General features: G+C 43.2%; 2 protein-coding genes and 1 long non-coding RNA gene across 3 annotated transcripts; 2 read left to right on the top strand and 1 right to left on the bottom strand.

Annotated features, from left to right (window-relative positions):
• Positions 1–56250: 56250 nt before the first annotated feature.
• Positions 56251–110310, bottom strand: LOC124116660 (serine-rich adhesin for platelets-like). Its single transcript, XM_046478092.2, has 17 exons — positions 110172–110310; positions 108258–108311; positions 104126–104200; positions 103099–103187; positions 100419–100510; positions 98553–98620; positions 95323–97628; positions 89459–89563; positions 86324–89118; positions 84766–84936; positions 84461–84608; positions 83867–84186; positions 76163–76250; positions 62257–62384; positions 61901–62036; positions 58259–58411; positions 56251–57306 (listed from the first exon to the last, which is right to left on the bottom strand). Exons 1-17 carry the CDS (start codon positions 110234–110236, stop codon positions 57176–57178), a joined length of 6924 nt encoding a protein of 2307 aa, XP_046334048.2. The 5' UTR covers positions 110237–110310; the 3' UTR covers positions 56251–57175.
• A 10714-nt stretch (positions 110311–121024) lies between these two features.
• LOC124116662 lies at positions 121025–124057 on the top strand. Its single transcript, XR_006858145.2, has 3 exons — positions 121025–121065; positions 123051–123078; positions 123956–124057. It is a non-coding gene; the product is annotated as an uncharacterized LOC124116662 (long non-coding RNA).
• Positions 124058–129484: 5427 nt separating this feature from the next.
• Positions 129485–141272, top strand: LOC124116670. Its single transcript, XM_048383014.1, has 7 exons — positions 129485–129517; positions 130680–130771; positions 131112–131325; positions 133320–133347; positions 134498–134698; positions 139957–140075; positions 140849–141272. The coding sequence occupies exons 3-7, from the start codon at positions 131122–131124 to the stop codon at positions 140975–140977; spliced, it is 681 nt and encodes a 226-aa protein (XP_048238971.1). The 5' UTR covers positions 129485–129517; positions 130680–130771; positions 131112–131121; the 3' UTR covers positions 140978–141272.
• The last annotated feature ends 2907 nt before the right edge of the window (positions 141273–144179 follow it).

Here is a 144179-nt window from a genome sequence, read left to right as displayed (position 1 = left end):
TATATATATACGTCATACGTGTGATGTTTCTGACGGCTTCGGGGCAGAGAAGAGTCAAAACATCGGGGAAATTTACACCAGTTCTTTACACCCACATTACTTCTAAGGAATGCCTATCAAACAATTCATTTCTGAACTCACATTACTTCTAAGTAATGCCTATCAAACAATTCATTTCTTTACTGTTTTCACGCACCACACCCCGATGTCCTTGTGATCAACCGATACCCATTGATGACTCTACCAACGCCAAAATTTATTATTCATGACCAGAAACCTTATACTAATAACATTACCAACCATGCTACTGCGCAAGATATTACCTAGACCGATTCTCGGTATGTCAATCATTGGGTTGTCTGGTCCAGAGAGCCGTCATACAACAAACAAACAGACTTAGCAAGGCAGCGTGCCCTTTGTATACAACCATCTAGATTAGTTCTTTGTAATTGAACAAACAACAGTCTGTACAAATAATTCCATGGCGACTGCCTCATCCCGGCTCACAAATCACTGTTTGGTTATTTAGTCATCAAATCATTTTCCGTATCAAAATCCCTCCAATAAAACTGTCATAAATTCAACACAACAATCCTAACCGAGAGTCTAAGCGTAAACACAACGTGAACGCAACACCTGAACAGACTTCTAAATCCTTTTCTATTTAAAACGACCGTTCTGTAAACATATAACCATTTTTATTTATGACACAAATATACCTCACATCTAATAACTAATTTCGCGCTATTATCTATCGCACTACCCCCCGTGCTCACAATCTACAATTTCGAGTCAACAAAATGGCGCCCAGCTAGGTTTCGCGTTGAATTGTCGCGTAGGCGCGATCCCACTGTGTCGGTAACGAACATTGTCTAGACGAGAACGACAACGGTGCTCATAAATACGGCTGACGACGTAAAAACAGGTCCTGCCGCAGCTCTGTCATAATGCATTATGTCAGCCGCGTTTATGAGGTTATATTTTGCTGGCAAGATTGCAGATAGCATAACGATAAATCGATATCAAGGTGATTGATTTCGTGTGATTGCGTGCGTGTACTTGTGTTTATGCCGCCTGTTGAACAGGTTTCTTCTGGAGGAACGTGTGGATTGTATGTTGTTGTGGATGATGTTGAACATGACGACTTTGCTTTGATGGTCTTTGCTAATTGGAAGCATATGGCGTATGGTTTGCCTAATTTGGAGTGAGTGAGTTGGGTTTAACTCCGCTTTGAACAGTATTCAAGTTATGAATATCACGGCGTGTCAGCTTGATGTTGGAGGAAAGCCGGAAGTGACGCAGGTCTTAGACGTTTACCATTTTGGGGAAACCCACGACCTCACCAAGAAAAATAATCGGGATGAATCAGGTTTCGAACCCATGATCGTAAGTTTCTGGCTTGCTTCTCTGCACAGCGAATTGCGGCGCCTTAGACACCCGTGCCACCCCTCCTAACGACCCTTAATGCCGAGAGCCAGACAACAAGTACAATCTTTTCACGTCTTTTGGTATGACGCGGCCGGGGATCGAGCCCCAGACCTTCCGCTCTCCGGGCGGACGCTCTACCACTAGACCACGGAGGAGGTCTAATGATTAGTGAGTGAGTTGGGTTTAACGCCGAAGTGAATAGTACCTCAGGTCTGTCATGGAGCATCTTCCCGCGGCAGAGGTGTTAACTGACTTAAACCTAAGTCCAGTCTCGGTTAACATCTTTGCCGCGGGAAGATGGAGGTGATGGAGCGCAAGCGACACGTACATGTCCCGGATGCCGAGGATGTAGTGAGTACGGTTTTACGCCGCTTTTAGCAATATTCCAGCAATATCAAAGACTTAGCAACCATAAACCTAAAATAGAGCTTGATAGACTCTCAAAACCACCTCCACCAACCCATCAAAGCTTCTGCAGATGCTCAGGTGATGAAGTGAGTGAGTGAGTGAGTGAGTGAGTTGGGGTTAACGCCGCTTTTAACAGTATTCCAGTTATATCGCGGCGTGTCAGCTTAATGTGGGAGGAAAGCCCGAAGTGATGCAGGTCTCAGACGTTTACCACTTCGGTGAATCCCACGAGCACGGGCATGGTGCTGACAAACCTAGAAACATAATCGGGGCGAACCGGGATTCGAACCCACAATCATAGGTTTCTGGCGTGCCCAAGGGACGCAGCTCTGCACAGCGAATCGCGGCGCCTTAGAAGACTGGGCCACCCATGCCCCCCGTGTCGCCTATAGGTGGCAGTAGTAGACGTAGTTGTGGTAGTCCAAGCATGCTGTAATAGTAGTTGTATCTGACGGTTTCAGATTACTTCCAATAAAAGAGTGTGTGAGTATAATGTTACGCCGTTTTAGCAATATTCCAACAATATTCCGGCGGCGACATCAGAAATGCTAAAGAATTTGTACCCATGTGAGGAATCGAACCCGGGCTTTTGGCGTGACGAGTGAATGCTTTTACCACTAGGCTACTCCGAGCCACTCTGATAGCGTCTATAGCAGGAGTGCTAGTGCTAGAGTTTGGTTTCTAAACTATGGACAACCATCATGAACCCACGTTGACCAAGGTATAACCCAAGTTCACTTTGGTTGGCAAATGTTAGCACATGTTAACTGACTGACGTCAAACTTCAGTTGACTTAAGTTATCTTATCTACTAAGCCCCCTCCAATTGACGCCATTTTAAAGCTGATTGGTTAATTTATTGATTCAATCATAAATATAAGCATTTTAATAAATATAATTAGCTAGGTATTGATCTATATTTATTTAGATGTACGTCAGGGAAATGTAACTTTCAATTGTAAATATAACTACTTTAGAATCAGTAGTGCAACTTTGATGATTTTGTTTCTGTTTGATGTTATCCGCGTTATTTCGAACTTTCTGGTTGTTTTCCATGCATTACATAGAAAGGGTACTATGACAGCTATGTCAAATACTAAAACACTTATATTATAGTTGAGTGCTGTAGCATTACACATGGCTGGAGTTTTTCTTCTCCTGGCGACCAGTTTGTATTTTTTAGGTTGAATATTATGCGTTATATATCGGATACGGCTCGATTTACGTCCCATTTATCAAAATTCCAGCAATACTATTACACACCACACCATATATGGGCGTAACTCATTGTGTACCCATGAAGGAATCGAACCCGGTGTTTCGGCGTGACGAACGCTAGAGTCACAAAGCAACCAAAGCAAGCATCCCCCTCTCCCCCTAGTGAAAACGGCCGCTGTGATATGATCCGGTCCAAAATATCCCTCAAGTGGTTTCCTGAAGCGATGCATAACCAAACACTCCATGTAATTAGCGATTCACTTTTTCACCAAGGTTTTTGTTCTCAAATATACCAGTGGCAGGAACATTTCAAATGCGTTAAACTTGATATCTCTAAAATTCAATGCTCTTTTCCTTGACGCCATGCATGAAAGCAAGGTGACGTAAATTATATTATTGAGCTCACGTGCTGTGCCTACAGTCGCAGTGTATTCAGAGTTTTCACCAGTTATTGATAGCATTGCATAAACCGTAAAAGAGCTGTTGAACAAAATTGCTTTTCACTTAAAACTCAATTTCTTCTAAAAAAACTACCTCAGTTTCAATTTACCGGTTCGCATTTGATACGCATAAGAACCGCTGCTGTAGAACCGGCCAACAACGTAGCCCCCAATTATATGCCGTCATGGTGCCGAGGACAACAATACCCGCCGATTGCATCGCTGACACCCCTCATTTAAAGGCGTATGTGCCAATCTAAGGAAGGAAAATTAAGGGTGTCACCTTTTCAAAATTATATCATTTTCTTACAAGATCAATATCGGAAAGTAACGCTGTCTGAGAGTTTAACGAGAACGTGGCACCAGCCTCAAATCTGCCGATCAGAGGTCCATAGCCATACTGCTGTTTGTGTTTCTGTGGCGAGACGGGTTTCTAAAACGTGAACCATAATTTAGAAGAAAATAAATGGATCGTGTGAATAGTTGTGTTTATTTATTAGATATTTTTGCAGGAAGAGGAAACATACTGTATATAATCATTTTGGAAAAAAATCATATTGATATTGTGTGAATATTTTGTGGATTGTATCTATGTATGATGAGTGTATAATTCCATGTGTACAGTTCATATGCACAGTTCCGTGCGTACAGTTCAGTGTGTACAGTGGGAACTCGTGGGAACTTTTTTTTGAAATAATCGGGGATTTTCCTCTTATCCTGACACAGCGAAGGGATGCAACTCTGCAAAGGGTATAACGTCCCCTGAGAACACTTTACCACCCACGCCCTTGAGAGAATCGAATTATTCCTACATCTGCGAGTATTATCCTTTATACATACACTTCTGTAGGTGAGACTCATTTCATAGTTGCAATCGCTTACAATGAAATTACACACGAGAAATCAGCGCCACCTATTTGTAACGTGTCCAGTCGACCATTCTAAAAACAGGGATGACATGTAGCTGTACAACTCAAGTATCGTCGATTCTCGTAGATTCTCGTCCGTATATTAGCATCAATCATGAAACAGAGCCAAATTGAGTTAAAGTACCGCAACTTCCGGCAAACTAAGTTAGCTGGGCGCGTGCAGAGCACGTGCATTGTAATGGCGGTTCGAGGCGCCATGAACTCTGGAAGTCATTGATCTTCGCATTACAGCAGTGATACACTGTCAAATTAGATGACGAGTAATGTGATAAATATTCAGAATGACGAATTCGTGATTTGGTACAGGAGATTCAAACCAAATTTGGGTCCTGCCACCATTTTCAGCGGTGTAATTTTCTGAACGTGAACACACGGCATTTTGCATGCACGGGACTAATGTGCATCTCATTAGGCGATATTTATTTCAATTTGTCCCTTTCAGGTCATGACCTCATCAGAAAGCCACGTGCAGCAAAAGATTTAAAATTACGTAATATCGTTTAAATGTTAAAGCACTCTTTGGACTTAAATTAACTTCAATGGCAGACGGGGTGACTTTAATGCATAGAATTGTTTAAAATTACGTCCCATTTTCAAGCTGTTTATCAATTGTAACAACGCCATTTTATCAGGAAAGTCGTGAACGGAAGAACGTCCAAAGGATGACAACATCACACAAATGATCTTGATAACTGTTGATAGGATATAGTACAAATATCACTTTATTACATTTAACCTTTCATCCCGAGGAACAACCGAATAATGTGATGTCATTGACTTAGCACCACGTGTGTGTGTTCGTGTCATGCTACAGCATACAGCACAACTTTCTTGTGTTCGTCTGTTCGTGTTACACTATACAGCACAACTTGTTTGTGTTTGTGTGTTACTGTTACAGTATACAGCACAACGTGTTTGTGTTCGTCTGTTCGTGTTACACTATACAGCACAACTTGTTTGTGTTTGTATGTTCATGTTACAGTACACGGCACCACGTGTTTGTGTTCGTCTGTTCATGTTACAGTATACAGCATCACGTGTTTGTGTTCGTCTGTTCATGTTACAGTACACGGCACCACGTGTTTGTGTTCGTCTGTTCATGTTACAGTACACGGCACCACGTGTTTGTGTTCGTCTGTTCATGTTACAGTATACAGCATCACGTGTTTGTGTTCGTCTGTTCATGTTACAGTACACGGCACCACGTGTTTGTGTTCGTCTGTTCATGTTACAGTATACAGCACCACGTGTTTGTGTTCGTCTGTTTACGTTACAATATTCAGCACCACATGTTTGTGTTCGTATGTTAATGATACAGTATACAACACAACTTCTTTGTGTTCGTCTGTTCATGTTACAATATACAGCGCAACGTGTTTGTGTTCGTCTGTTCATGTTAAAATATACAGCGCAACGTGTTGTCGTTCGTGTAATAGCACACGACACAATTTCTTTGTGTCTGATTAGAGTGGATCACATTTTGGAGGCACTTCTACCAACGAAATTCCAACGAGGAAGCGAAAAACAGATTTGTTTGAAGAACATTGAGGAAGTCGTGTTTTGATCAGTCGTATTTCAACCTGACATTAAACAGCGAACCTGTTAACAGCGCCGGATGGTCATATCTGGAAAATAAATATTTATTACAAACGACATTTGATACCTTCTCTCTTTGAAACACTAAATACACAGACGGAGACATTTGAAAAAAAATCTTTTGTTCGTATTTAGGCAGTCAATGAGGTATTTTTATAATCATTGATGCAAACAAGGCGGACCATTCTGAGTCTGACGCCAGTAATCTGAGCTCTATTCTTCAAGTTGCGCTAAATCATGTATCAGGCGACTTTTGTAATAAAGGTTTTTTTTATATTTGACGGATTCAATATGACCCTTGAAATTTTATATTTTGTGAGAATATTTTTTATAAGAGAGTATGCTGTGCGTATTTCTTCAACAATCGATAATTTCATCCTGGAAGTCCTGTAAACTGGGCCCCTGTGTCCTGGCCGGAATTACTATCACGTGACATCAAGTGACAAGCACATAATGGTTCGTCTAGTGTACCTATTACAACACTGCGAATTTGCGAACATTTCATCCTTGAAATAGTCATGAACACAACGATACAACGATCATATAAAATAACGGAAATGAAACAATTGATTTTTTTAACAAGACCTATAGAATGGGTTGACAAAGCATTGTATATTGTACGCGTGGTGTTTATTCATATGTTTCAATATTAGGGTCTTGGTGTGAAATCAATTTGTTGTTCAATGTTACATTTCTAGTGTGAAAGCTCATATTTTTCTGTGTCTCATTTTAGGCATGAAATCCCTTACTTTCAATGTTACAGTTTTGGTGGAAGATATCTTGTTTTTGAATGTTACAGTTTTGTGTGAAATCCCCTGTTTTCAATGTGTTTTGGGGTGTGAAATGCCTTGTGTCTCTACGTAACAGTTTCAGCGTGAAATGCCATGTTTCTCTACGTAACAGTTTCAGCGTGAAATGCCTTGTTTCGCTACGTAACAGTTTCAGCGTGAAATGCCTTGTTTTTCAGTGTTAAGGTATTGATGGTGGTTAAAAAATATTGCAGGTGTTGAAGTGAAATCCCTTGTTTTTCTCTCACGATTATTTCACTAATATAGCGCCGCGTGTGTATGTGTGACTTCGTCTACCAGTACTGACCTACGTCGGTTTTATAGTGTTAGACCAGTGAGATTCCTTGCCGCAGTATGCTGACTCCGAGACGACCATTCCTTGTTTTATCCTCTCAATGCCGAGAGGGGCGGTGGGGTAGCCTAGTGGTTAAAGCGTTCGCTCAACGCGCCGAAGACCCGGGTTCGATTCCCCACATGGGTACAATGTGTGAAGCCCGTTTCTGGAGTCCCCCGCCGTGATATTACTGGAATATTGCTAAAAGCGGCGTAAAACCATACTCACTCACTCACTCACTCACTCACAAGTATCATCTTTTAACTTTTTTGGAATGACTCGGCTGGGGATGGAACCCCGACCTTCCGATGTATCCAGAACACTACCACGAGGTAATTACTCTGTCTAAAACGTCCTCCACGGCAGAAATGGCGTCACCGTAATTTACGTAATGTTCACCAGACAGTCTTCTCGTCACGTGTTGGGTCAGGGGGAAATCTGACAGTGCCAAATGTGGCGCATTCGGAGGATGTTCAAAGAATTCAAATCTAGCGTCATGCATTGTAGCCATGGCGACAACAGACGTGTGCACAGGTTCAGTCTTCGTTAAGTTTTCCACGACGCCTGGCCTTGATCTTCTCACGCAGTTTTCTAAGCACATAAACATAATACTGGCCATTAATGGTCGGACCTCGGGAGGAACTCAACCAGTAGGATTCCTTTAGAATCCCAGAAAACCGACGCCATCATTTTGGCAACTGATGGAACAGATTTTGCCTTCATTGTCGGAGGAAACATTAGGTAATTCCACTGCATTGACTGTTGTTTAGTCTTTCTCTGACAGCGGTGAACCCACGATTCATCTATGGTTACAGCCCCAGTGTACTGAAACCTTTATCATTCCTCTAAATGTTCTCATCTCTCTTATAAGGGATGCTTACTGTATTGCCTGTGTCGTGTGGGACGTCGACGATCATCCATTAACATTTTCCTTCGTGATGGTCTTATTTATCGTGGATGATCTTCGAAGCTCTCTCTTCCTCGAGACCGCCTCCGTGGTCTAGTGGTAGAGCGTCTGCCCGGAGAGCGGAAGGTCCGGGGTTCGATCCCCGGCCGCGTCATACAAAAAGACGTTAAAAGATGGTACTTGTTGTTACCCTGTCTGGCGCTCGGCATTAAGGGGCTAAAACAAGGACTGGTCGGCTCGGAGTCAGTATACTGTGTCTGAGTGGGGTATTCATGTTCAACTGCGGCATGGTATCTCAGTGGGCTAGCGCTATAAATCGGCATCAGTCCGGACTAGTACAAGCAGCCACACAAACACACACACGTACATGCACGTCGCTCTATAAGTGCAATAATCTTGGACGCGACGTTAAACCCAATTTCACCTCACCTCACCCCACCTCTCTTCCTCGACCTCTGGAACTCCGCTGCTCTCCTCTTAAACGTGACACAGGAAGGGGCGTCATGCCTCAAATTTGACTGCATGGACGGCTGTTGGGTGGCCTCCGGAACTCCGCTGCTCTCCTCTAAAACGTGACACAGGAAGGAGCATTATGCCTCAAATTTGACTGCATGGACGGCTGTTGGATGGCCATGGAGGTACTTGATGACAACACTGTAACCAATATTGACAGTGAATAGCTAGTCACTTTGATGCCTTCGGTTCAAATACCGCCTGTAAGCATGGAACGTATTGCATTCACACATGGCAACTGTGAATGGTGTTCCATGCATCTTTCGAAATTATCCTTAGGCCTCTACCTCTGGTATATGTCTTCTACCTCTGGTATATGTCCTCTACCTCTGGTATATGTCTTCTACCTCTGGTATATGTCTTCTACCTCTGGTATATGTCGGCTTGTCGGAATTGTTCCGAAGTTTTATTTTGGGAAAGCCAAAAAAGGCACAGAAGACGATTATGACAGAAATGGGCTTCAACCATTGTGCCGAAGTGGGGAATACATCGAACCCGGACCTTCGGCGAAACGAGAGAACGCGCTAACCACAAGGCCATCAATCGCTCACGTTAAGCGTAAGAGGAGCTGTGATTGTTATGCTCAAAGGGTTCTGCGAAATATGGTTTTTATACATCGTTTATGGATGTGATTCAAATTCAACATCATATGATAAAAGACCCTGGGCACAGTGCGGCACCAAGAAGGCCATTACCTAGCTTTATGTGACTACGTGTTGGACCAGACGTGGGCGCACCGCCATCTTGTACTTAGTTACTTACAATAAAAGTTGCGACTATTAATCTCAGCTGGGGATGACGCCAGGGTGGTACTTAATCTTCCACACGGCCCTTGACCACGAGGGGACAGGTTTATGTTTCCTTAGGTCGTTTCAAACAATTGCTGCTCTCGTTCCTCATCTACGATGAGGCCGAAGTCGTAAAACGTGCTGAAGCAATGAGACCACTCACGCATTTCCCAGTTAAATGGCTAATGTCCGATTATGGTTGTGTTTTGCTGCCTCGCTCAAAAAGCCGGAAATATGTTTCAACGCCACGAGAAATGTCTAAGTGGAGGGACACTTTTTAAAGTGGACGCACGAACCTAAAAATGAAATATGAGCACAGTATCGCATATGTACTCCATAACAACTCCATATATCGACACATGTATTTTTGTTTAATTTAAAGGGCTTGTGTGACATTTTTCGCATTTCGCTGTACATTCAGTTGTGTTAGAACCATATACAGTAAACTACGGTTATAACGAACTAAAAGGGACCATTAATTTTAGTTCGTTATATCCGTAGTTCGTTATAGGCACATATCCATCCTATATACAGTTCGTTATATCCGTCAGTTCGGTATAAGCGTGTTAGTTATGAACGTAGTTTACTGTATGCCCATGGGTTGGAATCTGAGATTCTCCCTGACTATGATTCCTGTGTTCTACTTCCCATTCTTCACCCAACAGAGCAGTAAACCACATTGAACAGAAACGCCGTGATGTGACAGAAATCGGCGGCGTTAAGCCCAAGTGGGGGCACGGGTGGCCCAGTCGTCTAAGGCGCCGCGATTCGCTGTGCAGAGTTGCGTCCCTTGGGCAAGCCAGAAACCTATGATTGTGGGTTCGAATCCCGGTTCGCCCCGATTATGTTTCTAGGTTTGTCAGCACCATACCCGTGCTCGTGGGTTTCACCGAAGCGGTAAACGTCTGAGACCTGCATCACTTCGGGCTTTCCTCCCACATTAAGCTGACACGCCGCGATATAACTGGAATACTGTTAAAAGCGGCGTTAAACCCAACTCACTCACTCACTCACTAAGCCCAAGTCACAAAAAGTCACATGTCTTGTGAAATGTATATTACATGAACCGCCCGTGACGATCTTGGTTAGTATTGGTCCTCAGCCACCCATGCTTACCGTACAAGGCGACTATGATTGTCGTAAGAGGCGACTAACGGGTTGGCCAACTTGCAGGCTCGCTGACTTGGTTGAAGCATGTCAACGTATCCCAACTGCGTGGATCGATGCTCATGATGTCAAGCACTGGATTGTCTGGTTCAGACTCGATTTTTTACAGACCAGCGTCATATAGCTGGAATATTGCTGAATCCGTCAAGTGCTTTAGCGTCAACCCTCGCATATTTTCGTAACCTGCAAGACCATTCGTCAACACTCGCTCCTTTCCGTAAATTGTTTGTCTCGGAACGAATGTGCAGATTAGTAATAGGAAATCATATTCTGCTTCTGAGATTTGTCACGGAATTAACCGAGTGATTTCATATACACGAACGGTTTCATATAAGAAGCCTATGCGTGGTATATAAGTAGACGTTTATCCTTTGTGAATAAATTTAGAAAGGAGTCCAACTCACGTCTAGAATGATTTGGCAAGTCTAGATTGTCTCAGCTTCTGAAATTAACGATTGTTCTGGGCTCCATTTGGATTTTAATGGGTTATTTAGTATTGTAGATATATGTTTTTAAATAAGATAACTTTATTTCTAAGACTAAATGTGAGTCTAAACTAACTGAAAACATAAACCACCACAATCATGTATCAAGATAATGAAGTACAAGGGTTTCGATGTTCTTATTTATCAATACCATTGCAGTGAAGATTGAGGACCAACAGCCTGATTGCTAGAAGGAACTGACAAAAATGAATATCGATGTGAGTGACAAAAAGCGAACTAATCAGTCCACAGACCAGCAAAAGAGTTCAATCAGTTGCGACTTATGAACACCAGGTACACACTTGTTGCGAGGACATCTTTACACATGGGGATGACGTTCATGTGTGGTGTAGTGCTGACTTCACGACACGCGTTCAGAATATTTATATTTCCCGAGGTAAATTCATCAATTGTGATCATGACGACATAGTGTGCAGTGTGATCATGACGACATGGTGTGTGGTGTGATCATGACGACATGGTGCGTAGTGTGATCATGACGACATGGTGTGTGGTGTGATCATGACGACAGTGTGTGCAGTGTGATCATGACGACATGGTGTGCAGTGTGATCATGACGACAGTGTGTGTGGTGTGATCATGACGACATGGTGTGCAGTGTGATCATGACGACAAAGTGTGCAGTGTGATCATGACGACATGGTGTGCAGTGTGATCATGACGACAGTGTGTGCAGTGTGATCATGACGACATGGTGTGTGGTGTGATCATGACGACAGGGTGTGTTGTGTGATCATGACGACATGGTGTGTGGTGTGATCATGACGACAGTGTGTGCAGTGTGATCATGACGACATGGTGTGTGGTGTGATCATGACAACATGGTGCGTAGTGTGATCATGACGACATGGTGTGTGGTGTGATCATGACGACAGTGTGTGCAGTGTGATCATGACGACATGGTGTGCAGTGTGATCATGACGACATGGTGTGCAGTGTGATCATGACGACAGAGTGTGTGGTGTGATCATGACGACATGGTGTGCAGTGTGATCATGACGACAAAGTGTGCAGTGTGATCATGACGACATGGTGTGCAGTGTGATCATGACGATAGTGTGTGCAGTGTGATCATGACATGGTGTGTGGTGTGATCATGACGACACGCTGTGTTGTGTGATCATGACGACATGGTGTGTGGTGTGATCATGACGACAGTGTGTGCAGTGTGATCATGACGACATGGTGTGTGGTGTGATCATGACGACAGGGTGTGTGGTGTGATCATGACGACATAGTGTGTAGTGTGTTCATGACGACATGGTGTGTAATGTGATCATGACGACATGGTGTGTAGTGTGATCATGACGACATGGTGTGTAGTATGATCATGACGACACGGTGTGTAATGTGATCATGACGACATGGTGTGTAGTGTGATCATGACGACAGTGTGTGTGGTGTGATCATGGCGACATGGTGTGTGGTGTGGTCATGGCGACATGGTGTGTAATGTGATCATGACGACATGGTGTGTAATGTGATCATGACGACAGGGTGTGTTGTGTGATCATGACGACATGGTGTGTTGTGTGATCATGACGACAGGGTGTGTAATGTGATCATGACGACATGGTGTGTAGTGTGATCATGACGACATGGTGTGTAGTGTGATCATGACGACAGGGTGTGTTGTGTGATCATGACGACATGGTGTGTAGTGTGATCATGACGACAGTGTATGTGATGTGACCATGACTACATGGTGTGTTCTGTGATCATGACAACAATGTATGTGTTGTGATTATAACGACATTGTTAGTAGTGTGATCAAGATGACAGTGTGGGTTGTGTGATCATGACGACAGTGTGTGTTGTGTGATTATGACGACATGGTGAGATGTGTGATCATGATAACAGTGTGTGTGGTATGATTATGACGACAGGGTGAGTAGTGTGATCATGACGACAGTGTGTGTGGTGTGATTATGACGACATGGTATGTTCTGTGATCATGACCATAGTGTGTGTTGTGTGATCATTACGACAGTGTGTGTGGTGTGATTATGACGACATGGTGTGTTGTGTGGTCATGACGACATGGTATGTTCTGTGATCATGACGACAGTGTGTGTTTTGTGATCATGACGACAGTGTGTGTGGTGTGATTATGACGACACGGTATGTTGTGTGGTCATGACGACATGGTATGTTCTGTGATCATGACGACAGTGTGTGTTGTGTGATCATGACGACAGTGTGTGTTGTGTGATCATGACGACAGTGTGTGTGGTGTGATTATGACATGGTAAGTAGTGTGATCAAGACGACAGTGTGTGTGTGGTGATCATGGCGATAGTGTGTGTGGTAATCATGATGATAGCGTGTGTGATGTGATTATGACGACATGGTGGGTAGTGTGATCAAGACGACAGTGTGTGTTGTGTAATCATGACGACAGTGTGTGTGGTGTAATCATGACGACAGTGTGTGTTGTGTGATCATGACGACAGTGTGTGTGGTGTAATCATGACGACAGTGTGTGTTGTGTAATCATGACGACAGTGTGTGTGGTGTAATCATGACGACAGTGTGTGTTGTGTAATCATGACGACAGTGTGTGTGGTGTAATCATGACGACAGTGTGTGTGGTGTAATCATGACGACAGTGTGTGGTGTAATCATGACGACAGTGTGTGTGGTGATCATGGCGACAGTGTGTGTGGTGTGATTATGACGACATGGTGTGTTGTGTGGTCATGACGACATGGTATGTTCTGTGATCATGACGACAGTGTGTGTTGTGTGATCATGACGACAGTGTGTGTGGTGTGATTATGACGACATGGTGTGTTGTGTGGTCATGACGACATGGTATGTTCTGTGATCATGACGACAGTGTGTGTTGTGTGATCATGACGACAGTGTGTGTTGTGTGATCATGACGACAGTGTTTGTTGTGTGATCATGACGACAGTGTGTGTTGTGTGATCATGACGACAGTGTGTGTGGTGTGATCATGACGACATGGTGTGTAGTGTGATCATGACGACATGGTATGTTCTGTGATCATGACGACAGTGTGTGTTGTGTGATCATGACGACAGTGTGTGTGTGTGATTATGACGACATGGTGTGTTGTGTGGTCATGACGACATGGTATGTTCTGTGATCATGACGACAGTGTGTGTTGTGTGATCATGACGACAGTGTGTGTTGTGTGATCATGACGACAGTGTTTGTTGTGTGATCATGACGACAGTGTGTGTTGTGTGATCATGACGACAGTGTGTGTGGTGTGGTTATGACATGGTAAGAAGTGTGATCAAGACGACAGTGTGTGTGTGTGTGGTGATCATGAACATAGTGTGTGTGGTAATCACGACGATAGTGTGTGTGGTGATCATGACGATAGTGTGTGTGGTGTGATTATGACGACATGGTGGGTAGTGTGATCAAGACGACAGTGTGTGTGGTGTAATCATAACGACAGTGTGTGTGGTGTAATCATGACGACAGTGTGTGTGGTGATCATGACGACAGTGTGTGTTGTGTGATCATGACGACAGTGTGTGTGTTGTGATCATGACGACAGTGTGTGTGGTGTAATCATGACGACAGTGTGTGTGGTGTGATCATGACGACAGTGTGTGTTGTGTGATCATGACGACAGTGTGTGTGTTGTGATCATGACGACAGTGTGTGTGGTGTGATCATGACGACAGTGTGTGTGGTGTGATCATGACGACAGTGTGTGTGTGGTGATCAAGACGACAGTGTGTGTTGTGTGATCATGACGACATGGTGGGTAGTGTGAACCTTTCACAGTCGGATTAAACATTATGAATCAGGCGCAGAGGTTACAGCTCAACTTCAAGCCATTATCAACCGTGATATTATTATACGAGAAGCAAGTTATTTTCGATTAACTACTTTTTCAAACGAAATGCCGATACTGCAAAAACCAAAGTGGCGTCTCTGAGGAGAACATCACGAGACTTCGAGCAAGGGAAATAACTCAGTAAGAGCAGACATCGTCAACTTGGCTACCCACGAGCTAATTGAAGCGTATGTTTCTTTTAACGAAATGGCCGATGGTTCAAAAACACGTCTTTGATACGCAGTGTCTTTATGGCGTGTGCCATAGCTTCCACGCACTAACAACGCACAGAAGAGTTTCAGCCACCAATTAGGATCAGCATGATTGTTTTTTGTGCTGCGGCTGTCAGTGCGGAGGACCAAGCTGATTAATTCTGTCTGTTCATCGCTCTTTTTCTGAACGTCTTCGGACGGGAAGTAGCTCATTTTGCACCGAGAAACAAAATTGGTCGCAACTTTTGACTCAGACAATTTTGCGGGCCACGACGGTTTGGAGCCAGCGAGCACGAAGGCCGCAGCTAAAAAAGTTTAGTGACAATCCAAATGAAAATCTTGTCATTGGAGGGTATGATGGAGTCACGAACACTTGGACTGTCTTGAACTGCAGTGTGTGTGTGTGTGTGGGGGGGGGGGGGGGGGGGGGGGGGGATATGAATTTGTTATAAGGAATATAAGTACCCCGTGGTGGCAGGGGGTGGGGTGTTAGGTGCGACAGTGGTGGTGACTGAGGGTAGTGCGGAATATTCATGATCTTCATAAAGAATCAGGTCTGTGAAAGGCATTTAGAAGTGATACAAATAAGGAGTATATGCTTACTCCTTCATCAGGTGAATGAATGCCATGAGGCAGAGAGCATATATATGTACATGTAAGGACAACAAAATTAATAAGACAAAAAGGTGGAAAATAACAAAGAGTAGAAACTACCAAGGGAAGCCAACAGATGATTGGCGCTGATATTTGATTAGCAATAGACAATGGAAGCCAACACATACTTAACAGTGAAGTTAACAAGCATATAAGTTGGTAGGTGCTTCTTCTAACCCGGAAGCTCAATAGGGTTGCTTCTCGTCGGGATTCCGCCAGCAGAGTTCATGATCAAGCATAAATAGACAGGCTGAGTATCCGCAGTGGAATAACGATATTGGTTGTAGAATCAACGCAGATTAAGCGGCCGTTAACAAACAACAACATCAACCACACAACACCACTCTAAGGTTTCCGAAAGCACCATACGAGAACGGTAGAACGGTAGAGTGAGTGAATGCTGTTTTACGCCACACTCAGCAATATTCCAGCTACAACACGGTGTTGGTTGGTTGGTTGGTTGTTTAACGCCACAATCGGCACTATTCCAGCTATAACACGGTGTTGGTTGGTTGGTCTGTTGTTTAACGCCACACTCAGCAATGTTCCAGCTATAACACGGCGGTCTGTAAATAATAGAGTCTGGGTCAGACAATCCAGTGATTGATATCATGAGCATCGATCCGGGCAATTGAGATCGATGACATGCATCAACCAAGTCCTGTAGACAACCGAGTCCTGAATAAAAAATGCAACAAAGAGGGCTTGGGTGATCCTGGCTATTATTATTATTATTATTATTATTATTATTATAATTATTAATCATTAGTATTATTGTTGTTGTGATTTTTGTTGTTGCTGTTGCTGCTGTTCTATCATGAGGTACTGTTGACCTGTTTAGTCCCGGTCTCACGCACATAAGGTAGAGCGCAACTTCCGCTAGAGCAAATAGATGAATTGAACAATACACTAAACGTATCGCGTTAGTCAATCGGTTCGGGTTCACAATACAATAGTGCTGTATCATAGATATGAAACTTGGTAGCAGTATCGTGTGAATATATTTGTTATGGAAATCACCGCATTGTCACGCAGACAGAGCCTTCCTTCCTCGGAGACGGTTGTATCTGTGTTAAGTAGAAAAACGACGAACGTGGATATCCTTCACGTCTATAAATCAGTAATGACAAAAGCGTGTGGTGACAATGTGAGAGGTATGACATCACTCGGCGCACGCGGAAACTGATACCCTTGAAGGCAGAAGGTCACACTGCCCTTAACCAAAATAAACTGTTTCAAATTACCTCTTTGATCTTTATTGACAAAGATTTGTCCCATTTCATCAATTCCGGAAAATATTGCCTTTCTAATTGCCACTTTTACTTCGCTACAAGTGAGGTGTTACGTCACGACGAATGTAATATAACACGCGCTACGTCACAGCACGTGAATTAGGATTCAGCGAGCAGACGACACTTCGATCAAGTCCACTGAAGCAAGCGACAATGCCGTACGCCGGTATGAAAAATGCCGCAAATCGGTCGTAAATGTCGTAAGGGGTATCAGATTGCCGTATCCGCTGGACTTGATTAAAAACACTGGGCAAACAGTACTGGGAGAGGCTGGCTGTTATTCACGCCACGTTACCCGTTCATATCTTCAGGGCATTGGTCAGTGACACAATAAATGAATCATTATGAGACCCATCTCTGCTTGACTAGATCTGTCCGATCGTGATTTATCACTGTCTATTAGTCCTCACTGTAACAGAAGAGGAGGTAACGCTGGTCAATGTGTGATCTGTTGATTAACTTTGTAGCTGATTTGGAAAGTTGGCGAGTGCGGCGTTAAACAACAAACAAATGTATATGATGCATTTCGAATGATTGTAGAGAAAAACTTTCGAATTATTTATAGCTTTTAACAATGTTACTTTAAAACTGCTGTTAATACCAATACTAACTACATGTAATTGTTGAGTGTTGAGTTTACATTAACATTTGGAGTGTGGGTTTGGTTTCCGCTTCTAGCAATATTCAATCTATATCACGGCGGGGGACACAGAAATTTACACATAGTACGCACGTGGGGAATCGAGCCCGGTCTTCGGTGTGACGAGCAATTACTTTAACCACTAGGCTACCCACAGACAGTTACAATTAAATGTTAAGCTTATACACAGTGTTAGGAAGACTTGCCCTTTCAGAATCTTCTGATTCTCCACGAAGTAGAGTCACTTTAAACCGCCGGCGTTATGTTTATACCGTCGCACCAACGTTTCAGTGAAGTATTTTGATGCATAGTTCTGAGTAATTTACAAGGGGGCTATTTCCAAACATGGTTTTGCAGTCTGTCAGCTATTTCACGGGTCTACTCTCTCAAACATTGAGTGTTGAGGAAACTATTAGTGTTATATTTCATTGTTCATAGGCATAATTGCAGCATCAAAATATGTTCTTTTTTTATATTGTTTACACACTCTCTATGGTGACTAATGGCGCTCCATGATTTATATACTAAAATACTTCAGGAATTATTTCCCGATCAACAAAACCGACATTTCCATGGCGCCTTCCCCTATTTCACTTTCCGCCTAGCGGAAGATACCAGAACTAGGCGGCGCCACAGTCACGTCTCTTATCTCCCTTGGTGTGTCTGTCACCAGCTAACGCCCGCGGTTTTTATCACAAACAATTGGTTTTAAAGTCAATCAATATTTATCCAAATCAGAAAGTGACGTTTGTTGGTTACTACAGAACATACTCGAGTGATCAAAGCCTGAATTACGAGACGAGTCACAGTCCACACAACTGGCGCCACCACTGCCTCGAGCTAATATCTCATCAAAACGAGGTAGTGACGTCATCTCATTAATCGTCTGCTTGGTTCGGCATGTCGCCATCTTGTTTTAGATGACTGATATGACTATGGCACGACTTATAAAGATTAGTTTAAAGATCACTGAACGAGTTAGGCTCTGAAAAGTGAAAGCCTGGTAATCTAGTGAATATTTACACATAATTCGGTCGACAATTGCCCTTGGGGTATGTGTGTCTCTGATATTAATACAAGACTGATGACAACTACATACAAACAGGACTGGACTGATACCAATAAAAGCTGTGACTCTGATTTAGCTTTTCCTTTTACCATGAACATATAGTATATATCACCCAAATAAATGTCCAAAATAGGGAGAGAAATAAGCGGTGTTTTCCAACTAAATCCAGATTCTTAACTTAGGCCGTATCTTCTACAAGTCTGTTTCCATGGGTTATGGTGCATGCCCCTATCTGCAACTACTTCGAAAAAAACCATTATGTCAATCCAGTGTTTATCTGAATTGGTGAACGATTGAGTAAAAGTGATATTTTACTCTCAAAACAAGAGGGTTGCTTGTTGACCGTTAATTTTCAGCTAAACGTTTACAGTTTATTGAAACCAAGAATTTACCACTTAATGTTCCGACGACGTTTGTTCGTTTGTATTTTGTTAGCTTGTTTTGCACGTTTGTATGTTTGTTTGTTTGGTTGGTTGTTTGTTAAACGCCGCAGCTGTACAGCGCTACAAATAATCGAGTCTGGACCAACCCAACCAGTGATTGATATCATCACAATCAACAAGTCACCTGACCATCCGATCCACCGAGTCACCCTGTACTAACAGCATGGGTTCCCTTCTACCCTGACTCCCCAATGTAGGATCATCCAGAATAAAGATTGGTCTACTCTCGAATGTCAGGACATGATAAAAGTCTGCTCAAGCCACAATTGCAGATAGGTAATCTTTCTACCTACTCCGTTGAGACCACATGGACAAATTAACCACTCCGTTGAGACCACATGGACAAATTAACCACTCCGTTGAGACCACATGGACAAATTAACCACTCCGTTGAGACCACATGGACAAATTAACCACTCCGTTGATACCACATGGACAAATTAACCACTCCGTTGAGACCACATGGACAAATTAACCACTCCGTTGAGACCACATGGACAAATTAACCACTTCGTTGAGACCACATGGACAAATTAACCACTCCGTTGAGACCACATGGACAAATTAACCATTTCGTTGAGACCACATGGACAAATTAACCACTTCGTTGATACCACATGGACAAATTAACCACTCCGTTGAGACCACATGGACAAATTAACCATTTCGTTGAGACCACATGGACAAATTAACCATTTCGTTGAGACCACATGGACAAATTAACCACTTCGTTGATACCACATGGACAAATTAACCACTCCGTTGAGACCACATGGACAAATTAACCACTCCGTTGAGACCACATGGACAAATTAACCATTTCGTTGAGACCACATGGACAAATTAACCACTTCGTTGAGACCACATGGACAAATTAACCACTCCGTTGAGACCACATGGACAAATTAACCACTTCGTTGAGACCACATGGACAAATTAACCATTTCGTTGAGACCACATGGACAAATTAACCATTTCGTTGAGACCACATGGACAAATTAACCACTCCGTTGAGACCACATGGACAAATTAACCATTTCGTTGAGACCACATGGACAAATTAACCATTTCGTTGAGACCACATGGACAAATTAACCACTTCGTTGATACCACATGGACAAATTAACCACTCCGTAGAGACCACATGGACAAATTAACCACTTCGTTGATACCACATGGACAAATTAACCACTCCGTTGATACCACATGGACAAATTAACCACTCCGTAGAGACCACATGGACAAATTAACCATTTCGTTGAGACCACATGGACAAATTAACCACTCCGTTGATACCACATGGACAAATTAACCACTCCGTAGAGACCACATGGACAAATTAACCACTCCGTTGAGACCACATGGACAAATTAACCACTCCGTAGAGTGCACATGGGCATTCTACCCACTCCGAAGATTTTATTTGTTTGTTTGTTGTTTAAAGTCGCACTTGGCAATACTTCTGCTGTATGACGTCGGTCTGTAAATAATCGAGTCTGGACCAGACAATCTAGTGATTGATATTATGATCATTGATCTACGCAATTGGGATACGATGACATGCATCAACCAGGTCAGCGAACCTGACCACGCGATCCCGTTAGCAGCCTGTTACAACAAGCATAGTCACCCACTCCGAAGTGACCACGCGGACATTCTACGCACTCAAAAAAAAAACCCTCTCTCAATATTGGATTTTCGAGTGAGACGTCGGACGAGACTAGTCATATATGTCAGCCACGCTTCATCTACCACGTGATGTACATGAAGCATTTATCAAGACACCATTTCCTTGTCGGATATGAACGCACATTGATTGATGCTTTATGAGTCGGAGGATCAGCTTGTGAGACAAGTAACGCCTCTGCTCACATAACACGGCGACACATTCGTAAACACACTCAGACCGAACTCATTTAGGGAAATAATCAAAACTGCCCTTGAACCGTTTCAACCCATGAACTGAACATGGCACAGATGGGCAGGCGACAAAGGTTCGACCCCTCGCCTCTGATCTTTAATTGAAGGGAGCATCGCCTCCTTCCTGCCTCTCTGTCTCCAGCAAGTGTTAAGTATCTAACGCGCCGATAGCATCGCTTGTCGTGAAGCAGGGTGGTGGGAATAGCCCTTGTCTGGACCTTCTTTAGTATTTGCCATCAGTACTGATACCAACTCCACGATACTTATCACGCGATCCTCGTGAGGCACGGCACATCACTGACTTCTCCTCCCTTATCAAGCTAGCGGATCTGACCAAAATGTTTAATGGCTACCGCGATTATCCCTCTGTCGCCAAGGTGTGCGATTCTCCCTCGTCACGTTGATGTGAAATGGAAGGGTATACGGGTGGTTCACACCCGGGATTTGCTCTATCGCCACTTCATCACCTCCCTACCGCAGTACAAAGTCATAAACTCACTGTCCTCCCCAAACTGGTCGCGGTCCCACAACCCGAGCAGACAACTAATTAGCAGGACTGGTTGTAACTGTCCGTGGCGGTGTTTTACTTAGCGCAAGGAGTCGGGTGACTGTCGGGACCTCGTCTGTCTCCCTGACACCCGCGAATAAATCAAAAAATGAATCCAGCTCAAGTCTAGAATGATTTGGTAAATTTCGATTGCCTCAACTCTATGAATTAAGCATTGTTCTCGACTTAAAATATTTTGTTTATATTTAGTAACTATAATTCTGGAGCCGTATATACTCTAATAAGATTATGATAGAATTGCTGGGGTATAGTACGAAATTAATATCTAGTGTTGATTAAAGGTGGAATGGCATTATGCCAATACGATGGAATTGTCCAAACACTATGATAGCTTTCTAGCTACGTGTTTCTCCCTCGTCATTTACGAAATAAACTGCAGGGCAAAAGAAAGTATACGCTAATAATTAATTGCCCCAAAACTTAAAAAACGTTATCAAAATATTACTAGGCTGAAAAAAGTCGCCGAAAAACTGCAAAGTTAAAGCCCCAAACAATGCGAGATCGCGAGATCGCGAGATTTTGGCCAAATCTCGCGTTCTCGCGAGATGGCATTCTCGTGTTTTTGGCATATTTAGCTCGTTTCCAAATGTCGAAATCGCGAGATGTCGAGATCACGAGAATGTGAGATCGCGAGAATGTCCCTTACAGTATTCCATACAAAACACAACAATGAAACCCGTATCAAATACATCACCATCGAATAACCATTTCTTGTTTGTTTCATTATTAGCAATCATATCACAAACACGGGTGTATAATTCTTTTGCTCGGCAGTTTATTACCAAACCTTCATCCTAACCCTACGAGTACCTCTCTCATCATTCACGAAACAACGTCCTACCCTAATCCTACCCTAATCCTAATCCTTTGGGTATTTTTGTGACACATGGTTCCTCTGAAAAATGACACTTCTTACGACTATAGGTACCTTTAACGGAAAGTGTTTTTCAAAACATTAACGTGTTGGGTGTGCACTCGGTTCTATGCTAGGTTCGTATCCCAATTAGTTCGATTATGATCCTTGGTTCATTTGCACCATACCCCTTTTCCCTCGCGGGGAAACAAATTGCGTCACATCAGGCTTTACTTCTTCAAACTGTTAAAAGATACCAAAGGCTAAACCTGAAGACCTCAGTACGTCACAGTGGTATTCCATTTCTGCACAAGTCAACAGTGAGTGAGTGAGTCAGTCAGTGAACATATATATTTATGTCACATCGACAGTATTTCAGCTATATCGTAACATCAGTGTTATGCTTTGTTTGTTTGTTCATTGTTTAAGGCGGTATTCCGTTTACAGTGGACACTTTTAAGCCGACCCATCTAGACATTTTACAAAATTCTTGCTCAACCATCTTTGAACATACTAATTCATTAATTTTCACGGCTATATGTATTAAATTAAATTAATTTAAATGTTTCCTTTAAATACTTCAGATTAATCGTCTCGTCGTTGAACGATTTAAACACGTCAGGACGATCAACACCATAGCTTGGACTTATAGCATAAATTTATATTTAAGACCTCGTTTTAAAAATTCGCTTAAATGCACAGACAATATTCCTACACCCTGCATTAAAACTGAAGACGACTGTTAAACCGTGTATTCACAGACTCATTCTTCCGCCCAAACCCGACAACCAAAAGTTGTTTATCATTCCAACACTTATATATATATATATCTACGGAACTATTCCCACGACGGTGTTGCACGGTGTGTGATAGAGCTCCCTTGACGTCGCTGTAGGATCTCCTCGATAGACGAAGCCCCAGGGTCGTGAACCACATCGCGGTATGATCCCCCTCATTTGACGGAGCCCCAGGGTCGGAGACACATCGTGGGGCCAGGTAGACTACTGTTCGTCAGCTTAGACTCAAGTTTGGCCCGAGGGGTAGCGGGTCGCTCCGACAGACGCCGTAGCAAACAGGTACAATAACTCAACTCCTGCCCCGGGCAAAAATGGTATCCTATGAACGGGACATGGCAAGATTTGAGCATTCACCTGCGAGGCTTCAACAGGGCGTTTCAATTAGAGTGGCTTGGGATGGACTGGGAGGAAGGGTTAAAGGGACTCGGGCCGAAATACTGCATGTCCATTAGATTCCTGGGTTCGGAGTTTCAGTATTCAAGTGCCCCCTCAAGTTGGGACCCTGAGTTAGAATCGGCCCCCAGAAGCCTATGCTTGCAATTGTCGTTCGAGGCGACCAAATGGATCGGGTGGTCTTTGAGTGGGTGGTCATGATCGATGACTTGGTTGACTGTTTCATCATGCCCCGATGGCGTGGGACGTTGCTCATAAAATCAATCACTGGATTGTCTGGCCCAGACTTGATTATTTACAGACCGCCGTCAAATTTGTAAAACAAACAAAACAACAAACAAAAGCAGCAAAAGTATTAAAATATCCATTAGGGGCCTTAATGACCTTTCCGCGTCGTCGTATATGATTTATGTCGAAAACATCTATTCGTCGAAGTTATGACCTTCTGACCTGTTTCGTTCATTCCGATGGTGCTGGCGTGAACTGTCGAACTGTTCTGGCGTGAACTGTCGAACTCTGCAAGCGTGAACTGTTCTGGCGTGAACTGTCGAACTGTGCTGGCGTGAACTGTCGAACTGTTCTGGCGTGAACTGTTGACCTCTGCTAGCGTGAACTGTCGAACTGTGCTGGCGTGGACTGTCGAACTGTTCTGGCGTGAACTGTCGAACTGTGCTAGCATGAACTGTCGAATTGTGCTGGCGTGAACTTAAAAACGGTGCTTGTGTGAAAATTAAAACTGTATTTGCGTTAACTGTCGAACTGTGCTGGCCTTAACTGTCGAACTTTGTGGCGTGAAAAGTCGAACTGTCTTGGCGTGAACTGGACGCAGTCACTGGCATTTTTTTTTATTGATAGATATAGGATCTGACCAGTGATTCATAGATGTATGAAATGATTGATGTCATTTGACAGTGGACAGATTGCAAAATTTAGTTGTTCGCCAAATCTGAATCAGCCAGCTACATGTTACATGTTCCACTATCCGTTTGAAAATGTTCTGGCGCCAGAAGCGCTGGATAGTTCCAGTTCAACATGCAATCGAGAACGGTATAGACTAGGATATAATTATAAAGTTATTTTCAATTCGATAGAATGTAATATCTGCTCCATCGTATTAATTCAGTTATATTCAAACACAATTTCCCAACGATTCTATTTTCGTGTTTTTTGTTTTGTTTTGTTTTTGTTTTTTTGTTTGTTGTTTGTTGTTTCGGTTTTTTGTTAAATGAAAAGGAAACATGTTGTTTGAAATACACCAATTCATGAGCAAATACTATCAAATAGATGTTAATGGTGCTTCTAGTCGGTTCATATCTAACCCTGTTATCAGCGACGCTGTGCCTTGTCACCACCGTACATCTTCTCACAGTTATATTTTTTTATCACGATTATGTAAAGACATGCAATTTAACTGACTTTCCCCCATAAACTATCCCCTTGATTGAGACTTATAGAGTCTTTGTGCGGCTTCCTTTGATCCTAGACTTTCAAAATCTACAAACTTCAGATAAAGCATTTTGCTGCCTATGATATTCTTATTCTTAACAATTAGGAACACTATATATGACATTGGGCTTTCAGATCCCATTTATGTAAGACAGTTTTCTTAATAGCTAAAAATCAAGCTCAATTTTGATTTTTAAATCCGTCAATCCCGCGGACGAGAGTAGCATACCTCTCAAGCAATGCGCTTGATGTATGACGATTGTAAACAAACTTGACCACCCTCACTATACTCGAGTCGGCTTTGCCTAATGGCTTCTTAATGCCGAGTACCAATTCAGCTGAGTCGATGTGTTCAACTTTCAGAGTTAATGTAGGGAGCTTGGGGATTTTGTAATCGTCCCTGGCATCTTAGAAAGCAGTATCTCTCGAAATAATACAGCAAGCCTCTTAAAAGTTTGAGTCAACAGAGAAGTGCAAGCGAGATACGTTTCGATTTCGTCTCCCTTTAACATTTGAATAACACTGTGATTTTTATCTGGGGATTGTCAACAGAACTAATTGCTGTTAAGAATTCAGCGTAAATGCACACTCGCAATAAAACATGATTTCCAAATCGATATGTACAAGGCGACTTTTTAAGGATACGCTAACCGGAAGGTCTCGTGTCGCCATGTTTGTTTTTCTCCACTTGTTCAGTAAGTGTCATGTTTCTGTCATGCCAGGACACGTGTAGTACCCTACTGGTTCCGTAACGCAGTCCAATTTCCCTCATGTCTTACTCAGATATATTATCTCGGAAGGGTAGTGGCCACTTTCGGTAGACAGGTGCGCGTCTTTATAACGTCCGCAGTGGATATGGCCAAACCTGACCAGGTGCATCCTGGGAGCTGAAAAACAGGCTAAGAAAGTCCCTTACGATACGGAATGATCAATATACCTTTTTGCTAACGATACGTAACTCACTATATTGTTGATAAATCACTGAAACTTGCACACTTTATATTATACAACTAGTAAAAAGCGACTATGCTTGTCGTAAGAGGCGACTAACGGGATCGGGGGGTCAAGCTCGCTGACTAGGTTGATGCATGTCATCCTATCCCAACTGCGTAGATCGATGCTCGTGATGTCAATCACTGGATGGTCTGGTCCAGACTCGATTATTTACAGACCGCCGTCATATAGCTGGAATATTGCTGAGTGTGGCGTTAAACAACAAACAAACAAACAACAAAAAGTAATTGTAAAACGAATTTCCAGACTTCATCATAGAGACGTTGAAGCATTATTCAATGGACTGGTTTTATTGTTAAACCGCGCGGACGTTCTGCAACCAACATTTATCTCTATATCAACGTATGCACTGTGTGAACTTTTTGCTGTGTATCTGAAGCAAGATGATGAACAACCTGGAACGGGCTACAAACACAGTTAAAGAGATTAAATACAACATTGTTACCTGGATCATGTATCATTAAAATTATAGTGATCAATGTTTTTTAGTTGCGGTTAAAAGAAGTATACAGCCTGACTTTGAAGGTTCAAAGATCAAACGCCAGGAAATCCCGCTTGTAAAAAGGTTTCAAACGAAGAGTCCGGGTTCGGTAATGGAGAGGTCGACTAGTAAATCGACTCGTTCATTTGAAAAGACAGTATTTTAAAGTACTCCTTTTACGTTAATCGTCACGACAAGGTTTTCTCTTACGGTCCATGCTGAGAAAAAATCTCCACCCTTTCATTTAGGAGAGTGCGTATGTTTTGTGTAATGAAACGTGTTTATTTTAAGCTGGTGAAAACATTTCGGATATTTGTTTCTCCCCAAAAAGAGATGGAAAAAATGCTACAAGATCTTTTCTGTAAAAGATTTTATTTGCTAAATAACGTTTGATATAGCGAGAACTAAGTTGCACACGACTGAAGCCATTGAGCCGTAAAAACAAGTGACATTTGAACCCTATAGCCGAGATGGCGGCGTTTCGCAAAAGAGTTTTAACCGAGTGTCAAATTTTATGCGCTTTTATAAATTAAGGTGTTTAATACTAATATAAAAACAGGACTGGCGTCTTGCTAGGTCTTATAATGAAGAATGGTAGTTTTGGACAGGTTAAACGTGCCACTATTAACAGGCAGCTGTTCGTTTAATCAAAATAATAGCCCACGACTTCGGGCGCTCAGCGCAGGACGACTTCGTTGATAAATGGCCCCGGGGATAAGATATCGCTTTGGCGCCAAGAGCATAACCATTTTTGCAAATAGCTGTCATATATGAATTATAGCAACACAGAAAAACTGATTTGATTCGGAATATTAATAGTTGCATTTTAATCTCTTAACTGGCAGTGTTTTGTAAAGGGAGACCATTGGAATTGTTTGGAGCGTTTCTGTGGCTTAATTATACTCGTTAGCAGGGTGTTATGGAAAATGATATTGCGTGATTAATGTTGCCAGCACTTAAAGCGAACACTATCAGTTAATTGTACAGTGCGAGGATGTAAACAGAACCGATGACAACGTGGCAGTGACAACTCGGCAGTGGCAGCATTTACGTGAACAACGCCCATGACAGTCGATGTTATCATTAAAAACGTCGCCGTCTTCATCTTCTCCAACATCATCTATACGATCGCCTAGCATGTTTTCATCATTGACGGCACTACCATCAACATATTCCACTAATGTACGTGGGGCGGTCGGATGGCCTAGTGGGTAAAGCGTTCGCTCGTCATGCCGAAGACCCGGGTTCCATCCCCGACGTGGGTAGAATGTGTGAAGCCCATTTCTGGTGTCCCCCGCCGTGATATTGCTAAAAGCGGCGTTAAACCATACTCACTCACTAATGTACGTTCGTCGTCGTCATCATCATCATCATCATCATCATCATCACCTCCAGCGCAGCATCAGCAGCAAGCAAATCAGTGAGTGGGCAACGTCTCACAGTGTTTGTTTGATTGTTAGTTGTTCACACAAATTCTGTAATTGTCATTTTTATATTAAAACAGAGGCATGTCCGAAAACATGATGAGCAGACCACGGAGTGTGAGTGAGTGAGTGAGTGAGTGAGTGAGTGGGTGGGTGGGTGGGTGGGTGGGTAAGTGAGTGAGTGAGTGAGTGAGTGAGTGAGTGAGTGAGTGAGTGAGTGTGTGTGTGAGTGAGTGAGTGATACTGCGAAAGTGAGATACTCAGTGCGAATGTGATTTTGAACCCATGGTCATCGGATCCCGACACAACTCATATTCGTTTAAGACCTGCATCACCTCGATATTTACCTCCAACGTGACGCCGGCACACCGTAAAACAACCGAAAGCGACGTTAAACTCGCTTAAGTCTAAAACAACAGAGCATAGCCACCTCCACATTCATTTAAACTACCCTGTCGGACAAAAGAAAGTATACACTTGAATATCGTATTTGCCCAAACACTGCAAACGTAAGGCCCAAAACACAGCTACGAAACCCGTATCAAATACATCGTCATCGAAACACCATTTCGTGTTTGCTATATTTAGCCACCATCAAACATGGGTGTATACTTTCTCTTGCCCAGCAGCTAAGATGCTGTACACTTTTCTCAGATTACCATGGTTTATGGTAATCCACAGACATATTTGAATACACAATGCCATTTAGAAAGTGAGAATCGGTACTTTACTAAGAAAGTGTTATCCCAAATATAACATTTGTTACATTTGACCACTCTCTAAATGGCATTGTGTATTCATAGCTTTTATGGGAGCTGTGCCAATTTACACTTGTCAGAGGGGTACTCAAGGTACGTGATCTAGACTACCAGTTGTCGGACTTTCATTTTGTGGAAGCCTCGGTGGCTGAGTGGGTTAGATCGCTGACTTTGTGTGCTGGCGATTAGGTGCCTCACTCTGGCAAGTGTGGGTTCGAATCCCGGACGCGCTCAACCCCCCCTAAAAGTACGAGAATTTGTACTTTACTAAGAAAGTGTTATCCCAAATATAACATTTGTTACACAGTCATATTGTCTGTCAGTTATGGTAGAATGGATATTTGTTTACGCATTTACGACGTTCAGTTCAGTTCACTTTTAACAACAAATCTATATTTGATAATAAAAATCGAAATGGGTGATTTTAAGGGGCAACATTTTTCCACATGACAATCAGGTCAGTGTGGAATATTCTCTACCGAGCAATGACATTTCTGAAATTGACGAGCTCACAGCAAATAAATATTTCCGCGTGTGTTTGATTTTAACGGTAGAACTATGCAGACAACGAGAAGATATGAGTTAAGTATTTGCCAGTGAATAGAGGACTTCATTACGATGTCAGAAATCATGTTAACAAACATTTCACCATTGAGTATGAATGTCGTGGCTTTTATTCCCTCAAAGCGCACTTGAGACTCACAATGGCCCTGTCCATTTCACTTATGAAACACGACCCAAGTAATACAGATATATCCAAATACATGCGACATAACTGTCATATCATCTTCATGAAAAACAAACAACATCCACCTTGTGCCGGAATATCAGCTAGTTTGCAGTGGCCTACAAACACAAACCCACTTTCCCGGATTCAAACTCAGTAGGCTGCTATTAGTTAAGTATGAAATCGACGCCAAGCGACAGTGAATCATGTAAATTTCACTCTTGAGATCGGAGTCGTCTGACATGACGCTCGGCGCTGATGCGCTGGACAAACATTAATTGCGGGGATCCATTTCTTCTGTCACCCAAACCCAACAAACTTACTAAGCGAGCGTTTCTAACTCGGAGACCCAGTACACTAGTATGTTTGTTTTCGCCGACACGACAATCCCAACAGGGCTAGCGTATGAAAGATTTTGTAAACAATATGTTTGTTTAGTTAGAATACGACGAAATGCTCCAGCCAAACGCGGGCACATTCTTTCAACGAAGTGGTTGCACTTTTTTAACCTGAGTAGATACAGAGGTTGCGATCAGCAGCAATGTTTAATGTTCGTGTTGAATGCGTACTACATGGAGTCCAGGCAGGTTTAACAATATAAGGGAAGTAACTCTTGTGTTGCCAAACAGCTCGTGTTGACAGGCGGATACAATTCCACTTCCGCTAAAGAAGGGGGCGGAGTTGAGAAACGTCAATCACGATTGATTGACAGCTGCTAGGATGAAACTGATAGCCCGGCGAGGCAGTCCACAAGTAGTTTTTCCCGTATGTCAGCGACTCGACCGTAATTATTTATATAAGTCGGGATAGAGCTCGACAGCTCCGCGAAGTTCATCAAAAACACAGGGTAAACTCAGGCCACTGTGCCAAAACAGTATCCTTAAGTCAAAATAAAATCCGGAATGTGAGATGAGTGATGAGGGGGATGTAGACATCGGCTACCATTGTCAAGACATAATCTGCAACACGTTCAAGATGAAGGGGGGCCGTGGTTAGACAGATCCATCGCAATACACGGATGTGATGCGCTGTTAGGGAATAAAAAGTGTTGTGTGTTAAAAAAAACAAATAACCGTCGTTTGGCTGACATCACCATCCTTATCTTGAATTATGTGAATATACGTGTTCGTGATTAAAAGAGCACTGCTTAAGAAACAAAATATCGTCATCTTGGCTGATATTATCAGCAGCAGCAGAAACATCTCGTATCGATTTATAGGAATATAAATTAATGTGTTGTGCAATACAAATAGAAGTGTTGACAAAGTATATTCGCCGCCGTCATCATCACCATCATCACCATCATCATCATCATCATCATCATCATCATCATCATCATCATCATCATCATCAACAACAACAACAACGTCGTCGTCGTTATCATCATCATCATCAATGCCGTCGTCATCATGTAGATTCGGTACAATTTTCCATTCCAACATTATCAGCCGTTTCTGAAGCTATATCCGGGCAATGCTTCATTAACATGAGGAGAGGGAAACATGTTTTACCTGCTTCCTTGGTATGAGTCTCTTAGATCTTTGACCACATTAGCCGTGATGTAAATATAATTCCTAAATACATAACTGCGAAGTATTTGTAAAACGTTTTCTTTATAAAACCATTTACTTATTTAAGTACCGCTATTTCGGAAAACAGCGATATTTGATCATATTGACTTTAGAATCCCATGTGTCATAAAATGATCTCAGCACATCCAGTTTTCTTTGTAAATCAAGCAGAGCGGGGGCGGGGCCACCCACAAAATCACAAACACGTATGTAAACCAAATGAACATGATATCATGGTGGGGATTTAGTTTTAAAAAAGAGGGTGACCATCCCCACATTACCTCCCCACCTACCACCCCTGAAAACGTTCCAGTGTTAAGATATTATTCTATGATATCATGTTTAGACAGGGAATAAAATCTACCGAAAGCTTATAAATCTCAGGGGGCATCTCGGATGATGTACGACATTTAAGATTTGAGAGAGTTTTTTGCTAGTTTCGTTTTCCATTATCTCTACTAATAGCATATACGTATGCTATTACATTGATTACATGATTACTGACTAAATTATAGATTTTAATATCAGCTGCATTACTTTGTCCAGTTTCAGGATTTAACAGGTCTTCATGTTGCCCATAATTGATGTGAAATACCCATTTCACTATTCCTACTCTGCAGTAACGACTTGGTGCATTTTCAAAAAAGTTCCGAGTAAAAGCCGAGTGGATGTTCTTAATAGCATTTTTGTTGGATATTTATTTGCTTTCCCTACACTTCCTGTTCACATTTGGTTTGGATTCCAGGTAAAGATTAAGATTTGTGTCATTCCTTGATTTATTGATCTTTTTTAAGTCTCTGTATTCGTTGTCAAACCATATAGGATGTTTATTATGAATTGCATTATTATTTCTTGTTTCTTTCAAAATGAGATCCAGCAAAATGGAACAGCGTTAATTTCCCCACAACCGCATTTACATATTCATTGACCAGTCCAAGCATGACAAGAGTTTGACATCATATTTGTTTCCCGGCATCATTCCATGTGTATCGCGTCATACTTACACTGTTTCCATGTTCTGTCTTTGAATTACACAATAGAGCACAATCCCTAAACTGATATCTTGCAGCGTTTTGGCGACTGTTTTGAGTCTAGAAACATTTTGTTTGATAGTCATTTCCCAGAAGTTGACAGATGACAAAGTGGATACAATTTATGGATAGCAACTTCTTTGTTTTACTGTAAAGGCGACGTTTCGGTATAATAGATCCTTATATCGTTGTCAAGCAAGGTTGAATAATGAACATTGTATAGAATATATATGGTAGGTGGGGGATTAACAGTAACAACAATTGCATACATGAGAGAGATTAACATGAGTAGGTTGAATAATAACAGAAGGATAAAACTGTAACAACATGATGGACAGAGAACGCATGATGAGGAATCCAACCCTTGTGAAACGTCGCCATTACAGTCATATACAGAAGTAGTTGTCCATAAATCGTGTCTACTTTGTCATCCGTCAACTTCTGAGAAATGCCTATGAAAGTAAACGTTTCTAGACTCAAAACAGTCCCAATCCAATTTTCATTTGCCCGGCACTCTTTGTGTAAACTCCATAGCTTGCAGACATTTAAGAATTCTGATCCAAATTTGTTACATTTCTCACCCTGTAATGACCTTTGCACGCGAAAGGAATCCACAGAATATAATTCTCCCAAGTTTAAGATTTCAATATCATCTTCTTCGTCACAGATATAAAAAATGAACAGATCTACTCTCGAAATGAAATCACAAAACATGTACGTCTGTGTATCGCCTCATTTCCTGTGTTGATTGTTGCAACTTTACACTCTATATCTCATCCCATTATCAAGACTTTACCTTCCTGGGGGAGTATAAACTCCACTAATCCATGACATTAGAATTCATATAGAGCTGTCTATACTAGATACATGTATATTTGTTTTATTAAAATACTAGGCAAGAATAGAACCAAACTAAACCAAGTCTAGTTTCCTTGATTCCACATGAAAACAACTGAGGAGGATTTTTTTTTGGAAGAAACAATAAATACAACTATTTTAAAGAAATGTTTTCAAAGACTAAGTGTTAGTCTAAAACTCCACCTAATACTAGACCGCCTCCGTGGTCTAGTGGTAGAGCGTGCGTCCGGAGAGCGGAAGGTCCGGGGTTCGATCTCCGGCCGCGTCATACCAAAAGACGTTAAAATATGGTACTTGTTGTTACCATGTCTGGCGCTCGGCATAAAGGGGATAAAACAAGGACTGGTCTCCTCGGAGTTGGATTTCACCTCACCTCACCACCTTATACTACAGGAGCAGTTGCGCCAATCAAAGCAGTATTGTAAACAACAGTGAAGCAAGACTGGGTTCAGTCTATTTGAAAATATTCATTTCCAGGGATAATAAATGCGCCACCCACGATACTCCCCATACCACTTTACCTTTGATATAATACCCGGGAAGATCCGGGCTAGAATTGGTCTTCAGCAACCCAAGCTTGTCGTAAGATGCGACAAAGGGGTTTGGGTGGTTCGTTGATGCTTGTCAATTCATAGATCGATGCTCATGCTGTCAATCACGAGATTGTCTACTCCAGACTCGAATACTTACAGACCGCCGTCATACAAATTTGGCTGGAATATTGCTGAGTGCGGCGTTAAGCTACAAATAAACAAACTTTGTACTCGAGAACCGTAGATTCGACCCTACAAACTACGCCCCGTCTTCATCCCAAAGCTGCCATGCCGTCGTATAGTAACTGATGCATAGATCTCCATCACTCACAGGTTTACGTGCTGGACGGGTACAGAAAGATCTGATCCATCTTTAACACAGACTGAACAATGATCCACCATCACGGTTTCAATAGAACACGGGTATGCGAAATAGTGACGAGAACACTGGGCCCTGTTCCACAAAGCGATCGTAGCGCTAAGATGACCGTAACTCACATACTTAACATAGACTTACGACAGTCGTAGCGCTAAGATGGTCGTAACTCCTATACTTAACATAGACTTACGACAGTCGTAGCGCTAAGATGATCGTAAATCCAATACTTAACATAGACTTGCGACAGTCGTAGCGCTAAGATGGTCGTAACTCCCATACTTAACATAGACCTACGACAGTCGTAGCGCTACGATCGCTTTGTTGACCAGGGCTCGGGTCTCTTACATGACCAGCATTATCTTGGGCAGCCGCCATGTTTGACAACAGTTGGAGATCATCGATACCACCGGAAATAACATGTCTCATGTGTCATAATCCGCCGATGCTTTTTTAATCTTTTCAAACGGGACCCTCCACGTGTATCATGTACTTACTGAGTGAGGGAGGGAGGGAGGGAATAGGGTTTAACGCCGCTTTTACCAATATTCCCGCAACATCAGGGCGGGGACACCAGAAATGGGCTTCACACATTGTGTAAATGTGGGGAATTAAACCTCGGGTGTCAGAGGGGAGGGAGGGAGGGGGGGGGGGGGGGGGGGGGGGGGGGGGGGGTGTCAGTGGGGGGTAAGGGAATGGGTGTACCTACAACCCATGTTTGCCGTAAGAAGCGACTAACGGGATCAGGTGGTCAGGCTCGCTGACTTGGTTGATGCATGTTAATTTATCCCAATTGCTTGGATCGATGCTCATGATGTCAATCACTGGATTGTCTGGTCCAGACTCGATTATTTACAGACCGCCTTCTGAAGCTGTAATATTGCTGAGTGCGGCGTTAAGCAACAAATAAATAAACATGCATACAAACAAACAAACCATGTTTGTACCTGCACTGTCAGATGAAAAAGTACTGTTCTCATAACGGTCTTGCTTCTATCTCCATGGTTACAGTTTAATGTTTATACAGACGCCAGAATACGTACACCAAATAACGAAACTGGAACCGTTTAAGTGCGAACGAATCAAGTATTTGGACAACATTAATCCCGATATGTTCAACCAAGGAATTCTTAAGTTGCAGTCAAGAGAGTTTAAACAAACTCGTTTAATATCCTTGATAAATTAATACACATGTTCCTGTGTGTTGAGAAATGTATTTCTTTCTGCGCAGAACTCAGTCAAGAATCAAACTTTTCATAACACAGCAACTATCACAAATCACCATCAGTAAACGTTTTGAAACTGGGAGATAAGGCATGCCGTTGGCTCGTACGAGTGACGAGATGTTTACGGAAGGCCCGAACCGCAAATTACATGCTATTTGCGTAAAGTCCTTGAGAACAATACGATTTAGAACGTTTATCGGCAGAATAAATTGCCCAGTTTCTGACTGTACTCAATTGAAGCTATCACACACATAGCCATCAGATCGCATTCAAGATGGCCGCTGATAAGACGAAGTGTCGTCTGCCTCCACACAATGTGGCTCTGTTTCCCGCGTCATAGAGTCTATGGGTGTGGAGTAGACGGCTGATTTCTAACGCCAGATAATGCTATCTGTAGGCAACATAATGGCGGTCTCTACTCGTCAAAACTCAAGAGAGAGACATTTATGCCAGGGAAATTCGTGGATGATGAATGTTGCCGGAGTGTCGTGACGTGTTCGTTTCACAGGTTTGAAAACTCAACACTGAGAGCTGTGCTTTGTTTCAAACCCGTCGCCAGGTCGTAAATCGTCTGTTATTGTTATAGCCCGCGGCGCACGGCCCTTCCGAAACCGTACACCCCTTCATTAGGATCATATCCAGGCATATGATATACGTTGGGTACATGCGAGGAGGTAAACATCATGATTAAAACGGGAGACATTTTTATGCTGCAAACATACTCCGCGGACGCGAGATGATCTGCATTTTAACGCCATGACATTAACGGAAACGTTATTCCGAAGCCTTTAGTTTGAGTCGCCATTTGTGCTGTTGAGGCGACGATAATGTGTCTATGTTTAGATGAGATAAATGTCGGTATAACACGTAGAAGATATAAACATGCCACGGCTTGCCGTAAATATAGGTGTGTGGGGACGTCCAGGGTCAGCTTGAGCATCTTACTCTATACGAACACCAAGCAATAGAACGACCTTGCAGTGATGATGATATGTACATATGAAGGCGGAACAGCGATGATCTTGTTTACACATGAATAGGGCAGTGATGATCTTGTTTATATATGAATAAGGCAGTGATGATCTTGTTTACATATGAATAGGGCAGTGATGATCTTTTTTTACATATGAAGACACTGCAGTGATGATTTTGTTTACATATGAATAGGGCAGTGATGATCTTTTTTTACATATGAAGACACTGCAGTGATGATTTTGTTTACATATGAATAGGGCAGTGATGATTTTGTTTACACATGAATAGGGCAGTGATGATCTTGTTTACATATGAATAGGGCAGTGATGATCTTTTTTTACATATGAAGACACTGCAGTGATGATTTTGTTTACATATGAATAGGGCAGTGATGACTTTGTTTACGTATGAATAGGGCAGTGATGATCTTTTTTACATATGAAGACACTGCAGTGATGATTTTGTTTACATATGAATAGGGCAGTGATGATTTTGTTTACATATGAACAGGGCAGTGATGATCTTTTTTACATATGAAGACACTGCAGTGATGATTTTTTTACATATGAATAGGGCAGTGATCTTGTTTACATATGAATACGGCAGTGATCTTGTTTACATATGAATAGGGCAGTGATGATCTTGTTTACATATGAATAGGGCAGTGATGATCTTTTTTTACATATGAAGACACTGCAGTGATGATTTTGTTTACATATGAATAGGGCAGTGATGATCTTGTTTACATATGAATAGGGCAGTGATGATCTTTTTTACATATGAAGACACTGCAGTGATGATTTTGTTTACATATGAACAGGGCAGTGATCTTGTTTACATATGAATAGGGCAGTGATCCTTTTTACATATGAATAGGGCAGTGATGATCTTGTGTAAACATGAAGATGGGGTAGTGATGGTCATGTGTACATGTGAATAAGGCAGTGATGATCATGTGCACATGTGAATAGGGCAGTGATGATCATGTGCACATGTAAAGATGGGGCAGTGGTGATCATGTATAGATGTGAATGGGGAGTGATAATCATGTATAGATGTGAATAGGGCAGTGATGATCATGTGTACATGTGAACATAGGGCAGTGATGATCTTGTTTACATGTGAAGATGGGGAGTGATAATCATGTAAAGATGTGAATAGGGCAGGGATGATCATGTGTACATATGAATAGGGCAGTGATGATCATGTATACATATGAATAGGGCATTAATGACCATGTATAGATATGAATAGGGCAGTGATGATCATGTATACATATGAATAGGGCAGTAATGACCATGTATAGATATGAATAGGGCAGTGATGATCATGTATACATATGAATAGGGCAGTAATGACCATGTATAGATATGAATAGGGCAGTGATGATCATGTATACATATGAGTCGGGCAGGGATGATCATGTATAGATATGAATAGGGCAGGCATGATCATGTGTACATATGAATAGGGCAGGGATGATCATGTAAACATATGAATAGGGCAGTGATGATCATGTATACATATGAATAGGGCAGTGATGATCATGTATACATATGAATAGGGCAGTGATGACCATGTGTACATATGGATAGGGCAGTGATGACCATGTGTACATATGGATAGGGCAGTGATGATCATGTATACATATGAATAGGGCAGTGATGATCATGTGTACATATGGATAGGGCAGGGATGATCATGTATACATATGAATAGGGCAGTGATGATCATGTATACATGTGAATAGGGCAGTGATGATCATGTATACATGTGAATAGGGCAGGGATGACCATGTGTACATGTGAATAGGGCAGTGATGATCATGTATAGATATGAATAGGGCAGGGATGATCATGTATACATATGGCTAGGGCAGGGATGATCATGTATACATATGAATAGGGCAGTGATGATCATGTATAGATATGAATAGGACAGTGATGACCATGTGTACATATGGATAGGGCAGGGATGATCATGTGTACATATGAATAGGGCAGTGATGATCATGTATACATATGAATAGGACAGGGATGATCATGTATACATGTGAATAGGGCAGTGATGACCATGTGTACATATGAATAGGGCAGTGATGACCATGTGTACATGTGAATAGGGCAGTGATGATCATGTATAGATGTGAATAGGGCAGTGATGATCATGTGTACATGTGAATAGGGCAGTGATGATCATGTATAGATGTGAATAGGGCATGGATGATCATCTATAGATATGAATAGGGCAGGGATGATCATGTATAGATATGAATAGGGCAGTGATGATCATGTATACATGTGAATAGGGCAGTGATGATCATGTATAGATGTGAATAGGGCATGGATGACCATGTGTACATGTGAATAGGGCAGTGATGATCATGTATAGATGTGAATAGGGCATGGATGATCATCTATAGATATGAATAGGGCAGGGATGATCATGTATAGATATGAATAGGGCAGTGATGATCATGTATAGATATGAATAGGGCAGTGATGATCATGTATACATGTGAATAGGGCAGTGATGATCATGTATACATGTGAATAGGGCAGTGATGATCATGTATAGATGTGAATAGGGCATGGATGACCATGTGTACATGTGAATAGGGCAGGGATGATCATGTATAGATATGAATAGGGCAGTGATGATCATGTATACATGTGAATAGGGCAGTGATGATCATGTATAGATGTGAATAGGGCATGGATGACCATGTGTACATGTGAATAGGGCAGTGATGATCATGTATAGATGTGAATAGGGCATGGATGATCATCTATAGATATGAATAGGGCAGGGATGATCATGTATAGATATGAATAGGGCAGTGATGATCATGTATAGATATGAATAGGGCAGTGATGATCATGTATACATGTGAATAGGGCAGTGATGATCATGTATACATGTGAATAGGGCATGGATGACCATGTGTACATGTGAATAGGGCAGGGATGATCATGTATAGATATGAATAGGGCAGTGATGATCATGTATACATGTGAATAGGGCAGTGATGATCATGTATAGATGTGAATAGGGCAGGGATGACCATGTGTACATGTGAATAGGGCAGTGATGATCATGTATACATGTGAATAGGGCAGTGATGATCATGTATAGATATGAATAGGGCAGTGATGATCATGTATACATGTGAATAGGGCAGTGATGATCATGTATAGATGTGAATAGGGCATGGATGATCATCTATAGATGTGAATAGGGCAGGGATGATCATGTATACATATGAATAGGGCAGTAATGACCATGTATACATGTGAATAGGGCATGGATGATCATGTGTACATATGAATAGGGCATTAATGATCATGTATAGATATGAATAGGGCAGGGATGATCATGTATACATGTGAATAGGGCATGGATGATCATGTGTACATATGAATAGGGCATTAATGATCATGTATAGATATGAATAGGGCAGGGATGATCATGTATACATATGAATAGGGCAGTAATGACCATGTATACATATGAATAGGGCATGGATGATCATGTGTACATATGAATAGGGCATTAATGATCATGTGTACATATGGATAGGGCAGGGATGATCATGTGTACATATGAATAGGGCAGGGATGATCATGTATACATATGAATAGGGCAGTGATGACCATGTATAGATATGAATAGGGCAGTGATGACCATGTGTACATGTGAATGGGGCAGTGATGACCATGTGTACATGTGAATAGGGCAGTGATGACCATGTGTACATGTGAATAGGGCAGTGATGACCATGTGTACATATGAATAGGACAGGGATGATCATGTGTACATATGAATAGGGCAGGGATGATCATGTGTACATATGAATAGGGCAGTGATGACCATGTGTACATATGAATAGGACAGGGATGATCATGTGTACATATGAATAGGGCAGTGATGACCATGTGTACATATGAATAGGACAGGGATGATCATGTGTACATATGGATAGGGCAGGGATGATCATGTGTACATATGAATAGGGCAGGGATGATCATGTATACATATGAATAGGACAGTGATGACCATGTATAGATATGAATAGGGCATGGATGACCATGTGTACATGTGAATAGGGCAGTGATGACCATGTGTACATGTGAATAGGGCAGTGATGACCATGTGTACATGTGAATAGGGCAGGGATGATCATGTGTACATATGAATAGGGCAGTGATGACCATGTGTACATATGAATAGGACAGGGATGATCATGTGTACATATGAATAGGGCATGGATGACCATGTGTACATATGAATAGGGCATGGATGACCATGTGTACATATGAATAGGACAGGGATGATCATGTGTACATATGAATAGGGCAGTGATGACCATGTGTACATATGAATAGGGCAGTGATGACCATGTGTACATATGAATAGGGCAGTGATGACCATGTGTACATATGAATAGGGCAGGGATGATCATGTGTACAGGTGAATACGGGGCAACTACGTAAATAGTAATTACAAGGTGTATAGTTACAGTAACGTCGTCCTGCACACCCTGGGAAACATCTACGGAATTATGCGGTGTTCCAAACTATACCAAAGACAAACGACACTGTTACCAATCTGTTTATCTTATTTTGATTTTTCAACTCTCCCCACAACTTCAAGTCGTGACGTCATTCCCACTGTGTCAGGTCGCCAGGACTTACACCTCATATGTGAAGTGTTATAAGGAGGAAAAGATGAAATTAGATTGACAGCACATTTCAACTCGTCGTTTCCTTTTTGCTGTACTTCTTTCTCAAACACATGAAAATAATTATTATCTCAAATACATTATAAAACACCAAGGTCAGAGAAAAAAACAGATTATCCGCCTAAACAGATTCCATTGTGCATAAAAGGCAAAATCGCGGTACAAATGATGGATCACTGAAAATCAGTGATGACACCAGCTGTTCGCGAAACAAAATTATTGTAATTATTGTTTTATGTAGTCCACAGACATTTCAGTTTGGGTAAGGCACACGCCTAGCGTGTGTGCACACAACCGGTGCAGCACAGCACCCACCAACAAACTCAAGATTTAGGGGACGATTTGGTAGCCTAGTGGATAGCGCGTTGGCTCGACACGGGTTCGATCCCCAACATGAAAATAAGGTGTGGTACCTGGTGTCCCTCGTCACGATATTGCTGGAACCATGCTGAATTTTGTGCTACCAAACTCACTCACTCGCTCGCTCGCTGTAAGAATAAAATATTCTTAATTAACACCCAACTGTACACTTGTTCCAATGCATGTGTATTGATCAGGCGCAATTGTTTCAACTACGGTTATAACGAACTCAAAGGGACCACCAATTATAATTCGTTATAACCGTAGTTCGTTATAAGTATATGTACAACATATATACACAAAATGGACGAGACCAAGAAACAGTTCGTTATATCCGGAAGTTCGTTATAAGCGTGTTCGTTATAAACGTAGTTTACTGTAAACTTCTTAAATAAAGTTTCCACACATTCAAAAGTTCGATTGAATTGTCCTTCAAATGATTCAGTGTCATCAAATTCAAATTTCTGAGAAAAAATCAGCAAACCATATTTAAGCGAATGGCGACACACAGTTATTTCAGCTGTCCCAACCTCTACAGACCCGGTCGAGAAGACACACACTTCCCTCTCGCTGATTGCATTCAATGTATCGTGACGCAGCCTTTGTAGGCCGGTGATCAAAACGATATGACCACGTTGATAATTATGTAAAAGGTTTTACTTCAATTATTAAACTTATCGCCGTATTTCAGAAAAGCGACCTTGGTTTTTCGCACGAAACACAATTAAATGATAAGGCTTAATGCACAACAAGTGTGATCAATGCCGAACCATGCATGAAACCAACGTGTTGTTCTGCGGAGTCGAGTGACATCCCGTCAGTCGATACGGCTTTACGGGGTATGATATTATCTACGGTGGCGCTGCCATAATTGATTTGAAATTAACGTGGTCTGCTCCGGCAAAGATATCAATGATCAAAGACTTCCGATCGTTTATTGATTGTACTAAATAATTACCCCGATATGGAAATTCATAGCTATTATCATGTTTAAACTGTGTTGGATATTTGAGCCTGTAATGTAATTTTATCAAACTTTAAATGTTAATTACATTGGTGGCGCTTAAAAACCCAGACAAGGGTGATTACATTTGTGTTTGACTACTGAAGGGCATTTAAATTGTTGAGAGAGAGAGAGAGAAAGAGAGAGAGAGTGATAGGGAGAGAGAGAGAGAGTGATAGGGAGAGAGAGAGAGTGATAGGGAGAGAGAGAGAGAGAGAGAGAGAGAGAGAGAGACAGAGGGTGAAAGGAAGAGAGAGAGGGTGAGAAAAGGTAAAAGGAGGAGACAGTGAGAGAGGGTGAACGGAAGAGAGAGAGAGAGTGAGAGAGGGTGAAAGGAAGAGAGAGAGAGTGAGAGAGGGTGAAAGGAAGAGAGAGGAGAGAGGGTGAAAGGAAGAGAGAGAGGGTGAAAGGAAGAGAGAGAGTGAGAGAGGGTGAACGGAAGAGAGAGTGAGAGAGGGTGAAAGGAAGAGAGAGAGAGAGAGGGTGAATGGAAGAGAGAGAGAGGGTGAAATAAAGAGAGAGAGGGAGAGAGGGTGAAAGGAAGAGAGAGAGAGTGAGAGGGGGTGAAAGGAAGAGAGAGGGTGAAAGGAAGAGATAGAGAGGGTGAAAGGAAGAGAGAGAGAGAGAGTGAGAGAGGGTGAAAGGAAGAGTCCACCATTTCTCCACCACCGGAGAATGCATATATGGTTGATATCTATCGCTTAGTCTCAAAGAAGAAGTCGTGTAAAGCAATAACTGCTAGCTACCCTTATTTTGCCCCGCCCCTCAGCCCGACCATTTGTACAGTTTTGCATCCTCGCCACCGGGGAATGCTTCCAACCAAATATGGTTGATATCTATCTCTTAGTTCCAGAGACGAAGTCGTTTAAAACAATAACGCCAAATAACCTTTATTTGGCCCTGCCCCTCAGTACCCTGGGGGGTCAGCGCTCCCATTTGTACAATTTTTAATCACCACCACCTAGGGATGCTTCCAGTCAAATTTCCTTAATTTCCAATTAGTGGTTCAGAAGAAGACGTCGTTTGAACAAATTGTTGACGTACGGACGGACGACCGACGACGGACGACGGACGCCACGACATGAACTCACCTTGGTCCTGAGGACCCGGTCAGCTAATAAAAACTAGTGCATGTGTTCGTTTGACAGGATCATTAACTAGAGTGAGTGAGTTGGGTTTAACGCCGCTTTTAACAGTATTCCAGTCATTTCACGGCGTGTCAGCTTAATGTGGGGGGAAAGCCCGAAGTGATGCAGGTCTCAGACGTTTACCACTTCGGTAAAACCCACGAGCACGGGTATGGTGCTGACAAACCTAGAAACATAATCGGGGCGAATCGGGATTCGAACCCACAATTATAGGTTTCTGGCGTGTCCAAGGGACGCAACTCTGCACCGGGAATTTTGGCGCCTTAGACTAGGCCACCCGTTGGTGCAAGTACACCTTGGTTCACAAAATTCTGGAGTATTACTCCAAACGTCTAATATCTGGCAATTTTGATGTAAGAAAAACTTTGCTTGTTTGTTGTTTAATGCTGCACTCAGCAATATTCAAGCTATATGGCGGCGGTCTGTAAATAATCGAGTCTGGACCAGACAATCCAGTGAATGACATCATGAGCGTCGATCTACGCATCAACCAAGTCAGCGAGTGAGAGCTTGACCAGCCGATCTCGTTAGTCGCCTCTCACCACAAGCATAGTCGCCTTTTACGCCAAGCATGGGTTGCTGAAGACCTATACCACCCGGGTCTATCTTCACGGTCTGATGTACGTCATACCTAACCAAAACAGACATGCACTGTTGGCATTGGTACTTCCTACACATGTATGTGCTATAGAATTTATTAGCTAATTCTTTCTTCAAGGTGCCATTTTCAAAGCTGGACTGGGGTTAAGATGCAAAATATTTTTTGATTATTATTTCAAAAATACGGTGCCACTAAGTCATAATATTAGCAAACTGTTGTTTCAAAAAAGAAGATTAATTCCCGGTTAACTATGTTGTTAAGTTCCTAGGAGCTGAGTGACTCCCAGTCCGGCCTCGGGGGTGATGAAGAGGAGGCTAAGGACCACGTTGGCCACCATCCTCTGCATCATATAAGAATGAGCAAACCGTTCAGCAGTCATTAAGAGTGAGTGAGTGAGTGAATTGGGTTTAACGCCGCGTTAAACGGGATTCCAGTTATATCACGGCGTGTCAGCTTAATGTTTGGGAAAACGTAAGTGATGCAGGTCTCAGACGTTTACTACTTTGGTGCAGACCATGAGCACGGGCATAGTGCTGACAAACCTAGAAATATAATCGGGGCGGACTGGGATTCGAAACCACACTCATAGGTTTCTGGCTTTCCCAAGAAACGCAACCATATCGAAGAATCACGGACATTATCAGCGAATTGTGGCGCCTTAGACTGTGCCACCTGTTATTAAGAAAGTTAGCATGTGTGTTCATCGACGACTTTCATACAGTTTGGTCCTCACTCGGTGAAGCTATCGACGACGTTCATACAGTTTGGCCCTCACTCTGTGAAGCTATCGAGGACGTTCATACAGTTTGGTCTTCACTCTGTGAAGCTATCGACGGCGTTCATACAGTTTGGCCCTCACCCTGTGAAGCTATCGACGACGTTCATACAGTTTGGTCTTCACTCTGTGAAGCTATCGACGGCGTTCATACAGTTTGGCCTTCACTCTGTGAAGCTATCGACGACGTTCATACAGTTTGGCGCTCACTTGGTGAAGCTATCAACGACGTTCATACAGTTTGGCCTTCACTCTGTGAAGCTATCGACGACGTTCATACAGTTTGGCCTTCACTCTGTGAAGCTATCGACGACGTTCATACAGTTTGGCGCTCACTCTTTGAAGCTATCGACGACGTTCATACAGTTTGGCGCTCACTCTGTGAAGCTATCGACGACGTTCATACAGTTTGGCCTTCACTCTGTGAAGCTATCGACGACGTTCATACAGTTTGGCGCTCACTCTGTGAAGCTATCGACGACGTTCATACAGTTTGGCGCTCACTCTTTGAAGCAATCGACGACGTTCATACAGTTTGGCGCTCACTCTGTGAAGCTATCGACGACGTTCATACAGTTTGGCCTTCACTCTGTGAAGCTATCGACGACGTTCATACAGTTTGGCCCTCACTCTGTGAAGCTATCGACGACGTTCATACAGTTTGGCCTTCACTCTGTGAAGCAATCGACGGCGTTCATACAGTTTGGCGCTCACTCTTTGAAGCAATCGACGACGTTCATACAGTTTGGCCCTCACTCTGTGAAGCTATCGACGACGTTCATACAGTTTGGCGCTCACTCTGTGAAGCTATCGACGACGTTCATACAGTTTGGCGCTCACTCTGTGAAGCTATCGACGACGTTCATACAGTTTGGCGCTCACTCTTTGAAGGTTTATACTCCAATGAGCTCACACAAAGTGAGGGTCAATTCTTAAGAGCCTCCACTTGAAATTCAAGACTTTTGGTTTGGGCTGATTATTAGGCTAAGGTCGAGAAGTTTATTATAATTGTCATAGCCAGGGTATGTGTGTGTACATGATTAAAACCTTTCAGAAACATCGCATATGTGTTTAAGTGAGACAGTGGGTGAGTATGGTTTTACGCTGCTTTAAGCAATATTCCAGCAATATCACGGCGGGGGACACCTGAAATGGGCTTCACACAGTGTACCCATGTCGATCTTTGTAGAAGCACGATGTCGGTAATCCGTGTATACAGATACAGTAGATACTAGAACCAACACGAATCGCTCAAACACATTATTTTGACATGCATAATTAAAGACGGCAGGTAGATAGATTCACAACACTTTAATATTTAACACAATCTCGGGACGCAGCGTGACACTCAAAATACAACTTATAAAAAATGAATGGCATTTGTGTTATTACGGCTGTTATGTGACAATTACTCGTTTTAAATAGAAAACTTCCAAGATTAGCTTTTAATAAAGTGATTCAAGAGAAACCAGTGCTGGAAAACGATACCACATGTATTGCTGGTTATTTAAAGGCGGCAGGAGACGACCGGGTGTAGGCTGCGGGCAAGTACTATCCCTGTCCTCCGTAAATACACGGATACTATTGCAGGAGCAGGTCGTGTTCAGTTTCACAACTTCGAAGTTAAATGTTGACACTGGCTGAACTAGTGGACTCTGGTGGATTTATTTTAGTGTGCACGTGAATCATTAACAGGCCATTTGAGGCTATACATAGAATCTGTTTTACATAAATCTGTCAGGCATATAATCTGTTGTAGAGAGAATATGTTATACATAGAATCTGTGAAACACAAATCTGTTATACATAGAATCTGTTTTACATAAATCTGTCAGGCATACAATCTGTTGTAGAGAGAATCTGTTATACAAAGAATCTGTGAAACACAAATCTGTTATACATAGAATCTGTTCTGTATTAAATCTGTTATACGTAAAAATCAGATATTGATAGAATCTGTTATGCATAGAATCTTTTATACATAAATCAGTTATACATAAAATATGTCATAAATAAATCTGTTATACATAGAATCTGTTATACATAAATCTGTTATTGACAGAATATGTTATTGATAGAATCTTATACATATCTGTTATACATTGTGTCTTTTATACATAAAATCTGTTATAGATGGAACCTATTATTCATAGAATATGTTGTCCATAGAATATGTCATAAATAGAATCTGTTATACATAAGTGTGTTATAAATAGGATGTTATACTTAGTTATCTTATGTAATTGGCTACATCAGTAGCCTGGGGCAGGCCAAGGGTAAATTCCATTCCTCGTTTTCACATCACGTGTCGCGTTGACTTCTATTGCTGAAAGAACGGTCACTTCATGGAATGGACAACAGCATATTATCAGTGAGTTAAAATTTAACGTCGCATCAGCATTATTTCAGCCTTATAGCGAAGTAACTTAATTTAAGTTAATCATCAACTAAGCATGGAGCCATCGGCACAAAGAGAGAAGAGCTAGCTGCACGAACCATCGTAATCTCCACGCTTTACCATAAACTAACTATCGATGAAGTATTGCGACAGCTTTTGTGTGCGTGGACCATGAGCGAAATGACGAATAGAACCCACAATCAGCAGGGGGCACGGGGGGCCCAGTCGTCTAAGGCGCCGCCATTCGCTGTGCAGAGTTGCGTCCCTTGGGCACGCAAGAAACCTATGATTGTGGGTTCGAATCCCGGTTCGCCCCGATTATGTTTCTAGGTTTGTCAGCACCATACCCATGCTCGTGGGTTTCACCGAAGTGGTAAACGTCTGAGACCTGCATCACTTCGGGCTTTCCTCTCACATTAAGCTGACACGCAGCGATATAACTGGAATAGTGTTAAAAGCGGCGTTAACCCCAACTCACTCACACAAAATCAGCAGCTCCTGACAATGAAAAGGGAGGCGACTCTGCATAGCAATTTGTGTCGACTTCAGCCGGACACCGCTCTTACAAAATAATGTTAAAACAATGATACAGCAAAGTGGGATCAGCTTCGTTTTCATTTATCATATTGTTTGTATGTGCACTCAATAAGGATCTAACCATTACATGTAGAGATAGACATGTCCGGCCTAAGTCATCATATCTGGCGTGGAGCGGCAAAGTTGTACAGAAATACAACAGCCCCGAAATGTCTTTGACCTGTGCCTTGTTCTTTAAATGTCAGATGCGTACAAGCAGTGTTTGACTGTAGCGGTAATAATGGACAACATTTACCAAGTTTGGGTGCTGAAGGAAGTTTTTTTGTAGAATTCCGATAATTGGAAATGAATTCTGTTGACATAACACACAAAAAACATGTCTTTAATGAATAAATACTCTATCTTTCTTATCTCCGAGGTCGGAGAGCCACGTCAATAACTCAACGCACCACGTGGATGCACGCGACCGGAAGTGTAACCAGAGGTTGGCGTGATGCTCCAATATAATTAATCTTCAGTGTTGGTGTTACTTGATGACCTAACGCAAAAATATAGCGTGACATTTAGCCTCGATGTCGACAGGCTAACCAGACGGTGGATGAAACGAACACGAGCCATCAAGGGAGATAACCTCAAACTCTGGCGTTTCTCAAGCAGTCATATTCAAACGTATTCGAAAATAAAAAGAAAGACATCATAGACATTTCTGTGCGTTTATGGAAACTAATTTATCATGTAATGTTCAACAAAGCGACGGGTGGTGTGGCGTGATGCTGCACTTAACGACCCCATATATAACAGCAGTGTCTCATCTATGACGGTTTATATCAGACCCGTCATGCTGTTTTAAATCAAGAAACTGACAGCACTATAGTATGTTTTCTATTAAATGAATGAAATGAAATGTCTACCACAGAAAACACGCGTCATGTCAACATTTTAGCAATCCAATCGATCATGAAGAGTGACTTTGGTTTAACATCAATTTTAACTAATCTTATAATGTTTGTTTGTTGTTTAACGCTGCACTCAGCAATATTCCAGCTATATGACGGCTGTCTGTAAATAATCGAGTCTGAGCCAGACAATCCAGTGATTGAAGTCCAGACTGACCAGGCGTCCATTAAGTCGCCTCTTATGACCAGCGTAGGGTGCTCTCAGTTGTTGGCAGGGCTGAGACGAGTCCAAATGTATGACCCGTGTGCCCCACCCCTATTACCCGTGTGCCCCACCCCTATTACCCGTGTGCCCCACCCCTATTACCCGAGTTGTGTACATATATCCGATTGGGAATTGTTTCACCGCAGCCCTTACACACATTATTCAGAAACACGAATAAAACGATGTCACGCATGCAAGTTGACTGACGCTTTACCTTTATTCAAACATATAAATGTCACAAGCAATGCGTGCAGAGTCAGGAAGACTTTTCGGTGACTTGTTGGTTACCATGGAGTTACAGCAGTGATTTTTTGTCATTAAACAATATGTCACGTGACTAATCACGGGCCCGGGTAGCCCTCGGGGTACCTGGGTCCTACTCAGGTCCCACCCGACTCGAGTCCGCGACTTACCCGTCGCAGCCCTAGATGCTGGGACCTATTCTAACCAGGAATCTCCACGGGAGTGTCACCAGTGATGGAGGAGTTGATTCCTGGAGTTGGACTCTGCCGGGTGCAGCCGGAATACTTCTACAAGCTGCGTAATCTCACGAAATAGTGAAATATGTTGAAACCGGTAAACGTAGAAAAACATCGCCCACCAGACAGGTATCTAAACATAGAGTGTCACACACAGCGATCACACGACCTAGATTATTTAGTGTGGTATTGGACGTTTCAGATAGAAAGCGACATTATACACTGGATATTCGAGGCTGACTCCTGGCAGTTATGATTTGATCTTTTGAAATATAGAAATATTATACAATTCCACAAATCTCCAAAACCATTAAATTACCAGGCACACTCGCTTTAACGCGGAAACCTGGCCGTTTTATCGATGCAATTGCACGACAGATTTCACATTGGAAGTCTGGCTTGGTGCACAAGCAAGCCCAGCATATAAGAGAAATGTGTTGATTTTGTGAAGATTTATAGGACGCTTCATCCAATATCAATTTCCGATTCTTTCCAACCCTCATTCCCGAAGTCTTCACCCTGGCTCATTAAACGGACTATTTGAATGAAAACCACAGCGACGATAGAAAATGTTATTCTTTCTTCATCTACCAGTCGCAGGTCTGACAGTGATTAGTGGGCCCTGGCTCATTGACAGTGATTACTCGGCCATAGTTCAATTTGAAAGTGAATATTCGGCGCTGGTTACTTTCTGACAGTGATTACTGTGCTCTGGTTGAATGTTGACGTGATTACTGTGCTCTGGTTGAATGTTGATGTCATTACTGTGGCCTGGTTGAATGTTGATGTGATTACTGTGTCATGGTTGAATGTTGATGTGATTAATGTCCCCTGGTTGAATGTTGATGTGAATACTGTGCCCTGGTTGAATGTTGATGGGATTACTGTGCCCTAGTTGAATGTTCATGATTACTGTACCCTGGTTGAATGTTGATGTCATTACTGTGCCCTGGTTGAATGTTGTGATTACTGTGCCCTGGTTGAATGTTGATGTGATTACTGTGGCCTGGTTGAATGTTGATGTGATTACTGTGCCCTGGTTGAATGTTGATGGGATTACTGTCCCCTGGTTGAATGTTGACGTGATTACTGTGTCCTGGTTGAATGTTGATGTGAGTACTGTGTCCTGGTTGAATGTTGATGTGCTTACTGTGGCCTGGTGAATGTTGACGTGATTACTGTGCCCATGTTGAATGTTGATGTGATTACTGTGTTATGGTTGAATGTTGATGTGATTACTGTCCCCTGGTTGAATGTTGACGTGAATACTGTGCCCTGGTTGAATGTTGATGGGATTACTGTGCCCTGGTTGAATGGCTATGATTACTGTCCCCTGGTTGAATGCTGATGTGATTACTGTCCCCTGGTTGAATGTTGACGTGAATACTGTGCCCTGGTTGAATGTTGATGTGATTACTGTGCCCTGGTTGAATGTTCATGATTACTGTCCCCTGGTTGAATGTTGATGTCATTACTGTGCCCTGGTTGAATGTTGATGTGATTACTGTGCCCTGGTTGAATGTTGATGTGATTACTGTGGCCTGGTTGAATGTTGATGTGATTACTGTGCCCTGGTTGAATGTTGATGGGATTACTGTGCCCTGGTTGAATGTTGATGTGGTTACTGTGCCCTGGTTGAATGTTGATGTGATTACTGTGCCCTGGTTGAATGTTGACGTGAATACGGTGCCCTGGTTGAATGTTGATGGGATTACTGTGCCCTGGTTGAATGTTAATGATTACTGTACCCTGGTTGAATGCTGATGTGATTACTCCCCCCTGGTTGAATTTTGACGTGAATACTGTGCCCTGGTTGAATGTTGATGGGATTACTGTGCCCTGGTAGAATGTTCATGATTACTGTACCCTGGTTGAATGTTAATGTGATTACTGTCCCCTGGTTGAATGTTGATGGGATTACTGTGCCCTGGTTGAATGTTGATGATTACTGTACCCTGGTTGAACGTTGATGTGATTACTGTGCCCTGGTTGAATGTTGTGATTACTTTGGCCTGGTTGAATGTTGATGTGATTACTGTGGCCTGGTTGAATGTTGATGTGATTACTGTGCCCTGGTTGAATGTTGATGTGATTACTGTGGCCTGGTTGAATGTTGATGTGATTACTGTGCCCTGGTTGAATGTTGATGGGATTACTGTACCCTGGTAGAATGTTGATGATTACTGTACCCTGGTTGAATGTTGATGTGATTACTGTGGCCTGGTTGAATGTTGATGTGATTACTGTGCCCTGGTTGAATGTTGAAGTGATTACTGTCCCCTGGTTGAATGTTGATGGGATTACTGTGCCCTGGTTGAATGTTGATGTGGTTACTGTGCCCTGGTTGAATGTTGATGTGATTACTGTGCCCTGGTTGAATGTTGACGTGAATACTGTGCCCTGGTTGAATGTTGATGGGATTACTGTGCCCTGGTTGAATGTTGACGTGATTACTGTACCCTGGTTGAATGCTGATGTGATTACTGTCCCCTGGTTGAATGTTGACGTGAATACTGTGCCCTGGTTGAATGTTGATGTGATTACTGTGCCCTGGTTGAATGTTCATGATTACTGTACCCTGGTTGAATGTTAATGTGGTTACTGTGCCCTGGTTGAATGTTGATGGGATTACTGTGCCCTGGTTGAATGTTGATGATTACTGTACCCTGGTTGAATGTTGATGTGATTACTGTGCCCTGGTTGAATGTTGTGATTACTTTGGCCTGGTTGAATGTTGATGTAATTACTGTGCCCTGGTTGAATGTTGATGTGATTACTGTGGCCTGGTTGAATGTTGATGTGATTACTGTGCCCTGGTTGAATGTTGATGGGATTACTGTGCCCTGGTAGAATGTTCATGATTACTGTACCCTGGTTGAATGTTGATGTGATTACTGTGGCCTGGTTGAATGTTGATGTGATTACTGTGGCCTGGTTGAATGTTGATGTGATTACTGTGCCCTGGTTGAATGTTGAAGTGATTACTGTCCCCTGGTTGAAAGTTGATGGGATTACTGTGCCCTGGTTGAATGTTGATGTGGTTACTGTGCCCTGGTTGAATGTTGATGTGATTACTGTGCCCTGGTTGAATGTTGATGTGAATACTGTGCCCTGGTTGAATGTTGATGGGATTACTGTGCCCTGTTTGAATGTTAATGATTACTGTACCCTGGTTGAATGTTAATGATTACTGTACCCTGGTTGAATGCTGATGTGATTACTGTCCCCTGGTTGAATGTTGACGTGAATACTGTGCCCTGGTTGAATGTTGATGGGATTACTGTGCCCTGGTTGAATGTTCATGATTACTGTACCCTGGTTGAATGTTGATGGGATTACTGTGCCCTGGTTGAATGTTGATGGGATTACTGTGCCCTGGTTGAATGTTGATGGGATTACTGTGCCCTGGTTGAATGTTGATGGGATTACTGTCCCCTGGTTGAATGTTGTGATTACTGTGCCCTGGTAGAATGTTGATGTGATTACTGTCCCCTGGTTGAATGTTGACGGGATTACTGTGTCATGGTTGATTCTGAGTTGGAAAACATTCTGCGGTTGTAGACAATGAAGTCTGTACCAGTAATGTTTGTTTGTTTATTGTTTTGCACTGCACTCCGCAATATTTCTGCTATACCCCATGGCCTGTAAATAATCAAATCTTGGAAGACAAACCAGTGGTTGATATTATGAGCACCGTTCCCATGCTGAGGGGCACAATAACACATCATCAATCAAGTCACTGAGCCTAATCACCACACCCAATTTATTTGCTGTGCGTGACATATTTCCTTTCAGTCACTGCTTCAAAAGAAGACATAGTCAACAATTACGTTTTGTGCGAAAACCTGCCGCAGTTGTCTCTGGGCATAGGCTACCGTGGCCCTTGTCATGGCTTGAACCTGCATGGGATTTGGCAACTTCCTATGTGATAACTGACATCCAAGATGGGATTTACCCGAGTTTGTACCCAGTGGACTCTTAGTAATGTGAACATCGGGGTCCCAGTCTGGCCACATGAAGCATGCTTGATTTCCATGAATAGTACAGTTGTCATCTCATTGCGCCTGCTCCGAAGCCTAAAGCCTATTAAAGTCTGTAAATAATCGGGTCTGGGCCAGACAATTTTGTAGTTTGATTGATTGTTGGCCAGGATCTTGATGTTAATCACTGGATGTTGTGGTTGGGGTGGGTTTTGGTGTGGACAGGAAATGGCTGATTTTGAATCATTTTTTTGTACTGAGGTCTTGTGTTCTTTTATTCTAATGGGTAGGGGCCTGGATGTTTCTCCTACATAGGAGTCGCCACAGTCACATTGTATGTGATATACGGCACCAGCCGGGTCTTGTTTCTTTGATGTAGGGGGCCTGCCATTGGCACTGCAAGATCCTGGCCAACAATCAATCAGACTACAAAATTAGGAAACTCCTAGAAGCCATCTACATCAAAAGGATCCAGCCAGCAATGAACAGAGATCAAGGCTATTACATCCCGCCTGCTTACCATCACCTAATTGATAAATCCCTATGTCCATCCAATTAATCCACTGGCTTCCATCATCTCTATCAGTCTGCTTGTTGACTCTGTGTTCATTAGTCATCCACTGGCTTCCAGTTATCTTAATCAGCTCTCTGTGTTCATCAATCAATTTACTGTATAAACATTGATGTTAATAAGTATATATACCTATGTTGTTTAGCACTATCCATCACTTGCTTGATAAAGGTGTTAGGATCTACACCGAAACGTCGCACTAATTGTAATAAAGAAGTTGTTCATCCATAGAACTCGTCTTACTTAATCCAGTGATTGATATGAGCATCGATCCACGCAATTGAGATACGATGACATGCATCAACCATGTCAGCAAGCCTGACCACCTGATCCTATTAGTCGCCTCTTATGACAAGCATAGTCACCTTTTACGGCAAGCATGGTTTGCTGAAGACCTATTCTACCCCGGACCTTCACGGGGCTCATCCATCAGGAATCCATGTGTGTGCCTCTTGGACACATGTTGCATCAAGCCCTGTCAGTGTACATATCAGACTTTGGATCAGACACCAGCAATCCTCAGATGGACAAAGAAACAAAATCGCAAAGTTCAAGCAATCAAATGTATTTCACTTTTTTGTAATATTCAGTATGATTATACATGAGCATGTACATTTGAACTGATTCATTTTCAGTCAGTTATTTGCACATTAGAATTAGAATTCATCAATGAAGTACAACATGGTACAATTAAATACCAGTGGAATCATTGTCTCATATATATACCGCAGTCAGAATCGTACAATCCACTCTGCTCTTGGCATAGACTTCTTATGAATATGGAAAGGGTTTTGTCACTTATATTTATAACGGAAAAATATTTGGATTTTGTAGCTCACTTGATATTCAGAGTTGTAGCACAATCACCTGAACTTGACCTCTTTGGTAATATTAATCAATATTTGTCACACAATCATACTTGATCAGCATTTACATATAAAAGTGTATTATTTCATGTTGATATTTGTCAAACGTTATCAGGAAACAAGTCCCCAGGTTTTTATGATCAATCTTTTCTGTTCAGGAAATTGAGCTGTAAATCACAATCAGAAACAAAATAGAAATTGTTTAAATTTGTTTCTCTTTTCATGACTGCTCTATCCATGATGGTTCCAAAAAATATAAAGACAAAATCTAATAACGCTTAATTGTTAATTTTCAGGTGATAACTGATAAACTGCATTACATATATTGTCTTGAGACACTGCAAACCTCAGTATGTACATATAACACTAGAATTAATATACATCCTTCACTTTAAACAGAAATAGCATTTAATTAAATAAACTAAACTGACTCTAAAAACTATGTTAACAAACTTATAAAACATATTTAGCAATTATTTTAATGTAAATATAAAACAACAACAGCAAAGGACAATTACTACATGCCCCAACAGATTTCATTGGGCGTAAAAGGCAAAATAGCGTTGAAAATTATATGAATGGATCAATGAAAATAAGTAGTGACACACGGTGTTCGCAAAGAGGCACATGTAAGCACATCCTGCCCTAGTTGCACAAGTTGCACAAAAGTTGCACAAGAGTAGGTGTTTGTCGGCTGACGATGTTGTTTTAATTTAGTTTGGCCTATAAATATTGATAAAAAATATTTTGTAAACCCAAGCGAGAAAAGTTGTAGTCTTAAGTGTTTTCATGTGAGCATCTATTTCTCCGTGCTGATTATGACGCTGTGCATTTGAACCACCAGTGTGGCCTTGCCAGAACTGTTCTGTCACACAGGAGCAATAAGAATTATTCAGCAGTACCAACTTATATTAATTTGAAGTAAATAGTTCTATGAATTTGGCTAAAGAAAAAATAAGTAAAACTCAACATACGAAGCATAAAACATGGCACAAGATGAACTGAAAACAATCTACACTCGGTCACTGCATCATGCATTGGACACACAGACTCACAGATACCTCACACAGACTCACATACCTCACACACACACAGACAGATACCTCACACACAGACTAACAGATACGTCACACACAGACTAACAGATACCTCACACACACAGGCAGATACCCCACACACAGACAGACACCTCACACACACAGACAGATACCTCACACAGACTCACAGATACCTCACACACAGACAGATACCTCACACACACAGACAGATACCCCACACACACAGACAGACACCTCACACACACAGACAGATACCTCACACAGACTCACAGATACCTCACACACAGACTAACAGATACGTCACACACAGACTAACAGATACCTCACACACACAGGCAGATACCCCACACACAGACAGACACCTCACACACACAGACAGATACCTCACACAGACTTACAGATACCTCACACACAGACAGATACCTCACACACACAGACAGATACCCCACACACACAGACAGACACCTCACACACACAGACAGATACCTCACACAGACTCACAGATACCTCACACAGACAGATATCTCACACACACAAGTAAAAAAAAAAAGGCTTTGCCTTTGAATCATTGATTCCTGATTATTGTATTTAACTGTTCACAGCTCTGAAGGTGATGTGGCTGTCACACAAGTTACTTCCCTTTACCAGTGAGTTATGAGGTGGCATTCACACACACACACACACACACACACACACACACACACACACACACTGAACGAAAATCGAAAACTAAAAGATACAATTCACAGAATCGTAAACATTTCATTGAACTGAACGTTTTGTTCCCAAAGCTCTGAAATGTGGTAAAGCCTATGAAATGGCTATTGGAATATGTTTCATATCAGTTGGTCTTCCTGGATAGTTTACCAAGTGAGGAGTATAATCAAACATATCTGAGTATAGCAAAGCACATATCCTAGAATAGCGAAGCATATATCCAAGTATAGCCAAACATATATCAACTTATAGTGAGTAAGTAAGGTTTTACGCCGCTTTTAACCATATTCCAGCGATATCATGGCGGGGGACACTAGAAAAGGGCTTCATTGTACCCATGTCGGGAATCGAACCTGGGTTTTCAGTGTGACGAGTGAATGCTTTAACCACTAGGCTACCCTACCACCTTATCCACGAATAGCCAAACATATATCCAAGTATAGCCAAACATATATCCCCGTACATCAGTATCACATGAGAGTAGATAATTCAAAGTTGGGCAAGTGTTATTGCCAACCAATTCCCACATCATATCAACATATCTGACTAATGACAAGATTGTTGAGGATTGACAATGTAGTTGATGTTGCTGATGTTGTTGAGGATTGACGATGCTGTCTTGGATACAGTTAGCTATCAGAAAGAAGATTTATGTGGATGTTGTCTCGGAGACAGCTATCAGAAAGGAAGGACGATGTTTTTGATGTTGTTGAGGACGTAGTCGTCCAGGGGCTGGAGCCGCCAGGTGCTGATGCTGTCGAGGACCCACTCCCTGGACACGGTGATGAGGCGGTTGTGTTTGTAGAAGCCTGCAACACAGAAAACCAGCAATAGTCCACATGTGACAGTGACCTGGAATAACAGACACTGTACCAATCAACCAGTGATGGATAACATGAGCTCGGTTCCACGCCGTGGGGGTATGATGACACACTGTCTGACCACATGTGACAGTGACCTGGAATAACTGACACTGTACCAGACAACCAGTGATTGATAACATGAGCTCGGTTCCACGCCGTGGGGGTATGATGACACACTGTCCACCCTATTCATATACTAGCCTCATACATGTTTTTCTTGGTATCTATTTTAATCAGGAATCTTATGGCGGCAGAAGATGTTAACTCTTGGGGACTGAAACATTGGAGTGCAATAGAAAAATTGTTACTCCGGAGTTGAATGTAGAGTCACCAGCCATTTTGTAGTCCACAAATACACAGTCTACCATCCGGGTTTGAATTGGTCTTCAACAACCCATGCTTGTCGTAAGAGGCGACTAATGGGATGGGGTAGTCAGACTGACTTGGTTGATGCATGTCATCGTATCCCAATGTAGTATATCGATACTCATTACTTTAATCACTGGATAATCAGACCCTGACTCACTTTTTTACAGACTGCTGTCATCTAGCTGAAATATTGCTAAGTGTGGCATTAAACAAGAAACAAAGAAAGCATATTCTTAACCAATTTACATTGTGTATAAAGTTGCTAAACGTGATTAAATGGAAACGTGAAGAGTGAGTCAGTGAGTATGGTTTTACACACTTTTTTACAATATTCCAGCAATATCAGGGCGGGGGACACCAGAAATGGGTTTCACACATTGTACCCATGTCGGGAATCGAACCTGGGTCTTCGGCGTGACGAGCGAACGCTTTAAGCACTAGGCTACCCGACCACCCCAGAAACGTGAAGAATGAGTGAGTGAGTATGGTTTTACACCCTTGTAAAATTCCTGAGTTAACACAGACTTACAGTTGAAATGCTCCACCTCCGACTTGGTGGGTGCCTCGTCCTCGGTGTCCAGACAACGGATGATCAGCGGAATGGCGGCAGCCATCTTGCCCAGTTCCCAGGGGTCGTCAGCCAGTGTGGCCCCGCCCTGCTGCAGTAGCAGGCTCATGTCATCTGAAGCAGGGAACACGCGTTGGAAGACCAGTGTCACAAACACTGCGATATTACAGCCATATCATGGCAAACAGAAGCAATGGGTCAGTTAGCTCTGTAACCTATAATCAGCAATATCACATGAATAATGGCGATGCATAGATAGTATGATCAATCATCACACCCTAACCATATAAATCCCATCTTTGTCAAGCATGGGCTTCAGTGTAGTGCTGGGAATTGGGCTTCAGTGTAGTGCTGGGAATTGGGCTTCAGTGTAGTGCTGGGAATTGGACTTCAGTGTAGTGCTGGGAATTGGGCTTCAGTGTTGTGCTGGGAATTGGACTTCAGTGTAGTGCTGGGAATTGGGCTTCAGTGTAGTGCTGGGAATTGGGCTTCAGTGTAGTGCTGGGAATTGGGCTTCAGTGTTGTGCTGGGAATTGGGCTTCAGTGTAGTGCTGGGAATTGGGCTTCAGTGTAGTGCTGGGAATTGGGCTTCAGTGTTGTGCTGGGAATTGGGCTTCAGTGTTGTGCTGGGAATTGGGCTTCAGTGTAGTGCTGGGAATTGGGCTTCAGTGTTTTGCTGGGAATTGGGCTTCAGTGTAGTGCTGGGAATTGGGCTTCAGTGTTGTGCTGGGAATTGGACTTCAGTGTAGTGCTGGGAATTGGGCTTCAGTGTAGTGCTGGGAATTGGGCTTCAGTGTTGTGCTGGGAATTGGGCTTCAGTGTAGTGCTGGGAATTGGGCTTCAGTGTTGTGCTGGGAATTGGGCTTCAGTGTAGTGCTGGGAATTGGGCTTCAGTGTAGTGCTGGGAATTGGGCTTCAGTGTAGTGCTGGGAATTGGGCTTCAGTGTTGTGCTGGGAATTGGGCTTCAGTGTAGTGCTGGGAATTGGGCTTCAGTGTAGTGCTGGGAATTGGGCTTCAGTGTTGTGCTGGGAATTGGGCTTCAGTGTTGTGCTGGGAATTGGGCTTCAGTGTAGTGCTGGGAATTGGGCTTCAGTGTTTTGCTGGGAATTGGGCTTCAGTGTAGTGCTGGGAATTGGGCTTCAGTGTTGTGCTGGGAATTGGGCTTCAGTGTTGTGCTGGGAATTGGGCTTCAGTGTAGTGCTGGGAATTGGGCTTCAGTGTAGTGCTGGGAATTGGGCTTCAGTGTAGTGCTGGGAATTGGGCTTCAGTGTTGTCCTGGGAATTGGGCTTCAGTGTTGTGCTGGGAATTGGGCTTCAGTGTAGTGCTGGGAATTGGGCTTCAGTGTTGTGCTTGGAATTGGGCTTCAGTGTAGTGCTGGGAATTGGGCTTCAGTGTTGTGCTGGGAATTGGGCTTCAGTGTAGTGCTGGGAATTGGGCTTCAGTGTAGTGCTGGGAATTGGGCTTCAGTGTAGTGCTGGGAATTGGGCTTCAGTGTTGTCCTGGGAATTGGGCTTCAGTGTTGTGCTGGGAATTGGGCTTCAGTGTAGTGCTGGGAATTGGGCTTCAGTGTTGTGCTGGGAATTGGGCTTCAGTGTAGTGCTGGGAATTGGGCTTCAGTGTTGTGCTGGGAATTGGGCTTCAGTGTAGTGCTGGGAATTGGGCTTCAGTGTTGTGCTGGGAATTGGGCTTCAGTGTAGTGCTGGGAATTGGGCTTCAGTGTTGTGCTGGGAATTGGACTTCAGTGTAGTGCTGGGAATTGGGCTTCAGTGTAGTGCTGGGAATTGGGCTTCAGTGTAGTGCTGGGAATTGGGCTTCAGTGTAGTGCTGGGAATTGGGCTTCAGTGTAGTGCTGGGAATTGGTAGCAAGATCATGAGTGAGTGAGTGAGTTAGGTTTAACGCCGCATGCAGTGATGCAAGTGATGCAGGCCTCAGACGTTAACCACTTCTGTGAAACCAACGAGCACGGGTATGGTGCTGACAAACCTAGAAACATAATCGGGGCGAACCGGGATTCGAAACCACAATCATAGGTTTCTGGCGTGCCCAAAGGAACGCAACTCTGCACAGTGAATGGCGGCGCCTTAGACGACTGGGCCACCGGTGCCCTCTGCAAGATCATGATGAAATGATACATCCGTGAACCTGTGCATCGTAAGTTTTCATGCAATGATACAATACACGATATGTTTTCTTCTCATGATACCAGACAATACACTTGCTAAAAAATATTACTTACTACTCGTTTAATGACCCCCAGCAATATTGTCAGTCAAATATTACAAAATGTGTTGTAATTAGCATTCCAAGTTCACTACTAAAAGCAGCTATGAACATGTGTCTACAGCTAGCTTTTCCTTTAGAACATGTTCTGAAATAGTTATAGTCAAGAAGTTTCCATGCAATTTGACGTTAATATGTGTATCGGGATATGTATTGTATCATTACCTATGTATCGAGATACGTATCGTATCATGACCTTGCTACATGTATCATTTCACCACTACTGATGCCTGGATCATCCAAACTGAAATTAATTACTGTATTCGATGTAATCAGCGCCCCACTCTAATAAGCGTGTACGGCGATATTGGCTAATGTATTGGTTAGTGAACAATCCCAATTAGAACCCCTTCCGATTGATCAATGTACACAAGACTTATTTATTCGTGTATAATACGCACTCGTGTGTTATATTAAATTTAAATTTAATTCTGGAAAAATATATCTGTTGTGTATAATACGCACAAACTTTTCTTTTGTATCATATCAGGCTGTCAGCATAAACCACAAAATTTACGATCTTTCAACTCAATAAGAGCCCCCTATTTCTAATTTTGAGGGCGCCCTCGGTGCTTATTACGTCGAATACGGTAGTTACTTTTTAGTATCATTTTGCTGTTTTTCAATGTTAAGTTCAATAAAAATAGATTTACAAAAACATACACAAATAATTACATATTTCACTCTCCTCACTGTTTGAGGAAACAAGTAATAAGTTATATAAGTAAATAAATCTTTTCAGGAAACAAAAATGTCTCGGGGTCTTGTTCATCTATTTTTTAAAAGATGAGGATAGTTGAAAATTTGAGAAAGGGCAAAATTGATTGTGTTCAGTTATGGAAATCTGAGTTCTCTTGTTTGATCCTTTGGGCCTGCTAAACATCTTCGAATATTTTAAATAATTGGAACATCACTACTTCTGGGGATCTAGTTAACATGACATCACCTACATTGAGCATGTGGCTCTTGGGCCTGTACTGTCTGCTATCTCCAAAGGGGTACGCTACATCCAACAATTTGCAGAGTTTTTTGGAGACCTGTCTGATACCTGGTTTCTGGAGACCTGTCTGGTACCTTTCGTCATTTCATCACTGACTCCGATACACGTGAGTGTAAACCCAGAAAACAGCTTCTTGTACACAATGTTGAAACGTACCTTTCGTCATTTCATCGCTGACTCCGATACATGTGAGTGTAAACCCAGAAAACAGCTTCTTGTACACAATGTTGAAACGTACCTTTCGTCATTTCATCGCTGACTCCGATACATGTGAGTGTAAACCCAGAAAACAGCTTCTTGTACACAATGTTGAAACGTACCTTTCGTCATTTCATCGCTGACTCCGATACATGTGAGTGTAAACCCAGAAAACAGCTTCTTGTCCGACGTCCGTGACCTCCGTGGGCCATGGTGGTCCTCCACTATCACTGTGTCTCCAACAATCTCGTATTTGTCCTTCAACCAAGCAGACTTGTGTTAGCGTCATTAAAATGGAACTTTTTTCATCAGTTGAAGACTCAACTTAAAACATAAACAAGGATTTTAACACAGCAGGGTATGGTGCTGAGAAACCAAGAATCCTATTCAGGGCAAATCTGTGATTCAAACCCACAGCCATATTTGGCATACCTCAGGGACACAGGTCTGGGCCCCCTCTATCTACTTTGCGCCGTACCTCTGGAAGTGGCTTGTTGGCGAGGAGTGAGTCTCGCACCCAGTCGAAGGACACCACCCAGCACTTGCCCACAATCCCTTGGAAGTATTTGAGAGTCCGGTCACAGACAGGGTGACTCTCACCTGCAGCTGCAACAAGTAGTGATCAGTGTGAGGAAGGAGGAGGTCTACATGTTCCACACATCAGACACCGTTACCACCTGTACCCCGAGTCAGTCCTCCCCTGTTACAGCCTCCAGTCACACTTCCCAAGTCATGACACAATCAGTCCTCCCAAGTCATGACACAATCAGTCCTCCCAAGTCATGACACAATCAGTCCTCCCAAGTCATGACACAATCAGTCCTCCCAAGTCATGACACAATCAGTCCTCCCAAGTCATGACACAACCAGTCCTCCCAAGTCATGACACAATCAGTCCTCCCAGGTCATAACACCATCAGTCCTCCTAAGTAATGACACAATCAGTCCTCCCAAGTCATGACAGTCTGTCTTCTCAAGTCATGACAGTCTGTCCTCCCACATCATGACAGTCTGTCCTCCCAAGTCATGACAGTCTGTCCTCCCACGTCATGACAGTCTGTCCTTCCAAGTCATGACAGTCTGTCCTCCCAAGTCATGACAGTCTGTCCTCCCAAGTCATGACAGTCTGTCCTCCCACGTCATGACAGTCTGTCCTTCCAAGTCATGACAGTCTGTCCTCCCAAGTCATGACAGTCTGTCCTCCCAAGTCATGACACAATCTGTCCTCCCAGGTCATAACACCATCAGTCCTCCTAAGTAATGACACAATCAGTCCTCCCAAGTCATGACAGTCTGTCTTCTCAAGTCATGACAGTCTGTCCTCCCACGTCATGACAGTCTGTCCTCCCACGTCATGACAGTCTGTCCTCCCACGTCATGACAGTCTGTCCTTCCAAGTCATGACAGTCTGTCCTCCCAAGTCATGACAGTCTGTCCTCCCAAGTCATGACAGTCTGTCCTTCAATGTCATGACAGTCTGTCCTTCCAAGTCATGACAGTCTGTCCTCCCAAGTCATGACAGTCTGTCCTCCCAAGTCATGACAGTCTGTCCTCCCAAGTCATGACAGTCTGTCCTTCAACGTCATGACAGTCTGTCCTCCCAGGTCATAACACAATCTGTCCTCCCAAGTCATGACAGTCTGTCCTTCCAAGTCATGACAGTCTGTCCTTCCAAGTCATGACAGTCTGTCCTCCCACATCATGACAGTCTGTCCTCCCAAGTCATGACAGTCTGTCCTCCCAGGTCATAACACAATCTGTCCTCCCAAGTCATGACAGTCTGTCCTCCCAAGTCATGACAGTCTGTCCTTCCAAGTCATGACAGTCTGTCCTCCCAAGTCATGACAGTCTGTTCTCCCAAGTCATGACAGTCTGTCCTCCCAAGTCATGACAGTCTGTCCTCCCAGGTCATGACAGTCTGTCCTCTCAAGTCATGACAGTCTGTCCTCCCAAGTCATGACAGTCTGTCCTCCCAAGTCATAACACAATCTGTCCTCCCAAGTCATGACAGTCTGTCCTCTCAAGTCATGACAGTCTGTCCTCCCAAGTCATGACAGTCTGTCCTCCCAAGTCATGACACAATCTGTCCTCCCAGGTCATAACACCATCAGTCCTCCTAAGTAATGACACAATCAGTCCTCCCAAGTCATGACAGTCTGTCTTCTCAAGTCATGACAGTCTGTCCTCCCACGTCATGACAGTCTGTCCTCCCACGTCATGACAGTCTGTCCTCCCACGTCATGACAGTCTGTCCTTCCAAGTCATGACAGTCTGTCCTCCCAAGTCATGACAGTCTGTCCTCCCAAGTCATGACAGTCTGTCCTTCAATGTCATGACAGTCTGTCCTTCCAAGTCATGACAGTCTGTCCTCCCAAGTCATGACAGTCTGTCCTCCCAAGTCATGACAGTCTGTCCTCCCAAGTCATGACAGTCTGTCCTTCAACGTCATGACAGTCTGTCCTCCCAGGTCATAACACAATCTGTCCTCCCAAGTCATGACAGTCTGTCCTTCCAAGTCATGACAGTCTGTCCTTCCAAGTCATGACAGTCTGTCCTCCCACATCATGACAGTCTGTCCTCCCAAGTCATGACAGTCTGTCCTCCCAGGTCATAACACAATCTGTCCTCCCAAGTCATGACAGTCTGTCCTCCCAAGTCATGACAGTCTGTCCTTCCAAGTCATGACAGTCTGTCCTCCCAAGTCATGACAGTCTGTTCTCCCAAGTCATGACAGTCTGTCCTCCCAAGTCATGACAGTCTGTCCTCCCAGGTCATGACAGTCTGTCCTCTCAAGTCATGACAGTCTGTCCTCCCAAGTCATGACAGTCTGTCCTCCCAAGTCATAACACAATCTGTCCTCCCAAGTCATGACAGTCTGTCCTCTCAAGTCATGACAGTCTGTCCTCCCAAGTCATGACAGTCTGTCCTCCCAAGTCATGACAGTCTGTCCTCCCAAGTCATGACAGTCTGTCCTTCCAGGTCATGACAGTCTGTCCTCCCAAGTCATGACAGTCTGTCCTCCTAAGTCATGACAGTCTGTCCTCCCAAGTCATGACAGTCTGTTCTCCCAAGTCATGACAGTCTGTCCTCTCAAGTCATGACAGTCTGTCCTCCCAAGTCATGACAGTCTGTCCTCCCAAGTCATGACAGTCTGTCCTCCCAAGTCATGACAGTCTGTCCTTCCAAGTCATGACAGTCTGTCCTCCCACGTCATGACAGTCTGTCCTCCCAAGTCATGACAGTCTGTCCTCCTAAGTCATGACAGTCTGTCCTCCCACGTCATGACAGTCTGTCCTCCCAGGTCATAACACAATCTGTCCTCCCAAGTCATGACAGTCTGTCCTCCCAAGTCATGACAGTCTGTCCTTCCAAGTCATGACAGTCTGTCCTCCCACGTCATGACAGTCTGTTCTCCCAAGTCATGACAGTCTGTCCTCCCAAGTCATGACAGTCTGTCCTCCCAAGTCATGACAGTCTGTCCTTCCAAGTCATGACAGTCTGTCCTCCCACGTCATGACAGTCTGTCCTCCCAAGTCATGACAGTCTGTCCTCCCAAGTCATGACAGTCTGTCCTTCCAAGTCATGACAGTCTGTCCTCCCAAGTCATGACAGTCTGTCCTCCCAAGTCATGACAGTCTGTCCTCCCAAGTCATAACACAATCTGTCCTCCCAGGTCATGACAGTCTGTCCTCCCAAGTCATGACAGTCTGTCCTCCCAAGTCATGACAGTCTGTCCTCCCATGTCATGACAGTCTGTCCTCCCAAGTCATGACAGTCTGTCCTCCTAAGTCATGACAGTCTGTCCTCCCACGTCATGACAGTCTGTCCTCCCAGGTCATAACACAATCTGTCCTCCCAAGTCATGACAGTCTGTCCTCCCAAGTCATGACAGTCTGTCCTCCCAAGTCATGACAGTCTGTCCTCCCAAGTCATGACAGTCTGTCCTCCCAAGTCATGACAGTCTGTCCTCCCAGGTCATAACACAATCTGTCCTCCCACATCATGACAGTCTGTCCTCCCTAGTCATGACAGTCTGTCCTCCCAAGTCATGACAGTCTGTCCTTCCACGTCATGACAGTCTGTCCTCCCAAGTCATGACAATCTGTCCTCCCAAGTCATGACAGTCTGTCCTCCCAAGTCATGACAGTCTGTCCTTCCAAGTCATGACAGTCTGTCCTCCCACGTCATGACAGTCTGTCCTCCCATGTCATGACAGTCTGTCCTCCCAGGTCATGACAGTCTGTCCTCCCACATCATGACAGTCTGTCCTCCCAAGTCATGACAGTCTGTCCTCCCAAGTCATAACACAATCTGTCCTCCCAAGTCATGACAGTCTGTCCTCTCAAGTCATGACAGTCTGTCCTCCCAAGTCATGACAGTCTGTCCTCCCAAGTCATGACAGTCTGTCCTCCCAAGTCATGACAGTCTGTCCTCCCAAGTCATGACAGTCTGTCCTCCCAAGTCATGACAGTCTGTCCTCCCAAGTCATGACAGTCTGTCCTCCCAAGTCATGACAGTCTGTCCTCCTACGTCATGACAGTCTGTCCTCCCACGTCATGACAGTCTGTCCTCCCAGGTCATAACACAATCTGTCCTCCCAAGTCATGACAGTCTGTCCTCCCAGGTCATAACACAATCTGTCCTCCCACATCATGACAGTCTGTTCTCCCAAGTCATGACAGTCTGTCCTCCCAAGTCATGACAGTCTGTCCTCCCAAGTCATGACAGTCTGTCCTTCCACGTCATGACAGTCTGTTCTCCCAAGTCATGACAGTCTGTCCTCCCATGTCATGACAGTCTGTCCTCCCAAGTCATGACAGTCTGTCCTTCCACATCATGACAGTCTGTCCTCCCAAGTCATGACAATCTGTCCTCCCAAGTCATGACAGTCTGTCCTCCCAAGTCATGACAGTCTGTCCTTCCAAGTCATGACAGTCTGTCCTCCCACGTCATGACAGTCTGTCCTCCCATTTCATGACAGTCTGTCCTCCCAGGTCATGACAGTCTGTCCTCCCACATCATGACAGTCTGTCCTCCCAAGTCATGACAGTCTGTCCTCCCAAGTCATAACACAATCTGTCCTCCCAAGTCATGACAGTCTGTCCTCTCAAGTCATGACAGTCTGTCCTCCCAAGTCATGACAGTCTGTCCTCCCAAGTCATGACAGTCTGTCCTCCCACGTCATGACAGTCTGTCCTTCCAAGTCATGACAGTCTGTCCTCCCAAGTCATGACAGTCTGTCCTCCCAAGTCATGACACAATCTGTCCTCCCAGGTCATAACACCATCAGTCCTCCTAAGTAATGACACAATCAGTCCTCCCAAGTCATGACAGTCTGTCTTCTCAAGTCATGACAGTCTGTCCTCCCACGTCATGACAGTCTGTCCTCCCACGTCATGACAGTCTGTCCTCCCAAGTCATGACAGTCTGTCCTCCCACGTCATGACAGTCTGTCCTTCCAAGTCATGACAGTCTGTCCTCCCAAGTCATGACAGTCTGTCCTCCCAAGTCATGACAGTCTGTCCTTCCAAGTCATGACAGTCTGTCCTCCCAAGTCATGACAGTCTGTCCTCCCAAGTCATGACAGTCTGTCCTCCCAAGTCATGACAGTCTGTCCTTCAACGTCATGACAGTCTGTCCTCCCAGGTCATAACACAATCTGTCCTCCCAAGTCATGACAGTCTGTCCTTCCAAGTCATGACAGTCTGTCCTTCCAAGTCATGACAGTCTGTCCTCCCACATCATGACAGTCTGTCCTCCCAAGTCATGACAGTCTGTCCTCCCAGGTCATAACACAATCTGTCCTCCCAAGTCATGACAGTCTGTCCTCCCAAGTCATGACAGTCTGTCCTTCCAAGTCATGACAGTCTGTCCTCCCAAGTCATGACAGTCTGTTCTCCCAAGTCATGACAGTCTGTCCTCCCAAGTCATGACAGTCTGTCCTCCCAGGTCATGACAGTCTGTCCTCTCAAGTCATGACAGTCTGTCCTCCCAAGTCATAACACAATCTGTCCTCCCAAGTCATGACAGTCTGTCCTCTCAAGTCATGACAGTCTGTCCTCCCAAGTCATGACAGTCTGTCCTCCCAAGTCATGACAGTCTGTCCTCCCAAGTCATGACAGTCTGTCCTCCCACGTCATGACAGTCTGTCCTCCCAGGTCATAACACAATCTGTCCTCCCAAGTCATGACAGTCTGTCCTCCCAAGTCATGACAGTCTGTCCTCCCAAGTCATGACAGTCTGTCCTCCCAAGTCATGACAGTCTGTCCTCCCAAGTCATGACAGTCTGTCCTCCCAGGTCATAACACAATCTGTCCTCCCACATCATGACAGTCTGTCCTCCCTAGTCATGACAGTCTGTCCTCCCAAGTCATGACAGTCTGTCCTTCCACGTCATGACAGTCTGTCCTCCCAAGTCATGACAATCTGTCCTCCCAAGTCATGACAGTCTGTCCTCCCAAGTCATGACAGTCTGTCCTTCCAAGTCATGACAGTCTGTCCTCCCACGTCATGACAGTCTGTCCTTCCATGTCATGACAGTCTGTCCTCCCAGGTCATGACAGTCTGTCCTCCCACATCATGACAGTCTGTCCTCCCAAGTCATGACAGTCTGTCCTTCCAAGTCATGACAGTCTGTCCTCCCACGTCATGACAGTCTGTCCTCCCAGGTCATGACAGTCTGTCCTCTCAAGTCATGACAGTCTGTCCTCCCAAGTCATGACAGTCTGTCCTCCCAAGTCATAACACAATCTGTCCTCCCAAGTCATGACAGTCTGTCCTCTCAAGTCATGACAGTCTGTCCTCCAAAGTCATGACAGTCTGTCCTCCCAAGTCATGACAGTCTGTCCTCCCAAGTCATGACAGTCTGTCCTCCCACGTCATGACAGTCTGTCCTCCCAGGTCATAACACAATCTGTCCTCCCAAGTCATGACAGTCTGTCCTCCCAAGTCATGACAGTCTGTCCTCCCAAGTCATGACAGTCTGTCCTCCCAAGTCATGACAGTCTGTCCTCCCAAGTCATGACAGTCTGTCCTCCCAGGTCATAACACAATCTGTCCTCCCACATCATGACAGTCTGTCCTCCCTAGTCATGACAGTCTGTCCTCCCAAGTCATGACAGTCTGTCCTTCCACGTCATGACAGTCTGTCCTCCCAAGTCATGACAATCTGTCCTCCCAAGTCATGACAGTCTGTCCTCCCAAGTCATGACAGTCTGTCCTTCCAAGTCATGACAGTCTGTCCTCCCACGTCATGACAGTCTGTCCTCCCATGTCATGACAGTCTGTCCTCCCAGGTCATGACAGTCTGTCCTCCCACATCATGACAGTCTGTCCTCCCAAGTCATGACAGTCTGTCCTCCCAAGTCATAACACAATCTGTCCTCCCAAGTCATGACAGTCTGTCCTCTCAAGTCATGACAGTCTGTCCTCCCAAGTCATGACAGTCTGTCCTCCCAAGTCATGACAGTCTGTCCTCCCAAGTCATGACAGTCTGTCCTCCCAAGTCATGACAGTCTGTCCTCCCAAGTCATGACAGTCTGTCCTCCCAAGTCATGACAGTCTGTCCTCCTACGTCATGACAGTCTGTCCTCCCACGTCATGACAGTCTGTCCTCCCAGGTCATAACACAATCTGTCCTCCCAAGTCATGACAGTCTGTCCTCCCAGGTCATAACACAATCTGTCCTCCCACATCATGACAGTCTGTTCTCCCAAGTCATGACAGTCTGTCCTCCCAAGTCATGACAGTCTGTCCTCCCAAGTCATGACAGTCTGTCCTTCCACGTCATGACAGTCTGTTCTCCCAAGTCATGACAGTCTGTCCTCCCATGTCATGACAGTCTGTCCTCCCAAGTCATGACAGTCTGTCCTTCCACATCATGACAGTCTGTCCTCCCAAGTCATGACAATCTGTCCTCCCAAGTCATGACAGTCTGTCCTCCCAAGTCATGACAGTCTGTCCTTCCAAGTCATGACAGTCTGTCCTCCCACGTCATGACAGTCTGTCCTCCCATTTCATGACAGTCTGTCCTCCCAGGTCATGACAGTCTGTCCTCCCACATCATGACAGTCTGTCCTCCCAAGTCATGACAGTCTGTCCTCCCAAGTCATAACACAATCTGTCCTCCCAAGTCATGACAGTCTGTCCTCTCAAGTCATGACAGTCTGTCCTCCCAAGTCATGACAGTCTGTCCTCCCAAGTCATGACAGTCTGTCCTCCCACGTCATGACAGTCTGTCCTTCCAAGTCATGACAGTCTGTCCTCCCAAGTCATGACAGTCTGTCCTCCCAAGTCATGACACAATCTGTCCTCCCAGGTCATAACACCATCAGTCCTCCTAAGTAATGACACAATCAGTCCTCCCAAGTCATGACAGTCTGTCTTCTCAAGTCATGACAGTCTGTCCTCCCACGTCATGACAGTCTGTCCTCCCACGTCATGACAGTCTGTCCTCCCAAGTCATGACAGTCTGTCCTCCCAAGTCATGACAGTCTGTCCTTCCAAGTCATGACAGTCTGTCCTCCCAAGTCATGACAGTCTGTCCTCCCAAGTCATGACAGTCTGTCCTTCCAAGTCATGACAGTCTGTCCTCCCAAGTCATGACAGTCTGTCCTCCCAAGTCATGACAGTCTGTCCTCCCAAGTCATGACAGTCTGTCCTTCAACGTCATGACAGTCTGTCCTCCCAGGTCATAACACAATCTGTCCTCCCAAGTCATGACAGTCTGTCCTTCCAAGTCATGACAGTCTGTCCTTCCAAGTCATGACAGTCTGTCCTCCCACATCATGACAGTCTGTCCTCCCAAGTCATGACAGTCTGTCCTCCCAGGTCATAACACAATCTGTCCTCCCAAGTCATGACAGTCTGTCCTCCCAAGTCATGACAGTCTGTCCTTCCAAGTCATGACAGTCTGTCCTCCCAAGTCATGACAGTCTGTTCTCCCAAGTCATGACAGTCTGTCCTCCCAAGTCATGACAGTCTGTCCTCCCAGGTCATGACAGTCTGTCCTCTCAAGTCATGACAGTCTGTCCTCCCATGTCATGACAGTCTGTCCTCCCAAGTCATAACACAATCTGTCCTCCCAAGTCATGACAGTCTGTCCTCTCAAGTCATGACAGTCTGTCCTCCCAAGTCATGACAGTCTGTCCTCCCAAGTCATGACAGTCTGTCCTCCCAAGTCATGACAGTCTGTCCTTCCAGGTCATGACAGTCTGTCCTCCCAAGTCATGACAGTCTGTCCTCCTAAGTCATGACAGTCTGTCCTCCCAAGTCATGACAGTCTGTTCTCCCAAGTCATGACAGTCTGTCCTCTCAAGTCATGACAGTCTGTCCTCCCAAGTCATGACAGTCTGTCCTCCCAAGTCATGACAGTCTGTCCTCCCAAGTCATGACAGTCTGTCCTTCCAAGTCATGACAGTCTGTCCTCCCACGTCATGACAGTCTGTCCTCCCAAGTCATGACAGTCTGTCCTCCTAAGTCATGACAGTCTGTCCTCCCACGTCATGACAGTCTGTCCTCCCAGGTCATAACACAATCTGTCCTCCCAAGTCATGACAGTCTGTCCTCCCAAGTCATGACAGTCTGTCCTTCCAAGTCATGACAGTCTGTCCTCCCACGTCATGACAGTCTGTTCTCCCAAGTCATGACAGTCTGTCCTCCCAAGTCATGACAGTCTGTCCTCCCAAGTCATGACAGTCTGTCCTTCCAAGTCATGACAGTCTGTCCTCCCACGTCATGACAGTCTGTCCTCCCAAGTCATGACAGTCTGTCCTCCCAAGTCATGACAGTCTGTCCTTCCAAGTCATGACAGTCTGTCCTCCCACGTCATGACAGTCTGTCCTCCCAAGTCATGACAGTCTGTCCTCCCAAGTCATAACACAATCTGTCCTCCCAGGTCATGACAGTCTGTCCTCCCAAGTCATGACAGTCTGTCCTCCCAAGTCATGACAGTCTGTCCTCCCATGTCATGACAGTCTGTCCTCCCAAGTCATGACAGTCTGTCCTCCTAAGTCATGACAGTCTGTCCTCCCACGTCATGACAGTCTGTCCTCCCAGGTCATAACACAATCTGTCCTCCCAAGTCATGACAGTCTGTCCTCCCAAGTCATGACAGTCTGTCCTCCCAAGTCATGACAGTCTGTCCTCCCAAGTCATGACAGTCTGTCCTCCCAAGTCATGACAGTCTGTCCTCCCAGGTCATAACACAATCTGTCCTCCCACATCATGACAGTCTGTCCTCCCTAGTCATGACAGTCTGTCCTCCCAAGTCATGACAGTCTGTCCTTCCACGTCATGACAGTCTGTCCTTCCACGTCATGACAGTCTGTCCTCCCAAGTCATGACAATCTGTCCTCCCAAGTCATGACAGTCTGTCCTCCCAAGTCATGACAGTCTGTCCTTCCAAGTCATGACAGTCTGTCCTCCCACGTCATGACAGTCTGTCCTCCCATGTCATGACAGTCTGTCCTCCCAGGTCATGACAGTCTGTCCTCCCACATCATGACAGTCTGTCCTCCCAAGTCATGACAGTCTGTCCTCCCAAGTCATAACACAATCTGTCCTCCCAAGTCATGACAGTCTGTCCTCTCAAGTCATGACAGTCTGTCCTCCCAAGTCATGACAGTCTGTCCTCCCAAGTCATGACAGTCTGTCCTCCCAAGTCATGACAGTCTGTCCTCCCAAGACATGACAGTCTGTCCTCCCAAGTCATGACAGTCTGTCCTCCCAAGTCATGACAGTCTGTCCTCCCAAGTCATGACAGTCTGTCCTCCCAAGTCATGACAGTCTGTCCTCCCAAGTCATGACAGTCTGTCCTCCTACGTCATGACAGTCTGTCCTCCCACGTCATGACAGTCTGTCCTCCCAAGTCATGACAGTCTGTCCTCCCAAGTCATGACAGTCTGTCCTTCCACGTCATGACAGTCTGTCCTCCCAAGTCATGACAGTCTGTCCTCCCATGTCATGACAGTCTGTCCTCCCAAGTCATGACAGTCTGTCCTTCCACATCATGACAGTCTGTCCTCCCAAGTCATGACAATCTGTCCTCCCAAGTCATGACAGTCTGTCCTCCCAAGTCATGACAGTCTGTCCTTCCAAGTCATGACAGTCTGTCCTCCCACGTCATGACAGTCTGTCCTCCCATTTCATGACAGTCTGTCCTCCCAGGTCATGACAGTCTGTCCTCCCACATCATGACAGTCTGTCCTCCCAAGTCATGACAGTCTGTCCTCCCAAGTCATAACACAATCTGTCCTCCCAAGTCATGACAGTCTGTCCTCTCAAGTCATGACAGTCTGTCCTCCCAAGTCATGACAGTCTGTCCTCCCAAGTCATGACAGTCTGTCCTCTCAAGTCATGACAGTCTGTCCTCCCAAGTCATGACAGTCTGTCCTCCCAAGTCATGACAGTCTGTCCTCCCAAGTCATGACAGTCTGTCCTTCCAGGTCATGACAGTCTGTCCTCCCAAGTCATGACAGTCTGTCCTCCCAAGTCATAACACAATCTGTCCTCCCAAGTCATGACAGTCTGTCCTCTCAAGTCATGACAGTCTGTCCTCCCAAGTCATGACAGTCTGTCCTCCCAAGTCATGACAGTCTGTCCTCCCAAGTCATGACAGTCTGTCCTTCCAGGTCATGACAGTCTGTCCTCCCAAGTCATGACAGTCTGTCCTCCTAAGTCATGACAGTCTGTCCTCCCAAGTCATGACAGTCTGTTCTCCCAAGTCATGACAGTCTGTCCTCCCAAGTCATGACAGTCTGTCCTCCCAAGTCATGACAGTCTGTCCTCCCAAGTCATGACAGTCTGTCCTCCCAAGTCATGACAGTCTGTCCTTCCAAGTCATGACAGTCTGTCCTCCCACGTCATGACAGTCTGTCCTCCCAAGTCATGACAGTCTGTCCTCCTAAGTCATGACAGTCTGTCCTCCCACGTCATGACAGTCTGTCCTCCCAGGTCATAACACAATCTGTCCTCCCAAGTCATGACAGTCTGTCCTCCCAAGTCATGACAGTCTGTCCTTCCAAGTCATGACAGTCTGTCCTCCCACGTCATGACAGTCTGTTCTCCCAAGTCATGACAGTCTGTCCTCCCAAGTCATGACAGTCTGTCCTCCCAAGTCATGACAGTCTGTCCTTCCAAGTCATGACAGTCTGTCCTCCCACGTCATGACAGTCTGTCCTCCCAAGTCATGACAGTCTGTCCTCCCAAGTCATGACAGTCTGTCCTTCCAAGTCATGACAGTCTGTCCTCCCACGTCATGACAGTCTGTCCTCCCAAGTCATGACAGTCTGTCCTCCCAAGTCATAACACAATCTGTCCTCCCAGGTCATGACAGTCTGTCCTTCCACGTCATGACAGTTTGTCCTCCCAAGTCATGACAGTCTGTCCTCCCATGTCATGACAGTCTGTCCTCCCAAGTCATGACAGTCTGTCCTCCTAAGTCATGACAGTCTGTCCTCCCACGTCATGACAGTCTGTCCTCCCAGGTCATAACACAATCTGTCCTCCCAAGTCATGACAGTCTGTCCTCCCAAGTCATGACAGTCTGTCCTCCCAAGTCATGACAGTCTGTCCTCCCAAGTCATGACAGTCTGTCCTCCCAAGTCATGACAGTCTGTCCTCCCAGGTCATAACACAATCTGTCCTCCCACATCATGACAGTCTGTCCTCCCTAGTCATGACAGTCTGTCCTCCCAAGTCATGACAGTCTGTCCTTCCACGTCATGACAGTCTGTCCTTCCACGTCATGACAGTCTGTCCTCCCAAGTCATGACAATCTGTCCTCCCAAGTCATGACAGTCTGTCCTCCCAAGTCATGACAGTCTGTCCTTCCAAGTCATGACAGTCTGTCCTCCCACGTCATGACAGTCTGTCCTCCCATGTCATGACAGTCTGTCCTCCCAGGTCATGACAGTCTGTCCTCCCACATCATGACAGTCTGTCCTCCCAAGTCATGACAGTCTGTCCTCCCAAGTCATAACACAATCTGTCCTCCCAAGTCATGACAGTCTGTCCTCTCAAGTCATGACAGTCTGTCCTCCCAAGTCATGACAGTCTGTCCTCCCAAGTCATGACAGTCTGTCCTCCCAAGTCATGACAGTCTGTCCTCCCAAGACATGACAGTCTGTCCTCCCAAGTCATGACAGTCTGTCCTCCCAAGTCATGACAGTCTGTCCTCCCAAGTCATGACAGTCTGTCCTCCCAAGTCATGACAGTCTGTCCTCCCAAGTCATGACAGTCTGTCCTCCTACGTCATGACAGTCTGTCCTCCCACGTCATGACAGTCTGTCCTCCCAAGTCATGACAGTCTGTCCTCCCAAGTCATGACAGTCTGTCCTTCCACGTCATGACAGTCTGTCCTCCCAAGTCATGACAGTCTGTCCTCCCATGTCATGACAGTCTGTCCTCCCAAGTCATGACAGTCTGTCCTTCCACATCATGACAGTCTGTCCTCCCAAGTCATGACAATCTGTCCTCCCAAGTCATGACAGTCTGTCCTCCCAAGTCATGACAGTCTGTCCTTCCAAGTCATGACAGTCTGTCCTCCCACGTCATGACAGTCTGTCCTCCCATTTCATGACAGTCTGTCCTCCCAGGTCATGACAGTCTGTCCTCCCACATCATGACAGTCTGTCCTCCCAAGTCATGACAGTCTGTCCTCCCAAGTCATAACACAATCTGTCCTCCCAAGTCATGACAGTCTGTCCTCTCAAGTCATGACAGTCTGTCCTCCCAAGTCATGACAGTCTGTCCTCCCAAGTCATGACAGTCTGTCCTCTCAAGTCATGACAGTCTGTCCTCCCAAGTCATGACAGTCTGTCCTCCCAAGTCATGACAGTCTGTCCTCCCAAGTCATGACAGTCTGTCCTTCCAGGTCATGACAGTCTGTCCTCCCACGTCATGACAGTCTGTCCTCCCAAGTCATGACAGTCTGTCCTCTCAAGTCATGACAGTCTGTCCTCCCACGTCATGACAGTCTGTCCTCCCACGTCATGACAGTGTGTCCTCCCACGTCATGACAGTCTGTCCTCTCAAGTCATGACAGTCTGTCCTCCCACGTCATGACAGTCTGTCCTCCCACGTCATGACAGTCTGTCCTCCCACGTCATGACAGTCTGTCCTCTCAAGTCATGACAGTCTGTCCTCCCACGTCATGACAGTCTGTCCTCCCACCATTACTGGGATCATACACAAACTGTCCACAAATAAAAAAACAAACTTCAAACATGTTATTCACCATCCTTGCACATTAAATTTGCAAGTTTCTGAAACATCCGTGGTAGGATGCTCCAAGTAAAGATACAGCTTTTTAGCTGACAAAGCTACAGAGAGCCCAAAATATGCATGAACCACAAAAGAGTGTGGCGTAAGTCTCCATGACAAACCTTTCTTGACAACAAGGTGGGTGACGGTCTTGTTGAACTTGGGGAAGAAGACACTGCCGGTGACCTTACTGAACTCCTGGACAGACGTCTGAAAACATCAGTCACAGCTCATCAGTTCACCAGTCATAGCTCATCAGTTCACCAGTCACAGCTCATCAGTTCACCAGTCACAGCTCATCAGTTCACCAGTCACAGCTCATCAGTTCACCAGTCACAACTCATCAGTTCACCAGTCACAGCTCATCAGTTCACCAGTCACAGCTCATCAGTTCACCAGTCACAGCTCATCAGTTCACCAGTCACAACTCATCAGTTCACCAGTCACAGCTCATCAGTTCACCAGTCACAACTCTCTGACCACAATGCAGTGTTCAGTTACTTTCTTCACATCACTAAATTCTTGCAGATCATTTAACCAGCGTTAGAAATTGGCACTAGTCCTGTAGTCCTTGCCAAACTGCCCAATAGTTAAGGGATATCCAGGATATCCATTCATACATTCATTATATCAAACAGGCCCCCAGTATGATATCCAGGATATCCATGCATACATTCATCATATCAAACAGGCCGCCAGTATGATATCCAGGATATCCATGCATACATTCAATATATCAAACAGGCTGCCAGTATGATATCCAGGATATCCATGCATACATTCATCATATCAAACAGGCCGCCAGTATGATATCCAGGATATCCATGCATACATTCAATATATCAAACAGGCCGCCAGTATGATATCCAGGATATCCATGCATACATTCATTATATCAAACAGGCCGCCAGTATGATATCCAGGATATCCATGCATACATTCATTATATCAAACAGGCCGCCAGTATTATATCCAAGATATCCATGCATACATTCATTATATCAAACAGGCCGCCAGTATTATATCCAAGATATCCATGCATACATTCATTATATCAAACAGGCCGCCAGTATGATATCCAGGATATCCAGGATATCCATGCATACATTCAATATATCAAACAGGCCGCCAGTATGATATCCAGGATATTCATGCATACATTCATTATATCAAACAGGCCGCCAGTATTATATCCAGGATATCCAGGATATCCAGGATATCCATGCATACATTCAATATTTCAAACAGGCCGCCAGTATTATATCCAGGATATCCATTCATACATTCAATATTTCAAACAGGCCGCCAGTATTATATCCAGGATATCCAGGATATCCATTCATACATTCAATATATCAAACAGGCTGCCAGTATGATATCCAGGATATACCCATGCATACATTCATTATATCAAACAGACCGCCAGTATGATATCCAGGATATCCATGCATACATTCATTATATCAAACAGACCGCCAGTATGATATCCAGGATATCCATTCATACATTCATTATATCAAACAGGCTGCCAGTATGATATCCAGGATATCCATGCATACATTCATTATATCAAACAGGCCGCCAGTATGATATCCAGGATATCCACATAGAAACAAGGAACTGTTGGCTTCTCACAGATTTCCTCTTTCAGAATGCTTTGCTTTGTCACTGTAATGTTAGAATAATCTGCAGAAACAGATTCCACTTGGAGTAAAAGGAAAATCCTATAAATGGATCATTAAAAATCAGTGATGACACCAGGTGTCCATGGAAAGGGTAAGCATGTCCTCACAGATAGAGCCTGCCACCTACACAGTTGTTTTATCAATTTATGTCTTCATGTGTCACAAGTCATGGTTTTGTGGGAACTGAAATATTGCTTAATATATTTGTGAATTCTAAGGAAGGAATTTATTTGAAATAGGTACAAAAACTAGACAGAGCTCGCTCAAGAACAGGTAGTTTTCTAATAGTAATACAAACGGTACAAAAACCCAAAACACATTTTAAATGAATTTGGATGTCAAGGCATCTACTCCTGTGTACCATCAGGTCTGTTTACCCCTAATTTGCCATACAAGTCAACCCTTGAAGATCCAGGTCAGAAGAAGTCTTCAGCAACCCATGCCTGTCATAAGAGGTGACTGACAGATAGGGTGGTCAGACTAGCTGACTTGGTTGATGCATGTCATCGTATCCCAATTGCATGGTATGATGCTCATGATATTAATCACTGGATTGTCTGGACCAGACTCGATTATTTACAGACCGCCGTCATATAGGTGGAATAATGCTGCCTGCGGTGTTAAGCAACAAACAACCAAACAAACAGACCATAGGACTCATTCACTAACAATCTGTCCATAGTCTCAGCTATTTATCACTATTTATTTTTCCCAGAATGCAAGCAGGTGAGGTCGAGTGAGTGAGTGAGTATGGTTTTTCGCATTTGTATACTTATCCTGCATTACTCCTTAATGCATTCACTGCTCACCTTGCAACAAAGAAAACAGGACAGCGTACCGCCGATGGTCCTGGGTGAAGAAATAAACTGTTCATAAGTACCACTTTTCGTACCCCATCGTCACTGTCCTGTGACCTCTCCTGACCATAGGTCACCTCTTCACATCACTGCCTGTCACCCAAGCTTAAGAAAAACATACTTTTGACTTTTGAGGTTTCTGAAACCCTCAGAATACAGAAACCTCAATAATTCACACCCTGAAGGTACAACACCAGTTGGTCAATAAACCGTGAAGCGAAAAAGTTGAGAAAATCGCGATTACGGTCAGGTTATTTCAATTTGAAAAACAATTGAACATAGGAATTAAAGAGTAGCTCCCTATACATCTTTAGTAATAAAGACAAATAGCTCATTAGCCAAATCTTTACTTTCTACAATATAGAGCCTTGTGGACAATTGATTGTCTAATATTCTTCCACTGGCGAAATCTGATCGACTGCACAGGAAATGGATTGGCTCTGTAGAGGGCGAATTCATTATTTGCGTCCGGGGCTGGTAACCTGCTGGGCTACAACCAACGGCCCAAAACTCTGTACACCTTCGACGTCCTGGACAGTCACATTGCGAAGATAATGACTGGCGAAAACTGTGTCTGACCTCCAAAAACATCCTTCCATGATTGTTTTAATAGCACAATTGCTGTGTAACGCCATGGTAGAGGCTAGTGCCTTGATCTCATGAGGATTATTCGCTCTCGGCGGATCCAAATTGGGGATCGAATAAGCCTGAAGGATGCGGTGGCTAAAATAGAGAAATGCTGTTTTCGTGGTGAGGTCATAAAATGACGATGCATAGAGGGGTTCACCTCTATTAGAAGGACAATGAGCTAACGTTGTAGCTTTTGCTGCCCGTGCCAAATAGCCCTTTGCACTTAACGCCTTTTTAAGATGAACCAACTGTGCAGACGGAATCTGTCTGGTGTTGGATGAGGCAATTTGCTGTGAGGGTGGATTAGTAGGTTGGACCACTGTGGGAGGGGTAGTGGATCATCTTCTGCTAGATTTCTGAGCTCGACGAAACACCCTCTCGCCGGCCACCAGGGCGTGACCAAAGTCTTGATCTTTTTACTACCCTGGGAAGTAATACTGGTGGCGGAAAAGCATACTCTTTTAGCCCTTCCCAAGGAATGCTGAATGCTTCCACCGCCCAAGCCTGCGGATCTGGTAACGGGGAGACATACGTCATGAGTAGGTAATTTTGGCAAGAAGCAAACAGGTCAATGTTTGGTTGCCCGTACTTCTGAAGCAGTAACTCGAACGCTTATGTGATAAGTGTCCACTCGGTACGTGCTACCCTGTCTGGACGCGATAAAGCATCGGCCAGAATGTTTCTACATCCGGGGATGTGCTGAACTATGAACTGTAGTTGGAAACGATCCACTAGATGGTAAAATCTATATGTCTGTTGAAGTAGCGAGCGGGAGTGCGTTGTTCCCTGATTGCACAGACACGACACCAAAGTGCTGTTGTCTGTGGATATTGCGAGTTGGGCTGACTGTAGTTGATTCTGCCATGAGATATGGCCAGAATTACGGCTTCCAACTCCAAATTGTTTCTGTGCCACTTTCGATGAGTGCCTGACCATAGCCCTGAGGCCTTCTGGTCTCGCAGGTGAGCACCCCCCCCCTGAAGGGAGGCATCTACGAATGGGTGTTGATTCGGGGATAACCAAGACTAAGAGTCTCCTCCTAAGACATTCGACTCTACCGTCCACCAAATGAGGTAAGGCCTTAGATGAGCTTGTAGCATGATGGCCTTGAGTGGATCCTGACTCCTGATGTAAGGGTTCAGGAATTATTGTATTGGGCGTAATTGTGATCGGCCTCTGTTGGTTAGATCCTGGGCTGAGGTGATTAACCCTAATAACACTTGCCATTGATGAAGTGTGCATGGTTGATAAAGAGCAGGTGACAGGAGGCGTAAAATTTTGTGCCATCTGTCCCTCGGGACCGATAGGAGGTCCTGGTCTGTTTGGAACAGGCCTTCTATGAACTGGAGTCGAAATGATGAAGCAGACTCGAACTTCGCCTCGTTGATTATCTATACCAAGTGATATATTAGCTCTCTGGAGAAATCCCAGTGGCATACTAATGTCTGCGTGTGTTGATGACACAGGGGACAGTTGTCTATGTACGACTTGAACCGAGTGTTCCTCAGGTGTAGAAACGCAGTTATAGGCTTCATTACTCGTGTAAATAGCCACGGGGCCACTGAAATGCCAAATGGGAGTACTGCCCACTGGCAGTGAACCCCACTGAACTAGAACCTGAGGAACCTGCAGTCGTTGGGATGGATCTGTATGTGCAGATATGCATCCTGCAGATCGAGACTGATCAAAGAATCGAACGCTTTTATGCTTGTTCTGAGTAGCCTCAACGTGGTGAGGCAGAAATAGGGTGGACGCTTCAGGTAACGTTCGTTGAAAACAGAGAGAATGTGTATCATACTCATCTTGTCTGAGCCCTTCTTGGGTACCAGGAAGATGTGAGAATAAAACACTGTTTTTAACGCTAGAGTGTGAATAATCTTTTCTCCAACAGAATGTCTATGTTGGCCTTTAATAGCAGATGTTGCTTTCTTGGATAATTCTTTGTCTAGTTGGTAACCGTGACGTAGAACGTTGAGAACGTAATCGTCCTTGAGGATGCTCCAGTTCTTCCAAAATCGATTCAGTCTCCCGCCTACAGGGGTATCGGCAATTTGGACGACTGGGGGCGGGAGATCAACATTTCAGTGTTTGCCCCTCCTATCCCCTCACTTACTGTGGTATTTACACGCCAGGATTGATAAGAACCTTGAGGTTTCCCACTGCCACTGCCCTGCGCCTGTCCTTCCTTGAGAGACTCGTGTCTAGGCCTGTATTTGCCTGATCGCTGGGATAAGCTCTGAGAAACATGCTCCAAAGCCTTGACAGCCTTCTCATCCCTAGCATAACTGGAAACTTTGGCAAGCGTGTCTGTAATCTGTTCATTGAACAGAGACAGGGAAGACTAAGGTTGACGTAACAACCTGCGCTTAAACTCCGAGTCCCAAGTAGATAGGGCTAAATAACCAAGTCTCCGTGTGACAGTTATTTCTGCCAACGTGGCTTTAAGGTGATTTCTCATATGGTCAATCTGACGCTGTTGAAACTCAACTTTAGTTTGGAGGTGATCTAGTTGGTATCCTGAACCTTAAGAGTAGTAGGCCTTGACGAGCCTGTCATTCTCTGTATATCCTCGTCTAAAATATGTGCCTGGTTTGCTGCCTCAAAGCCATGAATAGGAAATTCATCCTTCCTAAACCTGGGAGGCTTGAAAGCCTAGAAAAGTCCTCATCCAAAGATCTAATCATATCTGACATTATAGGGTCGACCGGAATCGACATGGGAGGTCCAAATAGTATCTTTTTTATCCACCTCGTTACCCGGGGAGGGTACTGAAATGAGGCGGTCAGCTACCCAATCAGGTACTTGTGCCAGGCCAAGGTAAGTATTCCATTCTGTCGAGGAATCTCCCTCTTCACCATTAGAATAGTCCGACGAAACCAGAACGATGTTGACGTGTGCGTCTAGATGGTGAACGACTTCTACTCCGATGTGTAGTGCTACCTCTGACCGAGGGCTTAGATGAACTGCCTGGTGAATAGAAGTCATGTGTTGATGTCCAAGTACGCGCAGGTGAACAGGTACTACTCAACGTTGAATGCGCTGTATTATGACGCACAATGGGAGTATTATATACGTTAGGCGCTGGAGTAGGTGGTAAGATCTGTGCTGTAGATGTAACTGACGCAGGTGTCTGATACATATGCGTAGGCCAGGGGTAGAAACTAACAGTTTCCGTCCACTGGTCCTTATAATGATAACATATAGCAAAACCCCTAAAAATGGCAAATTTCACCTAGTCCTTATGATACCTTTACTACTGGGCAGTTTGGCAAGGACTACAGGACAAGTGCCAATTTCTAACGCTGGCGTAGGCGTGGGAGCAGAATACAATTGTCCCATGGACTGCTGCCACATGGATTGCAAAAGATTTTTGCATCCAATTAGTGTTCTGTAATGGTATTGACACCTAAGCTTGCATCTGCTGCACTGGATAAGTTGGTACAGCGCTAAGCTGATCATGCGCTGCCTGTGTAGTATTGTACGCTGATAGCCCTGGGGCTGGCGTCATTGTAGGCAGTGGCTGCGCTCGGTGCAGGCATATGAGACGCGATGCTCAATGGTGTAGGCTTGTACACGGCTTGGGTTTGCGCTACCCCCGTCAAGGCATCTTGAGAAGCTGGCGCAATCTTCACAGATCTAGCAGATGTAGATTTCTCAGCCGACAGAAGATTAGGGTCAATTATAATACTCACAGGATCCTCTGGATTTGAGGTTTTCGGTGGTGCCTGCACTTCAGCAGTAACAGTAACGGTCAACGTATTACCCGTCAAAGATAATGGTTGCGTCGTAATGACCGAACCATGTCCCTCGCTAATCAGCGATTGTGACATCTTCCTAGTCTAATGACAGGATTGCTGCAAAATACGTTTGTGAGTGACCTGCCTATACCTCGTAAAGCTCGTTGAGGAGAGATTAACACCAAAAACACATTTAGAATTTGGCGCACAAATTTTGTGTGCACGTTAAACAACGTGGATGAAGGTCTTTAGCAGTTGGTAACAAATTTGGTAACAAGTTGAAAGTGTATTTAATGATTTGTATATACGCAACTCGATGAAACGCCAAAGCTAGTAGTATTTAAAAACACATAAATATGTTATACATACATAGCTGAGAATTGTAAACAAATCTACTACCCTGGCAGGCAAACAATTGTAACACAATTCAAAATAGACAGAGTTGTTATACGCCTAAATAAATCATATGCAACTTCACATGTTGAGAGTAATATGAAAAGAATACATCACCCGTCACAGATGAATTTTAGAATTGTAGACGAAAACTGAAGGTCTAAATAAATCCAAAACAAGAGCTCCACTGGTACACATTTGTGCTGTAGCACGACAGGCAGTGATGTGAAGAGGTGACCTAAGGTCACGAGAGGTCACATGACAGCGACGGCGGGGTACGAAAAGTGGGACTCATGAACAGTTTATTTCGTTACCCAGGACCATCGCCGGTACGCTGTCCCGTTTGCTTTGTCGCAAGGTAAGCAGTGAATGCATTAAGGAGTAATGCAGGATAAGTAAAAAATATATTATATTCTTAAAATACGTAATTTATTCATTTGGATTCATAGAATGTGTTTCTTATTCAAAATCTGTTGGAAACAGGTCCTCAGATCAAAATCTGATGATGAAGATAAATATCTCACCGCCTGTTCTCGGTTCAGTCCGCTTGTGATGAGGACAATCTTCTCCGATCTGGGCTTTCCCAGGTTGCCGGTCTGAAGTGGACTGAGAACTGTCCGACTTCTGGAAGACTTGGAACGGTCTGGAGATTTAAACTTCTCAATTATCTCAAAGGCTTTGATGATTTCAGCTGACTTCCGTGGCTTGGGGAGTCTGTCGAAGTCAGGCGGGGGAGAAGGCGACCTCGGACTGAGGAACAGGTCGTCATCACTGGATGAGTCGTCGCCATCTTTTGTCTTGTTGGATGCAGGGATCACATCAGGCGTCGACACCTTGCAGTAATCTGAAGTGAGATTTACAGTATAGATTTAAAGAGAAGGTTTGTTGAATAAAATGCTTGTTTGTTAGCTTGTTGGTTTAATGCCATCAGCAATATTCCAGCTACATGACAGCAGTCTGTACATAGGCAAGTCTGGACCAGACAATCCAGTGATTGACATATCCGAATTGTCGGGGTGAAATGACATGCAATCGAACAAGTCACAGACCAACCAATCCACTTAGATGCCTCACAGAGGATAGCGTGTTGGGGACCAATTCTAACCCGGAATCCTCACCCTCCACAATGTCTGCCTCTGCTACATCTTCCGCCACCTCCACCATGGTCCCATCTACATCCTCTCCAGCACCATCATCTTTCATAGCTTCGAGACGCCTGATTTCCTCTCTCATTTTCTCCAAGTCTTTTTCCAGTTTTCCTTGTTGCTGCAAGCACGTCACGACAAAAGATTTTATATGGTTTAAGATTGATTGATTGATGAATTGCCTGCCTGTGTTGATTGATTGATTGAAGAAGTGCCTACCTGTGTTGATTTGATTGATTGATTGATTGATTGATTGATTGATTGATTGATGCGCCTACCTGTGTCGTGAGGACATCACTCTGACTAGAGAAAGCACTGGACGATATAAAGTTCATCTGTTGGTCGCCATCATCATTCTCATCATCATCATCGTCATTGTCATCATTGTCACTGTCTGTGATGATGGCGTGTCGAGATGTCTTCCTCACGCCAACAGGAGCTTCATCACTCTGATACACCCAAATGATGGAGATGCAAACAGCACAGAAGTAGTTGGAGATAACAAAGACATCAGTCGTGATAATCTATCAGCCCTCTAAGTAGCGACCATTTTGGTGGCCAAATGTGACTTTAATCTACGACTGGAGACCTAAATTTATCTACTGCTTGCCACTTGGCTACCTTAAAGTAAACATTACTGGCAACAATATCTGTTTAAGATATAAACAGAGAGTAATTGCAAATCTTGTTTACCAAGTCGTGATTGTATGGCCAATGTCAAATACATAATTAATAGAAAAAATGTTGATGTATATATATTAAAAGTTAATAGAATTACAGGGGTTTCATTAATAGCTTGGGAATTTTTTAACCTGTTGCATTTACATGAACACGAGGGTAACATGGGGTTTTCATGCATCCGGTGTTAGGCTTTATCAAGTTTATATGAGCCGGAGACGGTTGGCATAAAACCCCACATTCCCGAGTGATACTGCTACAACAAATTTATCTCACCGACATGTTTTAATCTGCTGTTGTGAAAGAAATAAAGCAAATTATTAATTGATAGAAAACAGCTGTTCGATTGAGCCAAGGTTAACTTTGATTGACTCGGAAATAGTATGCAGCTTTTTGCTTCAAAGGGGGGTATAATGGATTTATTCTCCCACTGAGAAATCACTGTGCAGCCTGTTTTGTTCATGGTTTCCACCCTTGCCGAACTACGCTGGAATTCCTGAGCTCGATCGTAGCGCCACCAGTGGCTATTACGAGTTATGTCCCTTCTCTGCCTCTCCTATGGGCCATTAAGATTCTACCCCTCGTATCACTTGCATTTGCTTTAAACAAAATGGTGGCGCCCAGTGAAGACAATCTGATCGATCATCAAGATCTTTATTGTGGTAAAACGGATCTTACATCACGAATGCATCAAATCATTTGAGCACCTTGATCAAAAACATGAAAAGATTTGGTAAATATCTGTTGACACCGAGTTGGCAGAGCAAATGCTTTGCAAATCCTGTAATCGACCAAAATCTGCATGTCAGTTTACGAACCGGATTTCGATTTCATTGCGAGATTTGGATTGGACTATGCATGGACTCGTTAGTCCAGCTAAACTCTAACTCCATAATACCAGCCAAGTTCGGCAAGGGTGGAAACTGGACTTTTATAGTCAGTTAACACTCTTGCATCGGGAAGATGGTATTGATAATGATATGATTCAGTATCGATACAACTGTGATTCAGTATCGATACAGCAGTTATTTAGTATCGATACAGCAGTGATTCAGCAATGGCACAGCAAGATCACTACAGTAAGATAACAGCACACAGCCATCTCAATCAGATGTATTTATCAATCAATGAAGCAACAGATCACAGAACATCACTCACCTCATCCTCAGGGTCTGGCACAGGGCTACTGGCATGGACAGGGGAGCTTGTCTGTGGCAGGTCTGCAAACATTGCGTCACCTTCCGGCATGTCTGCTTTCCTTATCACTTCATCGTCATCCCGGAGCACAAACTCTTCATCAGAGCTGGAACACTCTGTCCTGGCCGCAGGCTCCTCAAAGTCATCCAACACCACAATGTCGTCATCAGCCTTATCCTCAATGGAGGACTGAACTGTTGGGAGATTTATTTCACAGTTAACTCTGTATCTTCGTTTATGTCCAGATGGTTCACTCTTAGATCTTCCCGAGAGTTCACACCCTGAAGACTCAACTGCTGCAACTTCATCATCATCATCACTTGACAACACATGTTTCGTCCTTCTTTTGGATTTAGCCTTATACTTAGTGGATGGATGAATCAGAGGCAGACTAACCCGTGAAGCACGTTCACCTTTGTGTCTTTGTTTCAGTCCATTCCCTTCTCCCTTTGATCTTCCCGACAGTTCACACCCTGATACCAAATCTTCATTGTCACTTGCCAACACATTCTTCTTCCTTCTCATGGAATCAGCTCCTTTCATCTTCCGAGATCTGCTCCCAGAACCAGGTCCAGCATGAGTTACATCACTCGGAGTTGGACCGACACATTCAGAATCTGTCAAGGACAACTGCTGCTTTGCAGGTGGACATCTCTCCTGTGATGAGGTCGACTGAGACTGAACTCTAATGTCTTGATTCACAGAATCTGGCATTCTCCCTGATGAAGACTTTGACGAGGAAATTACAATTGGACTGCTGGCACTTTCTTCCCTCGGCTGTTTCTTCTTCAGTGAAGCCAATCCTCTTGCAGCTTTAACACCCTTCTTAACCGATCTTGGTGTCTGGGGACTGTCAGAATCACTTGAATCTGCATCCAAGAACTGTGACTTCCTCTCCTTCACAGTGGCTTGTTCGGGGGAACATGTGGGACTGTCAACATCATCATCGTTGCAGGTTGGCACCAGTGTGTTCTGTGATGCATCGTCTGCTCCAGCAACGACTATGTTCCATGACTGCTCTGTATTTCGGTTAAAAATGTCCTCCATGGATTCCTGGACCTGACTGCTGTCTGAGATAGTATTCACAAGCTGTGGAGTATCATCAACACACTGTTGTTTGTGATGCACTGATACAATGTCAAACTCTGATTTTTTATCATGGCCAGAATTTTTATCCAAACTATGTCCTTTGCAGTTGCTGCTTTCAACAGTCCCACGCACGTCAGTGTCCATTGGTTCGTGATCTACGTTTACACATGTTCCTTCAACCTCCAGAGACTTCTTAGCGGATGGTTTTGCCCTCCTGCTTAATTTTTTCCTGGATTCTTTGGATCGAGCTCGCAGAGGACTTCCATCAAGAGAGAAACATTTCCTCTTCGGCCTATGAATGACAAGAGGCTCATCATCTGAATCATCAAGTGTAATTGTAACAGGGGCACTGCTGACTTCAGGAATACTTGGAGCTTCAGCTGAGTCCTGGAGTTGATGCAGGGCTGAAGTGTCCTCATCACCGTCACCTGCTTCAAGGCGCTTTCTCTTCTGAGGCTTGCTTCTTCTGTCAAAAGCTTGTGTATTCTGACGTATTTCTTTTCCAGTTGAATCCTTCTGTTGATTATTCTTATTCCTTGTCCTAGATGTTTTGAAATCAATGTCAGAATTCTTAAGAATGGAGACACTTTCAAGAGTGGAGGCTTCTCCCGACCTTCCAGGTGTCACATCCTGTTCATCTGGCTGCTCGAGTAGACTCAAGGATTCAGTCACAGTTTCAGGAACATCTACAGATGCTTCTGCAGCTCCACCATCAACTTCCACAACATCAGCAGCCTCTTGGTCATCACCGACACACACGTCTGGGGGCAAGGTCAGCTCATCACATCCCACAGGCAGGGATGTGGGGAGAGTTGACACCTGGCTGTCCACGTGACAGATTCCCGGTACTGGATCCTTTAACTTCTGTTTCTCCTGCCTAGAGTCTGTTACATTACAAATAGCTACAGCCTCCTCCGTATCTGAACACGCTATTTCAATAACAGGGTCCTTATTTCTGTTTGAACTCCTTCGAGAAACTCTAGATTTACATGTGGTCGCACTGCCGGCTGCCTCGTGTCTGCCTGCTCGAGTTCTCAACGACCTCGTAGATCTGCCTCTGTTGGTCTCAGCAGTATCTTCTATCAAGTTCACTGACTCTTCTTCTATACTTTCAGGAGTAGCATCTTCACTCTGACTTTTACCATCCGGAACCCCGAGCTTCTCAATACCAACAGCCATACCACTATCCTCACAACTGTCTTCATCTTGTTTTGCTATCACAGACCCTGAGTTTGCAGCGCCCATATTCTCTGCAGTAGTCACAGAGTGTGAGTTGTGTGAGTTGTGTGGAACATTACACATGGTGGTAGCAGTGTCTGCAGCAATAGTCTCCACCTCATCCTCTGAACACTGGTCAGCTAGAGCGCATCCTGGATTGTCACTTACAATACATTGTCGTTCCTGTGCTTTGTGATGTATTCTACCAGCAGAGGACAGTCCACATTGTGAAGGTGCTTGATTGAGGCTTACTACAGATTGTCTTTCCTCAGTATTCCTCTGCTTGCTAGTAGATGAGGATGGTCTACCTTGGCTGGGGGTCTTGTCACCATCAGCATCTTTTACAGTGCTTCCATCTCGATGACGTCCAGGGCATCCTTCAGCCTTGGACAACTGACTGTCTTCTGACATCTGAGACAGATGCTTCTTGATTTCATCAGGCTGGATGTCTGAAACAGACACAAAATAGAGTTAGTCAACAGTAAAACAAGCACCTGTAGAGTTGCAAGTTGATCTGATCGTTTGTTCGTTGCTTAACACTCTATTCAGCAATATTACAGCAATATGATGGTGGCCTGGAAACAAACAAGTCTGGACCAGACAATCCAGAGATTGATTTTATGAGCAACACAGCTGTGGTATGATGACAACAAAGTCCCCAAACCTGACCACCCAATCCATTTGGTCGGACTAGCAAAGGATGCTGGGAACACGGAGCCTCGTGCAGAGCTTCAAGTTAAAGTGAAAGTTCACAGATCAAATGGAGAAAGTTGACTTTATCAGGCATACCTAGATTAGCTTCTTCAAACTGTGTGTTTTCCAGAGAAATGTTGAGGTCTTCTGTGGATGAGCTGTTTCCTGAAGACGGCAGGTCGTCCTGAGTGACGTCATTGTCTACAGAAGGCAAATATGATTCATTTCAATTACAGCTGTTGATCTTGTACACTGAAGCAAGTGAACTGAGAAAGCAAGCACCTGCTCGTTTATGTAGGATGAGACAGCAAGCACATGTTAGTTTATGTAGGATGAGACAGCAAGCACATGTTAATTTATGTAGGATGAAACAGCAAACACATGTTAATTTATGTAGGATGAGGCAGCAAGCATATGTTAGTTTATGTAGTATGAGACAGCAAGCACATGTTTATTTATGTAGGATGAGACAGCAAGCACATGTTAGTTTATGTAGGATGAGACAGCAAGCACATGTTTATTTATGTAGGATGAGACGGCAAGCACATGTTAGTTTATGTAGGATGAGACAGCAAGCACATGTTAGTTTATGTAGGATGAGACAGCAAGCACATGTTAGTTTATGTAAGGTTAGATAGCAAGCACATGTTAGTTTATGTAGGATGAAACAGCAAGCACATGTTAGTTTATGTAGGATGAGACAGCAAGCACATGTTAGTTTATGTAAGGTGAGACAGCAAGCACATGTTAGTTTATGTAGGATGAGACAGCAAGCACATGTTAGTTTATGAAGGTTGAGACAGCAAGCACATGTTAGTTTATGTAGGTTGAGACAGCAAGCACATGTTAGTTCATGTAGGATGAGACAGCAAGCACATGTTAGTTTGTGTAGGATGAGACAGCAAGCACATGTTAGTTTATGTAGGTTGAGACAGCAAGCACATGTTTGTTTATTTACATTTGGAAAGTGTTATTTGACTTAACAAAGTAATAACCAATAAAACACAAGTATAAGTAAAGACCAAATTCTTTTATAATTTGTCATAAGTTTATTAAATTGCCGCTTTGTTGTCATCTGTACCTTTGATCATGTTGATAAGTTCAAAAATACTTTGGTTTCAATTTATTTGCTGCCATTTCTTCAGGAACTAATCACAGCAACTAAACTGAAACATGCGACCATAGTTAATAGTTAACAAGTGCTTTGGAGCTAACATTAAAAGTTATTTAAACGATTTGCAAACATAAACAACATTTCTTTGCTAGATTGGCAGGATTGAACACATGCTGTTATGGCTGAATTATACATGCAAAACAATTCTTGCTCAGACAATTGCTTTTAAACTTTAATAATGGCAGGTATGTGTGCTTGGCTAGCCAATGGTATTATTGTCTGAAGCACTCATAAAATGCTGCTGTTGTCAAGAGTGTGGGAAATAACTTGTAGAATTTTCCTATTCGGAATATTCTATAAGTAATACGTTACCACTGTTGTACCGAGGCTGTTGTCTCCCACAACTGCTGCTATAGCGAAATCTACCACAGAGATCTCAATTACCTCATGCTGCACGTGCGTAGCCACCTAGCTGCCATGTGACATCCTTCACTCTTGTCTCTTGCGAGAGCAAGTGCTCGGGGGACGGACGGGCGGGCAGCAGCCCAGTGGTAACGTATTACTGATAGAATATTCCGAATAGGAAAATTCTACAAATTACATTAAGTAATACGTTACCACTGTTATACCGAGGCTGACTACCACAGTAGGCGGTGGGGAGCACCTACAACCCGAATCCTGACTGCTAGCGTTCCTTCCGACCAGCGGAAGTAAACACCAAGGCGGAAGCACTCGATGCGCATGCACCTAGCTAGGCGTTACCCTATAGGAATACCAAAGCACTGTCAAGCACATACCGTAAGGCTCAATCGTCTTTGCTAAATGATTGGTGACTCCAAACGGCCCCACTGGATAGGTATTTCATCGCCGCAGCGGATGAGAACACTGTATCTGTGTGAGCTAAATCTTAGATCAGGTTAAACAGTCGATAAGAGGGAAATTAATTTCATTCGGACAATATATCCTAGAGCAAGCCTACTTCAAGTATGCATTAGGCGCGTGACCTAATTCCAGTATTTTTAAGCATGCATCACAAGGTTGGGATACACGACAGACAATTAAATACATAATTGTCAAAATACAAATAAGGACAAAGCACACAAAATCCGCCCTCACCTGTGGTGTGAGTGCGCTGGTTTGCGGGACCCCAACTCCTGTACCCACGGCGGTGGGAACATTGGAGTCGACCCAGATTGACCACCGTGCAAGGTCTGACGCCTGAGGAGTTCGGAATTGCGCTGGGCACACCCCTTAGGTGACCACTTGCGCCGCGATCAGCGGCCCAAGACGGTGTACACTCTCCACGTCGTTATCAGCTACCTGTTTGAGGTAATGATTGGAAAAAACCAAGTCAGAACACCAGTAACAACCTCGTAATATTCTGCGAACAGAGATATTCGAGTGTAGGGCAAATGTTGCCGCTAGCGCCCTGATCTCGTGCGGTTTGACCCCGCTACCGGTAACCCCCGAGACCGGTACGCCAGATTGACGACAGAACGAAGCCATAACGCAATCGAGTTGCGAGTTATGTCAACCGTGCGATTAGGGTTACACGATATGAACAGACGGTCACGCCCTTGTCTGCATTCATTCAAAGCCTTAAGATAATACTTAAGGGACCTAACCGATCACAGCGATCTGTCCTCAGGATCAGCTTGATGTAAGATTTCCTTGAGTGATCTTACAGTGAATTCTCTCTCCGTTTGGCCCATGTCAAAGGAGAGGAGAAATGCTGTTTACCAAGTCACATGCTGGAACGAAGCACTACTCAAGGGTTCATACGGAGCTTCCGTAAGTGATTTCAACACTAAGGAAAGATCCCAGGCCGGTGCCCGAAGGCGGCTGTTCTGAAGATCTTGCTGTTTGAAACCCTTGATAATACCCCGAATCACCGGCTCTTATGAGAGACTGGTTCCCATAGCAACATCCCCTACCGTAGCAACGGAAGAGACATAGTTGGCAATGGAGAGTTTCCGGGTCTCTCGTAAGTGAGACATGAAACGAGCAATATCCTGCACAGATACCTTATCTGGCGAATGAAAGTGATGTTTACAACACCACTTCGTGAAAATAACCCAACGTGCATTTTACACCTTCTGGGTAGAATCACGATGCATACTAACGTATGCCCGAGACGCCCGACAAGAAACACCTTTACTCCTCAGACGCTCGGTGACAACATCCACGCGTGCAGATTGAACTGCCCTGTGGGGCTCGGATCTCGGATCCCGAGGCTTCGATAGAGCGTCGGCCAGTACGTTCCGCACACCTGGGATGTGACGGGCGCGTACCTTGCACGGGACACTGTCCACCAGAGCGTAAAACTCGAATGTGAGATCGAGTAGCGAGTGACTGTGGGTTCCCCCCAGTTTGTTCACATGGGACACTAACGTCGTGTTGTCGGTCGCCAGCATGAGCCGGGCGTCGATGAGACGATGCTTCCAGTGATTGACTGCGTTTATCACTGCCTTGAACTCGGGACAATTGATGTGAAGACCTAGTTCGTCTACGCACCACAGCCCTGAGCTCACCTCCCCCTCTAGATGGGCGCCCCAGCCCACTAGAGAGGCGTCTGTATACAGGTTCAACGTGGCCCGGTAGGGCCGCATAGAGACTCCTGATAAGACATTGTAGGGACCGTCCACCACTCCAGATGCGGGCGGAGCCGATCTACGAAGCCGATCACTGTTCTCCTCCTTGGCTAACAACTGGATTGGAAACCGTTGCAGCGGGCGGAGTTGGAGACGACCCCGATCGGTGCAGTCCAGGGCGGACACAAGTAGCCCTTACAGCTGTTCCCAAAAGTGAACAGTCTGTGGCACCGCTAAGACTTTGGCAATCATCGACTGAATCTTGTGCCACCGGTCTGGGGGGACAAAGAGGCGATGGGTCACCGTGTCGAACCGACCTCTAAAGAACTTCAAGTTCTGTGAGGGGGTTAACTCGCTCTTGGGGAGATTGACAATCCACCCCAATTGCTCCAAGAGCCAAAGTGCAAAATCGAGCTGATGAGACAGCACGTCCGTCATTCAATTTGCAACTAGCGAGTCGTCCAGGTACGCGAAGTACCTGACACCCCTCCTGTGGAGGAACCCCACTATGGGGGTGGCGAACCGGGTGAACAGCCAGGGAGCGGACGTGTCAATCATTCTGAGTTCGGCACTGTCCTACTTGGGAACGGGAAATATCCTGGAGTAAAACCCCGGTGTTATTTCTGGTAGAGCTAACTCCCGTACTGCCCCTTCTCCACCAACCTGCCGATGGCATCGGCGAGGATGGGAAGATCGGTTTCCGAATCGAAACCTGCCAACGGGGCAACGGTGAGCGGCGGATTCGCTTTGAGATCTAGCCGATAGCCGTACCGAATCGTGTTGACCACCCACGGGTCATCGAACACTTGTTCCCAATTCTCCCAGTAAGTCTGGAGTCTGGCTCCCACTGGGGAAGGAGAGGCCCTGACAGGCTGCGGCAGGCGCAACCGTCCCGGGCCAAGTGACTCGGGTTCGCCTAAGGGCCAACCGAAGTTGGCGCCGTCGGCATACGAACCCCTCCAATCAGAGTCACCTGGAGGGGCCCTTGCGACGACTTGGGCTTCCCTCAGTTCCCCGTCTTCCCGCGAAAGGGCAGCTGATTGCCCATACCGGAGCCCTCAGGGCGGGGCTTCTTCCCAGAGGAAGAAGAACCCGACCCCTAAGACCTACGGCCGCAGCAGCCTGGAGCGGCACCCAGGCGCCTATGCAGGGACCCAACAAGAGCAAGTGTGTGCCGAGAGTCCTCAGCAACGTACTCCAGGGAAGCATTTAAACTGAGCAGGCAGTTGTAAATGCCCTGGTCACGGTCCGTGGGAGAACCTTCGACCAGACTGGCCGCTGCAGCCAAGTAAGTGTCTCCGTGAGACATGACAAGCATGGAGTGCCGAGCGAGGGCGTCCAGCTGGTGCAAGGTAGCTTGCGTTATCGTAGCAGCCAGTGGGGCACAGACACCCTACCGCTCAACATGGGCCTCCGCGGTAGGACCAGCCTCGGGAAAGGCAAGGTCATGTACCGGGAATAAACCCTTTCTCCACGACGTCGGAGGCAATGGGAGACCCCGACCGGAGGCTGCCGCGAAGGCGTTCTCCACGGAAGGCTTGATACCGCGCAGCAAGGTTGATGCGGGGAAAGCCGTGTCGGAAGACTCATCGTATACCTCGGAGGAACCCACAGAGCCGTGGATTCCCCGCGGTACCGGCCGGGGCCGTGGCATGTCCTGAAAGAGGTCATAAACCATGGCCACGCGGTCCTTAACCGATAGCGGGAGCAACGGTTCGGGGGAAGGACCGGTGACCACGGGAGCCGCCGCCGTACCGGTGGACCCAGCGGCCACCGAAGTGGCCGGGGACGGAACAGCCAGTCACGCCGAAGACCCGGGTTCGATTCCCGACATGGGTACAATGTGTGAAGCCCATTTCTGGTGTCCCCCACTGTGATATTGCTGGAATATTGCTAAAAGCGCCGTAAAAACATACTCGCCAGTTGGATCATTTTGTTAACTGATATTGGTTTTCAACCCATTACACATGTGAATGTGAAAGGGATATAAAATATATTAATTCAAATAATGGATACTTTTGATAAAGTTATTTCGCTGGGATAACAGTGCATTCTGAGCGGTTTCGTGAGTTTTGTTAACAATGGTAAGCAGTTATGAACACAGCATGTGTCATGTATTTGACAACATGCATATCAATTTCAGCTAGTTCCACCCTTTTTCTGGCTCTGAATGATTAGAAATTGGTAGATCATGCAAACCTGCCATCAAAAATCAGAGAAAGGCAGGTAACGTTGATGATATCAAGATATCTTACCTTGCCTGGCAGTATTCACATCCTGTTGGTGGACAAGCTCCACACTGGGCGTGAGTGAAATGTGAGTCTGTCCGGAGCTCTCTGCCAATGATGCCACATCCCCTACATCCAGTTTCTCGGCATCTGTCTTTGTTTCTCTACCAGCAGATTTTGATTTCTTGCGAGGGATGGGAAGAGGCATTTGGCTACATGAATCTGAATCTGTCAGATGCACCTCATCATTTCTGGGGTCAGTGGTCACCTTGCTGACCTGTCCACGATGTTTGGCCATATGTGATGGCGGAATGCTCCTAACTGGTTGACCTGTAGCAGCTGACAACATCGGTGTTGGTGGTATTATTGACATAGTCTGAGACTTCTCCGTGTCATTTGAGTTGGAGGAACTAGAGTTGGTGGTCTGTGACTTGAGATTATCTGTTGGACCGTTCCCAAAGCTGCCCTTGACTGTGTCATCGCAATCAATCATCTCAATGTCTTCATGCATCACGTCACCAAACCCTTCAACCAGTTGAGCACCATCTCCTCCCTGCTCAGCCATATTGGACACAGCATCCTGGGTACAAAATGCAAAATCATGATCCTCAGCGTCTCCGATCTTCTCAATGAGGCTGCTCAGTTCCTGATCAGGACTTTTCAAAGCGAAATGGACATGTTTTGTAGCTTTGCTTTTGTCTTTCTTCGTAGTCATATCAGACTCTACACCTCCTCCCACTTCAGACGAACTGGCCTCCTTGGTCTGGAGATCAGCCATCTTCAAACTGAATTTGTTCCCCTTCTTTTTCCCAGGCTTTCTTCCTCTCTGTTTCTGAATCTTCTGCTTTGGTTTCACTGTCTGACTACTCTTGAACTCGTACGGGTCTGACGATGGCAGCTCCAACTCTGTAGTTTTCTTCCCTGTTGAAACAACCTCCGTCTCCTTTGTCCCTCTTGTCTTAAACATCCTCCTCCTGTTGGCCGGAGGTGCTTGTGTCTTTTGCCTTGATTCTTGAATTCCCTCAACCGAATTAGCAACATTTGGTCTTGATCCCCCAGCTGCATCGCTCTCAGAAATGCTGAATCCAAAGTTTTCAACTTCACTGTCTACATTAATCGCAATCGGTTCACAGTTCTCTGTATTCCTTGACACCATGTTGCAATGGTTACTAGCCAGAGAATCATTCTGAGAGAAGTTTCCTTTGTCTGTGGCATGCTGTGCTTCCTCTATCCACTGTGCCACCATGCTTGACTTTTGATGCTTCCTCACTTGAGCCTTGCTGTACGTCTTCACTGGACCAACACTGTGAAAGTCCTTAGTCAAGTTGGGAGCATCCATGCTGCTGAGAGGACTTCCTTCATGAAAGTCTGTCTCATATTGAGACTTCTGTGTTGCTTCGATCTTGTTCTTCCCTCCTGGGGTTCCCCTTGCTGCCCGTCCGGTATAGATGCTGAGTTTAGATTTTATTGGTTTTTCCTTTTTCTTGACTTCCTGAGACTGAAATAACAGACCCCCATCGCCGCTAACATCCGACCCACACCTTTCCCCCTCATATTCAGTTTCTGGGGTCAGTTGTAAAATCTGTTCAATCCGGGAAACATGTTTCTCTGATGTTCGGGTCAGACGGCCATCCTTCTCTTCCACACCAACACAAACAGGACTGAAACCCTTACTTCCAACTGTGCTACTATTTCCTACAGATATTGTTTCAGTTTTGAAACATTCGTTCATATCAATGTCCATTGTTTCGATACAAGAGTTATCTCCCTTTCTTTCTACAATTTCCTTATTTCCGAGTGTTTTAGCTTCTACTGACTTTGTTTCATTATTTAAACATTCATCCACATCAATGACCACTGCCCCGTCACAAGACTTATCATTTCCTTCACCGTCCCTCGCTTCCCTTTGACCTGTCGACCTCTCATCCGAAGCATCTCCTGTTCCACCTACGCCAGACAAAACCTTGATGGACGAATCCTCGTCTGTACCAACACTGTAACCACCGACAGTCATACCCTTGTTGACTCCGCATGACCCTTCTACAAGGTACTTCAACAACGCTGCCTCTTGCTCTAAATCTGACATATGTCTCTCGTCTGACTCAAGTTTCTCTCCCTCTTGCTCTAAAGCCGACATTCGTCTCTCATCTGACTCCCGTCTGTCTCCGTCTCCCACTCGCTCCTCTCCTCCATGCGATGGCACGTGGTCTTGTCGACTGCGTCGCGTCTTCCTGATGTTGCGTGTTCCAGTGCTGCCAGTGTTTCTCAAGTGAAGAGCTGGCGGATGTAGACGAGTCTCAAGTTTTTCTGTAGTTTCTTCATGTTGGGCATGACTGGAATGTCAAAGAACAAAACAGGAAATTTTAGTATAACTTCTATATTTATAGACTTATTCTACCTCACACTATGCATATCTTCTATCTTCTTCTATCCTAGTGGAAACGTTCTTGAATCATATTTCCAGCTTCTAAAACAAAAACATGAACCCAAACACACCCCAGCATCTCTATGGTTACGACCAACAGCTGGGTCAATAACATGCTCTCGTGCCAGCAACCTTCCACGCTTTGACACCTGCATCTCTCTGCCAACTCATTCTTCTTTCTAATCGCCATCGTGTGCGAAGTGTTTCTTGGACCAAGAAATTATATGCATTATTTTTTTTAGACTAATGACAACCATCTCCAAGTAGAGTGCAGGATCATACGATGGAAAGCGTGTGCATGGGTTCTGGTTATGTTCCACTAATGTTATATCATTCTGATTCATAAAAATACTTTCATACAAAAAAAAAACACATTAATATATTGTGTATCTATCAAATATACCCCCACCCCACCTGCAAGTCAGAGTTAGGACAGATCCTCCAGTTATATAAGCGGTACAACATAATGCCAACAAGAATAGTATTTTGTTTGTTCATACAGCCCTGATGGCAAGTTCTCTGTGACATTATCTGGCCAATTTTCCTTCTTCCATAAATGTAGACATTAGTGAATGAGTGAGTTAAAGTTTAACGTCATATCGGCAATATTTCAGCCATATCGTGACGAAGTAGACAGTAGTGAGTGAGTGAGTATGGTTTTACGCCGCTTTTACCAATATTCCAGCAATATCACAGCGGGGGACACCAGAAATGGGCTTCACACATTGTGCCCATGTCGGGAATCGAACCCGGGTCTTCGGCGTGACGAGCTAACGCTTAAACCACTAGGCTACCCGACCGCCCCTGTAGACAGTATGTGTCCTGGTCTCACCTCCCTGCAGGTACTGCGTCTCCTGGGCTGTCAACACGTCCTGTGGCCTGCTTCCCACCTCTCCGGGCCTGACAACACATGCAGCAGCTGACATGAGTGACTGTTTCAACACCCAGGGTACCAACAACTGGTACTTCTCTGTACGTATTGCATGATAATACAGACATCACTAGCCGAGTGTGATCGTGCATGTTACAGTTAAATTTGTTTGTTTGCTTGTTGTTTACGCTGCACTCAGCAATATTCCAGCTATATGACGGCGGTCTGTAAATAATCGTGCCTGGACCAGACAATCCAGTGATTGACATCATGAGCATCAATCCACGCAATTGGGATACCGTGACATGCATCAACCAAGTCAGCGAGCCTGACCACCCGATCCTGTTAGTTGCCTTTTACATACCAAAATTGACGAGTGTTGTAACTAACTAAGAAATACCAAAAAGGATGAGAAAACGTCGGGATACCTTATAGTGAGACCATGAGAAGTGAAGTCATGACATGTAGGATTGAACACCCTTTCATCACCTGCCCCAGTGCCTCATGGGACAACAGTGGGTTACAGAATGTAAAATGAGGTTGCAGGTTCAATTCTCATCAGGAAATTTTCATGTGAAAAGAATCATGACTTCTAATCAGTCAAAAATCAATATTAGATGCACTTAAGAGGCTGTTTATACAATTCAACGGTAAAACCTCCAAGGTCTTACAATTCAAAAGTAAAACCTCCAAGTAGGTCTTACAATTCAACAGTAAAACCTCAAAGGTCTTACAATTCAAAAGTAAAACCTCCAAGAAGGTCTCACAATTCAACAGTAAAACCTCCAAGGTCTTACAATTCAAATGTGAAACCTCCAAGAACGTCTTACAATTCAACAGTAAAACCTCCAAGAAGGTCTTACATTTCAACAGTAAAACCTCCAAGAAGGTCTAACAATTCAAACGTAAAACCACTCGGCAGATCTCACTTGAAGGTAGAACCTCTCACAATGTTACAATGAGGTTGCAGGACACCTTCAATAAGGCAATAATGGCAATAGGCTTATAAGTATACATATGTATTAAATGCAATAATGAACTAAGCATTAACATGATTAAAGCCTTGGGGACAAATATCTGCCTCCTATATCAATTTCCTGCCGGCTTTTGAAACTGCCAGTCCCAGAGGATTGGCAACTATAAAAATTACCAATCCTACCTAATTTTTGTCAGTCCCAACATGGAACAAATAAAAAACGTATAAAAATTACCTGGTTTAAATTCTTTCAACATCAATTTCAATGCAGAGTACTTTCATGGCTGACAAATTCAGTGATGTCATTTCTGAAGTAACTTATTTAGATTTACACATATTCACACTAAGTTCAATCACAATTTACTCTTTATTTCTGAATATTTTACTTTCACTTGAGACTAGGTCACTACAAATAGATATTTATTTAATCTCAAAGCAAAGCAAAATATTATTTCCTTGAATTCAAAATAGAAAATATTATTTCCTTGCACGCAAAATAGACAATATCATTTCCTTGAACTCAAAATAGACAATATTATTTCCTTGCACTCAAAATAGACAATGGGAAACCTTGATGATAACAGACGAGCTAACTTCATTCGAAAAGTATACTTTTTTTGACTATCGATGATGTTTTGTTCAACAACAAAGATTTACAAGGTACTTTATTTGCCGGTCCACAGGGACTGGCAGTCACAACAATTACCGGTTCAAGCCTCATTTTACTGGTAACAAAACGGGTAATTACCGGAAAACAGGAACACTGCTTGATGCAGATCTACACAAATCTCTGAGACTGTTGTCATTGCTGACCAAACAGACACTTGGTACAACATCAGGTTATTACCAACCTGTCTCTTGCTGGAAGTTGTCTCCCTTGGGAAGATGGGCTCGGGGGTGCAGGGGAAGAAGTCTGTTCCCAGGTGACCTCGAGATGGGCTGACTGGAGGGGGAAAACACAACATGACACAAGTGACCTCGAGATGGGCTGACTGCAGGGGAAAAACATGACAAGTGACCTCGAGATGGGCTGACTGGAGGGGGAAAACACAGCATGACACTATTGACCTCGAGATGGGCTGACTTGAGGGGCAAAATACAGCAGGACACAAGTGACCTCGAGATGGGCTGACTGGAGGGGCAAAACACAACATGACACAAGTGACCTCGAGATGGGCTGACTGGAGGGGCAAAAGACAGCAGGACACAAGCGACCTCGAGATGGGCTGACTGGAGGGAGCAAAACACAAGAGGTCACAAGTGACCTCGAGATGGGCTGACTGGAGGGAGCAAAAGACAGCAGGACACAAGTGACCTCGAGATGGGCTGACTGGAGGGGCAAAAGACAGCAGGACACAAGCGACCTCGAGATGGGCTGACTGGAGGGAGCAAAACACAAGAGGTCACAAGCGACCTCGAGATGGGTTGACTGGAGGGGGCAAAACACAACATGACACAAGTGACCTCGAGATGGGCTGACTGGAGGGGCAAAAGACAGCAGGACACAAGCGACCTCGAGATGGGCTGACTGGAGGGAGCAAAACACAAGAGGTCACAAGTGACCTCGAGATGGGCTGAATGGAGGGGGAAAACACAACATATCACAAGTGACCTCGAGATGGGCTGACTGGAGGGGCAAAAGACAGCAGGACACAAGCGACCTCGAGATGGGCTGACTGGAGGGAGCAAAACACAAGAGGTCACAAGTGACCTCGAGATGGGCTGACTGGAGGGGGCAAAACACAGCAGGACACAAGTGACCTCGAGATGGGCTGAATGGAGGGGGAAAACACAACATGACACAAGTGACCTCGAGATAGGCTGACTGGAGGGGCAAAAGACAGCAGGACACAAGCGACCTCGAAGATGGGCTGACTGGAGGGAGCAAAACACAAGAGGTCACAAGTGACCTCGAGATGGGCTGACTGGAGGGAGCAAAACACAAGAGGTCACAAGTGACCTCGAGATGGGCTGACTGGAGGGGGAAAACACAACATGACACAAGTGACCTCGAGATAGGCTGACTGGAGGGGGCAAAACACAGCAGGACACAAGTGACCTCGAGATGGGCTGACTGGAGGGGGCAAAACACAGCAGGACACAAGTGACCTCGAGATGGGCTGACTGGAGGGAGCAAAACACAAGAGGTCACAAGTGACCTCGAGATGGGCTGACTGGAGGGAGCAAAACACAAGAGGTCACAAGTGACCTCGAGATGGGCTGAATGGAGGGGGCAAAACACTACATGACACAAGTGACCTCGAAATGGGCTGAATGGAGGGGCAAAACACAAGAGGTCACAAGTGACCTCGAGATGGGCTGAATGGAGGGGGCAAAACACTACATGACACAAGTGACCTCGAAATGGGCTGAATGGAGGGGCAAAACACAGCAGGACACAAGTGACCTCGAAATGGGCTGAATGGAGGGGACAAAACACAAGAGGACACAAGTGACCTCAAAATTGGCTGACTGGAGGGAGCAAAACACAACATGACACAAGTGACCTCGAGATGGGCTGACTGGAGGGAGCAAAACACAAGAGGTCACAAGTGACCTCGAGATGGGCTGACTGGAGGGAGCAAACCACAACATGACACAAGTGACCTCGAGATGGGCTGACTGGAGGGAGCAAAACACAAGAGGTCACAAGTGACCTCGAGATGGGCTGACTGGAGGGGGCAAAACACATGAGGTCACAAGTGACCTCGAGATGGGCTGACTGGAGGGGGCAAAACACAAGAGGTCACAAGTGACCTCGAGATGGGCTGACTGGAGGGAGCAAAACACAACAGGACACAAGTGACCACGACATGGGCTGACTGGAGGGGGCAAAACACAAGAGGTCACAAGTGACCTCGAGATGGGCTGACTGGAGGGAGCAAAACACAACAGGACACAAGTGACCTCGAGATGGGCTGACTGGAGGGGGCAAAACACATGAGGTCACAAGTGACCTCGAGATGGGCTGACTGGAGGGGGCAAAACACAAGAGGTCACAAGTGACCTCGAGATGGGCTGACTGGAGGGAGCAAAACACAGCAGGACACAAGTGACCTCGACATGGCCTGAATGGAGGGAGCAAAACACTACATGACACAAGTGACCTCGAGATGGGCTGACTGGAGGGAGCAAAACACTACATGACACAAGTGACCACGACATGGGCTGACTGGAGGGGAAAATACAACATGAGAAGAGTAGAGAAGAAAAAGACAACATGACACAGGTGACCTCATCACTCACATACACGCCTGGATGTTTGCTCTGGGAGATGAGGTTTGTTAGAAAAATCGAAAGCAGTGTATTTCACAGTTTTCTGTGTTAGAATTAATTAATATTTTCACCAGTTTAGCAAGTGGGCAGCCGTTATCACTTATGGGTCTGATGTCACCATCAGCAGGGCTGAATAGTCAACACAACAACATCCTTCATTGTTGTCCCTTAACTAGCATGCGGTGTCAGAGGATTTTTTTTACTTCAATTTTCCCCAATGAGTTCCCTCATAGAAACAGAAGCAGGTCTACTCACAAAACTCCCCTGTGTCTTCTTGGTAGGCTGTGATCAGACCTCGGACGTGCTCCACAATGTCCGACAGTCTGTCTTGATCCTGCAGACTCCTGGAAAGCAAGCAAGTGAATGTTGTTTTATGCCACAGTCAGCAATACTGCTGGACCAGATAAACCAGTGACTGAACGCATGAACAACTATCAACATCATTCAGAGATTCTCACACAAGGAACGAAGTCCCAGAACCAATCCTGGTTAGCCATCGAGATTTTGTTATCAGCTTCAATTTTACTTCGAACAGATACAGGTTACTCATCTAACCACAAACAAGTGAGGAAACTTTTGTTTGCATCACGGCAGCACTGTAAGTATATTGACAAACCAGTGTTTGGCCCCGCATTACACCCAACACCATCGGGGTATGATGACACTATCAACCTTGTCACGCAGCCTGACAGCCTGATCCACTTAGTCACAACGACAGGCATAGGTTGCTGGGGTTGGTTCGTTGGTTGGTTTGTTGTTTAACGCAGCACTCAGCAATATTCCAGCTATATGACGGCGGTCTGTAAATAATCGAGTCTGGACCAGACAATCCAGTGATTAATACCATGAGCATCGATCCACGCAATTGGGATCAATGACATGTATCAACCAAGTTAGCGAGCCTGACCTCCCAATCCCGTTAGTCGCCTTTTACAACAAGCATAGTCGCCTTTTACGGCAAGTATGGGTTGCTGAAGACCTATTCTACCCCGGGTCCCAAATCCTTTGGCAAGACAGGCATAGGTTGCTGGAGTCCTATGCTAACCCAGAATCCATGTGGGGAGATAAGCACAGGCGCACGTATTCTAACCCGAATCCCCTGGTGAGACAAACATAGGTTATTGGGACCTATTCTAATCCAGAATCCCCTAGAGAGACAAGCATAGGTTATTGGGACCTATTCTAACCCAGAATCCCTGTGTACAGAGTGAATACTTCCATATGGTTAGGCTTAGAGACAGGGTTCAAGTTAGAGTTAGGTATGGCCACTGCTATTTCTCACCTTCTCGTTACTGGCTCCTTGCACAGCGGACATGGCACATGTGTCTTGGTCTTCAGAAACTCTGTGATGCAGAATCTAGAAGCAGAAAGCACTCACTGTCACACCTAGACAGACTCGTGGAGAACTACATGAATGCCATTGAGTCTATCATGTCTATGTCATCTTCCTGGGGTAAAGGTGTTAACTGCCTAAAAATGTCCAGTTTCCACTTGCCGAACAAGGCTGGAATTTCCAGGTTCGATCGTAGAGCCACCATCATTTTCCCGAGGCAAGAGAGTTAACTGACGATAAAAGTCCAGTTTCTATCCTTGCCTAAATAGGCTGGTATTATGGAGTTACATTTTGGCTGGACTAACGTGTCTATGCATAGTTCAATCAAAATCGAAATCTGGTTTGTTAACTGTCGTGCAGATTTCGGTTAATTGCAGGATTTGCAAGCATGTGCACCGCCAACTCGTTGTCAGCAGATATTTTCCAAATATTTTCATGTTTTTAATCAAGGTGCTCATGTGATTTGATGCATTTCGCGATGTAAGGCCCGTTTTATCACAATATAGATCTTGATCATTGATCAGATTGTCCTGACTGGGCACCACCATTTTGTGTGAAGCAAACACAAGTGATACGAGAGGTGGAATCTGATTGGTCCATAGGAGAGGCTTAGAAGGGACATAACTGGTAATAGCCACTGGTGGCGCTACGATCGAGCCCAGTAATTCCAGCCTAGTTCGGCAAGGGTGGAAACTGGACTTTTAAATCAGTTAACCCTCTTGCCTCGGAAAGATGCGCCACCAGTGTCTACGTCCCTTCTACAGAGCTCCAGATAAGCTTTTGGTGTTGTGGGTATTTTACCCATGCATTTAAAAATCATTGGGTATCAGTAATTCTATCTGGGTATTTAAATTTCTGTTACCCACTAGTTTTTACACATGTGGGTATTTAAGTTAAATATTTAAAAACACTATTCATCTAGGCCCTGCAAACTGGTTTCGTGTGGGTTCGAGAGCTTTATAGGACTCAAAAATACCACGATACTTCAACAAGAAAGTGTGATGGCAAATGATCATGATGTAACTGTCATCGTGGAGTTTGGCAAGGTTGACGGAATGCCCGTTTATAATTTCAAAATAAGTTGCCGATTTGCTAATCGAATACGCAGGGTTACTTCACAATATTTTGATGATACGCACAAGTTTTATTTTTGTAGCATATCTGTAATGTTCGTTGCGTATTTGATACGCTTGGATTTTATTTTACTGCGTATTTCTGCATTCCTTATGTGTATTTTACACAGATACGCAGCTTATCTGGAGCTCTGCTTCTACGTTCCTCATATTGGCTAATTAGATTTAAGCTCTCATATATTGCTTGCATTTGCTTCAAACAAAATGGTGGCGCCCAGTTAAGACGATCTGATCGATAATCAAAATCTCTATTGTAATAAAACGGGTCTTACCACGCGAAGTGCATCAAATCACTTGAGCACCTTGATTAAAAACATGAAAAGATTTGCAAAATTTCTGTCGACTCCCAGTTGACGAAATCTGCACGTTGAAATCCATGTTGTTTATGAACCGGATGTCTAGTTCATTACACGATTTTGATTAGACTATGCATAGACTAGCTAGTCCAGCCAAAATGTAACTCTGTAATTCCGGCTTAGTTCGGCAGGGAAGGAAACTGGCCTTTTAAAGTCAGTTTACAACTTTGCCCCGGGAAGATGTGTCTGTGAATGTTGGGGTAGTGGAAATATACAGATTGCATATCCTCAATTCCACGCCTTATCATGCTTATAGAGAATCCCCAAATGCAATGTATTATCATTAGGGACTAGTCATTTTATATTCTTGGGAGGGGGAATGGAGAAGGATGTGGGATTTTAAAACAAATAAACAGAAAGAAATAGTTTGTTCCAAAGTATGCCGGACAAAAACATTTTGCCTCAAGATTTTACCAAAAAAATTGTAATTTTTCCCTGAATGTCCTCTCCACACCAACCAAAATGTCAGGAAAATAATTGTTTTCTTCCTTCTTCTTTCAGAGTTCTAAACATACATAAGAAGTTGTATATTTTGAAACTAACTGAAAAAACATTATGACTTTAAAAACGTCCCCAGCTAAAACTTCTGCTGGGACATTTTACATTCTCTTACCCAGAGTTCTTTGCAGCCAACCTAGTACCTTTGTCACAGGCCGGCGAGATGTGACAACTACATGCAACAATTTACCTTTGCTACTCATTCATTCTTTGTTTGTTGTTTAATGCCGCACTCAGCAATATTCCAGCTATATGAAGGCAGTCTGTAAATAATCGAGTCTGGACCAGACAATCGAGTGATTGACAACATGAGCATCAACCAAGTCAGCGAGCCTGACCCCTCGATCCCGTTAGTTGCCGCTTACGACAAGCATAGTCACCTTTTTCGGCAAGCATGGGTTGCTGAAGACCTATTCTACCCCAGATCTTCATGGTCTACTCATTCATTACACAGCATATTGCATGTACTGATGATCTACTAAAACATTCACAGGTAGCACCACAAATGCCAAACTCATTCATTTTAAAAAGACCACATGTTCCTAAACATTGTAGACAACTGAAGAGTAGGCGATTTAATGTAAATGTAATGCTTGTTGTTGTGATCAATATTCCACAACAACGTCATCGTGACAATCATAGAACGGTCACACACAGGCAAGTCTATAAACCTGTGCTCACCCAATCCCAATTTTGATGTTAGACAGCTCCTATACCTAAAGACTAGTATAGGTTGCTGGGGACTGGTTCTGACCCGCTAACGCCAAGGCAATGCAATAACTTAATTTCCAACGCTATGGACGGGTCTCAAGATGACATTTTGTTCGAGGAGTTCGTGTCCCCCGCCCTGGTTTCCACGGATGTGGAAGATGTAATGTCATGTGATGACCTCGATGACTACTATGACGATACGACAGGTGTAGATGCGTGGGCAATTCTGGCCGGTGAGGACAGCGACACCGAATTTGATGGTTTTACAAGGGATGATGTAATGTAAATAATAATGTTTATTAGTTCTTATTTGTTACAAGGGATGATGTGAAGTAAATGATAATGTATATATGTTTTTATTTAGTTATTTGAACACAAAACAAATAACAAAAATACACTGATTTGAAACTAAATATTCGACTTGTGTTTTTCATTTGTTGGTATATTTTCTCACGGGTTCATAATTCTATAAACACCGTTTCACAAAATGGCGCTTCGTTGTTGATGCCAACAAAAAACGATCATAATGAGATTAAAAAAAGACAAGAGAAACAGCGTCCCACATTTTGAAAGTGGATGACTGGTTTGTTAAATCTTTATTAGAAATAATAATGACTTTCCAATATAATTACAACGTTTTTCATCTTATATTATTGAATCTCTGAGATTACCGCCACATGTCTTCGACATCGGCGCAGACCGACCTCGCAGTGTTTTTTGCCTTGCACTTCCTGGTTCGGCTTATCTGCGGGTTATATCATTTTCTTTCGTATTTCAATGGTCAAGTTAACACCTCGGCTTATCTGCGGGGTCGGCTTATCCGCGGTCATATACGGTACCATATTTTCTTGAGTATAGTGTGCACCCGCTCTAAATCTTTTCAGCAGAAAACACAAGAACTCCCGTATGCGTGAAGAGGGTGAAACAATACATCAGTGCACCGTGAGTTTTCATGCAATGATACGATACATGATGGTTTTTTCTGTATCGATACAAGACAATACACTTGCTAAAAAAAATTACTTACTACTCGTTTAATGACTTCAGCATTTTTGTCTGTCAAATATCACAAAATGTGATGTAATTAGCATTTCAAGTTCACTACCACAAACATGTGTCTACAGCTAGCTTTTCCTTTTGAACCTGCTCTGAAATATTAGTAAGAAATGTCCACACGATTTGACGTAAAGATGGTTATCACGATACGTATCATATTGTTGCCTATGTATCTTGATACGTATCGTATCATAACCTTGCTGTATCGTTTCACCCCTAATGCTATATTAGGTGCAACCCTCACAGTATGGCTTCATTTTGGGAAAAGAGCAAAAAGTGTGCATTATATGAAAGGAAATATGGGACACATATACGATTATTGCTTACCTGCAGAAATGGTGATGGCATCTTGTTGCAATAGGGTTCTTCAGCAGATCAAGGCTGAAATACAACCCTTATCATGAAGACAATAAGATTCCAGCCTCAAAGTTCATAATACAATCAAGTCCATGGTTACTAATCTGCAGTAAAATAATCAACAAAAGCAGTAAACTATTTTAGAACATGGCTCAGTTGTTCATATGAAAACTTTCGCCCTGATTATGTATCTAGGGTTGTCAGCACCATACCCATGCTCGTGGGTTTCACCAAAGTGGTAAGCGTCTGAGACCTGCCTCACTTCGGGCTTTCCTCCCACATTAAGCTGACACGCCACGATACAACTGGAATACTGTTAAAAGCGGCATAAAACCCAACTCACTCACTCATATGAAAACTAGTGAGGACACTCGAAATGTCTTCTATTCTTATTCCTAGTGGTAGAGCAATTGCCCGGACAGCGATGGTCGGAGGCATACCCAAAGATGTTACATGTTGTCACCCTCTCTAGCGCTCGGCATTAAGGGGATAAAACAAGGACTGGTCAGCTTGGTGTCAGTATACTGTGTCTGAGTGGGGTATTCATGTTAAACTGCGGCATGGTATCTCAGTGAGCCAGCACTATAAAATCGGCATTAGTGCACTCACCCACCCACACCCACACATTTGGACGCGACATTAAATCCTCACCTCACCACCTTCTATTCTCATTCATGATCAATCGAAAATCAATTTCCTTTTCAAACAAAAATCAGTCTTGACATTTTTAACCGATTCACAAGACTGCCTTGTAACTAAGGGTGTGAGGTATTACTGGTATATCGGCAAAATGAGGTTCATTCTTTCCACTATATGTATCACAATATAATGTTTTCATGCTCTATAAATCGGGTGATGTCAAATGGCGATTTTTTAATCATGTTTTTCTTGCAAAATGCCTTCACGGCCCCGGAGCATGCATACAGGGCCTGCAAGATGGCTGCATATTTATTGACTGAGTAAACACTATGTTGTACCACCATCTTGTTTTGTTCCATTTATGAACTTCCATTCATACCTTAATGTATCAGATTGCTTCTGAATTCAAAATTTATAATTAAATACAATATATTGTGATACGTATCACAATGAGGTCTTGTGCATCGCAAGATATTTTGATACACTTTAAACCTCGAATACCCATCCCTACTAGTCACTAACCATCTGTAGTATGGCTGGGACAGGTAACTCGGGTCGGTACTAAGTAGGACTCAGGTACCCACAGGACTACCCGGACCTGTGGTTAGTCATGTGATATATTGTTAATGATTAAAATTAAAAATATATAGAACTCTATGGTTACAGTACAAGTCACTAATGTTCGCATTTCTTTCTTTTGCTTCTGACCTTTATAGGTTTGAATAAAAATAACACTTCAGTCAACTTCAGTGTATGCATGACCAGAACTTTTTATACATATATTTAAATACATTTTACCAGGGCTACGCTCAAATTATTTTCAATTGGACATTTTGTACCAAACTCTGAGACATGTAGCGGGTACCCGGGTAGGGTCGGATAATAGCGGGATGGGTACACGGGTAGTAAATTTTGATTCCTCCCAGGCCTAGTCTGTAGTGCTGTCATCTAGCCTACGTGACATCTCACCCTCCAGACTACACTGGCTCTAGACAGCTAGAAACTTGCCGTTCTTCCACTGCTGGTTGTGCACTCGTCGGCTAACTTGCATCAGTTTTACCTCTCGATTAATAAGTATACCCAATACTGTTTGGTAATGAATCAAAATGTCAACTTGACATGTTGATTGTCACAATTCCATCATGAACATTAACCGTATATATTTTTATCATTTACGTAATCGACTGACACACTCAAGCCACAGTGAAATTGTCAACGGGTCGATTGTTTACGTTCATATCTCACCATATTGCACATTCCAATAACTTTGATATTGACCCCAACACCTTTTGTACTTGATTGCTTGTCATTGTGTCTTCTTATTTATCTTTTGTTCGCCATGACATTCTAACAGTAACTTCCCTCCTTCTTCGGTCAATAAACTGTATCTCCCGCCGACATCGCACTGTGGTGCAGTGCATGTGCGCTCTTTATCACTAATTTCCACCATGGAGCGACCCCTAGTAACGCTGTACGGATAATACGAGGCGGAAATAACTTTCTTCGTAGAAGAGCTAGAAGCTTTCTTTTCATGTTTTCAAAGATAAAGGCAAAGTTATGAGTTCGATCCCTTCTATGGGTCAAACTATTTTAAACAATAGTTTGTTCAACACTTATAGAAATTGAAGGATGTGGCTTCACAGAGGTGACCATTCATTCTTTATTCTACAGGGTGTTAGTTTTAATCCTTTCGCCACATATATCGAAGAAAGTCTCTATGCTCCTTGTTCACCTTGAATTGGTGGAACATTTGCTCAGTGTCACAAATGAAAGTGATGGGTTGCTTACGGAATCTGCACAGTACTCTGGGTAGGGTGTTCGTGAGATCTGGGCCTTGTAGCAGAATGTCCTTTAAAGATTGGTCTTTGAATCAGGCACAACAGTGGAACACAAGTGTAATCTTTTGAGGGTTGTTCTAAGGGTGATAGTGAGTGAGCTGGGTGTAACGCCGAGATTTGAGTTTTTAACGCCGCTTTTAACAGTATTCCAGTTACATTGCGGCGTTTCAACTTAATGTGGGAGGAAAACCCGAAGTAATGCAGGTCTCAGACGTTTACCACTTCGGTGAAACCCACGAGCACGGGTATGGTGCTGACAAACCTAGAAACATAATTGGGGCGAGCTGGGATTCGAACCCACAATCATAGGTTTCTGGCGTGCCCAAGGGACGCAACTCTGCACAGTGAATCGCGGCGCCTTAGACGACTGGGTCACCCGTGCCCCCGTTTTAAGGGTGATCTACCTCATGATGTGGGATCTACCAAATGCTGTCACACTTAGTGTCTTCTCCTGGTACTCTCTCAGTATACCCTTGCTTGATTGTATAGTCCATAAAGGTTCTTGCATTTGACTTGATGCGCTTCCTCAGTTGCTCTAAACGACCCACAACCTAAAATCTCCTTTGGAAGCTAGTGGCATTTCATAATGACCATCACCTGTCGTGTGAATTCCATTCTAGATCCTTGTGATGAAGTTGGCGAGAGTCCTTGTCACGTTCGCTGAAATCCATACTTGAAGTGAAACATATACTTCGTTAGGAACGGTTACTCGTTCATGGCAACTAGGGACGCCTAAAGCCATAATTCTGTAACTGTCACCAATGGCATCATAATCCGACTCTTCATTAGTTCCACGATGAATGGCGTTAATCATCCCAACAATTCCCCATCCGAGATTGGTCTATTGGCTGTATTTTTCCCAACCAGATGAAGCAATAACATCCCTTGGTGCAAGGATGTGTGGACAATTATAGCCAATGAGCGAGCCCATTTCAATGTTGTCATTTACCAACATCAAATCATTAATTTTCTATTCCTTACCAGATGAGGTCACTGACCTGCAACATCTGGCCATGGTGTAGGGATATGGTGACGACTCGCTGGTTAAATCTCTCTTGTGTAAGCATCTGGTCGAAATACCTTCAATGAGCAGTTGAAAGCTCTTACTTTAATATGGTTAATCTTCTTGCTGTTCACTATGGCATTCCTAGAAGTCATGGTTGACAGTGTCAGTTTAATGTTGGGGTGAGGTGAGGTGAAAGTGGATTGAACGTCGCGTTCACGACTATTGCACTTTTATAGCGACGTGCATGCACGCGCGCGTGTGTGTGTGTGGCTGAATGTCCTAGTCCGGGCTGATGCCGATTTGTACTAGCTCAGTGAGATACCTTGCCCCAGTTTAACATGACTACTCCACTCAGACACAGTATCACAGTATACTGACCTCGAGCCGACTAGTCCTTGTTTTAGCCCCTTAATGTCGGGTTGGTCTATCAACATTAAGGGCTGCAGAAGTACTGTATGTAAAAAATAAAGTATCAGATGTGTTTCAAGACAAGCATCTCAGAGTTAGGGTTAGCACGATGATACACATAGACTGGTATTATCATGGAGCACTTGATCGATGCCATCGACCCATGGAGATGACTGAATACCTACAAATGTGCGTGGAGATTGAATGACTTCGTACAATTCATACATGTTCCTTGGTTTTTGTAATTTACTGCCGCATGTCCTTGTTCCATACATCCAAGGCAGAGATCTCCTTTCATCACAATATCCTTCATTTCACACGCATCCCTGCCACGAACAGATGACAGCTATTTAGATTGTGATACTTATGGCATACCTTTAGAGAGTCAGCCATCTTGTCCCTGGTGACATTCTTTCAAAATATCGGCGTATGATTCTCCCTATGGGGATTAACCTTTACGACTGTGTAAATGATGCCAGATTGCGTCTGACGGGACTTCCCTATTGCAGGGAATGTTTGTCTTCAACGCCTCAACAGGGTGTGCACTGAATTCAAAGGATCACATGCAATAGTTGCTTTAATGGAGTATGATCATGTTCATGCCTTCCAGTCAGATCCAATTCATCCTTGATATGAACCATTGAGGAGGTTTAGTGAGTAGTTTGTAATGTTCCCTATCGTTATACAACGCGGACAGACATACCATAGTATGGTATGTATAGCATTTAAATACTGCCTAAAAAAGTCAGTTACTTGATGCAAACCCACTGAGATCCTATTGGCAACATTAGGTCAAGAATCAAAATTGCTCCGAAATGCATTAGCAACTGGGTCGTTTTGCATCACAGAATGCATTGTCATTAGCAAAGAAGAAATAGCCTTGGACAGCTTCTTTTGGTGCTCCAACTAGATGCTTCTTCTAGCAGCGCAATCTCTCCGAGAAATTCATTCTTCTGTGCTCTATAAGCGCCTCAAATGCAGTTTTTTATCCAGATTATGCCAATGGCTCGCCCGTGAATACACCTTGCTCTGGTGGAAGTAAATGGCCAAGGTGGACTCATTATTAGGGAAAGTATCTGCTCATATCAATTACCCTTGGGTTCTATTCCTACAAATGGGTTCTGGATGCCTGTAGAACGTGTGGCGTTGTCAGGTGGTACGAAGTCCTTTGCAGAAGCATTAAACATAGAGGCCTTTGCGACGGCGGGAATTATGGGTAAGACAGGAGTCGTCTTGTTTTGGCCGGACAGTGCCACAGTCGGTATGTCTTGTGTCATATTTATTTGTGCCATCTTCCTGTACAGTTAATTGCTCCAAGTCTTCTTCATATCGCTCCCTCTTTACGTTAGGTAGAACATCTTCCTGTACAGTTAATTGCTCCAAGTCTTCTTCATATCGCTCCCTCTTTACGTTAGGTAGAACATCTTCCTGTACAGTTACTTGCTCCAAGTCTTCTTCATATCGCTCCCTCTTTACGTTAGGTAGAAAAATAAGATCAGGTTTAAGGTTCACTATATTTTCCTACCTTTTTATCTTGATAATATATTCCATTTTAGCATCTGCAATTGGAATGTCTCTCATGACTTTAAATCTCTCCAATTCTGACCGTTTCCGCTCAATTTCCAACGACTTTGGTGCTTCAAAGTCCATAAAGGAGAGGTTTGCTTTCAACTCAGCTACTTCGGAGGCAATACCAGATCTTAACGATGCCATGGAGATTTTAGATGAATGGCTCCCTAGATCCCTTTGAGGAACAAGACTCATTGCTTCCTGACTGCCTTGACGAAACAGAATGTTTGTCTTTGAAAATGTCTCGAATTTAATTACTTATTCCAAATGCTATCTATAACTTTGCAACGGAAATGTTTTCATATTCTTAATTTTCTTTTTCTCACGTAAGTGTCACTTCCAAAGGCCTGTTGTACATCAATGATAAGTTACTCATCGCGACATCCAAGCGATCATGTTCTTTACGAAGTATGACAAGTCTTGGCTATCTGAGATTTTGAAACTGTAGCATGTTTTCGCCAGATATTCATCAAACATTGAAAATATTTTCCGGTTGATGTAACTGCCATGCTGTATATTTAATAGTGTTTTTTACGACCACGTCAGTCTTCAATCACAAGTGTCCTTGATTTCACTGTTAGAATCCTTGTGTTAACTTTCAGTGTCATTATTGTCAACGTTAGCATTCACATTCACCTTTAGTGACCATATTGTCAACATTATTGATTTCATTTTGACCATAACCGTTTTTCTAAGCCATATTCCGTAGGAGGAAGATATTCTTTACTCGCCATATTTAATCAGGACAAGTGTTCATATATTGAAGGAAATGTCAAACTTACCGAGATTGCCTTGGTTATAATACTGTAAATCGTGAAATTAATGCGTCTCCAAAAGAATGTGACCGCTGGTCCCTAACCAAAAATGCGACTCAATATGAATGCGAATCCTCTCAAGCATCAGTGTATTTCTATGTAAAGAAAATGTCCTCTGTCAGGTTTACAGGAGAATCATCACCTTAATCCAACCTAACAATAATCCAATCACACACTAAATAGCAGCACTTATTAGCGTTGAGTAGTGTAGACATAAGCGAGTAGAACTCCCCAGCAGTGACAATTCACAGAATGTTTATGTTTGAATGACATTGTTCATGTACTTGTTACATATGCTGCTCAATAAAAAGTGATGTGGAATACGTAGTTGTTTGTTTTCAGCGTATGTCTAAGTTGGTATTTCTGCTATCCAAAATGGCTTATTGTTGATATAAATGCGATGTTTGATAATGCGAGCAAAGACCACTTGCATTTGTCGCATTTAATTCACGCTCGCGTTAATTTCAAGATTTACAGTATCTGTTTTGTCCGTTGTTATCAGAGACACACCAGTCGCAAGTCAATCGGGACTAAATTCGTGAAAGATAAACAATTCCGTAAGTTCGTTTACCACACATGTTTGTTTCCTTTGCGATAATGTCTTCATCAATCATATATACCACGGTGTTTTACTGTAAATGTAGTTTGATGCGATTAAGTCCTTTGAATTTACATTTAGCCCTAGTGCTGTACATTGGGTAAAACACCTTGGGCATACTCTGTATACACTGTACATCCGTTATGTCACAATCCTTACTTCAATATCATGATCACGTAGAATAAATAAAAACATGGTTTCCCGCGCACATGTTTCGATATGACAGAAAAACTAGCTTCCTTCCACTCAGCATTCCCAGAAACCTATGATTGTGGGTTCGAATCCCGGTCACCCCGATTATGTTTCTAGGTTTGTCAGCACATACCCGTGCTCGTGGGTTTCACCGAAGCGGTAAACGTCTCAGACCTGTATCACTTCGGGCTTTGCTCCCACATGTCGTGATGTAACTGGAATACTGTTAAAAGTGGCGTAAAACCAAACTCACTCACTCCACTCAGCATTCTATGGGAGATAACTCTGATTTCTTATGCTAAGTGGTTACCTCTAAACAAATAATGCGTAATGATGCAACTACCATTTACACAATATATATTGAGCTTCTGAGCTTTCACACTTTCATAAAATCATATAGAAGCAAGAAATGATGAATATGTTTCGAGGTTTCTATTTTTCACAAATGAAGTATGATTTATCTGCATAAATCGAGAAATTGGACAAAAAGTGAGTAAATAATATTTACGCGGGATCAACAATGACCATCGACAGATAGCATGCCATTGTTGGATGATAACACGCGGTTGTTGGATGATAGCACGCTGTTGTTGTATGATAGCACACTATTGTTGCATAACGGCATGTCGTTGTTGGATGATAGCACACTATTGTTGCATGATAGCATGCCGTTGTTGGATGATAGCATGCCGTTGTTGGATGATAGCATGCCATTGTTGGATGATTGCATGCCATTGTTGGATGATAGCATGCCCTTGTGGGATGATAGCATGCCGTTGTTGGATGATAGCATGCCGTTGTTGGATGATAGCATGCCCTTGTGGGATGATAGCATGCCGTTGTTGGATGATAGCATGCCCTTATGGGATGATAGCATGCCGTTGTGGGATGATAGCATGCCGTTGTTGGATGATAGCATGCCATTGTTGGATGAGAGCATGCCGTTGTTGGATGATAGCACACTATTGTTGGATGATTGCATGCCGTTGTTGCATGATAGCATGCTATTTTTGCATGATAGCATGCCGTTGTGGGATGATAGCATGCCATTGTTGGATGATAGCATGCCGTTGTTGGATGATAGCATGCCGTTGTTGGATGACAGCATGCCGTTGTTGGATGATAGCATGCCCTTGTTGGATGATAGCATGCCGTTGTTGGATGATTGCATGCCATTGTTGGATGATAGCATGTCCTTGTGGGATGATAGCATGCCCTTGTTGGATGATAGCATGCCCTTGCGGGATGATAGCATGCCGTTGCTGGATAATTGCATGCCGTTGTTGGATGATAGCATGCCGTTGTTGGATGAGATCACACTATTGTTGCATGATAGCATGCCGTTGTTGGATGATAGCATGCTATTGTTGGATGATAGCATGCCGTTGTTGGATGATAGCATGCCGTTGTTGGATGATAGCATGCCCTTCTTGGATGATAGCACACTATTGTTGGATGATAGCGTGCCGTTGTTGGATGATAGCATGCCGTTGTTGGATGATAGCACACTGTTGTTGGATGATTGCATGCCGTTGTTGGATGATAGCATGCCGTTGTTGGATGATAGCATGCCCTTGTTGGATGATAGCATGCCGTTGCTGGATAATTGCATGCCGTTGTTGGATGATAGCATGCCGTTGTTGGATGAGATCACACTATTGTTGCATGATAGCATGCCGTTGTTGGATGATAGCATGCTATTGTTGGATGATAGCATGCCGTTGTTGGATGATAGCATGCCGTTGTTGGATGATAGCATGCCCTTCTTGGATGATAGCACACTATTGTTGGATGATAGCATGCCGTTGTTGCATGATAGCATGCCGTTGTTGGATGATAGCATGCTATTGTTGGATGATAGCATGCCGTTGTTCGATGATAGCATGCCTTTGTTGGATGATAGCACACTATTGTTGGATGATAGCATGCTATTGTTGGATGATAGCATGCCGTTCCTGGATGATAGCACACTATTGTTGGATGATAGCATGCTATTGTTGGATGATAGCATGCCGTTGTTGGATGATAGCACACTGTTGTTGGATGATAGCACACTATTGTTGGATGATAGCATGCCGTTGTTGGATGAAAGCATGCCGGTGTTGGATGATAGCACACTATTGTTGGATGATAGCATGCTATTGTTGGATGATAGCATGCCGTTGTTGGATGATTGCATGCCGTTGTTGGATGATAGCATGCCGTTGTTGGATGATAGCATGCCGTTGTTGGATGAAAGCATGCCGTTGTTGGATGATAGCATGCCGTTGTGGGATGATAGCATGCCGTTGTTGGATGATAGCATGCCCTTGTGGGATGATAGCATGCCCTTGTTGGATGATAGCATGCCGTTGTTGGATGATAGCATGCCGTTGTTGGATGATAGCACACTATTGTTGCATGATAGCATGCTCTTGTTGCATGATAGCATGCCGTTGTTGGATGATAGCATGCCGTTGTTGGATGATAGCATGCCGTTGTTGGATGATAGCATGCCGTTGTTGGATGATAGCATGCCGTTGTTGGATGATAGCACACTATTGTTGCATGATAGCATGCCGTTGTTGGATGATAGCATGCCGTTGTTGGATGATAGCATGCCCTTGTTGGATGATAGCATGCCGTAGTTGGATGATAGCATGCTCGTGTTGCATGATAGCATGCCGTTGTTGGATGGTAGCATGCCGTTGTGGGATGATAGCATGCTATTGTTGGATGACAGCATGCCGTTGCTGGATGATAGCATGCCGTTGTTGGATGATAGCATGCCGTTGTTGGATGATAACATGCCGTTGTTGGATGATAGCACACTATTGTAGCATGATAGCATGCCGTTGTTGGATGATTGCATGCCGTTGTTGGATGATAGCATGCCATTGTTGGATGATAGTATGCCGTTGTTGGATGATAGCACACTATTGTTGGATGATAGCACACTTTTGTTGGATGATTGCATGCTATTGTTGGATGAAAGCATGCCGTTGCTGGATGATTGCATGCCGTTGTTGGATGATAGCACACTATTGTTGGATGATAGCATGCTATTGTTGGATGATAGCATGCCGTTGTTGGATGATTGCATGACGTTGTTGGATGATAGCATGCCGTTGTTGGATGATAGCATGCCGTTGTTTGATGATAGCATGCCGTTGTTGGATGATTGCATGCCGTTGTTGGATGATAGCACACTATTGTTGGATGATAGCATGCCGGTGTTGGATGATAGCATGCTATTGTTGGGTGATAGCATGCTATTGTTGGATGATAGCATGCCGTTGTGGGATGATAGCATGCCGTTGCTGGATGATAGCATGCCGTTGTTGGATGATAGCATGCTATTATTGGATGATAGCACACTATTGTTGGATGATAGCATGCCGTTGTTGGATGATAGCATGCCGTTGTTGGATGATAGCATGCCGGTGTTGGATGATAGCACACTATTGTTGGATGATAGCATGCTATTGTTGGATGATAGCATGCCGTTGCTGGATGATAGCATGCCGTTGTTGGATGATAGCACACTGTTTTTGGATGATAGCATGCTATTGTTGGATGATAGCACACTATTGTTGGATGATAGCATGCCGTTGTTGGATGATTGCATGCCGTTGTTGGATGATAGCATGCTATTGTTGGATGATAGCATGCCATTGTTGGATGATAGCATGCCGGTGTTACCTATCTGTTATTTTCAACTTCTGTCTTTATATATCTGCAACAGACATCATTCGACACGGCCACCAGGGATGAGGTAAGTTGCATTATTGTTTATCATATTTCTCTTCTTATACCCAATGTTAATCTATTAACCCTTCAATGTTCTCAGACATGTTTTCGATTTCGTTTGATTATATTGTATATGACATTTCTTATTTAAAGTATTGTAAATGTGACTTTAAGGCCACGTCGTCGAGGTTTCCGCCAAATCTGGGCTTAGAGAGTACTTTATCTGCCCTATTTGAGTTTGATTTTTGCACACATTCATCTCGACCATAGGATTGGTGATTGACAACAATTAATATTCATTCGCGGTAACGTTGTAAACATAGAGACGTGTTATTATTTGATAGGAAGGTATTGTTCATATGACACAGTTATAGTTGATGTTTGACAAGAATTGAAAATAATAGAATAAGGAAAAAAAACAATTGTCGTTGCGTTTGAACCAATTTTAGCAACACGTATATATAATGTAGTACTCATTATCGGACATTGGTAGCTTGTTCCAATCCTATGCAAGATGTAATGCTTTTCTAGGAATCACACAAATAGGATACTGCAGCGACGGCGTCAAAGGTAGTAAATTAGGATGTGTAAATGTAAATGGCTTCTTCCGATAAAAGGGGCCATACCATGTTGCAAGTACCGCTAACGAAGCATGGATGTATTGGGAGTGTGTGTGTTTTCTGTTTATCAACAATGTTGGGATTTCTGTGACAGAATGTGTCCCGCAAAACCCATCATCGATAAGTATCCATGGGGCATTTGTCATCAAACGTGATGACCATAGATACAACTCTGTCTTCAAAGGTTCATGGCAGTTTGTCAAAAATGTTTACTGAGAAAACAATATGTGCATGGACTTCTTCCTAGCTAACATCTACGTGAAACTTTGGGTCGGACAATCATCACGAAGTAGGCATCCCCTTGCTAATCTGATTATTTATGCATATGTTTGTTTATTTATCAAAACACGCGAATGTAGCCACGTAGATGAACTTAAGCTTCAGTTATATCGATGGCCTAATGGCGTTCAATTATATTCAAATAGTCAAGTCCTTATCACTGATTTACCCATCAGAACTAGAAACATACTTCGATCTGCGCATAAAGATTTAGAGTGACAACAAACAAGCCACAAGACAGGAGCTACGACTTTAACTTTCCAGCAGTAAACGTCCCATGTATGTGAGCAATATTCCTCATGCAACTCCCTGTTTTACTAGTTCCCTTGCTGTTTTCAGCTGACAAATAGACTTGCATTTGCATGTGTTTGTGACGATGGGCAGGATACCCTCGCCTTTTCACGAACAACTGCTGTCATCACTATTTGTGAGTGAGTTGTAGGTGCATGATCATGTTACAGTCAGAATCGTACATTGGACTGCTTTTAACAGAGATTTCATAAGATAACCGAAAGGCGTTTTTGTTATTATTCAATTTCAGCTGAAAAAAGTTAACTTACATTGATAAGTTTATATTCAATATCAGTTATGTGGTCTTTATTCTTTTCATAACACATAGCAAGAAACCCATTTCCCATACGGTTTGAAACTTTTCTGTCCACGACTCACAGTTCCACGACAGATCAACATAGTCCAGAGATAGGTCCTTGGTTCTCGTTAGAGCAAAAGAATTCTCTAACCAGACTCTAACCATTTCAACGTTTATACACCAGATCCTCGTGCTCTAACCTATTCATAAATCATCTTGTTATGACCAGAGCTTGCCTGCTTACCTCAATTATTCCAATTTTATTCTATTCTTGTGATTAAAGACTCACAACAATGCTGCTGTTGGTTGCTGGTCTGATCACCTTCTCGTGTCTCAGCCTGTCTGTCCTCGGTGCGGATGATGACAGAGACGCACTTTTCTACAAAGTGGACATATTCTTGTCCCCAAAGGAGGGAGGGATGAGAAGGCGGACATACGCAAGATTCAGGAGACTGTGAATAGTATAACGGACATCGGGGTTCTTTTTGCATTTAAGGTTTGAGCAATTGTAGAAACAAATTAGTGGAAAATGAAAAGCATATCATCAATAACGTAGTGCACTATAAATATATTTCAGTTATTTTGCGATTCATACCTAAGGCCAATTCGCTGCCATATTCGTTTTGATTGTGGCATTACCATTTACACTCTTCAAAGAAAGGACCCCCCAGGACGATTTTTAGTAAATTTATTGTACTTAAAAAAGTCGATATATTTAATTTAATATCATGGATACAAATATGAAATTTTGGAGCTCGTTAGTCAAATATTGTCGTTCTACAAAGGCATTGAAAACTGTTCATTGTCATGTCACATAAGGCCACAAGGTTGCGCTGAACTCAGTATCTCGTGTGACCGCCCAAGGCAGCAATCATGGCTCTGCATCTTCTCGACACTGACTGGATAAGTGTACAAATTCTGTCCTGCGGAATTCTGCACCATTCTGCTTGTAACGCGTTGGCCAGTTGTGGGAGTGTCTGTGGCGTGTACTGACGTTGACGTACACGTCGATCGAGTTCATCCCAGAGTTTGAGATCTGGAGATCTCTACGGCCAGGGCAAATCGTTGGTGTTGGCATTATGAAGGTAGTCTACCGTGTCACGGGCTGTGTGCGATAGAGCGTTGTCATGTTGAAACAGCGCCCTCTGGTGGTCAATGATTGGAAGAAGGTGAGGTTGAAGAATTCATTTAGTGATTTGTTGTCAACAACCAAGTCATATCTCGTGGTGTAGGATATGGCCTCCGACACCATCACACTACCGCCACCAAATTTGTCAAATTTACGTACACAATGTGGATTCAAACGCTCATTTCGACGACGATAAATACGTTTTCTTCCGGTGAAGAAGAAATCGTGATTCATCACTAAACCACACTCGTCTCCAGTTTCTCAAATTCCAAGGCTGTAAGGTATGGAACCAACGCAAGCGTTGCTGTCGATGGATCTGTTGCACAACAGGGACGATAGCTGGTCTTCTGGGTTGGATTCCAGGCTCGCGAAGATGGTTCCTGACAGTCTGGTCCAATATCCTCCTCAAACCAGGGATGCGTCCTGCAGTCTCCGTAGCTGTGGCATTGCGATGACGTAGGTGGAACAGTCGAATGTAGCGATCCTGTGCAGGGGTGGTAACAATTGGTTGGCCAGTTCTCGAACGGTCTGCAGTGGAATTGAACTGTGTGTATCGGTCACAAAGGTGGCACATGGTGCTGAGGTGGATGTTGAAGTGGCATGCAACAGAAGTCTGTGATTCCCCTCTTTGGATACGCCCTTTGGCGAAGTTCCGACTGGCAGCGCTGAGTCTCGGCATTTTCGAAAATGTTGACAATTGATTGACGATTATTGGCTTATGCTTGCTTTTTTATAGCCACTACCACGAGTAGTGAATGCCATACGTTGCACGTGCATTTTGCTTTACTGTTTTCCTCCATGACATTTTTGAACAAGTGTGAAAAGACATAGCAAATCGACAATGGCTGCATTTTGACGCACCGTTTGTCGAATATCAGGCCACCAACATTTTCCAATTATATAAATCCAATTTATATTCCAGAATTTTGTGTGGTCAGGTTCAATTAAATACATACCACCTGTGCGTTTCCTTTTTTGAAGAGTGTATATTGCTCTAATGAGGAATCTTCCACAGAATAAGGCTCACAAATGAGTGCATTCTGCTTGGATGACTATTCATATCAGGGCGTCTATTGAATTTGACTCGACACGAAACCTTACAGGAGTTAATAAGGGCATTTATAATGGCAGTACAAACATTCTATAGGAAAAATGCATAACAATTACTACATACGTATTGCATATGTTTACGGATGAAGGAATGACTAGGTAACTGTTGTGGGGGTTTTGAGAAAAAAATACATCTTTGAAACTGGATAATGAAATGGTTCTTCGCAAATGCATATCATTAAGCAATGTAAGTGTTAGTTCTTCAAAAACGTTTCTCAATTGATTGTTTTTGGTTTGAACAGGAGCTCGGGAATCCTAGGATTATTCTTGGTAAGTCTACTGCATCCTGATTTGTCTTTTCATATATTATACCATACAGGTCCATTATTCATCCTGCATGCAGGTGTTTGAAGTGAATGCGAATTTCTGTTTCTGTAAACAAAGGAAGCAAAGGACGTCTATTTCTAAACTTTACACATTTGGTAATAAGTTACTTCCGAACGAAAATATCTCATTTCAAAACATTGGAAAGATATGCCCCTGGACAGAAATATTAAATACAATTTTGGAAATGTCTGAAGTGTTGTTGAACATTTTGAAGAGTATTTCTTGTAAATATAGCATAAATAATTTTGCAGCCCATTACTTTCCTGTCGTCCATTCAAATATTTTGATTTTCCTTTTATGCCTTTCTCTTGCATTGACGTTTTATGTTAAGTGTTAGAAAATTTGGAAATATAGATAGTCTCAAGCTATGGGCCTCCCGGACGTCATAAGGCACACTCTGTTACGTACTTCATCACTCGATATCCTTTTTTAAATAGCGTTGTGACATCATTATTGATTGTTACGTCCTAGCCAATGTCCATTGTGACGTTATGGCAACTTCTGTTGCTATACAAACAGTTCTTCACATCCTGGGGCAAGGGAAGCGCTATATCTATTTGAATATCCCTTTGGGAATGAACACAAAAGACGATTGAGGAATTAAAGAAAGATCGATCGTTCCACTCATGTAAATTTTGAAAAGGTCAGTCGCACAATTGCAAGCTTTTTCTTCCATTGGCATTGTTGGACAAGCTTCGTATGTTACATCATCATGTCCCAGCGAGTAAGTCCTAGAAACCCTTTCTAGACCAATTATGTTGTTCACATATATTAAGCAGGACAAGTACTTAAAGATGTTTGTTTCTTGCACATGTGTCAGTTCTTGACGTCGAGAAAACATACAGTTGGCACCAGTTGACGGGCTTTCTATCACGCAAGGGATATGAATTCAGCGTCACAGCTGCGAAGGCTTCGCCAAGGAACACGGAGTCAAATTGACGAGGGATATGATGGCGACATCTTTCGGGGACGATGATCTAATCATTGACAGGAAGATATTTCCTGAGAAAGGTAAACACTGTGTAAACACATCGGTATTTGTTTTTCAAACTCCATAAACAATCAATAAACAGGCAATCTCGTCAACAGAATCGCTATAACTTGATTCTCTGGTCTAGACTGGATTATATACAGGCCACCGTCGTATGATGCTAGTATTGCTGGGTCGGCGAAAGGCAACACAATACACTTACTATGCAAATTGCCTGAGGGGCGGGTGTACAGGTCGAGCAGGTCATGCTTACTCTGTTAAACGCACGCTAAGAGAAACTTATAGAGTAAAGTTCAACCGTATCTGAGGTAATTCCCGTGCTCTTCATAGTAATGTTGGTAGTCTTTGACTTTGGAGGTAACATTACAAATCACATACTCGGAAATTGAATATTTAAAAGATCATTCATATAATTTTTGGGGAGTGACGATGTTACAAATTCGTTATTTACCCATTAGGCCTTGTTACATTGTGTTATTGACTTTAAATGAACCTAAAGCTCTGGAGAAAATATTAGTGTATACTAAAGGACTACTAAGAGAACACATTTGTACTGATCAAGAAAGTGATTTTTTATTCCAATTAAGCTAAAGAATCATTCATAATTTAGTCCTAATTTTGTGATTGCGAATTTTCAACTCCGTGAAATATCTGAGAAAATAGCTTGGATACATGATTATGTATTTATTTGTTTATGAAAATGTAATGATTATCTAATGTATGTATTCATGATCTTTTGATCTTATTTTCAAATATAAGGAATTACATTATATTCTCTTGTTGATTTAAAAGAACCCAATTTCATCACCATTGTCAATATGTAATATATGTTTATCATATTTAGGAGTATTCGTCTGCAATACTAAAAAAGTAAACACCACTAGAGGGCACTGGTCAAAAAAATATTTATTGCGCTTTCAAATTTCCCCAACACTGATGATTAATTCTCTGAAATACAAGTGACAAAACACTTTCCATATTCATAAGAAATATCTTTCCTAAGCAGAGTCGAACTTTAAAAATGGAGATTAGTGAAAATGGTGAAATAAGGGTAAGGTAAGGGCGGCAGGTTACTTTGGCCGAGTGGCTAGTGCCCTGAAGCAACAACGAAACTAGGTATAATTACCTATCATAAAGCACCAATCAAGCAGATTATACCATCCATACATGCAACTGTTATTGACCAAAACAACTGTAACAACACAACAATGTATTTACTTACATCATGTACATAGCAAACATGATACCTGAAAATATTGAAAAAGACTATAACTGATGAATATTATTTCAGTTATTATGCTAACCATCAGAAAGTAAAACAAAAACAACAGTTTGGTGGAAATAAGTGGGCGCAGTTTATTTCAAATTGGACAGCCTAGAGACACAAAACCTTTAATGGGTGCCTACCCGAAGGTACCTTGGCAACCCAAGCAAAGCAAAGGAAACACACACCTACGAGGATATCAAAATCCACATCGGTAGACCCTCCTTAACCACAGCAGCAACAACCTAGTACACAAACAGTGTACGCACATACAAATCAAAGTATTACCAGTAGGAGTGTCACACTGACTGGCGATACTGAGAGAAGTTAACAGATAGGGTATCACATAGCCTGCTATTACTCTAGCTAAGCATACTCAATGCAATAACAACCAGCAAAAAGCATTTGGACCCCAGACTCCCTGCCAATATATAAACTAATGTCCAAAAGAAACGATACCACACATTTTTCTAAATATTTTGATTATGAAGAGTTAATTTTCACCTGAAAAGGTACTTTTGCGCATCCTACGTTCCAAAGCAAACGTATTCGGTCGATAAAACCGGGAACATTTGATCAATTGAGAAAAAAGCGTGCCATTTTCCCAAATGACGTTCCGTCCCGTAACACGAAATACACGTGCATATCTTCTGTATAAAACTGCAGACCCGACACGTTGGGATCACAGCAACAAAAAGCACACAAAGAAATGCCACGTTTGACAGCGATTGAGAGAGAGAATGCTCCAACAGGGAGCTACGCAGAAGGTTAGGATGCGCGCGCATAACCGTCACCAGGTTAATGCAGCGGTTGCGTCAACAGGTCGGACAGCAGACAGGCCGAGAACCGGGAGACCACGGGTGACCACGCCTATTGAAGACCGCCACATCCGGGTACTTAACCTTCGGAACCGCTTCGTAACGGCGACGTTAACGGCACGGTAGGCACTCGGACACGTGATAAGTCGACAAACCGTGTACAGGAGACTGCGGGCACATGGTATCCGAGCACGTCGCCCCTACCGCGGAGCGTTCCTGACACCTCAACACCGACTAAACAGACGGATATGGGCCAGGCGACTTCGACGGTGGCAACGGTAGAACGTGTTATGTTTTCTGACGAATGCAGATTTTGCATCTTCAGGAACGACGGCCGGCAGCGTGTGTACCGAAGAGTAGGTGAACGTTTGGCACCGAACTGCATCCATCAAGTCAGGCCATATGGAGGCGGAGGTTTAATAGTTTGGGGTGGAATCTGCGGTGACGTCAAAACGAGACTCGTCGTTATTCGAGGAAACCTAAATGCGCAGCGTTATCTTGATGACATCTTACAACCAGTTGTGGTGCCATTCATCCAACAACAGCCTAATGGTATCATTTTCCAGCACGATAATGCGAGACCTCACACGGCAAGGCTGACCCAGAACTTCCTAGCAAACGCCAACATTCACGTTTTACCATGGCCGGCATGTTCACCGGACATGAACACATGTGGGACATTCTCGGCCGCAAAGTCAGGAATCGCCCTGTGCCTCCAGTTAACCTACAGGAATTGGAACAATGCCTCCTTCATGAATGGCAACGCATCCCCCCCCCCACCCCCCCACCCCCCCCCCACCCCAAACGTCATCAGACGTCTGACGTCATCAGCCCGTAGACGTTTTCTAGATTGTATTGACGCTCACGGTGGACATACCCGGTACTAACGTGAATTTGAGACGTGTGTTGTGACATTTTCCACACTTGACTCACAATACTGTGTGCCTCATTACCGGCAACACGGACGTAAGCTGTAAGTTCTCCTGTTAGAAAACTTGTACTGATATACTATGTTTACGCCAATAATCATACAGTGGCAGCAGACTTCAACGGTATGAAAATCAGTAAACGGTTTGGGGCTCGGCGACAAATTCGATCTCACATTGTTGACATCTGTCGTAACTGGAACGCTAAACTAACGCTCAACAGCTAAAAATAGCTATAAACAAAGACCCAGAATGTAGCTATATAACAACGTAACTAATACTATGAACTTTAGAAAACCCACTAGATTATTCTCCTATTGATTGACGATATCACATAGACTCGGCGGGAAGAGACGACTTGGGTATCATCGAAAACTGGGACCGGAGATTACATCCGGAAGATGAAACAGTTACAATCGAGCAGAAACGGAAAATGAATAGTTATAAATGCTCTGAAAGGGCTCGGACAATTCGGATAATTATGAACTTATTGTCACTAATGAAACATTCGACGTAATTTGGAAAGCTACCAATTTTCCAAGCTTTTCTGAGGCCTTGAATGTTGTAGTCGTGATCAAACAACGTCTGTGCAAGAGCTGTAAGACGCTTTTTGACATTTTGGTAGAAAGGGCATGCTCGATTGTACGTCAAAAGTTGTGAAATATAAACACCAAGGGATGGGGCTGCAGGACTATTGCTCAACATACACTTAAAGTTGACTATTGGAAAGTCATCTATCTTGTCATACAGTCTTTTGAGGAGTGTTTTGTCACTCTGAATCTTTATGCATTGTTGTAAATATGAAACAGTGTGACTGGTCTCCTACATCTCTAGCTCAGGTTGGTAAATCAGTGGAAGGCAGTTGGCTATGTGATGGTTTTTGAACGATATCATCGATATACCTGAAGCTTATCTTCTTGGCAATATTACCTTCTTTTGACTTTGCTAATCCCAGCACAAATGCCGATTCGTACGCATTAAGACACAGATCAACAATTCAAATAATTTCTTTAGAATATTACCAAACCAAATGTCACAGACATTTACTTTGAACGTTATGATCATATTTCAGTTATTTCTCTCTCTGAATTTAGAAGCAACTCAAATCAAAGGGGAACCACTCTTATGATCAAAGTTTACAGAGGAATATTGCATGCAGTTCATTGCCATACACTAAATATTTTGTGGCTGCTCAAAGTCAATAATACACTATCTACAATGGCTAGTGAATTGATTACAAAAGTCATATGCAAACATTGTAATATCTTTTAGAATCAAAGGACGTGGACAAATGCAGCTTTGGAAATGAATGTTTCATTAAAGTATAACAAGACAGGGTCCGGTGTAGCACACCTTGAATTGTTTAATGCTTTAATTTACAAATGTGAGGGGCATCCGAAATCTAGTCATGCATTGTTGCTAATCTGATATGAACACGGTACAGCTGTCCCAAGCTATATGTATAGCATGATAGACTATCAAATGATTGCCACAGATTGTGTGGAAATAAATATTTATGTTCAAGTGAATATATTTACTTGTCAATTCTATTGTATGGCTGTCATTTTGCAGGTTTGAGAAGGTTATGAAATGCTACAAATCCTCTCAAGTAAACTTACCTTTAGAAGTACTCTTTGTGCTAAAAGTTGTTTATGGATATGGCTTGAAACAATTGTAAGATTAAAAGTAAGTTTTGGTATTTCTTAGCATTTACTCGGACTTCAGACATCTAAAGCACTCTAGAGAAAACTTACTGTTACGTCCTTGATATATGGGTATTCACTGTTTGAATGTTTGGACAAGATCATCGACTTACATGCATCATGTACTAACTTTTGCAAAACACACACAAAGCCATTATGTTGGGTAATAATTTAAATAGAAACCTTGAAATTATCATATTGCTTTAGCTGCAATATTGAATTCTTTATCAACATGCAATATATTCATAACATTACATAACACATAAATTAACTGTCCTTAACGTTGAATAAGCTATGCATACGGTTGAAGATATTCATGGAGTTGGGTCTAAATAATGAATAATAAAGTGTATGTGCCTAATTGGCGTGAACAGCTGCACAACACCAATGTTGACATGGCAATCTTCTATGCAAGCTTATATATTACGTACACTACACATGTATGAAATCGCTTCAACACGATCTAGGTTTCAATGAAACAGTTGCGATGTTATGTACACTTTATATGCAATTCTGTCGATAATCAGAGTATGTTTTTAAGTAAATTATACATCTGTTGATTGATCTCGATCATATTTCAGGTCTACATATAGACATACATATGTACATATATAAGCATGTCAACTTCTATCTCTATATATCTGCAACAGACATCATTCGACACGGCCACCAGGGATGAGGTTAGTTGCATTATTGTTTATCACATTTCTCTTCTTATACCCAATCTTAATCTATTAACCCTTCAATGTTCTCAGACATATTTTCGATTTCGTTTGATTATATGACATTTCTTATTTAAAGTATTGTAAATGTGACTTCGTCGAGGTTTCCGCCAAATCTGGGCTTAGGGAGTACTTTATCTGCCCTATTTGAGTTTGATTTTTGCACACATTCATCTCGACCATAGGATTGGTGATTGACAACAATTAATATTCATTCGCGGTAACGTTGTAAACATAGAGACGTGTTATTATTTGATAGGAAGGTATTGTTCATATGACACAGTTATAGTTGATGTTTGACAAGAATTGAAAATAATAGAATAAGGAAATAGCAATTGTCGTTGCGTTTGAACCAATTTTAGTAACACGTATATATAGTGTAGTACTCATTATCGGACATTGGTAGCTTGTTCCAATCCTATGCAAGATGTAATGCTTTTCTAGGAATCACACAAATAGGATACTGCAGCGACGGCGTCAAAGGTAGTAAATTAGGATGTGTAAATGTAAATGGCTTCTTCCGATGAAAGGGGCCATACCATGTTGCAAGTACCGCTAACGAAGCATGGATGTATTGGGAGTGTGTGTGTTTTCTGTTCATCAACAATGTTGGGATTTCTTTGACAGAATGTCATGGGCATTTGTCATCAAAATTGATGACCATAGATACAACTCTGTCTTCAAAAGTTCATGGCAGTTTGTCAAAAATGTTTACTGAGAAAACAATATGTGCATGGACTTCTTCCTAGCTAACATCTACGTGAAACTTTGGGTCGGACAATCATCACGAAGTAGGCATCCCCTTGCTAATCTGATTATTTATGCATATGTTTGTTTATTTATCAAAACACGCGAATGTAGCCACGTAGATGAACTTAAGCTTCAATTATATCGATGGCCTAATGGCGTTCAATTATATTCAAATAGTCAAGACCTTACCACTGATTTACCCATCAGAACTAGAAACATACTTCGATCTGCGCATAAAGATTTAGAGTGACAACAAACAAGCCACAAGTGAGGAGCTACGACTTTAACTTTCCAGCAGTAAACGTCCCATGTATGTGAGCAATATTCCTCATGCAACTCCCTGTTTTACTAGTTCCCTTGCTGTTTTCAGCTGACAAATAGACTTGCATTTGCATGTGTTTGTGACGATGGGCAGGATACCCTCGCCTATTCACGAACAACTGCTGTCATCACTATTTGTGAGTGAGTTATAGGTGCATGATCATGTTACAGTCAGAATCGTACATTGGACTGCTATTAACAGAGATTTCAAAAGATAACAGAAAAGGCGTTTTTGTTATTATTCAATTTCAGCTGAAAAAAGTTTACTTACATTGATAAGTATATATTCAATATCAGTTACGTGGTCTTTATTCTTTTCATAACACATAGCAAGAATGAATTCTCTAACCAGACTCTAACCATTTCAACGTTTATACACCAGATCCTCGTGCTCTAACCTATTCATAAATCATCTTGTTATGACCAGAGCTTGCCTGCTTACCTCAATTATTCCAATATTATTCTATTCTTGTGATTAAAGACTCACAACAATGCTGCTGTTGGTTGCTGGTCTGATCACCTTCTCGTGTCTCCGCCTGTCTGTCCTCGGTGCGGATGATGACAGAGACGCCCTTCTCTACAAAGTGGACATATTCTTGCCCCCAAAGGAGGGGAGGGATGAGAAGGCGGACATACGCAAGATTCAGGAGACTTTGAATAGTATTACGGACATCAGGGTTCTTTTTGCATTTAAGGTTTGAGCAATTGTAGAAACAAATTAGTGGAAAATGAAAAGCATATCATCAATAACGTAGTGCACTATAAATACATTTCAATTATTTTGCAATACATAGCCAAGGCCAATTCGCTGCCATATTCGTTTTAATTGTGGCATTACCATTTACACTCTTCAAAGAAAGGACCCCCCAGGACGATTTTTAGTAAATTTATTGTACTTAATAAAGTCGATATATTTAATTAAATATCATGGATACAAATATGAAATTTTGGAGCTCGTTAGTCAAATATTGTCGTTCTACAAAGGCATTGAAAACTGTTCATTGTCATGTCACATAAGGCCACAAGGTTGTGCTGAACTCAGTATCTCGTGTGACCGCCCAAGGCAGCAATCATGGCTCTGCATATTCTCGACACTGACTGGATAAGTGTACAAATTCTGTCCTGCGGAATTCTGCACCATTCTGCTTGTAACGCGTTGGCCAGTTGTGGGAGTGTCTGTGGCGTGTACTGACGTTGACGTACACGTCGATCGAGTTCATCCCAGAGGTTGAGATCTGGAGATCTCTACGGCCAGGGCAAATCGTTGGTGTTGGCATTATGAAGGTAGTCTACCATGTCACGGGCTGTGTGCGATAGAGCGTTGTCATGTTGAAACAGCGCCCTCTGGTGGTCAATGATTGGAAGAAGGTGAGGTTGAAGAATTCATTTAGTGATTTGCTGTCCACAACCAAGTCATATCTCATGGTGTAGGATATGGCCTCCGACACCATCACACTACCGCCACCAAATTTGTCAAATTTACGTACACAATGTGGGGCCAAACGCTCATTTCGACGACGATAAACACGTTGTCTTCCATCTCGCCGGTGAAGAAGAAATCGTGATTCATCACTAAACCACACTCTTCTCCAGTTTCTCAAATTCCAAGGCTGTAAGGTATGGAACCAACGCAAGCGTTGCTGCCGATGGATCTGTTGCACAACAGGGACGATAGCTGGTCTTCTGGATTGGATTCCAGGCTCGCGAAGATGGTTCCTGACAGTCTGGTCCAATATCCTCCTCAAACCAGGGATGCGTCCTGCAGTCTCCGTAGCTGTGGCATTGCGATGACGTAGGTGGAACAGTCGAATGTAGCGATCCTGTGCAGGGGTGGTAACAATTGGTTGGCCAGTTCTCGAACGGTCTCCAGTGGAATTGAACTGTGTGTATCGGTCACAAAGGCGGCACATGGTGCTGAGGTGGACGTTGAAGTGGCATGCAACAGAAGTCTGTGATTCCCCTCTTTGGATACGCCCTTTGGCGAAGTTCCGACTGGCAGCGCTGATTCTTGGCACTTTCGAAAATGTTGACAATTGAATGACGATTATTGGCTTATGCTTGCTTTTTTATAGCCACTACCACGAGTAGCGAATGCCATACGTTGCACGTGCATTTTGCTTTACTGTTTTCCTCCTTGACATTTTTGAACAAGTGTGAAAAGACATAGCAAATCGACAATGGCTGCGTTTTGACGCACCGTTTGTCGAATATCAGGCCACCAACATTTTCCAATTATATAAATCCAATTTATATTCCAGAATTTTGTGTGGTCAGGTTCAATTAACTACATACCACCTGTGCGTTTCCTTTTTTGAAGAGTGTATATTGCTCTAATGAGGAATCTTCCACAGAATAAGGCTCACAAATGAGTGCATTCTGCTTGGATGACTATTCATATCAGGGTGTCTTTTGAATTTGACTCGACACGAAGCCTTACAGGGAATTAATAAGGGCATTTATAATTGCAGTACAGACATTATATAGGAAAAATGCATAACAATTACTACATACGTATTGCATATGCCTACGGATGAAGGAATGACTAGGTAACTGTTGTGGGGGTTTTGAGAAAAAAATACATCTTTGAAACTGGATAATGAAATGGTTCTTCGCAAATGCATATCATTAAGCAATGTAAGTATTAGTTCTTCAAAAACGTTTCTCAATTGATTGTTTTTGGTTTGAACAGGAGCTCGGGAATCCTAGGATTATTCTTGGTAAGTCTACTACATCCTTTGCTTTATTTGTCAGTATGTATTTATCCAAAGATATGTACTCATCTTCTGTGTGATATTATGCCAGTTGGTAGTGCCAAATGGTGAAATTGAAAACGAAGAGGGAATGAATCATAAATGAAATTATATTATTTTGTTCTTAAAGAAAAAGAGCTGCAGTGTTTAGTTGATTTACAAGTAGGTTTGGTTTTTTGTCAGTTTTGACAATATACAAAATATGCACATTGTCATCATATGAAGGGTTGAGATCCACAACATCCTGATTTGTCTTTTCATATATTATACCATACAGGTCCATTATTCATCCTGCATGCAGGTGTTTGAAGTGAAAGTAGAATTTCTGTTTCTGTAAACAAAGGAAGCAAAGGACGTCTATTTCTAAACTTTACACATTTGGTAAATAAGTTACTTCCGAACGAAAATATCACATTTCAAAACATTGGAAAGAAATGCCCCTGGACAGAAATATTAAATACAATTTTGGAAATGTCTGAAGTGTTGTTGAACATTATGAAGAGTATTTCTTGTAAATATAGCATAAATAATTTTGCAGCCCATTACTTTCCTGTCGTCCATTCAAATATTTTGTTTTTCCTTTTATGCCTTTCTCTTGCATTGACGTTTTATGTTAAGTGTTAGAAAATTTGGAAATATAGATAGTCTCAAGCTATGGGCCTCCCGGACGTCATAAGGCACACTCTGTTTGTTACTACTTCATCAATCGATATCCTTTTTTAAATAGCGTTGTGACATCATTATTGATTGTTACGTCCTAGCCAATGTCCATTGTGACGTTATGGCAACTTCTGTTGCTATACAAACAGTTCTTCACATCCTGGGGCAAGGGGAGTGCTATATCTATTTGAATATCCCTATGGGAATGAACACAAAAGACGATTGAGGAATTAAAGAAAGATCGATCGTTCCACTCATGTAAATTTTGAAAAGGTCAGTCGCACAATTGCAAGCTTTTTCTTCCATTGGTATTGTTGGAGAATAGACAAGCTTCGTATGTTACATCAACATGTCCCAGCGAGTAAGTCCTAGAAACCCTTTCTAGACCAATTATGTTGTTCACATATATTAAGCAGGACAAGTTCTTAAAGATGTTTGTTTCTTGCACATGTGTCAGTTCTTGACGTCGAGAAAAAAAACAGTTGGCACCAGTTGACGGGCTTTCTATCACGCAAGGGATATGAATTCAGCGTCACAGCTCTCTACTCCTGCGAAGGCTTCGCCCAGGACCTCGGAGTCAACTTGACGAGGGATATGTTTGCGACATCTTTCGGGGACGATGATCTAATCATGGACAGGAAGATATTTCCTGAGAAAGGTAAACACATCGGTATTTGTTTTTCAAACTCCATAAACAATCAATAAACAGGCAATCTCGTCGACAGAATCGCTATAACTTGATTCTCTGGTCCAAACTGGATTATATACAGGCCGCCGTCGTATGATGCTAGTATTGCTGGGTCGGCGTAAGGCAACACAATACACTTACTATGCAAATTGCCTGAGGGGCGGGTATACAGGTCGAGCAGGTCATGCTTACTCTGTTAAACGCACGCTAAGAGAAACTTATAGAGTAAAGTTCAACCGTATCTGAGGTAATTCCCGTGCTCTTCATAGTAATGTTGGTAGTCTTTGACTTTGGAGGTAACATTACAAATCACATACTTGGAAATTGAATATTTAAAAGATCATTCATATAATTTTTGGGGAGTGACGATGTTACAAATTCGTTATTTACCCATTAGGCCTTGTTACATTGTGTTATTGACTTTAAATGAACCTAAAGCTCTGGAGAAAATATTAGTGTATACTAAAGGACTACTAAGAGAACACATTTGTACTGATCAAGAAAGTGATTTTATTCCAATTAAGCTAAAGAATCATTCATAATTTAGTCCTAATTTTGTGATTGCGAATTTTCAACTCCGTGACATATCTGAGAAAATAGCTTGGATACATGATTATGTATTTATTTGTTTATGAAAATGTAATGATTATCTAATGTATGTATTCATGTTCAATCATTATGTTGCAATTGTAAGGAATTTCTTTTGATTTTATTTTCAAATATAACCCAATGTCATCACCACTGTCAATATGTTATATATGTATATATTTATATATCATATTTAGGAGTATTCGTCTGCAATACTAAAAAAGTAAACACCACTGTTACTTTAGAGGGCACTGGGTCAAAAATATATTTATTGCGCTTTCAAATTTCCCCAACACTGATGATTAATTCTCTGAAATACAAGTGACAAAACACTTTCCATATTCATAAGAAATATCTTTCCTAAGCAGAGTCGAACTTTAAAAATGGAGATTAGTGAAAATGGTGAAATAAGGGTAAGGTAAGGGCGGCAGGTTACTTTGGCCGAGTGACTAGTGCCCTGAAGCAACAACGAAACTAGGTATAATTACCTATCATAAAGCACCAATCAAGCAGATTATACCATCCATACATGCAACTGTTATTGACCAAAACAACTGTAACAACACAACAATGTATTTACTTACATCATGTACATAGCAAACATGATACCTGAAAATATTGAAAAAGACTATAACTGATGAATATTATTTCAGTTATTATGCTAACCATCAGAAAGTAAAACAAAAACAACAGTTTGGTGGAAATAAGTGGGCGCAGTTTATTTCAAATTGGACAGCCTAGGGACACAAAACCTTTATTGGGTGCCTACCCGAAGGTACCTTGGCAACCCAAGCAAAGCAAAGGAAACACACACCTACGAGGATATCAAAATCCACATCGGTAGACCCTCCTTAACAACAGCAGCAACAACCTAGTACACAAACAGTGTACGCACATACAAATCAAAGTATTACCAGTAGGAGTGTCACACTGACTGGCGATACTGAGAGAAGTTGACAGATAGGGTATCACATAGCCTGCTATTACTCTAGCTAAGCACACTCAATGCAATAACAACCAGCAAAAAGCATTTGGACCCCAGACTCCCTGCCAATATATACAATAAACTGCACCAATGATGATGCCATAAAAGAAACAAATACATATCTGTATAAAGCATTACCAACACTGGTTAAGCCGCTGACCTGAAATGTCCATCCAAGTATCTGGTTGCCACAACTGATAGAGAGTCCAAGTGAGTTTTGCAGCAACAGTCACAATTTCTTTGCACATGCCTCTGCCCACATACCACTATACCTTATACATCGCTCAGAGAGACCTGGTACTGATTCACACGTGTTAGCAACAGTGATGGTCATCAGGGCAGCGCTGAAACATAAAGAAAATACAGAGAGCAATCCTGCTAGACAAGACATGATAATCATCAACTAATACAAGGGTGGTAATTTAATTGCACTAAGCGTTGTGACAACATCGGCAAGAAGAGATAAAAACGCGACTTGAATCTATTTATAAAGTCAATGTCAAGCTCCTCACAGCGATATCCCGTTCGCGGAGCTCTCTATACTATCGCTGCCACCAGTCAAAATTCCCCACGGTAATAGATGACCACAACCATGCTTGGAGTTGAACTTGCAGCCGATTGACCGTTATGTTTACAAACAAGTGACGACTGTCTTGACGACGAATACACTTACCCTGTTAAATTACTTTCTTTGTTTGTCAATTTGAATTTCTATTTCATTAAAACTCTCATGTATTTGATAAAGTAGGATTGTAAGGGAGACGTTGGTTGATTTTCCGATAGTCTGTAAAGTAAATTCATCTGCAACACATGGTCAGTCGTAAACCTTTTCAAAATGAACTATGATGGGATTCCCAAACACATAAAGAAAAGTATGAACGTAACTACATTTGGGATTAGAGGGCAAATTTCAAGATTCTTGTAATGGCCGCGCCCACACTGGTGGCAGCGATGTTACCGAGAGTGTGACGAATGTGTCACGCGCTTGGAAGGAGCTGGAGTCAATGTTACGAAAGGGGGGTAACTCTCAGGGCCCATCAATATTCCATGCCGCTAATAAATGAATTTATCCTGGTATTAGATATCTTTAATTTTGCGGATAAAAAAAATATTTAATTATTTCACAAAATAACTGTAACAATTCACACAAGGTATTTCTCTACACCACAAACACGATAAATGGCGATTACCGTTACATACAGGTTAATTTGGCTCGCATCATATTAAAACAGAGCAGATAACACCATAACCCTTGTTACTCCTGATCCTTGACCTATGACTTTAGATACCACTGTGCACTACAAGGAAATTTACGCCTATATCCCCATGATATACGATGTAGAATGATCAAAACTAGAGATAAACTGAAATGATAGTACGCTACAAGATACTCCAAATACACATACTGTCACAAAATGCCAGATTAATTAACTTTAATCTCTAGCATCACTTGGCTGTCGAGGTCACAGTCACTCTCTATACAATACTGTGTGCCTCATTGCCGGCAACACGGACGTAAGCTGTAAGTTCTCCTGTTAGAAAACTTGTACTGACATACTATGTTTACGCCAATAATCATACAGTGGCAGCAGACTTCAACGGTATGAAAATCAGTAAACGGTTTGGGGCTCTGCGACAAATTCGATCTCACATTGTTGACATCTGTCGTAACTGGAACGCTAAACTAACGCTCAACAGCTAAAAATAGCTATAAACAAAGACCCAGAATGTAGCTATATAACAACGTAACTAATACTATGAACTTTAGAAAACCCACTAGATTATTCTCCTATTGATTGACGATATCACGTAGACTCGGCGGGAAGAGACGCCTTGGGTATCATCGAAAACTGGGACCGGAGACTACATCCGGAACATGAAACAGTTACAATCGAGCAGAAACGGAAAATGAATAGTTATAAATGCTCTGAAAGGGCTTGGACAATTCGGATAACTATGGAACATATTTATACAAAAAACCGGCACAAAACCGTCACAAAAACACACGCAAAGGCAAGTTAATTCCTTACTTGCAAAAACACAGGAATATAATTCACGGAAACATATGGTACACGTCAAAATTTGGACTTTGAGGACTTTTTGTCACGGATGAAACATTAGATGTAATTTGGAAAGCTACCAATTTTCCAAGCTTTTCTGAGGCCTTGAATGTTGTAGTCGTGATCAAACAACGTCTGTGCAAGAGCTGTAAGACGCTTTTTGACATTTTGGTAGAAAGAGCATGCTCGATTGTACGTCAATAGTTGTGAAATATAAACACCAAGGGATGGAGCTGCCGGACTATTGCTCAACATTCAATTAAAGTTGACTATTGGAAAGTCATCTATCTTATCATACAGTCTTTTGAGGAGTGTTTTGTCACTCTGAATCTTTATGCATTGTTGTAAATATGAAACAGTGTGACTGGTCTCCTATATCTCTAGCTCAGGTTGGTAAATGATCGGAAGGCAATTGGCTATGTGATGGTTTTTGAACGATATCATCTATATACCTGAAGCTTATCTTCTTGGCAATATTACCTTCTTTTGACTTTGCTAATCCCAGCACAAATGCCGTTTCGTACGCATTAAGACACAGATCAACAATTCAAATAATTTCTTTAGAATATTACCAAACCAAATGTCACAGACATTTACTTTGAACGTTATGATCATATTTCAGTTATTTTTCTCTCTGAATTTAGAAGCAACTCAAATCAAAGGGGAAACACTCTTATGATCAAAGTTTACAGAGGAATGTTGCTTGCAGTTCATTGCCATACACTAAATATTTTGTGGCTGCTCAAAGTCAATAACACACTATCTACAATGGCTAGTGAATTGATTACAAAAGTCATATGCAAACATTGTAATATGTTTTAGAATCAAAGGACGTGGACAAATGCAGCTTTGGACATGACTGTTTCATTAAAACATAACAGGACAGGGTCCGGTGTAGCACACCTTGAATTGTTTAATGCTTTAATTTACAAATGTGAGGGGCATCCGAAATCTAGTCATGCATTGTTGCTAATGTGAATGATATGAACATGGTGCAAACTTTCTGTTTCGTCCTTGATATATGGGTATTCACTGTTTGAGTGTTTGACAAGATCATCGACTTACATGAATCGTGTACTAACTTTTGCAAAACACACACACAGCCATTTTTGAGTAATAATTTGAATAGAAACCTTGAAATTATCATACTGCTTTAGCACATAAATTAACTGTCCTTAACTTTGAATAAGCTATACATACGGTTGAAGATATTCATGGAGTTGGGTCAAAATAATGAATAATAAAGTGTATGTGCCTAATTGGCGTGAACAGCTGCACAACACCAATGTGTGTACACGTTGGAAATAGGTTTCTTTAGGAAAGAAGGGGAAAACAAGTTTGACATACAAATAATTAATTCCTTTAGACCTTTGAAGTCAAAGGTTTAAGCAATTATATATTTGGCACATTATCATTCAAGCTAGTACAAACTTTTACTGATGAGTATTTGTTAGCAGTTCTGTCGCTCATCAGTGCTACATACATATGTTTTCTTGACGTTCTGACATACGATCATGCATACAACTTGTTAGTAAAAGGAATATATCCGAGTTCTCTCATAGGAATGATCTCATCAGCCATCAATTTCATTTCAGACTTGACCACACTTGAGTACAACGAAAAGCTAAAATGGACGTTTGAGAGAAACGCAGAATTCGTCAAAGCTGGCATGCAAGGGACATGTTTCAAAACTCTTGCAGCTTATCCGGTTGAGGTAATCCTTCTCACAACACATTAATTTCCTATTGTCTCTGTGTAAACGGGCACACGGGCTGCCCAATCGTCAAAGGCGCAGCAATTCGCTTTGCAGAGTTGATCGTGGGTTCGAAACCCGGTTCGCCTCGATAATGTGTCTCAATTTGTCGGCACAATATCGTGCTGGTGACTTTCACCCAAGTGGTAAACGTCTTAGACCTGAATCACTTTGTGCCTTCCTCCCACATCAAGTTTACACGCCATGATACAGCTGGAATACGTTTCAAAGTGGTGTTAAACCCAACTCACACAGTGTCTCACTGAGTGTAAACCATTGGATTATATTATTCAAGAATGTCGTATATGTCAGAACTATTTGGTGAATTCTTAAGTTGTGCGATCGGGTAGCCTAGTGGTTAAAGCGTTTGCTCGTTATGCCGAAGGCCCGGGTTCGAGTACCGACATGGGTACAATGTGTGAAGCCCATTTCTGGAGTCCCCCGTCGTGATGTTAATATTGCTAAAAGCGGCGTAAAACCATACTCACTCACTCACAAATTATTAAGTTACTCAAACATCCAACACAGATATGTACTGTTACTATCACCAAACATCTGTTATCAATTACATATGTTGTCTTGGGCGTACCATCTGTTAAGCTACTTACTTAAATGAACACTACGGTTTGTGTTAATATACGAGTGTACATAACAATATATAAACGTTTTGGTGTTTGACGTTATAATAAGATGTTCACTATCTACTGTTTACGATTTTTTTCCAAACATTTCAGCTGGTATATTTCGTCACAGTTAACCCACACACCATCGAAGTGATTGAAGAGGGTTTGCACGGACCTAATCACTTTCAGAATCAAGTTACACGAATCGAAAACCTCGATTCGTACACAGGAGTATGCTGAAAAGACTAGCATGAAGTGTAAACTCGGCGTCAAAGTGATCGAATCTTTATATAATATGGTTGTGAGTACACTTATTAGAACCAGTAAAAGCGTTCCTTGTGAAGATGCGCAAGAACTACAATATGTTTGAATTAATAAAGTTAGGGAGTAAGTGAGTTATATTTTACATTGCATCAGCAATATTTAAGCCATATGGCGATGGGAACTAGGTATTAGATTTAAAATATCTGCCGACAAAGGACAGTAAAATAGTAAGGTATATCAGAATGAATAAAGATATTCATTTCATCTGTAACACTCGTTTCCTTCAAGTATGTGTTGACCTGTGAAGATTCCGGGGTAGAATAGGTCTTCAGCAACCCATGCTTTCCGTAAAAGGTGATTATGCTTGTCCTAAGAGGCGACTAACGGGTGTTTAGGCTCGCTGACTTGGTTGATGCATGCCATCGATCCTAATTGCGTGGATTGATGCTCCTGATGTCAATCACTGGATTGTCTGGTTCAGACTCGATTATTTACAAACAGCCGTCATATAGCTGGAATATTGCTGAGTGCGGCGTTATACAACAAACAAACCAAACAAACCAGCTCATATGGTTTCGCTGTGACAATGATCCTACCAGTTTCAAGTGACCTCCCCAGACTTGACCATCACATGAAACTGTATGTTGGAAACCTAAAAAATACTTGCAGAAAACTATTCCTCGCATTATTGGCTTGCTGGTGTGAAACACGGGTCACTACGTGTCCTGGACGTTATTTCTGTGGACGACCTACGATCCTTCTTCAGCAGCAATCTGGGGAGGATTTTACGAGTGATGATGTCGATAGAACACATCACCAAGAACTGAAGATGCAATACAAAATTCAATGGGAGTGTAAAATACAATAGCAGTGGTAATAGCAATAAGTTCAGGGATAATTTTATTCACCAAGTATGAGCAGTGGTCAAGCTTCCAAAATAGGCTGAAACTAGAAATCCATGGTGAAAATACGATCTTCCCACAACCGCTGGTCTTCATGTAATGTAGAGAGGGGTATGCGTTTGCCATATTATGTAGTGTAAATACATTCTAGAAAGTCCCATACCATGCTGGATTAATCTATAACCGTTTTAGAATATTCCAGATTACACTTGACCCCAAAAGCATAAAAATATAGACACTTTCACCCCACTGCTTACGTTAGATAGTAAAACATAACTGACAACTAGTTATTGTTAAAACATAATTTTATGAACTTCTACTGAATCTTAACAAAGTAATACAATTACAACATTGCCATATAACAATATAATGTTAATGTTAATTTTAAACCTATTATTCAACATGCATGCTATCAATCTTATATTAGGTATTAGGAATATTTCAAAATGACGTGTACATCTTGGCTAGTGAGGACCTCATTATTGGGTCATAGGTAGTGAGGACCTCACTGGTGGATCTTGGCTAGCGGTGACAAAATTATGGCTGAGGATACATGATAATTTCTTCTAGCATAAAAGAACATCTATATCTAAATCCAGTCGGTCGTCAGCGTGAATACAGGTATTATGTCCTGATAGTTACACTGTAATTGCATTCGCATCGTGTTACCTGGTGTGTCTGTATTTCACTTCTACTGATATGTTGCAACATACATGTATGTACACGTGCTTGTGACAGCAAAATGATCTGCTCAATAATGAAATCAATTTGAATACGGAGATATTATTACAGGCATTCTGTTGCCTGACACCGCATATCAGTACTCCCGGGTCTCTCTTGAAAAATGCATATATTATCTGGAAACAATATGGAGGCTTTGATCGCTTCCTGGCCAGCAATGATTTTACACTGGAAAGATGTTGTTGCAAACTGCCAGAGTCGCTGGTGATGCCAACACTGTTTCTACATCAAAAAGACGACAGTAACAATATTGGTAGTCCACCTGGAGGATTTTATTAAAGATATATTCTAAAGTTTGAGTTTAATAACTGTGTTTAATTACCAAACTTTAGCGGTACACAAGAGTGTGTCTAGTATCATGTTCTTGCACTTTGAAGGGGAAATAACTGCAAAAGAAGCCTTAGATGCTCTAAAGAAAATTAAAAAAATGGAAAAAGCCCAGGACCAGATTGATTTACTACAGAATTTTTGAAATTCTTTTGGAATGACCTTGGAAAAGATTTAATAAATTCATTAGATTATGTAACTTGATTCTGAAAGTGATTAGGTCCGTGCAAACCCTCTTCAATCGCTTCGATGGTGTGTGGGTTAACTGTGCCGAAATATACCAGCTGAAATGTTTGGAAAAAAATCGTAAACAGTAGATAGTGAACATCTTATTATAACGTCAAATACCAAAACATTTATATATTGTTATGTACACTGGTATATTAACACAGACCGTAGTGTTCATTTAAGTAAGTAGCTTAACAGATGGTACGCCCAAGACAACATATGTAATTGATAACTTGATGTGGGAGGAAGGCACAAAGTGATTCAGGTCTAAGACGTTTACCACTTGGGTGAAAGTCACCAGCACGATATTGTGCCGACAAATTGAGACACATTATCGAGGCGAACCGGGTTTCGAACCCACGATCAACTCTGCAAAGCGAATTGCTGCGCCTTTGACGATTGGGCAACCCGTGTGCCCGTTTACACAGAGACAATAGGAAATTAATGTGTTGTGAGAAGGCTTACCTCAACCGGATAATCGGCAAGAGTTTTGAAACATGTCCCTTGCATGCCAGCCTTGACGAATTCTGCGTTTCTCTCAAACGTCCATTTTAGCTTTTCGTTGTACTCAAGTGTGGACAAGTCTGAAATGAAATTGATGGCTGATGAGATCATTCCTATGAGAGAACTCGGATATATTCCTTTTACTAACAAGTTGTATGCATGATCGTATGTCAGAACGACAAGTAAACATATGTATGTAGCACTGATGAGCGACAGAACTGCTAACAAATACTCATCAGTAAAAGTTTGTGTTAGCTTGAATGATAATGTGCCAAATATATAATTGCTTAAACCTTTGACTTCAAAGGTCTAAAGGAATTAATTATTTGTATGTCAAACTTGTTTTCCCCTTCTTTCCTAAAGAAACCTATTTCCAACGTGTACACACATTGGTGTTGTGCAGCTGTTCACGCCAATTAGGCACATACACTTTATTATTCATTATTTTGACCCAACTCCATGAATATCTTCAACCG

This window comes from Haliotis rufescens, unplaced genomic scaffold (genome assembly GCF_023055435.1).
Source record: "Haliotis rufescens isolate VD_foot unplaced genomic scaffold, xgHalRufe1.0.p SCAF_43, whole genome shotgun sequence".
In the NCBI taxonomy this organism is placed as follows: domain Eukaryota; kingdom Metazoa; phylum Mollusca; class Gastropoda; order Lepetellida; family Haliotidae; genus Haliotis; species Haliotis rufescens.
Note: the sequence above shows the minus strand (reverse complement) of the source record. Positions and strands in the feature narration are given on the sequence as shown.

What these genes read in the sequence shown, in the direction of transcription:
- LOC124116670 (XM_048383014.1), top strand. Translation starts at nt 131,122, where the DNA reads ATGCTGCTGTTGGTTGCTGGTCTGATCACCTTCTCGTGTCTCCGCCTG. An exon ending in GGGTTCTTTTTGCATTTAAG is followed by an intron (nt 131,326 to 133,319) that starts GTTTGAGCAATT and finishes TGGTTTGAACAG; the next exon opens with GAGCTCGGGAATCCTAGGAT. An exon ending in GAATCCTAGGATTATTCTTG is followed by an intron (nt 133,348 to 134,497) that starts GTAAGTCTACTA and finishes CACATGTGTCAG; the next exon opens with TTCTTGACGTCGAGAAAAAA.
- LOC124116660 (XM_046478092.2), bottom strand. Translation starts at nt 110,236, where the DNA reads ATGACAAGCAATCAAGTACAAAAGGTGTTGGGGTCAATATCAAAGTTA. An exon ending in CAACTTCCAGCAAGAGACAG is followed by an intron (nt 98,621 to 100,418) that starts GTTGGTAATAAC and finishes ATGTGTTGTCAG; the next exon opens with GCCCGGAGAGGTGGGAAGCA. An exon ending in GACGCAGTACCTGCAGGGAG is followed by an intron (nt 97,629 to 98,552) that starts GTGAGACCAGGA and finishes TTGACATTCCAG; the next exon opens with TCATGCCCAACATGAAGAAA.